This window comes from Emys orbicularis, chromosome 5, assembly GCF_028017835.1.
Source record: "Emys orbicularis isolate rEmyOrb1 chromosome 5, rEmyOrb1.hap1, whole genome shotgun sequence".
NCBI classification, from domain to species: Eukaryota; Metazoa; Chordata; order Testudines; family Emydidae; genus Emys; species Emys orbicularis.
This window is the reverse complement of record NC_088687.1, coordinates 40,835,363-40,962,805: the sequence shown is the minus strand read 5'-3', so window position 1 is coordinate 40,962,805 and position 127,443 is coordinate 40,835,363. Positions and strand designations below refer to the sequence as shown.

General features: G+C 40.0%; 1 protein-coding gene and 1 non-coding gene across 4 annotated transcripts; both read right to left on the bottom strand.

The window, feature by feature from the left end:
• Positions 1-6,061: 6,061 nt before the first annotated feature.
• Positions 6,062-6,192, bottom strand: LOC135879799 (small nucleolar RNA SNORA24). The gene has a single exon (XR_010561472.1). It is a non-coding gene; the product is annotated as a small nucleolar RNA SNORA24 (small nucleolar RNA).
• Positions 6,193-20,242: 14,050 nt separating this feature from the next.
• Positions 20,243-116,720, bottom strand: LOC135879032 (bifunctional heparan sulfate N-deacetylase/N-sulfotransferase 3). Of its 3 annotated transcripts, none has more exons than XM_065404835.1 (13): positions 115,740-116,720; positions 83,057-83,144; positions 78,776-78,930; positions 66,012-66,197; positions 62,158-62,286; positions 43,712-43,894; positions 40,917-41,013; positions 39,892-40,015; positions 36,778-36,952; positions 32,144-32,314; positions 27,053-27,162; positions 22,081-22,183; positions 20,243-20,809 (listed from the first exon to the last, which is right to left on the bottom strand). In XM_065404835.1, the coding sequence occupies exons 1-13, from the start codon at positions 116,718-116,720 to the stop codon at positions 20,243-20,245; spliced, it is 3,069 nt and encodes a 1,022-aa protein (XP_065260907.1). The 3 variants fall into 3 exon arrangements, with proteins under 3 accessions (XP_065260907.1, XP_065260908.1, XP_065260909.1); XM_065404836.1 differs by having other exon boundaries at positions 20,695-20,814; XM_065404837.1 differs by lacking the exon at positions 32,144-32,314 and having other exon boundaries at positions 20,695-20,814.
• Positions 116,721-127,443: the final 10,723 nt, after the last annotated feature.

The following is a 127,443-nucleotide window of genomic DNA, read 5'->3' as shown; positions in this document are numbered from 1 at the left end:
GGAATTTTCTTCTGGAATCTAAAATACCAGCTAAACCAGTCTTGATATATTATTAGAAATTAAGAAACAATACAGACTTGAGCTAAATACCTCTGCCAGTGCAGGATTGCTAACTACAATATACTCTCCAATGTTTTGCACACTTTTGGTCTAACCATTTTTAACTCTGAGTTAAAAATATTAGAACCTTGTCTCTATGGCTATGAAATGGAGTAATAATGCATCACTAGCATAAGCAATGGTGGAAGCCACAGACAAGACTTGGGGCATTTTATCACAGTTGATGAGATTAGTGACAAACCCCTGAGAGATATGTATCCTAGTTTCCATCATTGCTTTTGCTAGTGAGAATTACAGCTACAAAAGTTAGCTTACTTTGATGTACTCTAGTAAGCACCCTTTGAGTCAACATTTCCCACATTTCTGAAAGCTGACCCCTCCTCAACGAAAATGTAACCATTCACTTTCCCCTTCAACACCATCATGCACTGTTAAAGGCCAACAACTCAATTTATATATTTTCCACCCCAACCCCCTTGCGGGATGTGCCCCACATTTTGGGAAACATTGCTTCAGGTCAAGCTGCATGTAGTATTTGAACCCCCCGCTTCCCCCCTGCCACTAACACACACTTCAGCCTCTCCAACCTCTCAATGCTTTTTATTATTCTATGCATTTTATCTAATTTGTCAACATCCTTTTAGATATCACCAATTAGATACAGGCTTCTAGATACAGTTTCAGCAGTTCTGTACAGAGAGGGACTATGAGTTTGCTGGTCCATGATAGAATCTCTCAATATAAAGTTTGTTTATTTTAAACACAACTGTGCTGTCATGAATTAAAACATTTTCCTTCTCAGTGATAAATATGCAGAACCAGTGCTTGGGAAAATGTACGAGTGCTTGGAATATTTATACTCACCCATAGGCAAGGTTATTAGCGCTGTCACATTACAAAATAGCAGACATAAAATTCTCATTAGTTATGTTGACATCCAAGTTAAAAAAAAAACATTTGTTCAAGCTCTAGAGTTAGATATAAATATTTGTAAGCCACTTGGAATCTTAAGACTCAATTTTCAGAGGGTATGAAAGCAGATGTTGGCTCTGAACAGCAGAATAACAGCCACTAAAATTGTTAAAATGAAGACAAAAATGGGTGATCAGAAACAAATGATTGTGAAGCCCAGAGCTTGCAGAGTATCAGAAAGCTGGGGTTCTCAATTGTGAAATTTACAAAACATTGAAACTCTGATACGTCACAAAACATTGGACAGTAAAAATTTAGTAATAGTACTTGAGCCAGGAGGGCTTTATAAAATGGTCAAGGACTGACTACAATAAATTCCAGACAACAGGTCCATGCTGTTGAACGATTACATGTCTTAATGTAACCAGTTGCAGGCTTAAGTGTCTTTTGGTATTAAAATTCCAAAATGCAAATAGAGTTAGAAAGCAATGTATTTACTTCCCTAAATATATCAACATTGTTCACAAATGTTAGAAAAAATTTACTTTATTTCCTGCTCCACTCTCTGCATGTTCTTTCCCCGAGCTCAATTATTTGCAACACCCCTCCCCCACATTTATAAACACTGACACACCTCACCAGATCTTTGATTCAGACCAGACCTCCTAACAATGGCATCCCATTGGTTTGCTATTACCCTGTAGTTTATATTTGCACTGGACAGAACACCTCTGCACATTACCTTCACCTGTTAGTTTTTAAATAGAAGTGATTTGCTATTTATAAACCCCTAAAGCTTGCCTTTATTGAGGTTCTTAAGATTTCTCAGCCTGCGCTACATCTTAATAGTGGTCACTGACAGCCCCTCTCAATATTCTTTACATTTGTACACCTATTTATCAAGGTATTTCTACATGAGAAGTAGGAAAAGTGTTTAGGTATTTTTCCTTTGATGTGTTCTTCCTTAGATGCATCCCTGTAGTGCAGTTCTATTCCCTTCCAATGTTTTACTGCAGGAGCTCTGCAAAAGCTGTCTCAGCCCCATTTCACTTCCTCCACACTCCTTGCTCATGTTGCCTGTCAATCCAGTCATCTGTCCTGCATGTTCTAGTCCTACTCAAGGATCTGTCCCCATAGCACTTTCCAAATTTCTCCCAGAGCAGCTGCAGTTGGTACTTGACAGATCATGGGCAAGGGCATCTTGCTTTCTCTCTTCTGTAGCAGCAACCCCTAGTGGAGGAAGATTTCCTGGTTTCTTTGTTACAGCTGCTTGTTCAGGTGTTTTTTCACCCATAGAAGCAGCTAAAAATGAGAACCCACCACCCCATGAATTGCTGCTTCTCTGTAGATGGCCACTGATCCAGCATCAGAGTTGAAGGAGTCAGTATTTTCAGTGATGATGTTTTCTCCTTATATTTGCTTTTTTTTTTTTTTGGCTAACAAATTGATGTTATGCTATCAGACAAAAAGTGATCCTGACAGGTGTTCAACTCCCTTTCAATAGAGGTACACTTAGAACAAGTGGAAGATGGGCATATCCCACAAACTTAGTATAAAATTCTCTTAATTATGCATTCACATGGTTCCAGCTTACCAACACTTTGGTAAACTTTGTGACCTGTAATCACTGGGGTGTAATTACAGTTTGGAAGAAATACCCATGGGAAGTAGGGCATGCACTTCCCTCAGCACCCCCCCACCAAAAAGGTCCTTTTGTAGTGTTCTTTCACAGGAGTGGAGGACTTGCCCCTTCCTGTCCCACAAAACAGGCAGTAGTTTTGACCCTGGGAGTCTCAATGTTGTCAGCTGCTACTGTTGCCGCCACCACCACCTGGACTCTCCTTTAACAGGGAAAGGAGGAAATCTGACTAGCATGGAAGAGGCCACAAGTACACTCTCAGGCACTAGTCACTCTGCATAGATCAGGGTGATTACAGAGCATCTGTGATGACCACGTACTTCACTCTTCCTACTACAGGGAGTTTTGAGTGACTAAAGGACGACTATCCAAAGTAGTTATTGAAAATGAGGCATTCTACCCACTAAGCATTTTAAATTTACCAGTTTGGGTGTACAGTCCCAGCTTCAAGCTAGATAAACCACATTTGTTTTAACACTATCATTTGTTCTGCTTAAGTACAATAGCTGTGCTTTAAGAACATTTATTCCCACATGGAAGAACAACTGCTTTTAAGGGATTTGCTTAGAATATTAATGTTGGAGAGCATTCTATTTGAGCTAGCATAGTTACATATTTTAAAACAGCCTGATTTGAACTCAGTTTTTCACAAACTCATGATTAGGAATCCAAACAAACTTAACTGCCCTTCTGCTAAATTTAAAATTAAAGTAGCAAATTAACAGTAACAGATACCAATGTTTAAAGCTTGTTTTCTTTAAGAGGTGTTAGTGCATTGCTCAAACACAGTGATGAGGAGTAACTGAAGGACCACTAGCATTTATATGACAGATGTGCTACTTTATTGAGCATACTTAAATGGCCTTTGGCAAAGCTTTAAAAAAAATAGAAGTTTAATAACCAATAATTTAGTGTTTTCTGCTTTTCAAAAGTAACTACTGGAAAACATTTCAGTACAGTTGTATCTGTTCAAACTAAAGCTTTCCCAACAGACAAGTGAAAAGCTTGGTTGAATGCAGATATTCAAAAGAATGCCTTTCAGTGAAAGGCATTGTTTCCCTTCCTCACAAGACATATGCAAAACTCCCCTCCTGTTATGGGGATTTAAAAATGGAAAATAGTTCATTACATCTCAAGACTTAAAGCATTAATAATGACAAAATCCGTTTCCTGAATTATCTAGGTGAACCTCCTTGAAATCTAAAAGAGAAATCCTTGACTATTTAAGAGCTTAACATTAGTTATCCTTTGATGTGTTTCATGTGTATGATAATTACAAGCAGCTAAGTATTCCTCTTCAGTTGTTCAGTATCTACTAACTATGGGCCTGGAATGGTGCTCAACTACTGTTCAGAACTAGGGCTTTAATTACAATATTCTCATAGAAGTCTGTTTAACCACAACATACCATATTCTTCATGACTTAGGTCATTCTGTAAAATTTCAAAATAACCATGGCAGGCATTGGCACATTCAGTTTTCTGGAAGTATCCTGCACCAATGAGCTGCATTAGGTCAAGTTCACACTATAAACTTTTGCTACATCATAGTTACAGCAATAAGAATATACAAGAAATTGTGTAATCAGTGCATTTTATTCAAATGACCTAGAACTTTTGTGAATATAATACTTTAAATATCTGTAGTGGTGTGGTTCTCCTGCTATAGTTAGCAAGGGCTATTCATTTCTGAGACAAGAATTGTGGCTGTTCTGAAGAGTGGCAGTTTCCTTTGTTCTTTCTAGTTTCACCTCTTTAACAAATGCAGCACATGATCTTAAGTTATTTGGCCAATATTTGGATTATAAATAGTCAGCGGAATCAATTCAACAAGAATTTGGGGGTGCTGTAAAATTAAGTCACTTTTAGAATTAGTTTTTTGCAGGAGAAAAATAAAATTTTTAAAGTTTTAATTTCTCCTTAAACCTAAGAAGTTACATGTTCTGTATATACATATTTAAAGGGGAGGAAGGGAGAAGATGATTTTTGCGGCAGAAGCAGGAGCTTTAGAAACTCTTTTGCTTTTGTGCTAGCAACCCTCTTAGTTGCTGGACTGCCAGCCACACTGCCGCATCAAGTCAGCTGGCATGGAAGTCTAAAGGCAGTGCACTGCAGCTTTCAGGAGACTGTGTGTGGAACTATGAAAAGACACTTAAAGCACAGTCTTCATGAACCAAATGGCATCTCAAGTTTTTAGGACCCATCAAAAAACTCCAATTTTCACTACCCACATCCAAACCAGATTTTAGCATTTATTAGACAGGTCTTTTAACACTTGCTCATGTTGCTGACTGGCTGCAGCCTTTCTTAGGTTGGGTTATGTTGCACCACTTTCAAAAGCAAATAGTACAATTTTCACTGCTGGCTCTCCTTCCAACCAGCAATCAAAAGGGTTGGTTTTTTTTTTTTAAATGGCCCTTGAGCAAACTTGTTTTACTTCAAGTTTATACAAGTCTGGCTGTGTTGTTTACCCCACCTTCTTCAAAGTCCTCACAACTTAGGAATGTTTGTCCTGCAAAAAATAGAGTTTGAAGTAACTGAAAGTGCGTCCAACAACAAAGATTAAAAGAGTATCACTATATCCTATGGTTTACTTAAAGGCAGTTTTGAAGTTTATAATCAAATTAGATAAATACAGTTATCTTGCTGGATTGACTAGAAAGTAAGTAATTTTGCACTACTGGATTTTGGTAAGGTGTTTTGTTATGCCATCCAGTTTCAAGTATTAAAAGTAGCCCTGAAGCAACAAAAGTTGGGTACGTTTTCTAAAAGCCTCGCGAGTTTGAGGTCACCTTTATTAACCAGTCTGAAAAAGCACAGTAGCCTTTTTAATCACATAAATGTTTATTTGTAATACATATAGGAAATATCCAATAAGTCAAAACACATACAAAAAAAAGCAGCATATTTAGGCTCCCATTTAAGTGACAGGAAATGGCTAAAATATAACTAGCTAAAACGTGAACAAGGCTATTCCTTTTAGTAAGGAAGACACTATGAGAATTAATAGCCAAATGCGCTCTTATCAAACCATTTGTATATATACGTAGCTTTTAATTTCCCCAGTTTTTATTGACTTCTATCCCAAATTACTTATTTTATCTTGGTTTGGATTTTTGTTTCAGCCTGTACTTGACTAGAATACACATTCTAAACCACCACACTGTGGACCTGTTAAGTCTAACCTAGTTGTTTTAATACCAGCCACAACACAGGGCAAATCAATTTCAGTCCTAACCCCAGACCAAGCAGTTTTTTTTTTTAAATAATTACAAGACTTCATCTCATCCCCTGGAGCCCAGATTTAAAGCAAAGCACATACCTGGCAACTGCTGGCTGCTCTGGGGCTCAAGTCTGCAAGGTCCCTGGAATAGAGCACAGAGAAGGAAGAGAGTGAGAATTGCTGGGCTCTAGCAGTCAGGCACGTTACTGCCGAGGCTGGACATGACACACGTGTTACTTGCTCCAGTCAGATACTTTCACCAATTAGATAGTGAAAGCTTTGCCAAAAAGCAAGACGCTGCTCTTCCATGGCTAGGAAGGGAGACTGCCACAGGAGACAGGTCCCACGGATTCATGGACTAACCCTAACGGCGACACCGAGACGACCCCACCCCACGCGCACATGGGGCCGGGACCAGGCCCAGGGCCCGCGGTGGGTGCCAGCAGCCACACGTACCTGCTGCTGGCGGCAGGCGGGAGAGCGCGGAGGCGGCCGGTGCAAGAGCAGGGGCCGCAGGGCCGGACTCGCTCCCGACCCCTCGGAGGAGACGCGAGTGTATGGTGCGGTGCGGACCCCGGAACTCAACACTCCCTCCTCCCGCGTGACGGCTCCTACCTGCTGCATCCCGCTCCCCCCGGCGGCGGCTCCGCTGCGGTCCGGTCCCCACCTGCAGGGACACAATGAGCCACGTTACCAGAAAGGCGGTGGCGGCCCCCTCCCACACCGCCTCTGGTCGCGCCACCAGCGCCCCCCCTCCCCCGGGGCAATGTTCTCCTCTGAGAAGACAGGCCTCGGCCGGGCGGGAGCGCGCGCCAAAAGAATGTAGCCCCGTGGCTGGGAGCGAGACGGGGCCCAGTCTCCGGCGCGCAGGAAATCCCGCTCCCACCACCACCACCACGACGAGCGGCTACTGCTGCCCCTCCGCAACTAGAACAAGCGCGCCCGCCACGCGGCTCTCTCTAGCCAAGGCAGCAACCCCGCCCCTTCCGGCAAGACGTACTTCCGGCGTGTGTGAGGGGGGCGTGGCTACGCATTGGCGCGAGTTCCCCCTTCTCCGCGGTGCGACTGCGCAGGTGCGGGCTGCCTCGTCGTGCCGCGAGATGGGGGAGCGCTGGAGAAAGGACCCTGATGGTTCTGTGTCAACCGGGCTGCGCTGCTGGGCCCACGGTCACCAACGTGCCCTGATCCGCGCGGGGCTGTGCCGCGCGGTGTCGCAGCCGGGGAGGTTACAGCCGCCCTCGCTATGCCCCCGTCACTGCCACGTGCTCTGCAGTTAGCTGAACGTTACTGATACACAGGCTGTACCCGAATATATATATGTGTGTGTGTGTGTTCGTTCCAGAGCGACTTCTGTGAAACCTTGGCTCAGCAGCCCTCTGGTTCCTGAGGGACAGCAGCCAGTTCAAGGTACAGAAGCCCCAAGGATGCCCTTGCTGTATGTATCCTAGGGAGTTGCACACTTTGTCCATAGGCTGTGTGTTGCACAGACCTGGGGGCATCTTGCATTCCTCCATTACCAACCCTTCAGAAACTCCCTGTGTGTCACCCTCCCATTATGGGTTTCAGGACCCCCTATGACTGCCTTTCTGTCAAGCCATGGATTTTGTGTTCCCCATTGACCCGCTTTCCCTCATTTCTCCCTCTCCCCCTTTCCCTCCATAGTAGGGCCCACATTCCCCAGGGGTCCTGACTGACCCATAATTCCCCCCCTTTCCCCATACCAGGGGCAATGTGTGCATTCTCATTCCCCTTTCTCCCCTATGCCTCCCCATTCGCCCATATCAGGGTCCCCCATTCTTCCATAGCAAGGGTTTCTTTGTGCCTCCTATTCTTGCATTACCTTAGTACTTCTCTCCCATACCAAGGGCTCTTTGTGCGATCCCTTTCCACCCATTTCCTTTCCCTCCCATACCCGGATCCCCCATTCTGCCCCCTGACAGAGGTTCTGTGTGCCCCACTTCTTCCCATTCCAGGGGCTCTGTGTCTCCCTATCTCCTCCCCTAAGACAGGAGCTCTGTGTGTGTTCCTATTTCCCTCTCCCCTTGCCTCCCCATTCTCCCTTCTTCCCACCAGTCGTATTTTTGCAGAAGTGGTTGAAGCTGGTAGCTCTGCAAACCAGGTATCAGGAGATCCATGTGTCCTCCATTTCCCCCATTTGTTTTTTCTGATTTTCATCAAAATCAATAGAGTTCTGGCCACTGATGACTAGCTTATTCTCTGACATTTTGGAATTGTTCAGATGTGGCATTAAAAAGTTATTGCATTGCATTACACACAATAGAGAAATGCCGTTGATTTGCATGTTAGGCCTCAGTTTGCTTGGTCAATAATGTGAAGGTGCCAAGGATTGTTGTGATAGAAAGTTGAAAATATAAAAGAAGATTAGGGGAATAAAAAATGATCAAAGAGTGAGTCAAGTTCATTTGCTGAAAATTTTCTACCTTTGATCTCATTGAAATTCTGTGTTCATATTCAATTTAGAAATATACCAGAAAGTGATGGTGGTAAGGATATTCTTTAGTAAGTACGAACAACAGTTTCTGGCCACTGGGTGGCACTGTTGCCCTGATCAGGTATTTAGATATTTATCAAAAAAATGTTACTCTATGAAAGTTGTTGGGTTCAAGAAGGTTCATCCACTATTGCTTACAAGCATGCAAATATATAATCCAATGATGAACGGCATGTAAGGTTACAATACTCTTAATGGATATGCCAAACTACTGACTGCATGAGATCTTCAACCTGTTATACTAAATTAACATGCTGAACACTTTACATATACAATAGCTTCTAGTCAGATGATGGTAATATAATGACAATTCAGGTTTACATTAGCATTATGTGAAATATGTGTGGTATTTAAACTTTTGCAAGTCCATAATTTAATGTATTTTATTTTCAGAGGTATCACTCTGCAATACTGGTAATCTACCTATGGCCATCTCTATACTACAAACTTTGGTCGACGCAAGTTACGTTGGCATAAAGCTGCCACAGTTAGTATACCTATTGTGCACGTCCATACTTGGCTCCTTGCGTCAGTGCTGCACATGCTCACCAGGTGCACCATGAGTAAATAACCCAGTGTGCAGCCCACCACCATCCAGTGCATTGTCTTTTGGGAAATTTTGGCAATGCATGGTGGGGCAGAAATGAGTTACACGGGGTGCCTGGGCTCAAGGAGTCAACTTCCCAACATGACACTGTCTCCATCGCATAATGTCATCTATATGCCATAATTTTCACGCCTTTTTTTCAAAATCCCACACACCCATGCAGCATAGGCATCACATGAACTGTTGGCTGGGGGAGGCTAGCTCCCAGCCCTGCCCCTTCCACCAAAGCCAAGCCCCCCTCTGTCCAAGCCAAGCCCCCCTCCACCGGAGCCCAGAGCCACCCCTCCACCTCTGCCACCAGCCCAGTCCTGCGGCTAGTCCCCCCAGCCCCAAAGGAATGTTGGGAGGCACGTGGCCCCAGCCTCCTCAGCCCGGGGACAGTAAGTCGGGCGGCGTGTGGCCCCAGCCTCCCCAGCTCCAGAGCACGGGTGGTGTGCTGCCCCAGTCCAGGAGGGCGGGCGGTGCGTGGCCCCAGTCCCGGAGCATGGAAAGGCGGGCAGCGTGCAGCCCCAGAGCACTTGGGGGCTGGACTTGGAGCCGGGAGGACTGGCGCCGCAGCCACATGCAGGGAGCGTGATGGCAGGGGGCGGGGTCACGCCTGGCTGTTTGGGGAAGCAACACCTCCCCCTGCCTATGCGACCCACCGCTCATGCCATGGAGCCTGACAGAAGCATGGAGACTGCACAGCTCTGCACTATTGTCATAAGCATTGCAAGCTCAGGACACAGGATCCTCTGGTATTTGCAGAGCCGAAAGATGACCCGAACCAGATGAGCAGTGACACCAAAATGAGAGCTGCACTGACAGCGGAAAAGCAAGTGGCAATTGCACTGTTGGAACTTGCAACACTGGATTGCTACTGGATAGTGGGAAGTCATTTTGGTGTTGAGAAATCCGTTGTGGGGGCTGTTGTCATGTAAGTGTTCAGGGCCATTGATCGTCTCCTGCTATGCAGGTCTGTGACCCTAGGCAATGTGCAGGACATAGCGCATGGATTTGCAGCAATGTGGTTTCTGAATTGTTGTGGTGCAATAGATGCACATCCCTATTTTGGCACCAGGCCATCTTGCCAGAGTACATCAACAGGAAGGGCTACTTTTCTATGGTTATGCAAGTGTTGGATCACTAGGAACATTTCACCGACATCAGTGTTGGCTGGTCAAGAAAGGTGCATGATGTTTGCATCTTTAAGAACACAGGACTGTTCAGAAAGCTACAAGCAGTTTCTTTCTCGACTGGTGCATTATCATTGACAATGTTGAAATGCAATAGTGATCCTCAGGAACTCAGCCAACCCCTTGCTCATGAAGTAATATATCAACCACCTTGATAGCACCAAGGAAAGATTCAACTACGAGCTCAGCAGGTGTGGAAAGACAGTTGAATGCTCTTTTGATGGATTGAAGGGATGCTGGCATTGTTTACTCATAAGATTGGATCTCAGTGAAAAAACATCCCAATGGTTATAGCTGCTTGCTGTGTCCTGCATAATATCTGTGAAGCAGAGGATAAAAAATTGCCACCAGGATGGAGGTGGAGGGCTGTAGCTGAGGCAGGGCTGGCACAACCCATTAGGCAACCTAGGCGGTCGCCTAGGGCGCTACAATTTGGGGGGCGGCGACCGCGGCTTCTGGGGGGGGGGTGGCATTTCGGGGTGGGACCTTTCGCCGCCTAGGGTGGCAGAAAAGCTGGCGGCACTCCTGAGCTGAGGCGACACGTGGGGGGGACATGTGGGGGCACGTGCTCCCCAGATTTGCTGCTTGGCTTCTCCTGAGCATGCTCAGTCGCCACCCCACTATCAGCAGGCAGACACAAGGGCTATTAGTAGAACTCAACATGGAGCTATATGGTTCAGGGAGGCTTTGAAAGCGCACTTTAACAGTGAGCTACAGTAATGCATTGTGGTGTACTGTGCTCTACCTGGCCCTGGTGTTTTGGCGTCAGTTAGGATTTGTGTGGTGCTTGGTGTAGATCTATGAATATAACACTGTCAATACATATATTAATTTTGTGGTGCTTGCTGTAGATTTATGATTATTACACAGTGTTTGTCACTGATCCTATGAGCTGTGTCACACTGTACGGTAACAAGTAAGGGTGCTTTCAGAGCTGCTATGCACTCTGCAGCATATGTTGTGAATAATAAAGATGAATTATTTTCCAAAGAACAGAATTTTATTTAATAACAAAACCAGTGCAAAGAAAAATCTGAGCACTTTTAAAAGTACATTAAAAACGTAATAAATTAATGGAACAGAACTTATCAAGGGGAAAGAACATTCAGATGCATTTTACCTACACATACAGCAACCATGGCTCTCACAGATCAGTGTATGTGAAGCTGTGAGTGTCCTTAATTTCCCTGAGGGTGGAGTGGTAGGGGTAAGTATTTGGTCCCTGATGCCACGTGGAATGTTGAGGGAGGGTGTAGGGAGGTGCTGTAATGGAGTGCAAAGGGAGGCAAGCCCATGATTGTTGAATCTGTGATGTGCATGCTCAGAGGATCACTGTGTTTGTAATTGGAAGAACTGCAATCATTGTAGCACTTGTGTATTTCTTAATGCCTTTGGCATGGATATAACCCTTTATGTAACCATTTAGCTGGCTTATTCAATGTTGTACAATGAATAGCAATGGGAATAGCTCTCTGGGACTTTTAGACTGGCATTTTTCACTCAGACATAATTCACTTCTCTAAGGTGAGTAGGGTTTGACTTCATTTTTAAACAATAGCTGGATAATTATGTTTATTTTCTAATTTCTATCTTGCTGGGATAGTGCTGGATTTCACCCATGCCCAGTAGTTAAATATATTTATCCCACGTGTTGCAATCATGCCCTCCTACCATTTCCCCCAACTTGCAAGTCTACTGATTTCCTCTGTTCTTGACTAGGGACATCACAAATTGCAGATGAAAAAGAAAGGGCCTGATTTTGAACTTTGTTTATACAAGTGTAAACCAGGAGTAACTCAATTAAATCAGTGGAGTTTCACCAGAGAAAAAGTGGTGTGCAGTCAGAACCAGGTCCTAAAAGAAGTCATAGCAATAGGATTACAATGATCAGAGTGCCATGATGGCCTCCATATTTGTATGTCAGAGTCAATAGGTATGATTTCCTCCATTCAATCGGGAGGTTGCTCCAATCATACTGATCATTTTGTTTCAATTTAGAGTTCATCAATCTCCTGAAATTTCTTCCCCATTACATGAATGGAAAGTCCAGAATTTTTTTATTTTTTTGGTAGGTTCCTTGAACCCATCCAAGAGACAGCTTGTTAGTAACATCAGGGTGCACTGACAAAGGATTTAGAGGGGGAAAAAAACCCTCAGATGATTGTGCTGTTTCTCAAATCTGACTGGGCAAGCTAAATAAACCATAGCACCAGAGAATGAAGATAGCTAATAAAACGAGGTTAGGCAAGGGACCATTAGTATGCATGTTCTTATTCTGCTCTGTTGTTCCTGTCTCATTGATCTTGTCTGGGATTTACTGTGCTCTCTGAAAATGAAAGTTGGATGATGGCATTGGGGGTTTAAAGGCCACATCTCTGGCCCAGATAAAGCCCATTTTCACCACTCCGATGACACAAAGGTTTTGTCTAGATTAGGACTTGGAAAGGGTTAGCTAACGCTAATGTGTGAACAGCCTAGTGTAGATAAGGCAGTGTGCTATTAACATGTGTTAAACTGGTCATATTTAAACCTAGGTATTTGTCATAGTCCATAATAAGCTCAGCCCAATCAAATGAGCAACTCAGGAGCTAGGAGAGTGATAATGGAGTTCATGTTCTCCATAGTAAGGAACCTCCCACATTGCTCCAATGCAGTTCCATACCTGTGTGACTTTGAAGGCAGCAGAGCAACAATTTTGGGATTAACCATAGCTAGGGTGCACGCCACGTTCGTGAGGAATTTTGGGTATGCGAGGAATGCGAGATAGAGCTCAGCCACAATTATTCTTACAACTATTTTTCTGCTTTCTGCTACAAAACACAGAATCTAAACTGCACGGTAACAATGTAAACAGCTCTCAAAGGAGAAAATACATTGAAAGGTACATGGGCGGGGATCTGGAGTCATTCCCAAACTCATCATGTTTCTGTCCAAAATGGACACAGTGATATTGGTCAAATCATAATTGGGGCTCGTACTGTCAGTTTTGTGCTTTGTCAAAGCAATTCTCACCTCCCTTTGAAGAGCAGGGAGTAAAATCAAGGAAGAGGTTGAGATTTAGTTGCTAGAAAAAAAGAGACTGTTCCTTTGGGTGAATGTAGGTTTTTTTTCTTTTTTCTTTTCTGTTCTCTGTTTCGTATGTTTATGTGTTTAGTGTTGACCAGCAAATCTGTTTGGGTTTTCTCATCCTTTTTTCTCCCTGCGTCAGTTCTTGTGGTGAGGCTGGTGAGGGCAGCACCCAGACTCTTGTACTTTAAGAAAGCTACATTCCAAGTAAAGAATGTGGTTAACATTCTCACTGCTGTGAAAGAGGATGAAGGGGGAGTTTATATTTTAGGAATTCAGTAATCCAAAGGTGAAAGGGAATTAATGTTCACTGGGCTACATTCTGCTCTCAGTTACAGAATAAACCCAGAACAATTCCATTGGGTTTGATTAATCCACTGGGGCACAGAGTGGTACATTTTGCAGCTACTGAACCCGTGGGAGGCAGCAGCATTTGAGGGGGTGGGTGGATTCACCTCAGGGAGGGAGGGAGTGGTGCTCTTACCACCCTCTTCTGAGTTCTGCCAGTGGAGAGCAGCTTTAAAATTCTGCAATAACTTCCTGGCTAAAGCTGCCCAGAAGAGGAATCAGCACTTCCTCTGGATGCCCCTTCCTTTTGTGGGGTACATACAGGCCTTCTGGCAGGACATAACAGACAGGAGGAGCTTCTGGAAGAAGCCAGTGGAACCAACACAGCAAATCTGGGCCAACTGACTTTAGTGGTGTTACTCCAAATTTACACCTTTGTAAAGGAGAATAGAACTTGACTTAATATGTTCTAATGAAACGATTTGTTTTCCCCAATGAATTTAGAATTTGCAAGTGTTGCTGATAGTGGAGAGAAGGGCAGGGAGTGATGGGTACAGAGGGAAACTCCATTGTAATTGTTTATCAGTATTTTTTTTTTTTTTGGTCTCATTTTGCTTTTGGAAAATTAGAGTGTAGTGGAAAAGCCTGGAAAAATGAATTCAGGGCAAAAGCAATCAGTGGATTTCATGTTAAAGGGCCAGCATTTATCTTGTTGCATTGTAATATGACTACTGGCCATTTATTTTAGAAAAGTAACATTGCTTCTTCCAGTATAGTACAGAAGGAAATGGGCATATTGGAGATCTGCCCACCTGCTACCTACCTGTAAACTAAACCTGACTGTTCTGACCTTGCACCATTTGTGTTCCAGACTTTTGTTCTACTGTATGTCATGTGAATAAACTGGTTATTCCTTCCTGTGCTTTTATCTGATGTCTACACATTTGAAGTCTCAATGTTTTCCTTTCAGTCAGGGTCCCACAACTAAGATGTGTATACAGTGGTTACAGGTAAAAAGTTATACAAGAAAGGAATGTTTTTTAAAATTTCTGGACTACTATAGTTGACAGGACAGCTGAAGAAAGGAGTTATGCTGGAAGACTCACTAGAAAGCATTAGATTTTTACAGGCAGCTCTGTCCTGTGATTATGCAGTCTGATCTCCTGTATAATTCAGGCCATAGAATTTCATCTAGTAATTTCTTGTGTCAAGTGGAATAAGTTGGGGTTGAGGTAGGCTATATCTTTTAAAAAGAGCCAAAAGGTTTCAAGGGGCGGAGAATCTGCCACATCCTTGAGCTGCTCCAATTGAAATTATCCTCACTGCCTTATTTCCAATTTGAATTTGTCAAGTGAAGCAGAAAGGAATAAAGCAAGAGAAGTGGGAAAACAAAGGGATAGAAAAGGACAGAGGGAGAACAGAAGGAGAGGGCCAATGGGAAAAGAAACCAACAGAAAACTGAAAGGAGGCAAGAAAGAGAAAAAGATAAAACCAACGTAAATTGAGGCAATGGGATAGAAAACTTAGACAGAAGGCCTGATTTTCCATTGTGATGCACTCCATTTTCATTCATTCTTTCTTTCTTTGTCTGTGATTCCTTTAAAAAAATTTTTTTTTCTTCCTTTGTTTTCCTGAGGGGAAACACAGACATTTCTTTGCCTTTTCTCCAGACAGAAGCAGCATCTTCTTACCCAGTTGTAGCCGGAACCTGAACAGCGCTGAGCCACAATTCTCATTGATGCAAGTGGTAGTTGACGGTGCTTGGCACCACTCAGATTCAATCCCTTTATGTTATGTCTTCCCTATATACCTCCTCCATTTCTCTTTTTTTTAAAGTTCTTGTGTTTCTCATTCTGTTTTCTCTAGCCCTTGGCTGCCCTCATTTATTTTTTCTCTTCTCTTGTGAGTCTTCCTTTCTGATCCTGCTAATTTTACCCTCTTCATTCAGGTGGAGCATGGAGCATTAAGAAAGGTGTTTGATGCACCTTTCAGGTCTGGAACATTCTGGACTGGCAAAATTGAAAGATCTGTCAAATGGCAGTGTTAGCTGAGTTGGTGACTTGAGTCTAAGAATGGCCGGATGCTGCTTGTAAGCAAAACACTCTGATTGTGCTAACTTAGTACATTTGTGTTGTTACTTTACTGTTTTTTTTTATTATCCAATTAAAGTAATTGTAGTTAATTTAAAAGAAACCCAAACATTTTATAGTAGGTTACATCACTTCCCCATAATGAGCAGACTGTATCATGTTAATATTTTCTGTGTCGCCCCAAGACAACACTATAAGCTTCTGTTTGGCCAGGTACCATCACATCTAGAGTGCTTTTCTGACCTCAAGTAGTTGATAGTACAGAATTTTTCTTTGGTAATATTAATTTTATAGTAATTTTTATGGATTTTTCTAACGCTCCCTCCTGTCTACCAAGGCTGTTGGAATGTCTCAACTAGAGAACAGTGTTCCTCCAAACCTCACCTAGGGGCAAATACTTTTAATAGCGCTCTCTTGCTCTGTATATAAAGATCTGAAAATGTTACTGTAGCACACTTGCAGCTTCTGGCACAAGCTATATAAAAAGTAATCAACAAGCAAAGGCAGTAAAAAAGCAGCTGCACAGAGCAGTAATATCCACATACTGACAGAATAAGCAATATTTTTCTTTTAGAAAATCTTTCATGCAACTACTGTGCTTCTGAACTGTATTGTATCTCAAAGTCAAGGTACAATAGCTGCCAAAAAAACTGGAAGAAGAGAACTTTTGTGAACATAAAATCACTACTACATGGCAGTACGTTTTCTTATCAGAGTTTATTGTTGCACATCAGATATCATGCCACTATCAGAATAATATTCAGTTTTTTTAATTTTAAAAAACGTTGAGAAAAATGTTTCCAGAAATTTTCATTCAATGTGAATGACAAGAATATTACGTCTATAAACACTGAAATATCTATTTAATTTCTTCCTGAGGAAGTTTCACATTTTTAAGCAAAGAAAAAGGGTATTCTGTACAAGCTAGCCTGCAAATCAGTTAAACTCATTCTTTTCTCAAATGTGGAGCTGGGAAAATACTGTAGCACTTTCATGAATGTTTATTGAAACAGTCAAATGAATTTACATCATCTAAATTTATGCCCCTTTATGTTCACTTTCTGCAAACAATCATGCATTGAATTTTACTACCACAGATGTTTGTGGAAAGCAAATTTCAAAGTCAAATACATGAATATTTGCAGAAAACAAGTTAAACTCCACACAGACAAGTATTTGTGTAGGAATTCCTTGCACACTCATCTAACCAGGGAACAGAAATCATACCACATGCCTTATCTGACCAATCACAACTAATCAACTAAGCCTGACTATCAAATATTTGCAATAAATGTTTCACAATCAGTAAATTAAAAAAAATATTAAAGTTGGTAGGATATTTATGAAAATGCATTTGAAGAAACTGCAGTCCGCTTGTAGATAAGTGATGAGCTTAAAATAAGCTAAACTTGGTCAAATAAATATTTTTTTATGAATTATTTGCTCAGCTTTACTCGTGTATCCCATTATTTTCAGATTTCAGCTATTGTACATAAAGCAGGGGTTCTCAAACTGGGCGTCAAACAAGGTTCTTACGTGGGGGATCGCGAGCTGTCAGCCTCCACTCCAAACCCCACTTTGCCTCCAGCATTTATAATGGTGTTAAATATATAAAAAAGTGTTTTTAATTTATAAGGGGGTTGCACTCAGAGGCTTGTTGTGTGAAAGGGGTCACCAGTACAAAAGTTTGAGAACCACTGACATAAAGTCTGGAGTCTGCATGCCTTGCTGAGACTCCTTGTTCATAAATAACTTGTCTGGTCCTGAAAAAATGTTGTTTTTACTTTTTTTTGCAGGCTTTTGCTGAATATTGTAAAAACATATTTTAACAGAATATTTCTGAGGAAAAACTATGGGTAGGTGCATTTATTCCCTTTTAGGGCTCATACAAAAAATGTCACCCCCAAATATATCTGCAAATCAGAGCAATAAATACCTTTGTAAACTCAAAGAACACTATCCATTTGCCTTTACTATCCACTGTTTTTAAGTGCCACAATAATAATATTTCTAGTGCACAAGAAGTTAATGCTATCTAAAGAGCTTGATCCTGCAGACTTTTCTCAGGCATTGTCAAAATAGGAGTTTTGAACAATAAGGATTTCAGGATCAGGCCCTGTGCAATGCACAATTCTGAGGACAAAAGGCCAAATACTTTTGTTTATAGTATTTACTCAGGCAGAACCCCCACTGAAATCAATGTGGAGATCCTGTGCTCTGTGCCCCTGACAGTCCCCATGCTCCCTGATAATAGGGATGAAATGGAGCTTTACTACCAGCTATTTGCCTGGCCATGGCTGCCAAAGGGTCTCCATTTAGAGAGGCATTCCTTCCCACATCTCATCAGGAGGCTCTGCAAAACAGGGTCTACAGCTCTAGAATATATTACCTTATCTGTGTAAATTAGCTGGGACTAGAAAAAAGGTAATATGCATATTCCAGTCCACACCCAAGCCCCATCCAACCTGGGGCTGCCACACATCCTCATGCTGGCCACTCCTTACCTCCTCCCCTCCCCCCCAGAACTAGACCATGCAGAGAGCCCTTTGTGGTGTCCTAGAAAGAAAGGGCTGTGCTATAAATGTGTGTGAGCTCCATCCCTAAAGCACAGAGGATGGTTGACATCTGTGCAAAGAGGTTCCCCTCCATACATAGCAATCTTGGGAGCATGATCTGGCCCCAAAATGCTTATGTAATTGCTGCTTTAAAGAGAGCAGAGTAACTGTAGCACCAGAGCACAAAACACAAGCTTTGTGCAGTTCCTACAAAATAGTGGTTTGTTTTTTTTAATGTTTTGGTGATGGTACATCAGATGTACACTAAGAATGAAAGGACCCTATTGAAGTCAGTGGGGCTACTAGAGCATCACCGTAGGTGTTTTCCACCATGATTAACATTAACATCTTAGTTGTTACAAATCCATATAGACATTTGCAGGTCACATCAACTCTTTACACATGCAAAGGATTTTTCTTTTGTAGATATTCAGTGTCCAGAGGGTATCTTTTACTAAATTAAAAGAATTTGAAGAAAAGTCAAATTTTGGACCTAAAGCACATGACAGAAAGTGAGAAGATTTTTTCATTCTTTCTATAAATAATTATGATGTTCAACTTATAGAATGTCTACTCTACTAGATCCTTGTTGTTAACCATGCATACTCCTTTATGCAATAATGTGCTGAGTAATGTATATCTTTATACACAGCAAATTTGCCTAGATATTTTTCTTTATAGGCCTATCAAAATTATGTATTGCAAAGACAAAGTCCACGAGTAAAAAAACTTACAAGTTAGAATTACAATAAGGATCTCAATATCTGTTTTCTATTTAGTGAACAATAAACTGGTTTCCGTCCCATTACTATAAAAATTAAATTGTATGGTTTATGACAAACACTACATAGAAAAGCTTTCCACCATTTGATGTACTTTTTAACTGCCCATTTTAAAGCAAATATAGTTACAGAACCAAGCATCAAATTTGGAACAATAGTATATATAGGGAGCAGGGGTCACCTACCATGCCCATTTTTTGACTTTGGGTATTTATTCATTAGCTGTCATGCATTTTTAAAACACATTGAGCCATATTTCAGTGGAGTAACATGAGGGCTAAATTTGGCTCATATTTTTAGTGATCTCTTTCCTAATTTTTTGAAGCATTAATAATTATGCCCTGGTCTCACATGTTTAAGTAGGCGTGCTGTTTAGCTGAGAGTACTCACACTGTGTAAACTTAAAGATATACTTAAGTGTTTGCAGTACTGGAGCCTAATTCTATATCATGACTGCACACTGTATTAATTTTTATTTAACTTACTCATTAATTTTATTACAAAACTTTTAAAATATATATCTCCCTGGGGAAAGAAGTACGTTTTTGCAACTTGCATGTATTAAATTGGAAGGCATTGAGAGATGCCACCACTTTTCAGTCAGTATAAGAGGAGTTTTGGGAAACACACATCAAATAAATACATAAAATTCAACACACCAAAAACCAGGACAAGATAAATTGTAAATTAAGGCAATCTTAATATAGGTCTGTTTCTATTCTCACACCAGTTTTTCACTGATATAAGTCTACTGATTTCACTGGAGTTACTCCTCATTTACAGCAGTGTGAGATCAGAATCTAGGCCCCATAACTTGCAACTCACAGGAGCTAGGTGTGAAAGATCTACTCAGGTCATTTGTTCATTGCATTGCTATGGTTTGGTTCACAGTCATATAAGTTTAACACTCAGATTATTACAATGTAAATTTCTTTTTTAACTTTGTGCTTCATATATCTAATTAGATTTCTTCTTAAACATATAATAGTCTCTGTTCAGAATAGTCTATAGTCCTTTGTGTTGCTGTTTCAGCAGACTATGTATGGAGGTGCAGTATTTAAAAGCATAGATTCTGAACTTGAAAGGGATCCACAGCACACTATGGTTTCCTCCTCACAGAGCAGGGCCATATTTCTTACATCATTTCTTGCTACAGTGTTTTAGCCTGTGGCTTCAGGATTTGGCTCACAATACATATTCTGTCCTGTTGTTTACACCTAAGCAACATGTGTTTGTACTCCTCAACTGTGTTCATTTATTTTAAGTTCAAAATTTGGTAAGCAGATTCCAAAGGCAGGAGTAGATTTGGCCATTGTATGTTATACAGGGTTTTCTTAGTTTTGTTTTTTGTTTTGTATAAGACACATCATAATAATCAAAAAGTATGAAAAACCATGAGCAGGCAAACAATGTGCTACAAAACTTACATGAGACACAACACTCCTAAGTTCGAATATAAAAGTGTAAATATTTACTATGAAATTGGACAGTTGTGTAGCTTTGCTTTTAAAGCTTATACCAGTTGCTATTGACTTCCACATGTGCGCACAGTAGTTTACAACAATTCCACAGGCCCAGAAATGGCAACGAGAAAGCCTGCAGGCCTCCAGAGTTCTAAGAGACACAAACATTTTCACCATCCACATGCCAGCATATGGAAAGAACTTCATTCTTTTATTCTCTTTTGAAGAGGTATATTTTACCCCTGCCTTCTGGTAGCTATTGAAGGCTTTAGGTAAGATGACTGAAGTGTGGAAGAGAGATTTCAAGAAGCTTCCTCTCAATGCTATCTCACTTTCTGTAGTTCCTGTCTCAGCCATGATGGCAGGGGTTGTCCCAATTTGTGCAGGAGTTTTGACAGTTCCACATTGTGATCTCTGTAGTAGCTTGACAGAAAAGCCCTACACTGATGGATAAAAAAGCAGACATTTTTATTTAGTAAAATATTGTACTGTAGATGCTATGGATTTTGAGTTTTGCAGTTTGTTTTACCTGTATCTAAACTATGCCATGTTTTCTTCTGTGCTGTATACTTTCTCCTATACTATGTATTATTGCACACAGCATCTATACTCTATTTAGCAGCTGAGCTGCAGGGGATTATTTTAGTAGATATACAGTTAATTTCTAAACTGTTCATCAAAACCAAAGAAACTGATCAGAGTCTGATCTCAGATACATCTGTATAGATCCAGAGTAACTCTGGAGTCAATAAACTACTCTGAGTTTACATTAGTGTAACTGAGGGCAGAATATAACCCCATAGTATTTCAGGTTTTGTTATTCAGGTATTTACATTTTTCAGAGACGTTTAGGATAGACAAACATAATACAAATAAGTAAAATACCCCACAGAGGCTGATTCTCCTCTCACAAGAGTTACTCCTGATTTACACCAGCATCAGAATAAAATCAGGCCTACAGTACAATAAGTAAGTACAATAGTACTTACTACTGACCAAGTCTTGAGCTCTTCACTCAGGTTTCATTCAGACTAAGTTAAGTGGGAGTTCAGTATGAGAAGGCCAGAGTAAAAACAGAGGCTCCAAATGCTTGCTGAGATTTCTTCCCCTCCTCTGTGCAGAAGTGGGAATGTGGACGTCAGCTATCAGGCCTGTGAAAGTAACTTTATCTGAACATTTCTGAAGGAAAATTTTCAAAATTGATAGATACCAAAATTAATTGATCTTAAAAATGAACTGCCACGAGAACATGTGACAAGTCAAGAATGAAACAGACTGGAAGAACAGAGGACAGCCCCACATTTACACATCTGATCATGACTGCAACAAACCATGTGTTTTGAGCTTGTTGCTGGTGTGGGTCGCTCAGCTGAGGGGCTGGGATTTTAACTGTGTTGAAGCTTTTTGAGAGCAACTAGGTTTTTCAATATGAAGAAAATGTTTAAAAAACAATTTCAGGGTAAGTTAATTTGGAGACATCTTGGCCTTTATGCTCACCCTTTATACAAAAGGTTGAAAAACGATCATGTGGTACATGGTATCAGAAAGGCCTCAGCTGTAGGGAGAGTTAGTACAAATAAACTATAGGTTGTTAATTTTATCCTCTTGTTCTTGTTATAATTTTGTCAATGGAGTGTCCCACGGGTGTGAGTGAGGCACTCCTAAAAGCCATTCAAATGCTGTATTGCCTCAGAAGAACAATGGTTTACCTCTGAATCCATAGGAGGGTATTTTCTGCCTTTGCTCTTTCCAAGACACTTGGTTTTTCCTTCTTCCAGGAGTTGACACCAGAAACCTTTATGTGAATCGAACCTGAAATTCAGCAAACAGATCAAATATGTTCAGTCTAAGATTTTTTTATCACTTCAGCAACTTAATATTTCGGGTCCACTTTCTCCTTGTTATTCAGGCAGGATACCCCTTAGCACTAATGCAAATTATGCTTTTCTTTGGAGGAAAGAATAAAGAATAACAGGCTAGCTAGCTATCCCTATAGATTTCTAGGGCACACATAACTGACCACAGATCCCATTGAATCTAGGCACATATAGACCCTATTTAATTTTATTTATAGTTAATGTTTAAATTGCAGAAGCACCCAAAGATGCTGTACAGGATTGGTGCGCCATTTCATTGGGGGCTCTACAAACCACATAAGAAGGCACAATCCTTGTCCTGAAGAGCTCACAATCTAAATAGACAAGACAGACACAGGGTGAGAAAAAGGGATACAACATACAAGCTAAGGGTCAACTTCTGCAACCATTACTCATCTTGAATAGTACTTTATTTGTCCATTAGTTCCATGGAAATCTATGTGACTACTTACAGAATAAGGTACTCCTCACTGTGAGTAAGGGTGGCAGAGTCAGGCCCAAAGTGACTATATTATGGTAAGCAGGAGTGGGGCTAGGGGGAGGACAGGATGGGGTAAGTTAATAGGAGTAAGGCAGCAGAAAAAGGAAAGGATGGGCGAGACTGAGCATGGAGTAGGGGAAGGGGAGACAGGAAGAAGAAAGGAGTGAGATGGAAGAAAAGGCTGTTGAGGAGCATGGAAGACAGAAAGAATGAGGCTGGCAGTGATGCAGTTGTGTGAGAAAAATGGAGTAAACCAAACACTAGGGAGGATGAATGGCCATTGTTTAATCTGAAGAAAACAGAAACTGATGATGACAAACAATTGGGTTCAGGGGGTTGTGATGATTACTGTTGCGGTGAAGAGATTTTCCTCCTGAGGGCTGGATCTCCCCTTGGAGCCCTGCTCTTCCTCCCCCAGCCCACCCGTGGACACTTAGAGCCTGGAACCCAAGATATGGTGTCTGCCCTTGCTCAGACCTGCAGATGCGGGACTCCAGCCGGGCTTCTCCCTTACCTATTGGCACCCCAGAGAAATAAACAAAGTCTCTCTATGGTTCCCCCGGCCCCCAGTATATTTTCTCAGGCTTTTGAAATTACACCAATGTCAGTCTAGCAATGGACTAAAGGTGTGATGATGTACCTCACAGTGAGATTCCACAGTGATGATATTATCAGGGGCTTTGGCTGTACAGTAATGTTAACATTAAAGTGCCTTATTTTTAATTCACAAGGTATATGGACCCTATCTTGCTTCCATCAATGTCAATGTCAAAACTCCCAGTGGGAGTAGAACTGGTTTCTTAGAGTCCTCTCTCCTCTTTGCCAGCATAATTAGCAGGGCCGGCTCCAGGCACCAGCCCTCCAAGCATGTGCTTGGGGTGGCACCTGGAGGGGGGCGGCGCTCACCTGGGGAGAGCGGGGCCGCGGCCAGGCTTGCCGCCCTCCCCCGGCGCTCCGGCCGACCGGGGAGAGCGGGGCCGCGGTGGGCTCGCCGCCCTCCCCCGGCGCTCCGGCCGGCCGGGGAGAGTGGGGCCGCGGTGGGCTCGCCGCCCTCCCCTGGCGCTCCAGCCGGCTGGGGAGAGCGGGGCCGCGGCCGGGCTCTCCGCCCTCCCCCTGGTGCTCCGGCCAGCTGGGGAGAGCGGGGCCACGGCGGGCTCGCCGCCCTCCCCCTGGTGCTCCAGCCGGCTGGGGAGAGCGGGGCCGCGGCCGGGCTCTCCGCCCTCCCCCTGGTGCTCCGGCCGGCTGGGGAGAGCGGGGCCATGGCGGGCTCGCCGCCCTCCCCCAGCGCTCCGGCCGGCCGGGGAGAGCGGGGCCGCGGCTGGGCTCGGTGCCCTCCCCTGCTCCGCTCCCCGCCGGGGGGCGGGGAGAGGGGGGCGGGAGGCTTTTTTGCCTGGGGCGGCAAAAAAGCCAGAGCCGGCCCTGATAATTAGTGATTCACAGCATAGATAAGCACATCTTAAGAGCTCTTTGCATCAATATTATATGCACATGCTTATTTTGACATGACTTCTCTATGCAGCCAGCCAGGATAGTCACCAAGCCAGAACAAAATATACATGTTTGTGTACAGACATGAACTGTGTTTGAGCTAGAGATCTGGATAGGTGGTTTGTGTCTTTTATAGATCAAATCAAACAATACTAATAAATAATGTCAATGGAGCTATATCTGGACACGGTTGAACTGATCATATATTTTAGAGCACATTTCAAGGGCCATATCATGCCCTTCTTTGATGTCAATGGGAGTTGTACATGACTGATCAAGGGCACAGCTTTGGCATAGCATGGACACAGGTAACACCTGTTTTGATTGCATGAGAAACTATATGCAATAAGTATTGACAAAGATTCATGGGAGTCAAATTTCCAGAAGTGAGCAATTATAGTGGATCCCATGTACATCACGAAGCAAAGTGCCTTTAAATTATCCAAGATAGGTGGATTATTGAAGTGTTATTCATTTTATGAAATCTTTTTTGTTAAATTTCCATCTGACCTGCAGAAACCAGAGTATATCTGCACAGTTAAACATCTGCATGGTTAAAACTAGTCTTCCACCAAAAAACCCTCTCATTTCAAGGCTTAGAGACAAATCTTCAGCTCAGTTCATGTATCTGTAAGGGGTACAGTTGCCTTCAATTGCTGCATAAAATGGCTGTGCACCACCTTGACTGTTCCTGGAGATGGTCAGTTCAGTGCATGTGGATGAAAGGAACCCACAATCCACTATCATAGGATGTGGAGCTGCCCAGGAGTGGGGAAATCGTAAATTGGGTCTACCCTAAAGAACAGAGACATTTGTAATTTAATCTGTGGGACAGCATTTGTTGAAGTATCAATGGTGCAGTATGTTCACACAAAGTTAATTAAAAGCTGTTTTGTGAAAAAAGACAATTCATCCACAGGAACATCCTCTCAAATGACAGCAGAGTGATAGTATAAATTCATGACAAATCATAGTATAAAAGTGATAGCATCAAACAAAGCCCACAGTTAATAAAAAGACTGATATCCCAAGACATTTAATTGCTTGATAGAAATACTAATATTGCCAGCCAGCTTGTTTTAAGGATAAATTCATCAACCTCAAACTACGGCTAGAAAATATCTTCTAGCATGATCTAATGGGTGGAGCAGAAGACTGGCAACCAGCACTCCTGGGTTCTTCTGGCTTTGTCACTGACTGTGTGCCATTAGGCAAGTGTTTGTTTTTATACAATGTCCATCACTACAGAGTCTACAATTACTAGTCTACCATTCACTTCTCAGTGTTTCCATCGAACCTTCTGTAAACTGGGCAGCATAATATTTACCAACCTCAAAGGGCTTTGTGAAGATTAATTAAAGGGTGTAAAATGTTTTGAGTTCATTGGATAAATAACCTATATTTTTATTTCATATTACACTATTGCAATTTTGTAGGTACAAGTAGAGATGGGAATTTTCTACCATATATATCAATTACCAAATGACATAGAGGGCCAAATTCATTACTGGTATAACTAAACTGATTTAAATGGAGCTATACCAGGATGAATTGGGGTCAAAGTAATGGAAAAAGTTGCCTGAATCTCAGTTATGCTAAATGAACATTATCTGTGTTCAAGGGTAGACAAGAAGGAAAAGCCTGCTGCAGAATTAGATGCAGAATAATAATTCACAGCATCCAGGTCAAGGCCTTTGGTGTACAAAGAAACAGAGCTTTCAATAGAGTTACTTCCAGGGATGAATTGGGTCCATTATGTCTGTATAATACACTTGACTTTATCTCATGAAAGATAAAATCTGTTTTGCTACATACGCCACAAAAAGGAACAGAGCACAACTGTCTGAAAGCATTAAACAGAGAAATGTCTAGGAAAGAAAAGAATTCTTTTCTGAGAGCTTCTTATAAAAACAGACAATGGGCTCACATTCAAAAGAGCAGCCTAAGGTTATCAATCTTATTTTAAGGGCAAGTGAATCTAAATGTCTGAATCCAAAGGATTTGTTTACATAGGTGTTTATTATACAGAAAGTAGATTTTACATTCCTGACACTGATATTGTTGAGTCTCCTGTAATTGAATGTGAAGGAAAACCAGCCTTCTGTCCATTCTGTTTACGCATGGTGAATCTTTTGCTGCTGAGGAAAGAGATGCAAAGGCATCTCTCTCTTTTATCCATCCAAAATCCAAACACAATTTTCACAAACCAATACTTGTTTTATCTGTCAGGTGTCCATCTCTGTAATATTTAAACACCATGTTTAATGCCTGGCTCAATACATAATTAACAGAAAATATAATCCTTCTGAGTTGCATTCTTTCCACATGTTGTTAACGATTACTTGGACAGCAGTTTGAAAGCGTGCAAGAAAGAAAAATGTACTTTTCATGTCTAATCAGCACATAAGCAAGTCCAGATTTTTCCATGGAAATTGAAGAGGGTAAAGACATTGAAAAATACATATTGTTGCCCACACTAGCCTTAGTAATAGGACTTGCATGCAAAATTAGTCAGAGGAGTATTAGTGGCTATTAATTTGTATTGATTTTGCTTATAGAACCAACACCATTTTGTTACAGCCAACAAATGTCTCATCAACCTAATCTTGCAAGGTGCCGAGGTTTGTCTGAGGAGTGCTGAGCACGCATTCACATACACACATTATACATTTAGATGTACAAAAATTCAATGAATAACAGCAAATTATAATTTACAGGGAATATTGCAACCCATTCTTTTCAGACTCTTTATACAAAACTACAGTTGCATGATTATTTCCTTTTTAAATCACTCCATTGCTAATATTCCATTACATTAATTATGAATGAACTCACGTTAGGGCTTCAGAGTAATTATAATGAGGAGAAACTCCCAGAAACTTCTGCACTTCATCCATCACGGTAGCTGGGTCACTTCTCAGCTGCTGTCCATCAATAATTAGCAACTGCAAAAATAAAATAATACTGTATTTAAAATTCATCATATTTCAAGCTTCAAACTAAAACTTTCACCTATGTCAAGCTCATTCATTAAGAGGAAAAGAGGTGCCCCAGGGAATGGTAACAGGTCTGGTCTTATTTATCATCATTAATGATCTGGGAGAAGGGTAAATGACACACTAATTAATTCTGAAATGAAATTATATTGGAAGTTGTTGTGAGCACCACTGAGGACAGAGAAATAATGCTGAAGCACCTAGTGAGATTACAAATATCAGCAGGAAATTAAATGAGATTCATCCTGACAAAATGAAAGCTAATATATCTGGAAAAAATAAGCTGCAACACCCGCACCCCCACATATAAAACGAGAGGAAGATATTCTGAGCCATATGTGTGCTCTTTTTTCTGAGTATCAATCAATTCATTGACAGTTATGGTCACTGCTGAAGAAAGCACTCAGCTCTCTCATCCTTTGCCACACACTAATTTCTTCTTGTGCCCATGATCCATCATGACTAAATAGTGGCAGCTGAAGCTGCTGTGGTGCACAGTGGATAGGAGATGGCTAATCGTCCGGTTCAGATTGGCTGCTCGACAACCAGTCATTTTCCCTGTGGAAAAGCTGCTTTTTGTGACCGTAGAGCTGGTTCACTCACAACTCTTCAAAGACCGTTTCCCCCCCCCATCAGAGGTTGCCATCACAAGTGAAGTAGAGCTTGTTGCACACAAAGCAAGTTTCTCCTAGCTTCCTGCTACTCTCTACTTCTGATCATAACTTGTTTTTAGATTTAGTGGAGATGGCTGAATGAACTGGGACTAGGGAGTGGTTTAGGGGAGGATGACTGGCGAGTGAATGAAGGGACTGAGTGAGGCAGCAGTTCTGTGGAATAAATAGCATGTGTTCATATAATTAAAGATTGTATCATAATTCCTATGCACAGGGTACCGAATTAGTTGCATGGTCAAATTTAATTCTGGCATTTCCTAACTTTTGAGTGCTAGCCTTGCAACCTTAAGGTTCTTTTATTGTAGTGGTTTTGTATGTAATTTCCTAGATTTTTAAAAAAGCAAACTGAAAAACAGAAATTCCACCATGTAGAACCATATTGACTCCCACATGCTTCATCAGTAAGGTTAGAACCTTTAGATCCACAGCACAGACCTCTGCCACTTGAGCTAACAGACTGATAGTAGTAGCAGGTTGTGCTACATCTGCTACATGAGCATCTCTAAAAGGATAAGAGGCACACATTTTGTGAGTGGGTTTCACAGCTCTTTGCTGACAGCTGAGGAATGCTAAACCTTGGGGCTTCTCTAAACAAAAGCCTAATTTACTGCAAGCTCGGCTGTAAATCTACCTTGCATTAGCCAGCCGCACACTGAATGTCCATGTGGACCTTGCTGCCGTGTACTAGAAGTTCCCTAATGCACTTTGATCTACCCTGCTTTGAAACAGGAGATCACAGTGCACTAGGAAACTTTAAGTGCGAGGCAGCAAGGTCCACATGGACACTCAGTGCATGCCAGGCTAATGCGGGGTAAGATTTAAAACCCAGCTTGCCGCAAGCTAAGTGTTTGTACAGACAAGCCCCCAGGAGTCCTATATTCTATACCAGATTCTGAGGGAAGTGTACTCTACTAGCAACCTTTTCCTGCCTGACCTCTTCCGTGCCTTGCCCCTCCAGTCTGCCCCAGTTTCAGGCTGTCTCCCACTCCAATTCCTCCATGCCCCATCCTGGTCCCTCCATTCAGTTCCTCATCCTAGTTTCTCCCCTTTTGGCTCCTTGTCCCAGTTTAGCCTTAGCCCCTACCCTTAGGCCTCTCTTAATTTTCCTCTTTGCTGGCCAGATGCCAGCAGTGGGGTCAATGATAAAACAGGATAGACTGATTTCCTCCTCTCAGTTTCTGGGCCTAGCACTTCAGCAGCCCCTGTCTGTCAGGAGCAGCAATTGCAGAGAAAGTCCTACTCTGCCCCTTGCAGCTCTGAGATGAAGCATGCCCAATACAGATGGAATGTTCAGGCTCTACTGAGTGGAAATTTCCAGAGGCTCAAAACTTGACCAAATTTGTGTAGATTTTCACAGGATTGTCAAAAGTTACATCCCTGGCATCAAGGCAACTCCTGTGCCAAATTTCAAGTCTTTGATCCAAAGCATGGAGGCACTAGAGCTTCTCAACAAACTTGTAAGAATTTTTTAACACAGGTAAAATGATGTATTTCCCCCTGATCTTATTCTGATAAATGACTGAATCCTTTTTGCTGAAATTTTCTTCAAAATTCAGTCTGACAGATGACTGGCATGGAAAATTTCATCCCAAATGGTTAAATTTTGGCAAAGCTCTAAACAACTGAAAACAGGGTTTGTAAAGTGCTTTGAGATCTACAGATGGAAAGCTCTATATAAGAGGCAGATATTATTATAATGGAAACTATCAGGAAATCTTAGCTATTTGCATTGATACCTGCATTACCTATAATATCTTTGACTATAATAATAAATAACAACAATAATAATTTTAATTTATAAGGTGCCCCTCACACAAAAGTGCTCAGGGTGCTGAAAAACAATCAGAAAAACAATTTTATTCATTAATAAAAGAACATGCTGACCTCAAAATTAGACAATGTGGGTAAACATAATAATAACAATAAAGATATGAAAGAAGATAACTTACACATTAGTTCATAGGTGGGTGAATACTGGACCTCATAGGAGTCCAATAAGTAAGAAATATACTACTCACGTAGTGTCCCCATATAAGCTACATATCTACATATTTGGTCCAGCTGGGATATGCTAGGTAGATTCCAGTCTTTCTATGCATCTAAGGCTAAACTTTATGTCACTTGCTGATTATAGATCTGCATCAGATAACCATTTTAATCATGCTGTCCTCAATAGCAAATTTAGATATGACTGACTATGTTCATTGCTGATGTGTTTACGCAGAAACAATGAGTCAGTCGGTGATGGACATTTGTTTGTTTTCACCGAGGGATATGAAACCCAATGTCCCTTGAGGACCTATCCTAGAATGCATACTGTTCAACATACACGAGACCCTTGGAGAGATCAAATCTAAACAGAGTGTAGAGAATATCAAATCAGTATGCTGGTATTACACAACCGTATATCCTATGGACTCTGCAAATTTGGATCCTAAAAGAACATGTAGACAATATCACCAGCCAGATGCATCAGAGCTTCTGTGTTCACACCATGGGAAAAGAGAATTGCAGACTCTGGATAAAGCACAAGCCCTTAGAGGGTGTGCTCGGAAGTAGAGCTTCACAGTGTCAGCATTCAGAAACATCAACACCAGAAACAAAGCCTATCAACAAGACATGAGTAATGTGATGTACGCCACCCCTATGTTATGCACCAAAAGGAGTACGGGACTTGTGATTGCATGTCTTCTAAGGTATGTGCTTGGAGAATGTAGGCAGGAGATAGATGGAGACCATAGGCAGATAGATATCTTGTGAAGTATGTGTCTTCAGAGGCTTGTCAGGAGTATGCACTTCTCAGGTTCATTAAGTGATATCTGTTTTGAGATAAGCACACCTTGGTCTCATGAATTGCACACACCGGGAAACACAAACCCTTTGAGGCTCAATGTGTAACACACAGAGATTCAAAGGGACAGGAGTGCCAACTGTAGCTTCCAATGCACCAAATGGTTTCTCAATATTCAACAGAGCCATGCACCAATGATCTGGGAGGGGAGTGGTGGCTCCCAATATACTAGCAGTGATACAATGCACTGACAGACCTGGAAGAGGTGTGATGGGTAGAGGACCTTGACTAGGCATCAACAGATCCTAAAACCCAGTGATGGCAGAGATCGCAGAGGCACCAGTGTGCACAGAGGTAGTGATACACTGGCAGTTCCCAGTGAACTGAGCAGTGAAAAGATTAGCTCATGGAAGGACCACTGAACTCATGAGCAGATGAAGACACTGAAGCACTTAATGACTAATGGGCCTTATGTCTTTATTTATCTGTGTATCATACCCAGTTCCAGACACTCAAGCCTCTATATCCTCAAGTCTTCACAGTGTTCAGTGCACTAAATTTCCTCTGATCCCATCAGGGGTGGATAATGCATTGGTACTTCACAATGCTGGCCAATGCTTTGATGCTGCACAGTGCAGAAGCATTACACAGCACCATCCCAGCAATTTATCATGGTACATTAGGTTTCCCATCAATGCTTTTTGTTGGCAGTCCTGATGGGGTATCAAATGGCTGATGCCTGATGCACTCTGAAGCACTGGGTTTCCTATTGTGGTTTCTGACAGGTTCACCAATACAGCCAGTAGGGTGCCAGAAAGTGACAAGATTAAAACAAAAAACAAGAAAACAACTCAGTGTTAAAGGCAGTTCAGTGGGCAAGAGGGGTGCAAGGAGCAGCAGTGCTGAAGCTTCCTCAGTTGCTGTTCCTGTTGCTTTTTGTTGAGGGAAGTCCCAGTTGTGCAGTGCCAGGAGTTAGTGCATGGCTGTGACATCACCAGAAGGCCCCGCCAACCAATCAGAACATGGTTTTGGATAATCAGCGCCCCAAACCACACACTCATATATATTCATGAATAGTAATAATCAGTAATGAAGACTTCCGAAAAAGTGAATAATCTAAGGGCTAGTCTACACTGCCGCGCTAGTTCAGCGGCTGGGGATCGAAGTTCCTAGTTCGATTTATCGTGTCTGGTCTGGACGTGATAAATCGAACCAGGAAGTGCTCGCCGTCGACTGCGGTACTCCAGCTCGGCGAGAGGAGTACCGCGGAGTCGACGGGGAGCCTGCCTGCCGCGTGTGGACCGCGTCTGAACCGCGGTAAGTTCGAAGTAAGGTATGTCGAATTCAGCTACGTTATTCACGTAGCTGAATTTGCGTACCTTACTTCGACTTGGGGGGCAAGTGTAGACCAAGCCCCAGATATCAAATTCATATGAAATAAGACACAATGTTACACTCTATTCACCTGATAAGTTGGGAAATAAGTTAGCCATCTTTCTATATGGGTGGCATACCATCCAGGTACTAGACATCTCTTCTGTAGAGCTCTAAGGTCTGATGGGGCTCGAGGTCCAGCTGTGATCACCTGATAGAAGCTAAATTTTAGAGCTGCAGCGTCTTCATGAGATCGCTGATGCTGCAAAAGAAAGGTAAGTTACAAGAACATCATGGACACCGGAGTCCAGAGTCATAGAAATAGGACAGAATATATGTGGGCAATGGTCTAAAGGACCTGTTTGTGACTGATTAAATTACATTAGAAGTGAATTTCAGTTAAGAAGCCTTGGTCTATATTAGATAAATTGTTGAGAAAGTAAGAATAACACTACTATTAATTATCAAAAGATCTGACTAGTATTAGCATAGCAAACTAGCACACATTAAATTTTCATTTAATGAAATGGCAGCTTATGCATAAACAAACCCAGGATAACGAACTCAAATATGGTAACCTCTACTTATGCAGCCACATCTTGAAGTCCTTACATGATTTATATTCAGACCTTACTCCAGCAAAGCTTTCACTGATGGTTATCAGATAGATAACTTCTACTTATAGGAACAAAAAAAAAATCCATAAAATAAAATATAGATCCTGAGATCCTTATTCAGCTTCTACTTATTCCTCATTCTGTCAAATTCCTATTGTAGTCAGAAGAAAGGGACTTTTTGAAATAAGAGGCAACAATTAAGAACAGAGTGGACAGGTTCTGGTCCATTCTGGACAGATCCCACAGTTTCAAACACCCCATGTATGTAACTAGATGGCATAGCGATAGGCATTATAGAAATACTTATAGAAAAAAGACAGATAAAATAATTGTATTTATTATTTCATGGATCAAAAAGTGAGGTACAAACTTGCATGATGGAATACTATATAGTAATTACTGAATAACTTACAATGAGATGTCGGGTTTTACTAAGAACGAAATTTTGTCAATAGGGTGCTGCTGTTATTATTATTAGTAAAGCAGGCCTATATTCTAACAAGTTTGAACTAACTGCATTGATGATAAGTACCACAATCTTCCGTGACTCCTTAAACCTTGTTTGATTTGCACGTCTCTGCTTCAAATTAAATTAAATTCCCATTGGCTATCTGGATATAGGTCCATGTTCTTTTAAACTGTATTAGGCATTTACTATTGTTTTGTTTACTCATTGTGAATTACATTTGAATTTGGTTGAAATTGTGGAAAAGCAGCATCATTTGCCCCATAACCTCAGCTGTGCAGAACACAACGCCATCCACAGCCTCAGGAACAACTGACATCATAAAATAAAAAAGGCTGACAAAGGCAGTGCTGTCATCATCATGAATAGGTCGGAATATGAACAAGAGGCTGCTAGACAGCTCTCTAACACCACATTCTACAGGCCATTACCCTCTGATCCCACTGAGGGTTACCAAAAGAAACTACACCATTTGCTCAAAAAAACTCCCTGAAAAAGCACAGAAACAAATCTGCACGGACACACCCCTAGAATCCCGACCAGGGGTTTTCTATCTGCTACCCAAGATCCATAAACCTGGAAATCCTGGATGCCCCATCACCTCAGGCATTGGCACCCTGACAGCAGGATTGTCTGGCTATGTAGACTCTCTCCTCAGGCCCTATGCTACCAGCACTCCTAGCTATCTTCGAGACACCACTGACTTCCTGAGGAAACTACAATCCATTGGTGATCTTCCAGAAAACACCATCCTGACCACTATGGATGTAGAAGCCCTCTACACCAACATTCCACACAAAGATGGACTGCAAGCTGTCAGGAACAGTATCCCCGATAATGTCAAGGCAAACCTGGTGACTGAACTTTGTGACTTTGTCCTCACCCACAACTATTTCACATTTGGGGACAATGTATACCTTCAAGTCAGCGGCACTGCTATGTGTACTCGCATGGCCCCACAGTATGCCAATATTTTTATGGCTGACTTAGAACAATGCTTCCTCAGCTCTCGTCCCCTAACACCCCTACTCTATTTGCGCTACATTGATGACATCTTCATCATCTGAACCCATGGAAAAGAAGCCCTTGAGGAATTCCACCATGATTTCAACAATTTCCATCCTCAGCCTGGACCAGTCCACACAAAAGATCCACTTCCTGGACACTACAGTGCTAAGTGATGTTCACATAAACACCACCCTTTACCGGAAACCTACTGACCGCTATATTTACCTACATGCCTCCAGCTTTCATCCAGACCACATCACCCAATCTATTGTCTACAGCCAAGCTCTAAGATACAACCGCATTTGCTGCAATCCCTCTATCAAGCGTTCTTAAAACTACAATACCCACCTGCTGAAGTGAAGAAACAGATTGACAGAGCCAGAAGAATACCCAGAAGTCACCTACTCCAGGACAGGCCCAACAAAGAAAGTAACAGAACGCCACTAGCTGTCACCTTCAGCCCCAACTAAAACCTCTCCAGCGCATCATCAAGGATCTACAACCTATCCTGGAGGACGATCCCTCACTCTCACAGATCTTGGGAGACAGGCCAGTCCTTGCTTACAGACAGCCCCCCAACCTGGAGTAAATACTCACCAGCAACCACACACCACACACCAAAAACACTAACCCAGGAACCTATCCTTGCAACAAAGCCCGTTGCCAACTCTGTCCACATATGTATTCAAGGGACACCATCATAGGACCTAATCACATCAGCCACACCATCAGAGGCTCGTTCACCTGCATATCTACCAATGTGATATATGCCATCATGTGCCAGCAATGCCCCTCTGCCATGTACATTGGCCAAACCGGACAGTCTCTAAGCAAAAGAATAAATGGACCAGAATCAGATGTCAAGAATTATAACATTCAAAAACCAGTCAGAGAACACTTCAACCTCCCTGGTCACTCAATTACAGACCTAAAAGTCGCAATTCTCCAACAAAAAAACTTCAAAAATAGACTCCAACGAGAAACTGCAGAATTGGAATTAATTTGCAAACTGGACACTATTAAATTAGGCTTGAATAAAGACTGGAAGTGGATGGGTCATTACATAAAGTAAAAACTATTTCCCCATGCTAATTTTCCCCCTACTGTTACTCACACCTTCTTGTCAACTGTTGGAAATGGGCCATCTTGATTATCACTATAAAAGTTTTTTTTCTCCTGCTGATAATAGCCCACCTTAATGGATTAGTCTCATTATAGTTGGTATGACAACACCCATTTTTTCATGTTCTCCATGTATATATATCTTCCTACTGTATTTTCCACTGCATGGATCCAATGAAGCGGGTTTTAGCCCATGAAAGCTTATACTCAAATACATTTGTTAGTCTCTAAGGTGCCACAAGTACTCGTTCTTTTTGCTGATACAGACTAACACGGCTACCACTCTGAAATTTGAGTTTAAGATATTCAAAGTTCCCCTTCAACATTAACCTGGCTTGTTTGTTATGATGCCAAAAAGAGAATGGTAGTAAGAATGGTACTTCAGTAGTATTGATTGAACTCTGAGGTAAAATACAGTACTAAACTTTATTGGGTGTAATTAACAAAATATTTGGTGCTGATATTGGATTTAAGTTGGAGTGTGAAATCTGATCTTTTGTGTGCTTTTACCTTATACTATACAGATTTCATGGGGAAGACCAGCATTTTTCAAATTGGGGGTCCTGACCCAAAAGGGAGTTGCAGGGGGGTCACAGTATTGCCACCCTTACTTCTGCACTGCCTTCAGAGCTGGGCAGCTGGAGAGTGGCAGCTGTGGCCAGATGCCCCGCCAGCAGCAGCACAGAAGTAAAGGTGGAAATACTATACCATGCCATCCTTACTTCTGCACTGCTGCCTTCAGAGCTGGGCTCCCAGCCAGCAGCTGCCACTCTCCAGCTGCCCAGCTCTGAAGGCAGTGCTGCCACCACCAGCCGCGCAGAAATAAGGATAGCAGTCCTGCAACAGCCTTGCAACCTCCCCACAACTCCTTTTTGGGTCAGGATTCTTTCAATTACAACACTATGACATTTCAGATTTAAATAGCTGAAATTATGAAATTTACAATTTTTAAAATCCTATGACGGTGAAATTGACCAAAATGGACTGTGAATTTGGTAGGCCCCTATATATGTTCCTTTATTACGGTCAGTTTAACAAAAGTTTAAAAAGTTAACCTTACTCAAAATTCAGGCCTTATTCTGTGTCTGCAAAAAACTTAGACCATGAGTAATTGCATGTACATACCTCATATTTGGAAGCACAAATTGGGCAACTGTTCACATGCATGGTACTCAGATGCACAATTAGTTGTGTAAATGCACATTCTTTACATGCAGTTATTCACGTAAGCACTTTTTTTGCATGCACATATTACAGCCAGAGTTGTGAAAAATATGGCCTTCAGTGTTTATATATTTTAAAAGAATGGATTATCAAGTTTATATGTATAGGAAGCTTTTTCTGTACTCAGGTAATTGTTGCGTGATGAACTGGTTTTCAAATAAATGCTTACCTGATCAAACCCCTTTGTTTTTTCAGTATTTAATCACATAAATATTGAGAGGCTCCCAGATAAAAACTGTTTTATACATAATACAACTAGAACCTGCCTGTATTTTTCAGAGTCCCTACCTGATACCAGGAGTATGCCCGATCTGATGGGTCGATGAGAATGGTGATGATCTTGGCCTTAGGGATCAGGGAAGCTGCTCGTTTGGGAGCTTCCTCAGAATGGAAGTAGTTGGCACTTTTTTCAAAGAGAAAGTCAGTGCTGACATTGGATGGTACAGGGAAGAAATCCATATACCTAGAAAAGGAACACTGTCCTCAGAATTACTCAAAAGTCCTGCATACACTAAAGCAAGGCGGGTGGGTGCATATGTTAAATATATTAGAGAATAATCCATAAAAATAACAGACACAGTCATTGTCAAGTAAAAACATTCAAAAATGAAAGGCCTTGTTTGTTGTACTGAGAAGAAAGTGTTATAGGTGTACAAACAATTTATCCTCTTTAAATTAGTGGGCCAGTTCCTGAAGTAGTCACTCATTTCTACTCAGGCAAAACTCTAATCAAAGTCAATAGTAAAGACTGAGTAAAAATAAAAACTTCTGAATCTGGCCCACTGCTATTTATAAAAAATGTGCTTTATTATTCCAATTACAGCACATGATGGCATTTCAGTTATACCACAGCAGAATATCATAAGAAAATAATATTCAGAATCAGGGTTCCTGTTATCAAATCTGGCAAGAGTTTGTTAACATGAAGATGTTACAAAAAAACTTAGCAAGAAAATCTCACTACCTCTTCAGCAAGAGTCCTCCAAGTGGTGAAGGCACCTCTGAATTACTATTCTATGTATCACAGTTTTGTGGAAACAAAGCAGGCTGTTTTTTAGTTTGTTTAGTTCTGAGCTTTTCCTCTTCCAGTTATGTGGTTCTAGTTAGTTGCCAACAACCTGTCATATTATCATCAGACTTGTCTATCCACAACCAACATACCAGTTTTCACTGTTTTTGAGGGAGGGAAAGGGAATTGACAAATTTGGGTCTTTGTGTTTTTCTTTTTACCTCCTGTTGTTAACAATATAAAATACTATATATAGTAACTTCTTTAGAGTGGATTGACTGTAATGGTTAAAATTTACCCCACTGCACAGATCTTGTGTTGGCCCTCTACAAGGGGGTGAATTTCACCTAACATAAATATAAAAAGCTGTTTCATAAAAATAGCTAAGAGTCTGTGTGATTGGTGGATAGTCAGCAGATTTTATCGGTTAGCTGTCAGCTATTTCCCACCCATCAGACTGACTTCTCACAGTCAGTAATGAATGCTGACCCACAGAACTTTGTAATAAGAATCTGCTGCAACAATTATAACTCTATGAAAACCATAGACCTTAAAATAAATTCTATGTGAATTTTCTCCACTTGGAACATATAGCAGCCTTTACACTATTAATTTTATGGATGAATAAAAAGTCTAAGGCAATAACTTTTCCCTGACACCAGAGAGTAAAGAACAAGACTGAGTATCAAGAATCTTTTATCGGTGCTCCCTGCTTAATGCACTGTATTACTGGTTTTCACCTTTGAACATTTTACCCTGCAGCACTTTTTGAAAGCAAGACCAACCAAATGTATCTTTGTCGAGCTCTTTGATAACTTCTTGGGTAAACCAGGGGGAATAAGGTAGTGATGATGAGCCTTTTCTCTTCACTTATCCCTGTTTACTACCTTACTGACTGCTGAATATTTTCCTCATTATCTGATCCTTGAAAATACTTTTAAAAAGCATTTCTCCCCCACAACGGACTGGCAATTTTCTATTTTCCATTTAAAGCCAAGAACAAACTGCTTGTGGCTGAAATTTTCATTAGATTTCTCTTTTCAGTATTTTAGAAATAAGATATTTAACCTGAAATATTAATCATGCTATCTTATACTCAATTTATAATATTATTTGTATTGTCATAGCTTCAAAAACATGTGTAAATAGGAAACAAAGCACCTGCCAGAGAAATGTATGAGAATATCATCCCTAAAGAGATGTATAATTAAGAAACATACATTGCTTTCCTTTTTCTCTTATTCACACATTCTAAGTATATTAACATCCTGAGACATACATGTAATTCTCATTAAGATTAAGATTAGTACTGCCTCAAGTTGAGAACAGATATCTCTTTATATGCTGCATTAGAGGGAAGATAAAAATCTTAGGCATTTACTGTGTTTTTGACTGAGGTTACCATAGAATCATAGAATATCAGGGTTGGAAGGGACCTCAGGAGGTCATCTAGTCCAACCCCCTACTCAAAGCAGGATCAATCCCCAACTAAATCATCCCAGCCAGGGCTTTGTCAAGCCTGACCTTAAAAACCTCTAAGGAAGCCCATTCCAGTGCTTCACCACCCTCCTAGTGAAAAAGTTTTTCCTAATATCCAACTTAAACCTCCCCCACTGCAACTTGAGACCATTACTCCTTGTTCTGTCATCTGGTACCACTGAGAACAGTCTAGATCCATCCTCTTTGGAACTCCCTTTCAGGTAGTTGAAAGCAGCTATCAAATCCCCCCTCATTCTTCTCTTCTGCAGACTAAACAATCCCAGTTCCCTCAGCCTCTCCTCATAAGTCATGTGCTCCAGCCCCCAATCATTTTTGTTGCCCTCCGCTGGACTCTTTCCAATTTTTCCACATCCTTCTTGTAGTGTGGGGCCCCAAACTGGACACAGTACTCCAGATGAGGCCTCACCAATGTCGAATAGAGGGGAATGATCACGTCCCTTGATCTGCTGGCAATGCCCCTACTTATTCAGCCGAAAATGCCGTTAGCCTTCTTGGCAACAAGGGCAAACTGTCGACTCATATCCAGATTCTTGTCCACTGTAACCCCAGGTCCTTTTCTGCAGAACTGCTGCCTAGCCATTCAGTCCCTAGTCTGTAGCAGTGCATGGGATTCTTCCCTTCTAAGCGCAGGACTCTGCACTTGTCCTTGTTGAACCTCATCAGATTTCTTTTGGCCCAATCCTCTAATTTGTCTAGGCCCCTCTGTATCCTATCCCTACCCTCCAATGTATATCCCTACCCTCCACCATAATTTATGTGTATTTAAATATCATTTTAGAAGGGTAGTAGTAGTCATTTTCAAAATGTGTAGACACACATTACAAAGTGTAATGCCATTTTTGTATTGTGCACAGTACATAAACTTTTATATTTATACTAATAACCCATCTTACCAATCAATCCCCCTGTGGTAGTTATTTCTATTAAAGAACTGTACCTCCTCAAAGGTTTTTGGGCTGGGGGAGTTACTAATGATGGAAGGATGCATAATCAGGAACAAATACAAAGCTGTGGTACCTGAAAATAGGATGAAAGTCCAAAGGTTAACAAAGCATATATAAGCTGTGGGCCAGATCCTCACCTGGTGTAAACCAGCATAGCTCCATTGAATTCAATGATTCTATTCTGATTTACACCAGCTGAAATCCTGGTCCTATAATTCTTAACCAAAAACATTTAAAGAAATTTGTACAATTAATACTGAATACAGGAGCATCACTGTTGATGATACACCTATTAATGTTTTTAAAACTTGATTTTAAAAACAAATTATTGTATCTGTGCTGAAGTTGTCACAAAAAAGATTGACTTAAACTCCAGCCACTTAAGCTCTTGTTAGATATATTAACAGTAGGTGGTTGGTGGCATATGAAAGGGAGTAGATAAAAAATGTGCCATTTTCTGATCACAAAGAGAAGCAACTATAAATTTAATGAATAAAGTCTTGCAGCCTTACAATTCTACCTGTCCTGTAGGGATTTCCTGACTTGCAGTGTAAATTCCACTGAATAACACTGACTTGCTGTAAACAAGACACACTTTTCCTGTAGGACAGGTTGAAGCTTGGGGGCCATGGGACTGTGTACATGTTTTGAAAAATTACTGTCCTTTTCTCTCTCAGCTTTGATAAAATCCTGTCAATCACTCAGTCACCACTTGATCTGTTTATCAGAGTGTTAATCAGATCACTTCTCAGTTAAACCCTACGAAAAATCCAACACTCTCCACTACATCTACATTGTCTGTGTAACATGTTTTTATCACTTACATTATTGTACCTTGGATAATGTCAGAAAATAAAAAGTGCTATCAGATAATCAAGGTTTATACAAAGCTCGGAGTGATTAAAACTAATTCTCTATTGTAATAATTTGAATTTGCATATCACCAGACTCATTAAAATGCAGTAAACTCTCACCAGTTTTCTGGGGTCCTATAACCAGGAATTTTGGTAATCGATCACAGGTTTTTTCTTTAGACCAGATATCTCTGTGCCGCTTGTCATCACAGGGATTCTAAGTAGGACAAAAGCAATATCTGAGAATTTTATTTGTAATTATATTTGTTCAGTTTTTGCCCTACATACATAAATCTCCAGGATCTATCGGTCTACAAGAAATCATAGTAGGAAATGTTATCTGCTCCTTTATTATGGATACCAATATGCTATGTGACAAATTCTGATCTCACTTACAGTGGTGTAAACGGATTTACTCCAGATCTACAATGTAACAGAGAACAGCCGCTCTGAATTCATCTCTGTGTAAAGAGGAACGTTCAAGCAACTGTATTAAAAAAAATGTTGTTTTCACTGTGATCTCCTTCTATGTATATATCCATCCAAGTTCAAAACAGACATTGGTTTAACAGACAAATCCATTCCTGATGCTTGCATTCAGTGGAATTATGCCCGGAGTGAATCTGGTCCATTGTACTTTAGATGTAAGAACCATTCAAAATGAGCAATTTGATCACTTGCATAAAAATGGAATTGTACTTAAATCACTAATGACGTTCTCTAATTGCCAATTCATTCTCTTTTACCCTTATATAACAGCTAAGACCCTAAGACAGGCTGCAGTTTTTAAAATGAATGAGTGGCTGATTACAGCTTTAAAACTTTGTTTTGATCCTCTGCATTCAAATGTAGGTATCCAGAATTTCTGTGCATCTCCAACTGGCATGAATAGAGTATGCTCAGCCTACCACACTCTTCAAAGTAAAAAATATGCAGGTGTTTAATAGCATGCAAAAAGACTTTCATACTAGGGTTCATTTTGCTACCACTTTCATATATGGGCATAAGGTGGAACCTAGTACTGTCACTAAATAAAGGAGAAGTCAAAATACTGCTTGTGTACGCAGATCGGTCTTAGTTCTGCTGCTTAGCAATATATACCTGATAAGCCTAAAAGAAGTCTGATTCCCCCGCCCTTTCTTTTAAGAATCTTCTGGATTACACCAGCAAAACCAACAAATATGCTGGTAATATAATTTGTTGTAAAATGAATAGTAACACTGTATGTCCTGGCAGTTACAATTTAGTGCAAATGTTTTAAAGCAGAAGTAAGGAACTTCATATGAATTGTATGCAAACAAACTGCAACACTGTCAGTACTTTTTATTCAAAATTATTTGCAATTTTTTTCAATAAATAATTCTAAATCTGCAGGTCATTCAGGCACAGTACATTGCAAATTTATGAAATTCATGCTCAGTTTGTTACATAAGTCACATGGCACTGTTTTTCTTCTCTGATTAGATGTTTTATTTAACGAAATAACAGCAGTGTGAATTTCAAGCTGTGTATTGAAGTATTAAATTTTAAATTTGACACTCACACCTATTGATTAGGCATGTAATTCAAAATCCGCTATTGGAAAACATTTGAGTGTTCAAGTTTAAATTGTGCTTTTTGAGGATATTTGCTTTAGTAAAGCTTGTCCTTAGGAATATTCTTGTAAAGCCAACCAAAAAGGAATAGGATCACACTGAAAGTGAATTCATTTGTCAGAATGAATATTCAGAGACAATTTTCTACAATATTTAGGCAGCTTTAGTTTTAATGTGTAAGATTAGTTCAACACTAAAGAAAAATATTACACTGGAATAATTGAACTGTCCCCGATTTTGTTCACAAGCAACGCTGCAATGTTCACTAGTTCCATCAGTTGTTTTTCTGTATCTTCAATGACTGTGGTGTAATGATTAGGTGATTCACTGAATATGTGTCAGTTCCAGGGTCAGTGCAGACTGCAGCATATGGTAATCACATCCTGATATTTTCAGTTTGCTCACTTTTAAGTAAAAATAATTAAATCAATGGAGTTGATACCATCAATTAATTAGGCCCAATATTGGTAAATTTCTTCCTTGGCCAGTTCCCACCCTTTTTGTGAATTACTTTTTAATCTATTTCTAGTAGGCCAGTCATACTAGAGCAGGGGTAGGCAACCTACGGCACGTGAGCCAAAGGCAGCACGCGAGCTGATTTTCAGTGGCACTCACACTGGCCGGGTCCTGGCCACCGGTCCGGGGGGCTCTGCATTTTAATTAACTTTTAAATGAGGCTTCTTAAACATTTTAAAAACCTTATTCACTTTACATACAACAATAGTTTAGTTATATATTATAGACATAGAAAGAGACCTTCTAAAAATGTTAAAATGTATTACTGGCACGCGAAACCTTAAATTAGAGTGAATAAATGAAGACTCAGCACACCACTTCTGAAAGGTTGCCAACCCCTGTACTAGTGTCTAGGCACCAGTGAGCCTTAATCCTCTCTCCAGTTAGTAGGATACACTCCTCTGCTACTGCACATGGCAAGAGATACAATTTCCTTAATGGCAAAATATCAATTATTTTTAAAAGATGTTTAAGTTGCTTCATTCCTGTTAGTTACAAAATAACCCAAGATATGGGAGGAATTACACAATAAAGTCTTTACTGTATTTGTAAATATCAGGTGCAGTCAGCAATAAAATGAGAAACAAATTCCTAACATCTTTAAATTGTCCTCTCTTTTTAGATGCAGATTAAGACAATCTGTTAATGACAGGAGAAAACAATTACCTTAATCTTTAAAATTCAGCAGGTGATTATGAAACTATTTAGTATCACCATTTTGTTTGATGGGAAGTTAAAACAAAATTCTTCACAAACAAATAAGAGAAAAATATTCTCTGTTCATCTCTTCTTTTATAATCCTACCTGCCAGAGAGGGTCCTTCTGTTCAGGAAAGAGCTCAAAGTACTTGTGAGCCAGCTGGACTGGAGGCAGAGTTTGCAGTTTCAGGTTGGTCCAGCTCTGAACAAAGTTGGCTAGATTCACAAAGGTATACAACCCCAGGCGATCATTCCCATAGTTGGACAAATGGGTCATGAAGATGCTGATCTTTAAAAATAAAATAAAATGAAGTACATTTCTCTTATTGTGTCACTAGATGGCAGTGCAGCCATAACGAAGTTTGTTTTTGAACGCTACTGCCATTTAGAACTGCCAGTGGTTTTGTTCACATAGGAAGAGAGGCTACCACCAGTCTCACTAAACAGAATTTTTCTCCTCAAGTGGACTTACTGAAATCAAAGGGACTATTTATGGAGTAAGGCACTACTCGATGTGAGAATGTGGTGCATACTTTTACCAAATTGTATAATATTCACAGCAACCTTATTATAGCAGTGCAGATGGGCAAAGGAGCAGCATTGCAAAAATAGCACACACATGTACCTCTTAATGTGAAATATACATGCAGCAGGGGCTAGAAACAAACAAAAAATCTGGATGTTATTTTAAAGGAAGAGGGAGTACTTGGAGAACAAGAGGATATCAGACCTTTAGTGTTATAAATATTGTGATCCAAATATTATTTAAGCTGTACATTATTAAGGTAGAGAACTCATCTTCCCATGTGCCTGTAAAGCACCCTACCATACCAATGGTGTTATATAAAAATAAGAGATTGATAGTTTGGGAAATTGTGAGCTCTTTGAGGGCAAACAGTCTAATTAACTGGCCTAAATTCTCAAAAACAATTATTTGATGTAGTAAATCCTTTGACAATGTCCAACTGCTTATTAGAGATATTTCATCAAACAATAAGCACATAGTCAAATTAGAAATGGGGAAGAGGGGGACATTTTCTTGCAGCAAATCAGAAAATTTTCAAATAATTTTGTATGAAATATTTGCAATGAAAATTTTTGCTTGATTTCCTAAGAGCTGATGAATTTGCTTGTATTTTACTTTCCTAAGGCTTGATCATGCAGCTGTTACTCAGATGAGTATTGTGAGCTGAGGTCATTAGACTCAGTAGTGTTGTCAGAACCCAGAAGGAACAGAGGGTGCTCTAGTCCACAAGATTCCACAGGAATTCCTCATAGGAAGCACCCATAATCTCATAGGATCACATCCTTAGGAGACACCTCTGTGGGATTGTCTGAGTAAAGACTACTCACGTGGGTAAGGGGTTACAAGATCAGGCCCATACATAGATTCAGTTCCTCAACTGAGGCCTACAGGAGTTGCACTCATGAATTGGAGGTGCAATATTGGGTGCCCAGATACCATGTTGATGAACACAGTATAAATATACAGCCATACAAAGGCCAGGGCTCACTAGGAGTATTCATATAAAGGCTGCAAAATCAGAACTCAATTTGCAAAATATTTCATTTTCACAATATGAAAAATAGTTTTTCACTGATTCTGCCTTGTGCTCACAAAATAACTTGCAATTCCCTACCCTTTAGAAGAGTGAAATTCCCACCCATTGTTTTTGAGAAACCAGTGCAAAGCCACATTCTACAGCCTTGCTTCTATGAGAAATTTGACAGTATTTCAAAAAGTCTTCTAATCCTGCTTGTAGATTCATTTCTGTTCTATTGACAGTGAAACTTGCAACGAGCCCTCCTTTTAACAAAAGACATTTCCAGGGAATGATTCTAAAACCACTTCAGAAACTAATGTTATTGCTTTGTGTGAAGGAATTCAAATCTTAACGAAACAAAAGGGTAGGGGGAGGGAGATAATTTGAGGTCTACAGTGTAAGAAGCTGACCTTGTATTGTTTTGGTTTCAAAGTATTTTAAAGCATTGTGGCTTTGTCAGACACACAATATTTTTAAAGCTTAGCATTTCTAGTTTTGGAATTCTACCTGAACATTATGCAACATTTGCAATAAGCGAATGCATTGTTTCACAGAACATTTGTTTAATGAGTGTCATTTTGTGACACCTCTTGCCTTGTGACTCAAGCCTGGGGTTTCATTTTGTGCTACTTCAGAAGGATAAGGAGATACACTGAGAGATAATTTATTAGCACACAATTTCCTTTTTAAGCTAGGACAGTAACATTTTGTAATAGATGGCAATATTCCCTTTAGGCAAGGCATAATACATAGTTTTGCCAAATGTGTAACCTTTTCAAATGTCCTTTATTATTTTTAGTTCTGAAAGCATGAGCAGACCAGCAATAGGACTGTTGTGCTCAACAAAGATATAATTGGAATGTTTCCACAAAAATGTTGCTTGCTTTGTTGGCAGCTTCTCTCTTTCCTACACCTGTACTGACCTCTGACATTTATAATGTCAGTTCATCTCCTGGCAATTCCTTACCTGTCACAACTTCAGCTCTGCACTGGAAGAAAAAAGGAAGAGAACTTGAAAAGGTTATTAGTTCAGGGAAAATATGTATTATTCTTTCCCTGAAGGGAATATCACTATAATTTTAAGAATGTTATAGAGTGGAGGTTAAAAAAATGGGCTGAATAGATCATAATAAATCATCTTCAATATATGAAGCACTGTCAATGAGGGGGAAAAATGTCAACAGAGATGTCAATTTGAGTTTTGCCATCATTCTTACACTATAAATACTTTGTGAGTAAATATTTACAACAAAAGAGAGATGATCAAATACCAGTTTAAAACTCAGATAACTAAAACTTTACAGAAAGCCATATTTATTGTTACCAAATACATGACATATACAATATCTTTATATGACAAACAGTGTCTTCTTTACTTCTATAACTAAATCCAACGTATTACAAATTACCTGATATTTTCTATCAGAGGGGTAGCCGTGTTAGTCTGGATCTGTAAAAAGCAACAAAGAGTCCTGTGGCATCTTATAGACTAACAGATGTATTGGAGCATAAGCTTTTGTGGGTGAATACCCACTTCGCATGCGTCTGACGAAGTGGGTATTCACCCACGAAAGCTTATGCTCCAATACATCTGTTAGTCTATAAGGTGCCACGGGACTCTTTGTTGTTGATATTTTGTGTCAGGGAAAATTTAAACAGTAGTGTCCTCCACATTTATAGATATGCTTCAAGTGAGCAGTTATTAAAGTCATTGCCAGTCCCACTGCCTGTTGAATAAGGCCCATAAGTAGGGCCCTACCAAATTCACAGCCATGAAAAACGCGTCACAGACCACGAAATCTGGTCTCCTCCCTATAAAATCTGGTCTTTTGTGTGCTTTTACCCTATACTATACAGATTTCATGGGGGAGACCAGTGTTTTTCAAATTGTGGGTTCTGATCCAAAAGGGAGTTGCAGGGGGGTCACAAGGTTATTTTAGGGGGGGTCACAGCAATGCCACCCTTACTTCTGTTCTGCCTTCAGAGCTGGGTGGCTGGAGAGTGGCGGCTGCTCACTGAGGGCCCAGCTCTGCAGGCAGCAGCGCAGAAGTAAGGGTGGCAATACCATACTATGTCATCCTTACATCTGTGCTGCCCTCTGAGCTGGGCTCCCGGTTAGCCACTGGCACTGCCACTCTCTGGCCGCCCAGCTCTGAAGGCTCCGCCACTGCCAGCAGCATCGCAGAAGCAAGCGTAGCAGTACCGCACCCCCCAACTCTTTTTGGGTCAGGACCCCTACGGTTACAACACTGTGAAATTTCAGATTTAAATAGCTGAAATCATGAAATTTATTATTTTAAAAATCCTCTGACCATGCAATTGACGAAAATGACTGTGAATTTGGTAGGGCCCTACCCATAAGTATTTGTGAAAATGTAAAATAATGACTCCATCTTGTGCTACATTGAAAATAAAGAAAAATTAGTGACCTAGGGCTCAGGACACCAGTGTATCTGACCTGAGTGCTGCACAGAACTGGAAGTAAGGGGTGGCAATTGCCCCTCTCCTATATTGGGGCTTGCTAAGAGTCAGTGCAGCCCCCTGCACAGGTCAGATCAGCATGTGGGTTGCCTGAGTCTATGTCCATCTACAAAAGGCCCCTGTAGGCCATTCTGGCAACTATGAATAGCTGGAGTGTAGCAGTGTTCCGGCAACACTCATTTCCCCGGGAACAAACCTGATCTGCATCATGCACCAGGGGCTTCTAGGAGAAGTGAAGCAGAGCCAGATATGCAAACTCTATACCTGCCAGGGAACTTTCGTCTACATTGGGGGAATTCTCTGAGGGTGATCTACAGCACCTTTGTGGCCACTTTGAGAGTCACAATCTGGTCCCTGCTCCCCCCTTGCTGAAGTGATCTGCACCAGCCCTTTTGGTATCTTACATTTCCCTTTACACTGGCTCAGCTGCACAGGCTGGCGTGTTGCAGGGCAGAGCCAAGACTCTGCCTATTTCCCATTCCTGCCTTCCCACACACCTGTGCATAAAGGGGAGTAGCTGTCCAGCAAGGTGCTGGGAATGTGGCGAGCCAAGGCAAAGGAGGCTTCTTATGCCCCCTGACTTCTATTCCTGGGCGTGCAGTCTCATGACTGGGCACTGATTATTATTATTTTTCTTGCTTGTTGAGTTTTATTTTGATGAATTTTTTTTCCATTACCACAATGCCCCAAACTCTAGTGTAGCAAGTTTTAACAAAAGGGAATGCTTTCTTTTTCCATCCTAGGTAATAATTACTATGTTGTTAGCAAATATGTGGTAAAATTTATTCTCTCGAAAAGCCACACCACTAATTGGGAAATCTAACTGGAACATATGTGAGTTTTAGGGAGGCTAAATCCAGCAACTCACATAATTTGTGCTATAATCCTGCCCCAATAATCTTGCACCTCTGAGCAATCCCATGAGATATAAATGAAGCTTCATCTATTTCTCCATCTCCTTCTTTAAAGTGAACCAGCTCTGAATGAATTCCTGTTTACTCTAACCTGCCTGCATTTTAGTCTGTGTCCTTCAGTGAAAACATCCTATTTTAGTCTATTCTATCAAGCCCTCTTATGGCATCTCAGCATTGTCTGTATTTCAGTACAAGCAGGTTCACCCTTCTTAGCCTTTCCTCATAAAGAAACTATCATCTTGGTTGCACTTCACTGCACACTCTCCATGGGATTTAATATCCGTCATAAGGGGACTGAAACTGAATAGAGACAATCTTTAAAATGATAGTTTGGGACTAAACCTGGCCTCTGGGCAGCAACTCCTTTCTTGCTCCCACCCCTCTCTGAATCACAGTGGCAAAGGTGCCCTCCTCTGTTCTATTTCCGCACAGGAGCCCTCTGGGTAACTGTATAATCAGCTTCTTGTCAGCATCTCCCTTTTCTTTCCTCCACAGAATAAGAGTGGCAAAAGTGCTCTCTCCGTTCTCCTCTCCTTCCAAACCCTCGAGGTAGCTGATCAGAAGTTCCTTTTGGCTTCTGGTTGGTGCTGAAGAAATGAAGGGAAACAGGACAAGCATCCCAAAGATATAGCTTTTATCTTTTTGAATGCAATTCTGCATTGCTTATTGTGATGGAAATGACTTTGTTACAACAGTTCTTCCCAGCTGGGTGCAACAGCTTGTAGGTCAATAATGATCATTTAGCTTGTGATTGGGTCTCTACTATTAAATGACACATGCAAGAAAAAGATGAACTGAAATGCTCTAATTTATGCACCAAGAACAATATATATTTGACAAATAATTTACATAAAATGAAAACACTAAAAAAATACCATGCTTCCAGAGAAAGAGAAACTTTATTTTAAAGTAGAGATTTTAATAAATGTCTATTAATTCAAAACAACATTGTTGTACCTATTAACAATGAGAAAGTGAGGAAATTCTTAGTTGAGTTTCCACAACATTTATACAGGCAGGAGTTTTTTCTGAGAAAAGTAGAGTAGCCCCCTTCCTACATGGCATTCTGCCTTCCATTCAACAAACTTTGGGGACCCCTCAGTGTTGTTTTTAGGGATGTATGTGTGAGCACTCCCTTATCCTTCCCTGTTTCCACTTTCTTGCCTCAATCATCCTCTCCCTTCAGAAAGGAGAGGAGACCACACCAAGGAACACTGCAATAGAGGAGAAGTTTACCATGAAAAGTAGTGTGGGTCCTGGGGCTTGTTCAATTATTGTGAATAACTGATAGGGAGAGAAGGAGAGAGTCTGGCTGGCTTGAGTAGGGATATTGGAGTGGAGTTTGTGCATTTTCCCACTGTGCAAACATCCTCCTCTCAGGTCTGTAAAACATACCAAACCTCAATCTCAATCTGAGCATATTCAAATTTGGATACAAATATTTTGCATAGGTTTAGATTAGGCCCACTATTCTTCCTGCAATCTGCATGCACAAATAACTCTAATTGACTTCGGTAGGAGTTACTTACACACAGGAATGTTGGATGTGGCTGCAGTTAGTTAAGTAACAATAACACAGAAATAAAGAGCAAGTAAACTGTATAACGAAGTTCTCACTATTTTTACATTTTGGACCTGGGACCAGATTAGCCATAACAGAAAAGGCTGATAGGTACACATTTCTCCTAGATTAGGCACTGCTGTCATCTTTGAGCAATTTAACTTTAATTGACTCATTTTCTTATTGTTAAACCATTCACTTACACATTTTTGTCATGGGCACAATTTTGCCCTCAAATTCATGTCATATGTTGTGCACTAATATACCAGGGCAGAATTAAGGGTTTATAATTCAATACAGTAAATTCAGCACTTTAAAAAATATGATTGATGATTAATTAGTCTCTCTCTGTTAGGTGCTAGAAGGAGATGCATTACAAGTTTAATATATTGCTGTTATTTTAGCTGCTGAACAAATGTTTACAGGCCACAAGTGTATGTCTAACTCTCAGACCACCTATTTTCCAATTAATTTTGCATTGTGTACACTGTGTTTGCAGTTCAGATATTGTCTCCATATTTCTCAGAAGAGTTCAGTTTCAGGTAATCAGAAACTCTAACAGCTGTTCTTGCTTTATTAGACTCACAAAATGACAGAATAATGAATTAGGTTGCAGTCTACACTTGAATATATATATTTTTAAATTGGTTAAGAGACATTCCTTTTTGAGCTGTGTGGCAAAAGTTGTACAGCATTGTCTCACAGCTGCCATTGACTTGTCTATTTGCAAAGATATAGATCCAGTTAGTTTAATTTAACTTACACAGTGGAATGTATTTTCTCCACAAAACCTACTAGAATCCTGGAACATTTATTAAAATAATACAATTACATATCTGGTCCAGTGGATGAAGAACTGGACTGAGTCAGGAAATCTGAGTTTTATATTGAGCTTTATCACATATTACTTCTGTGACCTTGGGTAAGTCACTTAACTCCTCTGTTGCAGTTTCCCAGTTTGGGTCCAAGAAGAATTTCTGTTCCTAAGCTCATGGGAGCTCAGAAGTGCTGCCATAAGCATTATTGGAAGTACAAGGAATTCCAAAATGGGCAGGAAGGGATGGGGAAGAGGTGAGGCTATTGCCCGGCCTTCCTCCACACCATTCTGTGGAGCGGGAGTAGCATGTAGAGTAGAATCAACATGCAGAGGGCAGACTGTGTTCCATAAAGGGGTGTAGTAGGAGGTGTACTGCCCCATGCACTTCAGAGAGCTCTGGAAGGCACCTGCATCTCAATGCTCCTTCTGGGGCAATGTGGGCTGTGCCTAACAGGTACAGTCTAGCTTACAGATATTACACAAAGCAGTTAATGGACTGGAGGATCTGACCCTGAATGCCTTTACTTTTATATCTGCTTCAGTAGTTCCAAAGTCTAACTATTCACAAGGCCCACATTAAGAAATAGCAGGATCCACTGGCTCTAATACACATTCTCATTTTCTGTGCTAAAGATGGTAATTTCTCCCTTGTTGCAAGTCAATTAGCTTAATAATAGTTCTACTTACTATAACATGGGAAAGGTGGACAATGAAGGAAAATAATACTTAGAGTTCAGTGCACAGCAAATTATAGTTATTTTAGGGTGAATCAGATGTGCGGCTTAAACCACTGGCAATCTCGCTTCTTGCGTCAGTCGTGCTGTAACCATAGACAGAACACATACGTGCAATATATTATTTTCAATGTAGGTATGTCTACCACTGCAGTGTTTTCAATGGGGTGCCTTTCCACAGTGCATTTTCCTTCCTCCCTTAGATCCAGAGACATATAATGTCTTTTGATGACATGCATATAAGTGCACATGTTACACTTTTTTGGGGTGGGGGTGGGGTGAGGGCAGGGTAGGGTAGGGGTAGGATCTAAAAGGATTTTCCGAGCCATGATTTCCTCAGTAAGGACTGATGGACATCTTGTGGGATGACAAACCTCCTGAGTGGTAGCTAGCCACAACAGTTTGAATTACTGTGTAAGAAGTTATTTTAGTGTCAATCCTGCCAGGTGCAGAATGCTTTCTGGAAAGCACTGAGAACCCTCAACTCTCGCTGACATCAATGAGAAATGAGAACATTCACTACTTTGCTGGACTTTGTCCTTGTTGAGCTGTATAGTTTTATATTAAGAACCTTTGGGACTAATAAATGACTCATATTTTAGAATATTTCTCTCTGCTAGGTTCCCCAGCTGATTTCAGGATTTAGCAAGTAAACCAAATAGATTCAAAAAGTGAAATAAGATCATCTTGTAATAAATTCCAATCTGTTGATGGGAAACTGATGCAGATGAATACAGCACATTTCAATAAGTTTCATCTGCTGAGGAAATATGCATTTTATTTTTTTAAATTTATATCTACAGTGAACAGATGTGGAATAGTCTGCCCTCCATGAAGGTCTCACCCGAATCCCTAAGAATTAAAAATTGGCTTCAAACCTGAACCATGATATTTTATATTACAACCACATTTTTTAATAGCATTAGCTATTATAACTTTGAACATTCTTGTTATCCTGCTAAATCACCAATCTTTGAATCTTGCTAAATGTTATATGAAAACTTATTTCCTTGTATCATTTTTGAATTTTCTACCTTTTAATTTAATTGAATATTCCCTTGTTCTTGTGTCATGAGCCAGGGAAAACAGAACCTTTTGATCTATCTTTCTAGACCATTCATTATTTTATATACTTTTATCAGGTTCCCTTTTATTCATCTCCTTTCTTAGATAAACATCCCAAACTTTTCAATCTCTCTTCAAATTAGATTCTTTCCATGACCATGGTCGTTCTTGTCACTGTTCTCTTATCTGCTTCTAATTCTGCAATATCCTTTTTTGAGATAGAGTGACATGTACTGCAAATAGTATTCCAGATTAGGCCATACTACTGCTTATATAATGTAATTATAATATTTTCAGTATTATTCTACAGTCTGTTCCTTAGGCATCCCAATATCTTAAATCATAATGAATATGCACATATGTTCCAGCTCCACTGAAGACAATGACAAAACTCCCATTGACTTCAATAGTGCAAAACTAGACCCATGGTCAAATTATCTGTTTGGAGAATACATTCCACCGCACATCCTAATGTACAACCTTACATATGTGTACTAAACACTTTGAAACATCTCTGTTACCATACCCTCTCATTACTGGGATACAAACAGAAGTCCATAATAGATACTTTGGAATCAAATTAATACAAATAAACCATGATCTATTTTACAAATCACTGAGCCACTCCTGGCCACTATGCAGCATGGACGGGGGCTAACACTCAGTTATGTCATGAAATTGAGCAGGGAAACTGATGGCATCGCAGACCCAGAGACAAATGAGCGTTATGGAACACATTTCTCTGCCACTCTGTAGTCACCATCAGACCCTTTATGCAAGCAAGTGCTGCATTGCTCATTGGGGCTCTGCATTAATTTAGGGACTTAACCAGACAACAATTGCTCTAGGCAGCACAGAAGCCCATATATTTTATTACAGAAAATACAACTCCTCTATAATGTTCTTTATAGATTCTTATACTGTGCTCATCACTATAGTATTGAACATCTTCCAGTGGTTCATTAAGCAATGTGAATACACATCCCTCATGTGTTTGTTCTCTTATCTTCTCTCCAAGGGGAGAAGTGGACTGTCTTGTTTAGGTTTAGGGATTTTTTTTTTAATATACATGTTGCTACATATTTATGTCAGAGAAGGCAAAGTCAAAAAAATATGCCTTGCAATTGAAACAGAAAGTGGAGAGGTCTATGATGGTCCTTAGTTCTCGTGGGAGTTCCACAGTCTCGGACCAGCCTCTGAGAAGTTCTCTTGCACAGACTAACTTTATTCTTATTGTAGAACGCTCCATTGTGCCAGAGAAGCGAAGTTATTGACTACTGTTTTCATCCCAGAGCTTTAGGTTGTCTTTCAGCTATCCTAAACCCAGTCCATGGAGTGTCTTGAAGATAATGACTGAGACCTTGAACTTAAATTGATATTCTATGGGAACCCAGCATAGAGAGTAAAGGACAAGTTTGATGTGCTCACGGTAGCCTGTATTACTGAGACGATGTGCTACTGAGTTCTATACCATTTGGAGTTTCCTAAATTCTGAAGGCCTAGATATATCACATTGCTGTAATTCAGCTGAGAAGTGACAAAGGCATGAATAACTGAGACCATGTCATCATCCAGTAGGATAGGATGGAGTCTCTTTGCCAATGGGAGATGACAGAAAGCTTTATTTGTACAGGCTGTAATGTGAGCGCTTATTACGAGTAAGGAATCCAGAAGTGCTCATAATCTACAGACTGACTTGAACAATTGTGGGTGTGTACCCTCAAGGAGACCACACCATTGATTCAAACCCCTCAAAATGCTTTCCTCTGCCTAACCTTTGTCTTGCTTGGGTTCAGCTTCAGCTAGCTTTTCTTCATGCATGAGCTGATCTTGCCCAAGCAGGGGGCCATCTTGGTGGTAGTGGTCTGGTCATATGTGGTGAAGGTAGAATGATGTCTCATTTGCACCTTGCTGAGTCCAAGTTGTCTGACCAGTTCAGCTAGTGTAGTTGCTTGTAGATGTTGAAAAAGACTGGAGAGAGAATTGATCCTCATGGGACTCTATAAGTGAGGTGTCTAATAGTGGAAATGCAGTTTCCCATTATTACTCATTAGGTGCATCCCTCCAGGAAGGACTCAAACCATTTTAGCTCATTACCCTGGACTCCTGCCATGTCTGTCAGGCAAGACAGAAGTATTGCAGAGTCAACAGTGTTAAATGCTACAGAGAAGTCCAGGAGGAGAAGACCAGCTCTCTGCCCTCCCTCTAGGAACACCAGGAGATCATCCATCAGTGCCACTGAAGTGGTTTCAGTCCCATGTCCTTGCCTGAATCCTGATTGTGCTAGGTATAGATTGTTAGCTTCAGTTAAATTAGCTTGTAGTTGGCCTTTGGCTAGCTTCTCTGCAAGCTTGCTCAGCAATGGGAGGTTTGACACTGGGTGTTAGTTGGCTAGAACCAATATATTCTGGCTGGGTTTCTTCAGTGTTAGTCAGACTATTGTGTGTTTGAAGGAGGATGGGAAGATTCTTTCTCTGAATGAGACATGATTTATTTTAATCAGGAGTGGCACCTGTGGTTCATGTCTCTCTTTCACTAGCCAGGATAGGCATGGGTCAGATTCACAAGTCTTCGGTCAAGACGCCTTTAGGGTTCCAGAATTATTTGATGAGTGGCTGCACTGAACCCTAAGAATGTAGGTGGGCTGTCAGTTGGTGGCTATTAGTGGAGCGGATCTAAGCTGCTTGAGAAGGCTTGTTGAATGTGTGTGATCTTTTCAGAGAAGCAGGATGACAGTTCTTCACAGTACTTGGTGCTCTGTTCTGATGCAGGTTGTAGGCACTCAGGATTGATGAAGTACATTATCACTCTGGATAGCTCCTTGAGCAGGATTTGGCAGCTTCATTGGAGGCTGATAGGAATGTTCTCTTGGCCTGTAATACAGCCTCTGCATAGGCTTTGAGAATTCATTATGTTTGAGCCTGGAAATCTACATCAGGTGTTCTCTCAATTTAAACTCCTCCACTTACATATACAAACAGTCTTGTCACATGTGCTCCACTTCATTTGGTAATAAAAGCACTGACTATGATGGACATAGGTTAGTAGTATGGATGTATGTCCATAATATCCACAGTGTTTTGTATGTGAGCAAGAGAAAAACAGAAGGAGATAGAGAAACGTTCACATAGATTTATATCAAAGGTGTGTTTGTATGTTCAATTCAGCTTGGCCCTTGGATCTAATTACTCTCAAACTGGCCCACGGCTAGTAATAGTGTCTTCTTGTCATGTTTTATTAGTAAATCCTACAAAAAATGATACTGCTGATGGCAGTATACTATATCTACCTGATAGTTGTATATAATTCAAAATCTAAATGCTCACTTTTTTTTCATCGTTCACAAGATACCCTTAGGAGATTGGTATCATTTCATTCTTTGAGACACTGAACAGAAACCTGTTCCTACTAATCCAGAATATTCATTTAATACTGCAGACAAAGATGGATGAATCAGGCTTTCATTGAAGGGTCTAACAATTTTATCAGACACAGATACTTAACTGAAATATTTTTGATGCCATTACAGATACAGTATGACTAGAAATTGCACTAGTTTATTTAGTTTTTATGGAATCATTTGGGATTTTTAAAACATTTTTGGTTAAATTAATGCAAATTAAATTTTTTTTTTTTAAAAAAGAACAATAACATTTTCTTCCCTAAAAGCTTCTTAGGGCCATATTTTGCCACTTTCATGGTGAGTATTACTTTACTTTGAGAGGGGCAAATGGTTAAGGATGGACCCTTAAATGTTTATTGTCTGACTGCTTAAACAGAGGTAGAGGGCAAACAGCACTTTAATTCAGTCCTTCTTTTTTATATGTTCAGTAGGTTCACATTTCCTTATACTAGTGGATCTCATACTGTGCTTTGTGGACTGATTACTTGCAGGTCATATGGTGTTACATCTCCTCCTGCTCCCAGCTGTTTCCACAGAATCAAGGTTCTTCTTTGTAAGGAAGGGGTTGTAAACCTATTGAAGCATCTGAATACAAAGAGGAGGATCCAATCTATGTGGCCCCACTTGGAGCCACTTCTACATAAAAGGAGAAAAAGGAGAGGAAATAGGAGTAATCCTCAGAAACAAGAGACCAATGATTAAACAGAGTTTCCAGCTGGATAGATGACTAATGACATCTGACACCACATTTGTCTTACATATAAGTAAGAATAAGAGCCATAAGATCTGAGGTCTCTTCCTAGTTCTGCCATGTGGCTTTGGGCAAGTCACATAACCTCTGTGTGCCTCAGTTTGCTGATCGGCAAATGAGAAAAATAATATTCGAATACTAATAATACAGGACTGTTGTGAGGCTTGATTCATTAATTTTTATGAAACACTGCGCTAGATCCTCAGCTGCTGTAAATTGGCCCAAGTCCATTGACATTAATGAGAATCTGGCCCTTTGAGATCTTCAACAGTAGAAATGTAAAGTATTATTAAAAAGTAGGCAATGAGTTATAAAACTATTCAGTCTCCTTTCACAGTTAGGTAGCACTTAAGCACTCAATGCTTTATAAACATAATGGGCATTGCTGCCAAGGTCTTTCTACAGCCATTATCAGATCACAATTCAACCAGCAGGCTAGGGATATAAATCCATACAAAATAAATACAGAGGTTTGCAGACCACAAGATTAGCTACTTTGGTACATTAGCTCTTATGTCCCACATTATATAAGTAGCAGAGATCGTTTGCAGAGCAGGATTTCCTGTGTAGACTGATGCTTTTCTTACCTGCAGGGCTAGTGAATTGAGAATGCCCTGGGAAAATGGCACTAACACAGGTTCTCATATGTCAAAAGCTTACAGATTCACATATGGTACTGTTTTTTGTGGTTCATTCTGTACTTGTGGTTCTTTCCAGACTATTACAGGAAGAAAGCCTCTCTGGTGAAAAGCTACCATTGTATGACCAGACCACAAAGAACGTTTTGGGGCTGATTTTTATGGGGATTGACTTGAATGTGAAGTACTCTTATGCATTTCGTACAGAACCAGGTTAATAACTTAAACCACAAAAAAACAAAACAAAACAAAACTATATTCACATAATGTTAATAGTCCAAGCTAAACTGACAATGTAAGTGAAATCAAGTGAGGGCTTAAATTTAATTTTAAATTCACCTTATCAAAAAATGTCTGTGAACTGTACAAGTATTTATTTAACTTTTTTTGAAGAGAATATTATTTACTTGACAGTGTAATGGTTCCTTTATAATGGTTCCTCTTAATGTTTTTTGTATCTATGGCCAAGTGATATAAAGAGAATTCCTCCCAATGGAAGTTTTGTTTCCTGTAGTAGGCTGGATATATGATTATTTCCTCAAAAATAAATCCAAACTACTTTATGATAAGTACATGAAAAACATGAAAGTTTGTGAAATAAAACATGTCATGATCATTGAAATATAAGAAAATATGTACTTTATCTTTTGAAGTAGGATAGGGACCGAATGGCTAGGCAGCAGTTCTGCAGAAAAGGACCTAGGAGTTACAGTAGACGAGAACCTGTATATGAGTCAACAGTGTGCCCTTGTTGCCAAGAAGGCTAATGGCATTTTGGGCTGTATAAGTAGGAGCATTGCCAGCAGATCGAGGGACGTGATCATTCCCCTCTATTCGACATTAGTGAGGCCTCATCTGAAGTACTGTGTCCAGTTTTGGGCCCCACACTACAAGAAGGATGTGGAAAAATTGGAAAGAGTCCAGCGGAGGGCAACAAAAATGATTAGGGGGCTGGGAGCACATGACTTATGAGGAGAGGCTGAGGGAACTGGGATTGTTTAGTCTGCAGAAGAGAAGAATGAGGGGGGGGGGGATTTGATAGCTGCTTTCAGCTACCTGAAAGGGGGTTCCAAAGAGGATGGATCTAGACTGTTCTCAGTGGTACCAGATGACAGAACAAGGAGCAATGGTCTCAAGTTGCAGTGGGGGAGGCTTAAGTTGGATATTAGGAAAAACTTTTTCACTAGGAGGGTGGTGAAGCACTGGAATGGGTTACCTAGGGAGGTGGTGGAATCTCCTTCCTTAGAGGTTTTTAAGGTCAGGCTTGACAAAGCCCTGGCTGGGATGATTTAGTTGGGGATTGATCCTGCTTTGAGCAGGGGGTTGGACTAGATGACCTCCTAAGGTCCCTTCCAACCCTGATATTCTATGATTCTAAGTGTCTACTCTTTGCACAAATAAAACATTTTTGCTAGACTTGCAATTTATTATATAAATACATTTAACACTTTAAAAAAAATGTGTATGACAAGCCTCCTTTTTTAAATTGGTTATCCATCAGCCCAAAGGCAAACAGCTTTAGGAACTATTTTTAAATAAGTATTTAAAACTTATGGTCTATCTTTTCAAAGGCAGACCCTAAATCTATATCTGCAATTTGTCATGGCAAAATTTTGGCATTCTATTTGTGTGTATATGCAATTACAAAAAAGAGCGCATTTAACGCCCATTATTTTATATTGTATTGTATGCTGAATAATATGTTACATTGCTTAATGTTACATTGTGCGATCATGTATATTGTAACTCATACAAGGACACTATTGTACCTTCAATCAACAACTGCTAGGCAGATATGCTGAAACATCTATGTTACCACTGTTTATCTTGTCTTTCCCCCCAGTTTATCTATTTTATACATCAGCTGTTATGTTGCAATATATAGAGATTGTAAGCTCTTTGGGGCAAGGACTAACTTTTTATTATATGTGTATACAGTACCTCACACAAGGGGGCTCTGATCTGCAACTGGGGTCTCCAGATGCTACAATAATTCAAATAAAAAATAAAAAACAATAAAACACAAAAGGAGGCACTGTTTAGGGGAGAAGGAAATCTTAATTTTGAATGTCTTGAATTTTGTACAATTAAAGTCTCAGCTTTAAAACGTAATCCTCAATATTCATGGTTTTTTTAAATGCAGTAATTTCTGTAGAGACAATTGGAACAAAGGGAAATAATATTAATAAAGTAACAAAAAGCAGGAGAGAATGCAGCCAGAATTGCAGAAAGAGGTTCTGTTTACAATGGAGTAGCAGAAATAGTGTAGTGTAGAAAAGGAACACATATTTTATGGTCTGTTTCCTCAAAAGTGTCACATTCAAATACAGCATAGTATCAACCTTGTTTTGTTTAAGAGATCTGATAAGTATACAGCACATGGCGTTGCTGTATTAATTTAAATCACAGGGAATGAGCTGGCAGGATTAGGACTAAAACGTCTCCTACGCAACATTGCAGAGCATTAGTGCTAGGCAAGATGTCAAGTAATGTATACAAAACCAAAGATATTGTTTTTTAAATCAGATACCCCCCGCATCTGTGCATGTGCAGCTATGTGTTTACTTAGATGGGAGCAGTGAAGGGCTTTTAAATAGTAGACAGTAGAAGTAGAGTGGATACCAACTGCAGATTTTCCAGTAGGTGAGTGCTGACTGCATCAGCCCACTGACAGGCTGGTAGGGAAAGGCCTAGAGAAGCGAAGCAGAAGAATTGGCTATGTCAAGTAATTCCTCCTAATTGGCTAATGTTAAGACTGCCAAACCTGAGTTCGCAAGACAAGCCAAAATAATCCATGAGATTTTTTCCAACCCAAAATGTATATAAATTCTTGTTCTAGGGCATGAATTCCTGTGCCAAAGTAAACAACATGGCACCATTGTAACAAGTGTCATGCCCTGTAAAAATCAGGATGCTCACAGGAAAATATCTCACGGTGGGGAAGATGAATGCTCCACTCCTTGAATGCCTATCAGAAAGCACTGCTTCAGACTTGGCCAAGTCACCCTCTCAAACTCAGAGGCAGCTCTCTTGCTTTTGGATGGGTTTATGATTCAAGCAACCAGCCCCATGTTAAGCTTTGCTACCACACTGCTGTCAGGATCAGAAGAGGTCCTGTCAGCTAAGTTGTGTCCGTACCTCTTTCTAATCCTGGAGTGTAGTTCACCACCTGACTCCAATTTTTTGGTGCTATATCTTTTTCTTCCAGTCCCATTTCTTGAGCTAGCACACTACCCTTGAGGAGCTTTGTTCCATATTATGACAAAGCAGAGTGATGCTTGAGCCTCCCTGCACCCCTTAGAAGAGTTGCAGCAACTTCCTAAAGCACCCAGCTTTTGACTGAAGCCTCCCACCCAAAGTGCTGCCCCAATCTCACCCTATTAATGTATCTGACCTGAAAAGGGATACTTTTCTATTTGTACCTGATGCCATTGCCTCACCTGAAGATCAGAGTGACTCCTGCAGGTATCCTGAACTAGGGAGACTGCAGCTTTGTGGAGGATGTGTGTTTTTTCTTTCTTACATTCATTTTGTAACCTCTAAACATTACAAAAAAACCCAAAAAACCCAAACCCCCAAACAATTAAAACTAAAGTGTAAAAGAATTTAAGTCTTGAAAAAGAATTGCTTGCCAATTGTGAGTCAAATTCCCCAGAGTTGCTTACAGACAGCTTCTTTCCTCTGAACTCCCACTTACGTTGTTTGTATTAAATGAGGGCACAATAATGTTTATGCTGAGCTATTCAAAGGATCTGAAAGGAAATAGATGTCCCACTCCTTTAAGCACCTTTGAAAATCCCAGCCTAGTGGTTAAGTGTCAGTGTAAACTCATCATACCAAATCTTATTTGCAAGTTGCAAATGCAGCCTAGCTTTTATCAATACTTTGCCTTTCAATTCAAATTCACCTTGACCTTGGGGCCAAAACTTACCTAAGAATTACAAGATAGGAGTCTCATGTCAATTCTTGATAAATCTGACCTAATCCAAGCCAATTTCAAAAATATTGTGCTATATTATGCTAACCTTCAATATTTCGCAGTTTAATAGCCTGGCTGCTCCATTCTTTCTCCGGGGATAAATAAGAGGGTAAATAGACTGACTGTGTGGTCCATTTAACTGAAACTTTACTTTGAAGTACAGTGAACGGTGCCTATGAATCAGTAAATGAGCAATTCTCAAAAAGCATTAAAAAAGTCACTTCTTTGCGATTTTCTTAAACCAGTAGATGTGTCTAACTGTCTAACTTGGAAGTCTCAAGGGTAGAATATCGATTCTTATGGACTTCACCTAAGGTATTTGTTGGAGCTTTAGCAATAAGAATTCTCAATACTTTAATACTTTTAGAAATTAAATCTTAATTATTGCTGAATCTAAAAAATAAAAGAAAAGCAAAACAAAAAAAGAGAGGGGCTTGGCTTTAGACACCACATTAACTAGAAGCCAGATAAAATAGAAGCCAGCATCAAACTATTAAATCTTATAGTATATCTGCACAGTATTATAGCTCAAACATATTAGATAAGGAAGGGGAGACTGCTTTGATCTGTGACAAATCAATATTTCTTGAGACACATAGTTCATCAGCAAATTGCTCTTTAATCATTTTTAGTTAATCATTTCAAAAGCGGGTTGTAGTACTTACTGGATTGAGAATAACTGTGAAAAACAACTCCCCTCCCTGGATACTCTTGTCTAGTTCTTTTGGACCCCCAGGATACTCCTTATAGAAAATTGTATGAGTGAATAGACCACAGGTTTGCCTAGGAAGGACCTGAGTAAAAACAGGATGATAAAGAAAATTGTCTCAAAACAAAATGACTTTCATTCCTTTTGTAAAATAATAAATTTAATACAAATGAACTTTTGTAACTTTACCATTTACTTTTGGTCATTAAACTGTTATGTAGATTTAGCATTGCACCTTTAATTGAAGTCAGTAGTTAGACTGACAATTAATCCAAGGCCTGGGTAAGCTAACATACTGACATATCGGTATATAATGCATTTTTGAACAAACAAACAAAAGAGTGACTTTTATATTATAGTGAAACCACAAGTCATTTTTTCCCATAAATTCATGAATTTTTATTTGAAACGCAGTGACTATTGTCGAAAAGCCACACGTAATTTAGAGTCTACAAAAAAACCAAAAAAACCCACCTCTTTATGTACTTGATATCTAATCTAACTGTATTTTAAGGCTGTCACCAAAACTTTTTTAGTTCATAAGGTGAGATCATAATCTGAAAAGTGATTTTATAAAAATAGCTTGGTGTGTTCTGTATTTATTGATTGTCATTCAAATCTGTGCAGTTGCCACTTAAAAGTAGGCTCTCTTTTGTGCCAGCTCTGCAAACTCAGTGCAGAATTTGAAAGTCAAATTGGTTCTTTCTTGCTCATGCATCATTGACAATAATGATTCTGTATTCAATGTAGTTATTTTTGTTGATGATGCATAAGTTACAATAGAATCCAGCTCACTTTCTCTCAGCTGTGCTAGCTCTGCAAGACTAATGGTAGTAAAAAGTAGTACAAACTTATTGTTTTTAATGACTAAAATAAGCATGTATGACTCTAAACATACACAGGGAACAGCTCCTTTGAGTATGGTGCTGCTATTTCATGCATTTGCTTTTTACAATAGAACCACCTTTGAAATGTTTCCTTGTATCCCCAACTTGGAAAATGGATGGGTTTCATATATATATATATATATGTTTTTTCCAGAAAATTTACATCTTAAGGCTGAACATTTAAGGACCAGATTTTTAAATACCTTTAAAAATATAGGCTTAAATCTCAAATGACAGTGGTTATCAACAGCAGTTTGGCAAAGTCAGTGTTTGCTGGAATAAAGGCTCAGACTTTTTAAACCTGACACCTACTATGGAAATTCCTTACTCGGAAGAAATTATGCTTGTATATGAATCATTCTTTTCTGTGGTAATTTTTTTCAACATTCTATAGAATTTTATATTCTATAATCACCATAGACCAGGGGTGGGCACATTTTTTGGCCTGAGGGCCATATCTAGGAACAGAAATTGTATAGCAGGTCATGAATGCTCACAATATTGGGCTTGGAGTGTGGGAGGGGGTGAGGGCTCTGGATGGGGATGCGGGCTCTGGGGTGGGGCCAGAAATGAGAAGTTCAGGGTGCAGGAGGGGGTTCTGGGCTGGGGCGGGGGAGTGGGATGTGGGGTGTGTGTGTGTGGGGGGGTGACGGCTCCAGCTGGGGGTGCGGGCTCTGGGGTGGGGCTGGGGCTGAGGAGTTTGGGGTATAGGAGGTTGCTCTGGGCTGGGACCAAGGGGTTCAGAGGGTGGGAGGGGGATCAGGGCTGGGGCAAGGGCATGGGGAGAGGCTCGGGGTGCAGGCTCCAGGCAGCGATTACCTCAAGTGGCTCTCAGAAGCAGCAGCATGTCCCTTCTCTGGCTCTTACACGGAGGTGTGGCCAGGCAGTTCTCTGCAGGCACTACCCCTGCAGGTCCCATTGGCTGTGGTTCCCGGCCAAGGGGAGCTGCGGGGGCAGCACTTGGGGTGGGGGCAGCATGCGGAGCGGAGCCCCCTGGCTGCCCCTACGCGTAGGAGCTGGAAGGGGGCCATGTTGCTGTTTCCGGGAGCTGCGTGGAACGGCCCCCAGCCCCGCTCCCGGCTGAAGCGCCAGAGCTGAGCAAAGCCCAGACCCTGCTCCGTAGCAGGATCTTGAGGGCCGGATTAAAATGGCTGGTGGGCCGGATCAGGCCCATGGGCTGTAGTTTGCCCACCCCTGCTATAGACCATAAATCACAATTACAATTATGAAATATATGGAATTAATTTATTTGTTATAATCCTACAAATGCTTTTTAAATTCCTCTGGTTTCCCTGATGAAACACCAGTGCAATTGGTACAAAGGTACAGAGATAAGTTGAGCAGGAGGGGAAATGCTTCTGGTAAATCTTATATAATGTCTTTATTATGGCATGTGTTCATCACCATCAGCCTGCAGATGCAGAAAATTAATGCATTTGCTCTGAAGAACAGAAAGCCTGAGATTTCTGAGACAGGTGGTCTTATGCTGATTATTCTTGGTAAATTGATTTTTGGCCCTGCTGTCCTGTTTCTCAAAGCTTATGTTAAATCTTATTCAATATGTGCCTTCAAAATGATATGTTTTTACCAAAATTTATGAACAGAGTTATTTGGAGAGTTCTCAGAATCAATCAACCCTATTCAGATGCTTTACGCCCCCCGAGGGTATCTACAAACCTATTATTTTACTTACAGCTAATGCTTTCCTGAGACTAAGCTTTAGCCTGGTGTGATTTTTTATTTTTAATAACTGCAGATCATTTTAACAGGCTTCTTCCAAACCTAGATTCACACATTAAATTTTGGAGTATTAATTTGTCAGAATAATGCTATTCACGGTAACTCTTTAGGACAATACCATAATTACTGTATAAGCTAAATGGAAGTATTAGCTGGAGCTAATGCACCAGGCATACTCCTCTAAATGCACTCAAAACAGCCCAAAGTATGATGTGGTACAAATATTAGTGATCTCTCTCACATACACACACATGGAAAGATGCAAAAATTACCCTAAAGTTTTTTTTAAAAGTTGTTTTAAAACATTTCACTGACAATAATGCACAGGGTTTCGCAAATGCTGAACAGCCAGGAAATACCCTATGCCTTAATTATTATTGCCTAAATGACCTACATGGTGTTAACAGATAATTTTGTGTCAGTAATGAAAAGCCACGGTCAGGGAAGTAGTGCAGTCCATGTCTGTCAATATGAATTATAGGGAGTACAATGGGAGAATTGGGTGATTTGGACTAGAGTTGCCTCCAGGGAATAATTCCACAGCTTGAGAGGATGCTTTCTTCCCTCCAGCCCTCTGGGCATCTGCCCAGCATCAAAGCCCTGCTACTTGGGCCAAGAGCTTAGCTGGGTTTGAGCCATAGTAAGAGGCACACTGGCAGAATGTGTGGGAAGGTTGTAAGGTGAGGGCCATTTCATACAATTGAAGCAGCACTTTACTGTTTAAAGATGAAAGGCCAGATTCTCAATTGGTGTATGTTGGCATAACTCCTTTGCAGTCAGTGGAGCTATGCATTTACAACTAGCTGAAAATCTCACCAATAACGCTCACCAAAGTATTACTGGTGAGATTTCCAGCTGGTTGTAAATTACTTTGTTACTGGCTTAAAAATCTGAAGGAAAATGTCAGTATATCAAAAGCAGTAACAGATAGGCCCCAATGTCAGAAGCTATGCTGCTTTCATCAGCAGTACGGTGAATGCCAGCAAGAGGTTTAGACATGCTGATTTTAATTAGCAGGTTAATGTCAACTATACCTTACTATTTCTACATAGCCATATGTGCTTCTCACAATGTGAACTTTCAGGATGCTGTGCTTTTACACTTTTTTTGTTTTGTTTTTTAAAATGAATCATGAAAAGCTGAAGCAGTAAGTTTGAATATAAAAATCATAAAAGCAGCTCACCATGATATTTTTGTGGATGAAGCCCCGTCTGTACCGTGCAGGTTTTAGATGTGGATACTCTTCTGTGCTGGTGATTTTGATATTCCAGACTTTTTTCCAGGCCTCATAAAGCTGAACATGTACAGGGTAAACCCCGGAGTGGTGCGGAGCTACCGCATAGCCCATGTCAGTTGGAATGCCATGTTCCTGAAAAATATCAGAAAAAGTGACTGATCTAGAAAATTAAAGTAATTTAATGCTTGTGTAGCTTGCAAACACCTTTTTTGGGAGACAGCATAGATGGGTCTAAAATGCAGTCAGGGATGATTTGAAGATGCATGCTGATACAAAAGGGAAGCATTTAGATACACAAAGGTTTGAATACACAAACCTATAATGAAGTTTTAGGAATAAGAAGAGAAGAATGATAGAAATGTAAGAAAAATTATGTTGTGTTCTTATACCAATACCTCAAAAAGGGGGGCATATCTTTGCAAGTTTTTGAGAAAAAATTTCCCATATTCTGCCGTTAAAAAGTCCCCAACTACAAAATATGTGACCCCACTCACTGTGAGCCTTTAAATAGCTCATACTCAGGCAATACTCTTGCTGACTTCAATAAGTTTTACCTGTGTAGGGCTGAGGGCCAGAGCCTATTGCCACTCTGCTGATAAAATTCACTCTCTGTGCAGAGGACCATTACAAGACCTTATACCACTTAAGTCCCAAGTGCGTAGTCCCTAAGGAAAAGTTGTAAGATCAGATGTTCTCCTAGTATTCTGTCCTTGCTGTGTCAGCTGAGCAGGGGCAGAACAGCTGGTGCCGTGAATACATCATTCTTAAACAGTTAACAATACACAAATTCAGGATTTGTCTGTCTACCTCTTTAAAATAACGAACACAAAAGGTGACTGCTTAGTCATAGCGCTTAAGACCAGGGCACGTGCAAGGATGTTTCGCGCCCTAGGCAAAACTTCCACCTTGCGCCCTCCCCAAGCCCTGCGGCAGCTCCCCGCCCTGAGGCGCCCCCCCTGTAGCAGCTCCCCACCCCCGCCTGGCCAGGGGAGCCGTGCGGCAGCTCCCCACCCCAGCTCACCTCTGCTCCGCCCCCTCCCCGAGCCCTGTGGCAGCTCTCCGCCCCCCCCCCCGCCCTGAGGCACCTCCCCCGCGGCAGCTCCCCCCCCCACCCGGGGAGCCGTGCGGCAGCTCCCCACCCCAGCTCACCTCTGCTCCACCTCCTCCGCCGTCGCTGCTCCACTTCTCCCGCCTCCCAGGCTTGCGGCGCCAATCAGCTGTTTGGCGCCGCAAGCCTGGGAGGGAGAGAAGCAGAGCGGGGCGGCGTGCTCAGGGGAGGAGGTGGAGCAGAGGTGAGCTGGGGCAGGGAGTTCCCCTGCGTGCCGCCCTCCCCCTTACTTGCTGCAGGCGGCCCTCCCTGTGCCCCCCCGCCCCAGCTCCCTCCGCCTAAATGCTGACGACAACTGGGGCGGCCGAAGATCTGGCCGCTGCGGTCGCCGCTGAAGAAAATGCCGCCCCCCAAATGCTAGTGCCCTAGGCGACCGCCTAGGTCGCCTAATAGGTTGCATTGGCCCTGCTTAAGATAGAGTACTGACTTGGCTCTAAACTAGTACTGAGGCACTCCTCTCCTGTCCTAGACCCACTCAGCACTACCCTCATACTCTGTTGATCAGCACAGTATAATCTTTGTCTAAGATGTTTTGTGCAGAATCCTCTTACCGCATATTTGGGAAAAAATGATATAGCTTTCCATCTCTATTTTTTTCAGATTTCCAATTGAAGATTTGATTGTCTTAAAATTTGACTAATGTTCACAGTTACTACCAACTAGTACTCCCTTTTGTAGTCATCTTCATGTATTGCGACTCAGCTTCTTATCTAGATATGTATCTGCTGGCATGTAAATGACCCTAAGTGAGTTTCTTGCTGATTTTAATAATCTTGCCTGGTTCACTTTAAAATCTTAAATGGATAACCACGGCCCTAATCATATTTCCTCAAGATTCCTGTTGTTCTTTATCTATGCCTTAAAATGAGGACTCCTCTGTAATTATAAATTTCTTTCTCTTATTTTACTGAATTCAATTATGGATCTCACTTGGTTATTTCTACTATAATTTACTAAATTCTGTGTTAAAGCTAAATTCCTAAATTATTCTGGGTGAACCTAGTGATTTCTGAAACTACAACTTGTAGGTAAAGAAAACAATCATAATGTGATACACGAGCCAAGAGAATGGAGAATTTCCCCTGATTTACTACTACTTTTTGGATTTGTACTCAGATTTACTGGGATCATATACACATATACTGCACAGGGAGGGAAACTAGATTGATAACATTTAAAACATCACACAATCAGATACCAATGGGAGAAAAGCATCTTTTTAATACTTTAGAATTTATATTGAATAGCTTTGTCAACTGCATAACAAAAGCATAACCTCACTTTTTCTTCCACGGCATTTATCAGCTTATATTGCGATGCTGTCATTCTTCTTGCTCGCGTGTAAAATAAAAATCATTTTTTTCTTTTATAGTTAATTAAATGCTTGTAGAAACTGACATAAAGTAGAACCTCAGAGTTACGAACACTTTGGGAATGGAGGTTGTTTGTAACTCTGAAATGTTCGTAACTCTGAACAAAACATTATTCAAAAGCTTGCAACTGAACATAGACTTAATAAACCTTTGAAAATTTACTATGCTAAAGAGAAATGCTGCTTTTTTTTTAAGTAGTTTACATTTAACACAGTACTGTACTGTATTTTTTTTTTTTTCCCCATCTCTGCTGCTGCCTGATAGTGTACTTCTTGTTCCAAATGAGGTGTGTGGTTGACTGGTCAGTTCATAACGCTGGTATTCGTAACTCTGAGGTTCTACTGTACCGACATCCCTGAAAAATGAAACCATCTCTTTATCTCCAAAACAGATTCAGAATGGGCAGCAGCAAAGCACACTTCCTTTCACTGCTTTGCCAAGTTGCTGGAACCTTGATGAACTCTTGTGGTGAAAGGGTAATTCATTTTCCATAATCATCAAACTCTGGCCTCTCTCTTGAGACTGCCAGCAAGGCTGCCAAATGGCATGGAGATTTTTGTGGACACTTGCCCACTAGGAGTTGGGCCTAGACCACTAACTCATTCACATAGCCTACAAACAGCCATATAAGAGTAACTACTTTTTGGTCGTGACTGACTTGGGGTGGATTCTAATTTGTGATCAAGAGATCAACAGCTTACTACTCCCCTGAGGCATCCAGTCTCCAAACAATGGGAACCTGCAGCTGCCTTTACCCTGCAGAACTCATGGAAGGGATGTGGTATCAACATTTATGCTTTCTTTTCCTCTAGGTATGAAACCTCCTTGGGCACAAGTGCCCTCAGAGGTGTGGAGGATACAAATTGTGCTCCATGTATCCATTCATAAGTATAGATACACACACACACACACACACACACGCACGCACGCACGCTTGTATGACATTTGCCCCAAGTTCAGAACAGTCAAGATTTAGTCCTAGACTACTGACAAGTTTTCTACAAATGAAACGTCACAGCTATAAAATCTATTTGATCATGATGCAGAAAGGCTAGAAAAGGAGTTTCATCCCATTGGGAAGACAATGTTGTCAGTGTAATACACAGTATTTCCTTCTAGTCCTGGAAGAACCTGAAAAAACAGACATTAAAGTTGTAATGTTTGTAGGTAAAGACAAGCTATTTTCCCTCATTGTAGGGGGTTAGGGCCCCTTCTGGGCCTGGTACAGCTGGACTTCTAAAAAACATACTTGGTTTATTAGGTAGAGGATTTTTTTCAAATCCCAATATTTTTGTAAAAATCTAAAACATTGTAAAATAGTTTTTTTTAATTCATGGCAAACACAGAATGTATGATAGCGTGGTATGGCATAAGGTTTTATTACCATGCATTTGAGATAGCCTGCATAGTTCACTTTGAGCGTCCTCACTTGGTAGTAATGCAGCCATCCAAAAGTTATGCTTGATAACACCATATCACACTGTCAATTATTCCTTATATATATATGATTGGTTCTCTACTGTGGGTGCAGAGTGTGTAATGTACATTCACTTCAATGCTAAGTAGGGCTGAGTAAAAAGAGTATAGGACTTGGCCCATTGATTTGACTACAATCAGTTATTTAGCTTTAAACTACTTAATTCCAGTACAGAAGTTTCAATTCCCCTTTCTCTTATCTTAATCTTTTCTACTTCACTTGAGCATGCACAAGCATCAAAAAGAATAATCTTTATAAAATGTGTAAGAGACTGTATTCTCTAATGTCCTATTTAATCTTCTTCATTTAACTTTAAATAAAAGTCTGAATTAAGTGGTTTCTTAATCTTACACCAATATTCACTAATAAATATGTAATTTAATTAAAATCTTTCATACTAATTATGAGCATATCTTTTCCCATGTAATAATATCTTCTTCAGTATTTTTCAAATATTGTTATTCTTATACTGAGTATTTCATACAGAATTAAGAAATTTTACTGTATTTCATACAGAAGTAAGGGTGGCAATACCATACCATGGGCGGCCAGAGAGTGGCGGCTGCTGACGGAGGGCCCAGCTCTGCAGGCAGCAGCGCAGAAGTAACGGTGGCAGTACCATACCATGCCATCCTTATTTCTGCGCTGCTGCTGGCAGCGGCTCTGCCTTCAGAGTTGGGCTCCCAGCCAGCAGCCACCGCTCTCCAGCTGCCCAGCGGCGCCGCCAGCAGCAGTGCAGAAGTAAGGGTAGCAGTATCGCAACCCTCCCTACAATAACCTTGCAACCTTCCCCCTCATGCACACACAACTCCCTTTTGGATCAGGATCCCTACAATTACAACACCCTGAAATTTCAGATTTAAATAGCTGAAATCGTGAAATTTACGATTTTTAAAATCCTATGACTGTGAAATTGACTAAAATGGACTGTGAATTTGGTAGGGACCTAAGCATACTGCATCAATTCCAGGGTGGATAAAAATCGGATTCTTGTTATTTAAATTGGATTTTTTTGATAAAATGCTTTTTGAGGAAAAAACCTATCTAAAGATAGGTTTAATTAAGATACATTATATCTTAGCTCAAAGATATCTATCTGATCATGGAATAGGGATTATAAATTCTAATTCTATAATATGAGACAATATATTCATGTAATGTTTAAGAAAAGTTTTGTAAATGAGTTCCAATAGTTCATGGATTAGGAACCCAATCTTATGGGGTTCCAGGGGCTTCTGTATAGATTATTTAGGTTAATCTTTCTATCTACCCAATGGGACTCAGTGCTCAGTCTAGAAGATACCATCAGCGATGCTTAGTTTTGCAGTTCTCAAACTGTGGATTTGTGTCTCCAGAGACAACATGCTTGTTAACAGCAAAAATGTTTTAAAATAAATAATATATAGATGTGAGGAATAACAGACCTCAACCGTATTGTCCCTCTGCAAATTTGTACAGAGTCAATCCCTTACCTCTCTCTAAAAGTGAAAAGTTTCAAAAAGTTCAATGAATAGAAGATTGTTGGGGGCAGAATTGATCTGGACAAGGAGAAGAAGTCTGAAGATAAATGTGAGACGGGAGGGGCAGGCAGTAGAAACAACAGTGAAACTGTTTGAGCAGCATATTCCAGAAGTCTTGAGGTCTTTCTGTGTGTAGCCTTCATTGATTTGAGATCTAACATACCATTCTCTCACTAGAAGGGAAAACCTATAATGGCAGCAGGCCGTTAAGGAGACCCAGTTTGGGAATATTTTAATGAAGTTCCTCTACCTGTGGGTAAGACAGGGATGTGTGCAAAATGCAAACAGTGCAACAAAGAAATGCAAGGCCTGATTACCCAAATGAAACAACATCATAAGAAGTGTTCCTTCTCAGGAGAAAGCTTCATTGAAGTTGATGAAAGGAACATGTCTGAACATGCAGGATCTTTAGGTTGGTAAAATTTTTTATTTCATACTTCTTTTGTAAGGAATTCCTGTCGTCCTTCTGGACTATTCTTGAATTCTCATGTTTGAGCAAAAAATATAGTTGTTACTCTATGGTACTATCATTTTAGATGCAGTTGTGATAAAAAATAAATAGCTGAAATAGGCAGATCTTCCTTTTACAATTTCACCTTTATAGTAGTACTGGGTGTCAGTGAATGCAATGAGTAATATTAAATGAGCAGTATGGTAATAATAATTAAATAACTGCATTGACTTATTTTGTTTAAGAAAATCCATCCTCAACATACAGGATTCTGAAGACTATCTACCTTCAAGATCACCATCATTTTTTATAGTTTCAGAGTTATCTGCCAATGATAGTGTTTCAGTCACATCATGTATGTCACACAGCTACAGTATATCACCTGTAGCAAAAAAAAAGAAAAGAATTTTTTTTCCCATCATCCAGAAAAGACCATAGATAAGTTTGTGATAAGAACCAGCAGATTACAAAAAGATGTAATTGATGAAAAAATTGCCCGGTTTGTTTAAGCAACAAACTCTCCTTTCCATATGATTGAGAACCCACACTTCATTAACATTGTTCAGTCATTAAGACCAGGATACAGTCCACCCAACAGAGCAGATGTTGCAGGCAAATTGCTGGATAAAGTGTATGAAAGAGAAATTGAGCAGTGTGCAAAAGGTCTAGAGAGTAAAATTGTTAACCTGAGTCTTGATGGGTGGAGCAATGTCCACAATGATCCTGTTGTATGTGTTTGTGTGACAAAAGAAGAAGGGAATGTCTTCCTTACAGAAACAATTGATACATCAGGAAATGCACACACAGCAGAATACTGACAAGAAGTACTGTAGTAATAAAAGCTATAACAAACTGAAAAAAAAATCAAATGTCTAGTACGCAGCTTGGTCACAGACAATGCTGCAAATGTATCCAAGATGAGAAGAAATTTAGAAGAGAGTCAGAAGCTAATAACATATGGTTGCAGTGCTCATTTGATGCACCTCCTAGCCAAAGCCTTCAGTGTTCCAGAAATAAAGGCTAATGTGTTAGAAATTGCAAAATACTTCCGTAACAACCACTTTGCAGCAGCTGCTCTGAAAAAAAGTGGGAGGAACCAAGCTAACTCTCCCACAAGATGTGTGATGGAATTCAGTAGTGGACTGTTTTGAGCACTATATGAAGAACTGGCCTAATCTGATTACAGTTTGTGAACAAAATCATGAAAAAAATAGATGGCACTGTCACAGCCAAAGTTCTGAACATTGGGCTTAAGAGAAATGTTGAAAACATGCTGAGTATCCTGTAGCCTTGAACAAAATGCAGGGAAATAGCTGTTTTATTGCTGACACTGTTGAAATTTGGAAGGAACTGAGTGAGATCTTAAAAAGAGAAATATGCAATGACAGAGTTAAATTACAAGCATTAAAAAAACAAATGGGACAAGCACTATCTACAGCTCATTTTCTTGCAAATATTCTCAATACTCAGTACTAGGGTCAAACCTTAACTGCTGAAGAAAAGGAGTTGGCTATATCATGGACATCCAGCAATCATCCCTCCATAATGCCAACTATAATAAACTTCAGAGCTAAGGGTGAAGCATTCAAGAAATATATGTTTGCTGATGATGTTTTAAAGAAAGTCACACCAGTGAACTGGTGGAAGTCACTTAAGCACTTGGATTCAGAGACTGCTAAAGTAACAATCTCACTTTTAACAGCAGTAGCTCCTTCTGCTGGTGTAGAAAGAATATTTTCTTCCTGTGGACTACTTCATTCCAAATTGAGAAATCGTTTGGGACCTGAAAAAGCAGGAAAGCTGGTTTTTCTTTTCCAGATTATGAACAAACAGGAAAATGAAGGTGAAGATGACTGAGTTAGCTGCAGAAGCCAATATTTTAAGTTTCTCATTTTGACCTGGCTGACATAGTAGATTTAATTTTTTTTTAAATATTTCATTTAACTATTCTAGTTAAAAACAATTTTAACAAAAACAAACCGGATTTCAAAAAACTTGAATGTTTTATTAAATTCAATAATTCATATGCTTGTTTTGTTAAAATATTATATGTTTGCTGTTGAAGAAAACAATCCAGAATACATAACGTTGTTGTTTTAGTTAAATAAAACAATTTAAATGTCTGTCTGGTGATGTTATCCTCCTAATACAGCATGGCAAGAAAATCCTCCAAATATTAATAATTAACCTGTTGAATTGGAGATAGTTCACCTCTCAATGACTTCATAAATATCTGCTTCAATTACCTCTGTTAGATGAAATAACCAATCATTCATTTTCTGATATAGCTGTACAACTAATCAGAAATTTTTTCAAAATAAATCACTTTAAAAATGTATAGTGTGTACCTTCTAAAAATGAAACCTACATCTATCTCTGAGTTGTGAAGAATATGTATTAAGGTTATAACAACCAACAAGAGTACACTTTTATGTAGAAATCCATGATTAAATCGAGTCTGCTTGACTAGTGATTTAAATCAAATCCACCCTGATTCAATTCTCAGTTTCTGAGCAAACTGCTTTCTATTCAGTGGGGGGAAAGCCCCACAACTGCATTTAATTGATGCATCTGTATAAAAACACAGAGTAAAATCTTTTCTTTTTTCGTGTCACATTTTTCTTCATTTTCTGAAAATTTCACAACAGGTTGGATTTAAAACAACCTAAGTGAATCTCAATATTTACAATCTGTAAACTACAACTGTCCTTCATATATCTCAATCTGTCTTCCAACCGACTTTGGAAACAAGAATTGGAAAAATGGATCAGACCAGTGGTCCATCTAGTCCAGTATTCTGTCTCTAATAGTGGCCATACCAGCTACTTCTGAGGAAGATGCAAGAAAATCTGCAGTAAGCACTTAAAGGATAACGGGGATATTCTTGTTAACTTTTATCACATCCTCTCTTATTCACTTCTGCTCTAAAGAAAAGTCTCTATTTTTTCAGTCTCTTTCCATGTGCTTCTAATAGTTCTTGTCTGTGAACTCCTCCTGTTTCTGCAATATTCTCTTTGAGATGGGGTGACCAGAGCTGAAAACAGTATTCCAGGCAGAGTCTACCAATGATTTATATGATGATATTTTTGCTTGAAACTATATTTCGTTAATTAACTTTTAGTGCAAAGAGTAACTAAAATGTGTCAAGAGTTACACCAGGGATAAATTTGACCCAAAATATGTATTAAAGAAAAAACAATTTTTCACCAACAATAAAACCATCCCTTTTTTGTTTGATGAAGAGCTGGACCAGCAAAATCCCATTTCCTTAGATAGCTGGTAGTTCTCTAAGTTATCACTTAGGGAAAAATATTTAAAATCTAAATACAATTGATAGAAATCCTATATGCAACAGAAGGAGTATTTGTACCTATGCAGGACAACGCAGTGGATCATATTCTATCCGGTGAAGTTAATGGAGTTTCATTAGAGATATATTTGGTCCATTATGTTTATTTAAAAATAATCACTAGAAAACCAACAAATACATTTACTTAACAGAAACTGCATTATCATAATATTAAAGTTCTAATACAAAACAATAAAGCTAAAGTAATCACAGTTGGGGGTAGTTTTGAACACTTGTGCACCTTCAAATACTTTCTTGATGGACTTTGGCCTAAGTGTTGCAAAACAGTTATATATCTGATTTACTTATTTTTATTGTTGTGTGTCAGTCCTTAACATACTTTTAATATCGTTTTTTTGGGTAAACATACCATATAAACCTTACTTATACAGCCTTGTTTTGTGAAAATTGGGTGATTTGTACATTCCAGTGGTTGTTTGGTTAGTTCTAATCTCGGCTATCAAATCCTTGTCATCTTTGACTGTTAGTGGTAGAGTTAGTCAGTGTCACCAGGACATTTGAAAGTCTACTTGTGGCTCATTTTGTGAAAGAATGGGATGTTCTCTGTTACAAATACAAGTTTAAGGAGCTACTTATTTGTCACTTTTGAGAACCTTTAATACAGCTTTCAAATACTACTGTGTGATGTAATACAGTCTTTTGTTCATAGGTAGCAGCAATGCTTAGTTGTAAAACCACATGACAATATGCATTTGAAATCCCAGATTCTACATATAATTATTGAATTAAATTCTAAAATACGCTACCTGGTTCTTCTGAAGTATTAATTGTTTTCTTTTTGTGAAATCATAAATTATAAATCCAGTTACACATTTTCAGATGTCAAGATGAACATTTTTAAAGGGAAAAAAAGAAGGTTTTATTGAAAAGTGTGGTCAAATGAAATGAAAGAAAAAAAACGGAAAACATATTTTTGTTCTCAGTCATGCAGCCTGTATGTGTGGGGATGTGCGCACGCATGAGTGTGTATAAATATACTTGTTAATTATGTCTCAAATGCAAAGCTATAAGATAAAATATGACTATTTCATACCTTTTGGAAGTATTTAGTTTAATATGACTTGCAACTTAGTTATCTCAAAAGAAATTAGAACAATGGTCTATCGCTGGAGTAATTCTTTATGTGTTTTAGTTACTCTTTGCATTAAAAATTAATAATAAATTAATGAGTTTTCCAACTAGTGTTGCCAACGCTCCCAGACTGGCTGGGAATTGATCTCCCAGTGGCTGAAATGAATCTGGGAGATTTTAATAGGCCACTAAAAGTCCAGTCAGTGGCATAGCGGAGCTAAGGCAGGCTCCCTACCTGCCCTGACTCCATGTGGTCCTGGAAGCAACTGGCACATCCCTCTGGATTCTAGGCGCAGGTACAGCCAGAGGGTCTCTGCGCACTGCCCCCGCCTTGAGTGCCGACTTCGCAGCTCACATTGTCCGGGAAGTGCAGCCAATAGGAGCTGCAGGCAGGGGCAATGCACAGAGCCCTCTGGCTGCCCCTGAGCCTAGGAGCCAGACATGCCTGCTGCTTCTGGGAGCCACCCGAGGTAAGCGCCGCCCAGCTGGAGCCCGCACCCCGAACTCCTTGCCCCACCCCCAAGGCCACTCCCACACTCCGCACCCCTCGGCCCCACTCCGAGCCCCCTCCTGAACCCAAACTCCCTCTGAGAGCCCACACCCCGAACCCTCTCCTGCACCCCAACCTCCTGCCCCAGCTCTGAACCCCCTCCCGCACCCAAACTTCCTCCCAGAGCCCACACCACACACCCGCTCCTGCACCAGGCTCAGCCCCCTCCCATACTCCAAACCCCTCGGCCCCACCTGCCAGCCCAAAGCCTGCACACCAACCCCCTGCCCCAGAAAGTGAGTAAGGGTGGGGGAGAGCGAGCGATGGAGGAAGGGGGGATGGAGTGTGTGGGGGCGGGGCATCAGAGAAGGGGCAGGGGACGGGGCAAGGGTGTTTGGGTTTGTGCGATTAGACTCTTGGCAACCCTTTTTCCAACCAAAATAATACATTTAAATGCTCAAATTTTCTTTTTGAAGGAGTAAAGATAAATAGTGTCCAAACTGATAATAGTATAATGGACCCAATTCTCCTCTCACATTACCAGGGCAATTCCACTGATTTCAAATGGAGTTACTCCTGGTTTACAATAGTATAAGCAAAAGGAGAATTAGGCTCAATAGTTCTTGAAACCCAAGGGGAGGTGTAGCCCTTTGCAACACCTATTCAACATGTGTACGGTCATTCCTGAGCCCTGTGCCTATTTTTAGGCCACAAAAAAACAGCCTCTCTGGGGCTGTTAGCCCTGTCAATAGCTAATCTCATCTGACTCTCCTTACATCCTCCAGCACTGGGAACCAAATTATGACTAGCTCATGTATGAATGTGTTAGGGGAGAAACACTCCCTATGCTTTCTCTCCCACCCCTCCTCCAGTGCTCCCACACAGGTTGGCTCGAGGTTAGCCAACAGTGAATTCTTAAATAGTGAAAATGAATATGATTTTAAACAATAAAATGTATTTTACACCAGAGTACTATAGTTCAAAATTATCAGCATTCACATCTGTAAACAAGTAGTATAGTATAATGTACACGTGTGAGACCTCTGGGGTTTTTTTGTTACATGAAACCGAATGGTAGAATCAAACCAAGTACATTTTTCTTTCCCTAATTCTTTTATACCTGTATGTCTCATTTTATTTTTCTTTCAGGTTCTTATTGAAATATTTTTTTTCAGTACCTTTCTGTAAATATATAATTACTTAGCAAAGTCAATGCTTTTCAGAACAGCTATTTTTATACATAAACTGATCAAATGGGTAATTGTAATATACATTAATAAACTTGAGAGATTTTACTAGATTTCAAAGCAGAGAAAAAGCTTTGAAAGTTCTGAAGGACAGACCCGGACTATATTTCATTATGCAAACATTGCAGTTCAGTATTAGAGTTAGCTGAAAATTTTCCACCAGAACATTTTTTCATTGGAAAGTGCCACTTCACCAAATTTGAAACTTTCTGAGGGAATGTGCTGATGTTGACAAAATTCTATTTAGAAAACTGAATCAAAATGAAGCATTTCAACCTTAATAGATTGTTTTGATTTTTCATGTCAAAAGAACTTTTTGTTTCAAAATTTATTTTATTTTATATTATAGTATAAATTATAATGTAAAATAAAAAAGTCAAAATAGGAAAAAAAAGTTTGCAATTTTATCAAAATTGAAGTTTTCAGTTGACCCAAAACGAATTTTTTTTTAAAATTTTCATTTCATGGGAAATTTCAGGGTTTTTTGATTGAAAAATTCTGATTCAGAATAAAAATAAAATTTGCAATTGCAGCATTTCCTGAAAAAACAATTCTGATTCTCATACAGCTCTATTAAGTATACCATGCAAAGATGTTACTTACTAAGGCAAATTTTTTGTTGAGAATCATCTGCTCTACCAGCGATGATTCATTATGGAAGAGATGAGGCTGCATGTGACTCCACATATGGGGAAACCACCAGAACTCATCCACAGACCCCAACAACAGGTCATCACCTTCATCCTCCTCTTCAGTTCCTGCAAAAATATTCCCCAAAAACAAACTCTCCAGGTTTGTTACGTTGTTAAAATCATTAGGAAAAACAAGAGGAACATTAGCAATGTAATGTTAGACACCAAAAATATTTCATAGAAATTTGATATTACAGTGATGTTAAATAAGGATTTTAAAAGCTTTTGAATACACAACCCCTTCTCTTCCCATATAATATAGTGGGAAAGCACACCTTCCTCTCTATGAGATTGAGCAACCCTCAAAATGCATGATACAACACTGTTGTCTCATTTATGTACTGCACAAGTAACATTAGAAGCGAATACAAAAAGCAGCTAAAAACAGACCTATAAAAAGATCGAGTATTGAAGAGGATAAATGACAGTGTTAACAAGTCTTATTCAGTGTAATTTATTCAGACAAAACTCCCATTGCAATCAATCCTGCCTTCCCTTTTTCATTACATATGCTTTTCTGAAGTATTCTCCTACCAGCCTCTTCAAATTATCCTATGCCACTCTATTCCTTTTTCTTCCCTTCTAATTTTTACCTTGTTCATGATCTCATGACATGTCAATTTCCTGCTTATCCAGTTGTATATTGCTTCTTTCCATAAAACATACACATTTAAAAATCCTGTTTTAGCTTCAGTAAGCATCATGTTGCCATTATCATTTCACATCAAATGTAATTACTCATTTTATTTACTTATTCTTTTACTTCACTAATCTGATTTCTCTTCCAAACAAACCAAACCAAACCAAACATTCAGCTACTCTGCTTTCTGCACCAATCACATTGTACTATCTATCTCTAACTCCCCTTCATATTTTCCTCTTTCTTCCAGTGAACCTTTTCTTCCAGTGAACCTTTGCTTTTTCCATGATTTTATCTCTATCTCCGGCTGGGGAAATTGAGTTAGAGACTCATGTTAGAAAGGAAAAATGGGGGCAGTCAGATGTAATGATGCAGCAACCTGTCTGGGATCTTTAAGCTGGCTTTCTGATTTTAACAATATGGTCATTTCAGGGATGCTCCAATGTTGAGCCAGTTCCATAGTAATTATTTACTATTTTACAATATGGCTCAGCTTGTACCATACACCTGCATGTGGATCTGTGCTATCCCTGAAGTTCTGGGAGGGATTGTGCAGCCTCAGGAAGGGAAAGTATCTGCTCCCCTCTGTGGCATGGAGCGAGCGGGTGGGGGCCATATCTTCTCAGACTCCCTCTCCTGCCTCCCTCCCCTTGGGGTGGCTAGGACCTCAGGGAATGCTAGAAGGGACCAATGCATTCAAGAAAGAATGAAGACAAGTGTTCTCATCCCACCCCTCTCCCATGTAATCACCACAAGAGAGTCAGACACAATCTAACCCTGTATGTTCTACTTTAGCTTTGAATCAATCATTTTGCATTTCTCAGTCTCATTCCTACATATCACCTCACTTCCTTGATTTCATATTAATGTCCTTCAACTCTGACATTATCTTGTGTTGTCTTTTGTCTCTCTCTGTCCCTGATGTGGTCCTATTTTGCATGCATGATTGTTTCTTTGTTCTGGCAGCATATAACATCTGCTTCCCTGTGTAACACATTGCCTTTCTGCCTACTTAATGCCTTATCCCTTCTTTCTTTCTATTTCTACAGCTGTTCTATTATGCTTGCATAAAAGTTTTGTTTGTTTGTTTGTCTGTTTTGATTGTTTACCTATCTGATGATTCAAACTTCTGTATTGGTTACTTATATGAAGGGCTAAAATCTCTGGTCTTTAATCAAACAAAGCTCTCATTGAAGTCAGTGGGGAATTTTGCTTAATTAAGGACCTCAGATTTGGTCATAAGATATTAGTGCTTTTTCCACACAGAACTACATGTGCCATGATGACAAATAAACAGAAGATACTGTAAGTTATAATACAGTATCACCTGGCATTCAAGATGGAAGAGGCCATATTATCCATCTTCCTCCCTCATAGCAGGTTTGTGCCAGACAGTATATTCTAAGAGTTTTGTCCAATCAAGTTTTAAATATTTCAGGAGGCTTCCAGCACTTTCCTGGAATATTACACAGTCAAACCTGGCAAATTTGAGAGTTCCACCAAAAGCAAAGAGTTCCAGTCATTAACATTTACATTTTTCTTTATTTCTTATATAAAAGAAGGATTAAAAACAAACAGATTTTCAGAGATGAGTCCCTAAAGTTAGGCATGTAAGCCCTTATTTAGGCACTTAAATAAGTGGCATGATTTTCACAAGTGCTGAACACCCAGCAACTGCTGCTGACTCTCTTTGCTGAGTGCTCAACAGTTTTGAAAATCAGGCCACTTGTTTGGGTGTTTAAATATGGGTTTAGGTGACTAAATATAGAAACTAATTTTCAATAATCTTAGCCATAGAAATTATTCTCAAATTTACTTGATCAGAGCAAGGTTTCAGAAAGGAACCATCCAAACAGCAGTAATTTAATAACATGAACATTATAAGAGATTACATTTTTCTTTGTTTTTCCCCGTATGTCTTTTTGAAAGACAAACACACTGGAATTTTGTTAATTGTGTTACACACACGACAAAAGCAGTAAAATATATCCTAAGAAACAGAAAAGATTAACGGTTGAAACCTGAAGCTTTACACGTTATCTCACACTGAGTCTACTCCAAGACCAATATTTTACTTTAGTGGTCAAGAAAACAGTTACAATTTACTTTCTTAATAATGATGTAAATCCTCCTGGGAAACTTTTCTGAAATGGGATATGTGTTCTGTGTTGGCCATTTTGGATTTTGAAAATTGAGTGATGGCGAATATACACCAATTTACTACCTGTTTTACAAACAGTTTGCCTTTTACAGGCTATAGGGCATATCAGCTGATCACAGGAAGAAATTCGAGTCTGCTAGAATCTAGAAATAATTATAAAATATGAATACGGTGAATAAAGTGGCTGCTATTAAAAGTCAGAGATTACCACAGTTTTTCCTTATATCTAGAATAGGAAATATATGTGACAACTCTGTGTTAATAGCTCTCAAATGTTTACTTTGTAAATGTTTACTTTTTAATGGCTTCTTCTCTACGCTGCCTTTGATAACAAGCTCTGATTGTGGAAAGATGTCAAAGGGACTGTGTGGGAATAGGGGTCTGCTCTTGCAAATCCCTTTACAGGACTGGGACCTTAGGACTTGATCAGGAGAGGTACGGAACTCCTTGGAGTCAGCCGGCATTGAAGACACTTGACTTCTCATTCAAGGTGCTCAGTACTTCTCATGTGGCCCTTATTCTGAAGTAGCTACCAACATGAGCATTCACAGATCCATAGCTTCTAAGGCCAGAAGGGTCGACTCTGATCATCAAGTATGACCTCCTGCACAACACATACCTTAGAACTTCTCCCAAAATAATTCCTGTTTGAACCACATCATGTTTTATTGAAAAACTTCCAAACTCGTTTTAAAATTTGCAGTGATGGATAAATCCCACAACAATAGTTCAGAGAGCCCTTACTTTGTCAAACCAGTTTAAATGTAAAGCAATGTTTTGAAGATATTCTTTACTTGGTTGTGAATGGAAATTACCATTTTTAATAGAAGATATGAGTATTTAGGTATAATTTTTTGGATGTATGCACTAGATCTGACCTATATGCATTCCTGAATTTCCTACATGTAAATTGAAGTTAAGGGTCTGTTCAGCTTTCACTCATAATACATGCTTAAGAGGTTTTAAAAAGTATCACTATATGTCTAATCTACAAAGACACTGTGTAAATATATGCAGAATAATTTATATAGGTGGATCTAGTTGGTTTAATACAATATAGGAAAACTGGAAAAAAGTATTTATATACCTCAGACACTATTCTCATGGAGAATACTGCTTCAACACAAGGGTTGGTCAATGTAAACCATCCTTCAGGAATACAGTTTGACCCAGTAAGTCACACAATTATGTTATATGCTCTGAGGCAACCTGTTCTATTTGTTATATTCTTGTGAAGGAAGCTTTCCTCTCTATTCAGGACCTGAGCGCAGTTCCCTATCATCCCATTTCATTTAATACCAAAGCTGTATAATCAATGTCATTTCTACTTCCCCTACACTACAAAGATACTTCCAATCAAAATGAAAGTGATTTTAGATTTTCATTCTTACCTGTGTGGTAAAATTTCCCTGAAAATCCCAGGTTGAAAGTAAAATTTGTAATCTGAGCTCTCAAAAGATTCTGCGTATCAAGCAGGGCCTGAAATAAATATACATAAAAAAATTCATCAGGCACATGATCTTTCTTCACACACCCTGCCCCCCGTATAAAGACCATGAGAAAAATATATTTCTTTACCTCTTAAAAACCAAAGACCAAATTTAACTCTGAAGTGCACTGCATGCATCTTCATGGAGATCAGTGGTGTGTAATTTATAACCAAAATCCTCCTCCTAATAATAATACCTATCTCTGACACAGTGCTTTTCATCTGTAGCTCTCAAAACACTTTACAAAAGAAGTCATTATCATTAATTCCATTTTAGAGATGGGGAAACTGAGGCACAGGGAGGGGAAGAGATTTGTTGATGTTCGTTCAGCAGGCCAGTGCCAGAACCCAGAACTGAACCCAGGGCACTGGACTGGGACTCAGGAGACCTATTCCCAAGGAAACATTGACTCCCTTAAGTGTTGATTAGAGTACATACACAGAACATTTTATTGTAGCTTAGAAATTGTTGGCAAAAAAAGTCTAAGAAGAGAAAAAGTGAGATGAACATTGAAGCCTATTCTGCATCAAATAACTGGAATCTAGTCCACAATGTCTGATTCACTTATTCCTCAGACAGTTAGCATACTGGCTGTCACCATAAATGTACTTGCACAAAATTAGTACAAACAAAAAGCTATCATGCTGAAAGAAATGGGTTCTTATTATTCCATCAGAGACATCTTCACTCTTCAAATTTCTAGACTAACTTCATGTGTTGTGATTCCAAGAGTTACAAATTATTTCAGGAGACGTCTCCCAAGCAGTGATACTCTAAAAGGGAAACAATGGTATAGTAACTCCTTGTTATATTCAGTTTTAATAAGAAAAGTATGTTAAGGTGCATATATTTTAAATCACACAAGAGAATAATTAAAATTATTGGGAGAGATTTTCAAGGGGACAGAGGGAGTCAGGCACCCAACTTTCCTTGAAATTCAATACCCTGGCTGCCATTTTTTCCCTTGAAAATCTCCCCCAATAATTTTAATTACCATTCTCCTTTGTAATTTTAAATATACATGCCTTTCTTAATATCCTTTTCTAGTTATTAATTTCTTAAGAAGTGCAAATAATAAAGTTATTTAAAAGTAGAATACTCAAGACATCAGAATGTGAGCATCGAAGCATTTGGTAAGGATCTCCTTGTTTATAAAGTAAAGAGAAGTGAGCATTGTTTATAAATACACGCATAAAATATAGCAGAAGAAAATAATATTAAAAAACCCCACAACAACAACAACGGAAACCCAGAGCCATAAAAAGCCCTCTATCTTCAGTGCAACTGTGCTTGCTTAAACAAGGGATGAATTTGACCAAAAGAACATTTTTTCAAAAGTTTTGATGATCAGTGAATAGAGTCAGGCATATCCTGAATTTGCTCCTCAGTTGTTGAGACTAATGCTTATGTTACTAATTGCTAATTATGAGACTAATTGCTTATGTTACATAGCTAAGGGCACAGATTTTGCTACAAGACAGACACAAAACTGAAACCATTGAGAAACATCACTTTTTTGTTCCACGCTGTCCAGCTTGACCTGGAGCTGAAAGGGTATCATATTGTTTTCCCCCTGCCGGGCATCCCCTTCTTTGTCACAGTAGAATCATAGAATCATAGAATATCAGAGTTGGAAGGGACCTCAGGAGGTCATCTAGTCCAACCCCCTGCTCAAAGCAGGACCAATTCCCAACTAAATCATCCCAGCCAGGGCTTTGTCAAGCCGGGCCTTAAAAACCTCCAAGGAAGGAGACTCCACCACCTCCCTAGGTAACGCATTCCAGTGCTTCACCACCCTCCTAGTGAAATAGTGTTTCCTAATATCCAACCTAGACCTCCCCCACTGCAACTTGAGACCATTGCTCCTTGTTCTGTCATCTGCCACCATTGAGAACAGCCGAGTTCCATCCTCTTTGGAACACCCCTTCAGGTAGTTGAAGGCTGCTATCAAATCCCCCCTCATTCTTCTCTTCTGGAGACTAAACAATCCCAGTTCCCTCAGCCTCTCCTCATAAGTCATGCGCTCCAGACCCCTAATCATTTTTGTTGCCCTCCGCTGGACTCTTTCCAATTTTTCCACATCCTTCTTGTAGTGTGGGGCCCAAAACTGGACACAGTACTCCAGATGAGGCCTCACCAATGTCGAATAAAGGGGAACGATCACGTCCCTCGATCTGCTGGCAATGCCCCTACTTATACAGCCCAAAATGCCGTTAGCCTTCTTGGCAACAAGAGCACACTGTTGACTCATATCCAGCTTCTCGTCCACTGTGACCCCTAGGTCCTTTTCTGCAGAACTGCTACCTAGCCATTCGGTCCCTAGTCTTTAGCTGTGCATGGGATTCTTCCGTCCTAAGTGCAAGACTCTGCACTTGTCCTTGTTGAACCTCATCAGGTTTCTTTTGGCCCAATCCTCTAATTTGTCTAGGTCCCTCTGTATCCGATCCCTACCCTCTAGTGTATCTACCACGCCTCCTAGTTTAGTGTCATCGGCAAACTTGCTGAGAGTGCAGTCCACACCATCCTCCAGATCATTAATAAAGATATTAAACAAAACCGGCCCCAGGACCGACCCTTGGGGCACTCCGCTTGAAACTGGCTGCCAACTAGACATGGAGCCATTGATCACTACCCGTTGAGCCCGACGATCTAGCCAGCTTTCTATCCACCTTACAGTCCATTCATCCAGCCCATACTTCTTTAACTTGGCAGCAAGAATACTGTGGGAGACCGTATCAAAAGCTTTGCTAAAGTCAAGGAATAACACATCCACTGCTTTCCCCTCATCCACAGAGCCAGTTATCTCATCATAGAAGGCAATTAGGTTAGTCAGGCACAACTTCCCCTTGGTGAATCCATGCTGACTGTTCCTGATCACTTTCCTCTCCTCTAAGTGTTTCATAATGGATTCCTTGAGGACCTGCTCCATGATTTTTCTAGGGACTGAGGTGAGGCTGACTGGCCCGTAGTTCCCCGGATCCTCCTTCTTCCCTTTTTTAAAGATGGGCACTACATTAGCCTTTTTCCAGTCATCCGGGACCTCCCCCGATCGCCATGAGTTTTCAAAAATAATGGCTAATGGCTCTGCAATCTCATCCGCCAACTCCTTTAGCACCCTCGGATGCAGCGCATCCGGCCCCATGGACTTGTGCACGTCCAGTTTTTCTAAATAGTCCCGAACCACTTCTTTCTCCACAGAGGGCTGGTCACCTTCTCCCCATATTGTGCTGCCCAGTGCAGCAGTCTGGGAGCTGACCTTGTTTGTGAAGACAGAGGCAAAAAAATCATTGAGTACATTAGCTTTTTCCACATCCTCGGTCACTAGGTTGCCTCCCTCATTCAGTAAGGGGCCCACACTTTCCTTGACTTTCTTCTTGTTGCTAACATACCTGAAGAAACCCTTCTTGTTACTCTTAACATCTCTTGCTAGCTGCAACTCCAAGTGTGATTTGGCCTTCCTGATTTCACTCCTGCATGCCTGAGCAATATTTTTATACTCCTCCCTGGTCATTTGTCCAATCTTCCACTTCTTGTAAGCTTCTTCTTTGCGTTTAAGATCAACAAGGATTTCACTGTTTAGCCAAGCTGGTCGCCTGCCATATTTACTATTCTTTCTACACATCGGGATGGTTTGTTCCTGCAACCGCAATAAGGATTCTTTAAAATACAGCCAGCTCTCCTGGACCCCTTTGCCCTTCATGTTATTCTCCCAGGGGATCCTGCCCATCTGTTCCCTGAGGGAGTCAAAGTCTGCTTTTCTGAAGTCCAGGGTCCGTATTCTGCTGCTCTCCTTTCTTCCTTGTGTCAGGATCCTGAACTCGACCATCTCATGGTCACTGCCTCCCAGGTTCCCATCCACTTTTGCTTCCCCTACTAATTCTTCCCTGTTTGTGAGCAGCAGGTCAAGAAAAGCTCTGCCCCTAGTTGGTTCCTCCAGCACTTGCACCAGGAAATTGTCCCCTACACTTTCCAAAAACTTCCTGGATTGTCTGTGCACCGCTGTATTGCTCTCCCAGCAGATATCAGGGTGATTAAAGTCTCCCATGAGAACCAGGGCCTGCGATCTAGCAACTTCTGCTAGTTGCCAGAAGAAAGCCTCGTCCACCTCATCCCCCTGGTCTGGTGGTCTATAGCAGACTCCGACCACGACATCACCCTTGTTGCTCACACTTCTCAACTTTATCCAGAGACACTCAGGTTTTTCTGCAGTTTCATACCGGAGCTCTGAGCAGTCATACTCCTCTCCTACATACAACGCAACTCCCCCACCTTTTCTGCCCTGCCTGTCCTTCCTGAACAGTTTATATCCATCCATGATAGTACTCCAGTCATGTGAGTTATCCCACCAAGTCTCTGTTATTCCAATCGCATCATAGTTCCCTGACTGTGCCAGGACTTCCAGTTCTCCCTGCTTGTTTCCCAGGCTTCTTGCATTTGTGTATAGGCACTTAAGATAACTCACTGATCATCCCTCTTTCTCAGTATGAGACAGGAGTCCTCCCCTCTTGCGCTCTCCTGCTTGTGCTTCCTCCCAGGATCCCATTTCCCCACTTACCTCAACTAAGAACTAGCAACACTGCCATCAAAGAGCTGTTGGAAGCTTTTAATAAACAAAATGGGTAAGGTAAAGATTACTCTTTCTTCACTGGAAGGGAAAGCTGGAACAGTGTCCTCTGAATAAAGGACTAAAAAAAGAGAATGAGAGGAGTGGAACAAAAATTAAACGTAGTTGAGAGCATGTTGAGAGTTTTCAGGCAGAACACAAAAACAATCTCTTCAGAGCCTGTGCAGCATGAACTCTAGTGCAGGCTGAAAAGAGGTTAAAGATCACCAATGACCAATAAAGGCAAAGGATATTAAAGTGTGGGGATTCCTACTCTGGTTGAAAGTAGAGACTCCATAGGGTTTGTTATTAAAATCATCTCTGAGCTGGTGAGATTTGACCCAATGAAGGAACTGATCTTTGCAAACAGATGTTACTGGATACGCAGATGGAAAGACACAGGGGGCAAGCAAACTGGCAGTACCCTTATTATGATAATAATGGATACCTTTGAAAGAGATAGGTTGCTGAGTTCAGCCCGACAGAAAAAATTTACATATATAGCCATAAGCTCCTATTATTTCTGGATTACATCCAGCTGCCCAGGCCAGAAGAAAAGGTCTTGCATAAACTTTAAAAGCCTTCCAGAAAATGTGATATTGAGGTGCTTGAATACCAATGGAATAGGCACATCAGAAATAAGAGAGATAGAGATGATAGGATAACTGCATTCTTTTTGCAGCATAAAGGAAAGAAAAATTAGGGCAAAACTCACATTTAGTGAGATAAGGATTCTGCCCCAGAAAGCTGGGTTAAAGTGAAGCCTGAATTCCAAATGAACAGCTCAGAATGTTAATGTAACTTTTATAATTCTTACTAAAGATGACTTCAATTTCAAATGTTCTTTCCTGAGTCCACCTACAACATAAACATTTTCTGTGGACAATAGTCTCTGGCCAGGTTACATTCAACTTCTTTAGGTTACGTTCATTGCTATGGGTCTGTTTCTGAATTGTAAGATTATGATATTGTAGCTCAAGGCTTTAGCTTGCATCCTACTGAGCAATTGTCTAGCTACCTTCCTATCATTTACAACATAGTGTCTAAATGACGGAAGAACAGAAGGAAAAAATGAAAAAAGAAATTGTGGAAATGCTGGAGAAATATAGCTTTGTAGAAATTCCACATTGCACATTTCTAACATTACAGTTGTTACATCACTGATGTGACCATTTAAATTATTTGAAAATGGGGAGAGTGGGAGAGATACACACTCTATGTCATCTCTGTGATAGAATCAGTTTTAGTTATCACCTTCATGCATCAATGACGGCAACAGTCCTTTTAGCTGAATTTCATGTAGGCCAGAAATCATGACAAGATGTGCTTTGCTGTTGAACCTACATGATTGTTTCCTGTCATAAATAACATGTACTAATCTCCAAAAGTAATCTGGAGTTTGTTTTTTAGAGAGTAAACTTTGAAAGATTTTTTGTAGTCACATAGAATCATAGAAATGGAGAGCTGGAAAGGACCTGAAGTGGTCATCTGATTCAGCCCCCGAAGCTGCGGCAGAACCAAGTATACCTAGCCCATCCCTGACAGGTGTTTGTCTAACTTATTCTTAAAAACCTCCAGCGATGGGGATTCCACAACCACCCTTGGAAGCCTATTTCAGAACTTAATTACTCTAATAATTAAAAAGTTTTCCCTAATATTTATCCGAAATCCCTCTTGCTGCTGCTAACTTCTTGTCCCAATTGCAGAGGACATGATGAACAATTGATCATGGTCCTATTAGTAACAGTCCTATTTATAGATTTAAAGACTGTTGTTAGGAGTGTCCACCCTCTCAAATCTATCTCCCATGTGTAACATATGACACTCCTGTTAATACACCTCAGTATGATATTAACCTATTCAGTTTTTGATCCACTCTAAACCCCAGATCCTTTTCAGCAGTGTTTCTACCTAGCCAGTTAATCCTTATTTTGTAGTTGTCCATTTGATTTTTCTTTCCCAAGTATTGTACTTTGCCACTTGTCTTTATTGAATTTCATCTTGTTGATTTCAGACCAATTCTCCAATTTGTGAAGGTCATTTTAAATTCTAATCCCTACAAAGTGCTAGCAACTCCTCCCAGCCTGGGATCGGCCACAAATTTTATAAGCATACTCTCCACTCCATTATCCAAGTCATTAATGAAAATAATTGATTTTTATTAGAATCAATAGGAGTCATGCTGCTAAAATCTTGCATAGCTCTTTGAAGATTTACCAGCTAATGCCCACAGTACCTCTGCCTATCTGCACTCTACTTGTGCTATCTCCAAAACAGGTGAGTGCAGCTCTACTGTGAACTATGTTCTAGACAGACAAGCTGATCTAACATTTAGTTGTCATGCCTATGATTATTTTCTGGGTGACTTGACATTTTACTCATCGTTAAGGTTCTAAAAACAAAATGCTAAACTTTTGAAAAATATATAGCCGCAGATGGCAGGGACTATTACTGTGTGTGTCTGAGAAAGAGAGAGAAAGAGAGAGAGAGAGAACGTGAGGGGGGGAGGGAGGACAGTAGAGTCTGAAGTTTAATTTCTAAATGCTGTTTCATGTACTCAAGGTAATCTGGTTGGGGTTTTGTATATTATGATTGCTTTTATGAGCAATCTCTGGCTATCTGCATTAGCTGAGTTACACAAATACAATATTCAGTACTAGTGTATTTTATAACCTGTTCATTAAAGTCTCTATATATTTACAAATAATAATTATTTTGTCTATTGCTATCATTGCATTTGTTATGCATTATCAGAAACAGTTGGCTGTCCTACTATTATGCACATGGTTAAAATATAAATAATTTTATTTCTTTGCCACTTCTTCTAGCTAGGACCTTAGGCTGTGGACATTGCTTCCACCTGAGCTCAAGAATCTTTTAGCATTCATCCTATAACGCAAGACTCTCTTCCTTGAAGAGAGAGAGAGAAAGGAAGACTGCTTAACAGCTGACCATATCTCCATCAGCCACCATCCCAAAATAATCCTTGAGAAGCCAACATAACCTACGAGAGGGATGAAAATGGTCCTGGTTATAATACACTGCTTCTTTTAATTCTTATACACCTCTACCCCAATAGAACGCTGTCCTCAGGAGCCAAAAAAATCTTATCGCGTTATAGATGAAACCGCGTTATATCAAACTTGCTTTTATCCGCCGGAGTGCGCAGCCCCGCCCCCCCGGAGCACTGCTTTACCGCGTTATATCCTAATTTGTGTTATATCGGATCGCGTTATATCGGGGTAGAGGTGTATCTGGCATATAGGTACTATAGTGACAAATATAAAAAATCCATAGATACACGAGATAAATATATAGGGACAGATTCTCAGCTGGTAAAAATCAGTTTAACTCCACTGAAGTCATTGGAGCTACTCCATTTTCATTTATGAGTTTATATCACAGGAAATGTAGGCCTTTAAGCCCATAACTAACATTTTATGGGGTCTACAACTATATTTTGGTCATTGTCATCTCCTGTCTGATAAACTGCCATGACCATTTACAAGCTGACTCCTAAAATAATAGCCTAAGTAATTTTCAAGAAAACTAAGCTCCCAAGAGCAGTGGTTCCCAAAATATGGTCCAAGGAGCACTTACTGATGGTCTATGTTCAAGCTGGCTGGTCACATGGCACTGGCTCCTCCTCCATGTTCAAGCTGCTGAATAGCATTTTAAAAAGATAAATACTTTGAACCCACCTTCAGAGGGGATTTAGCTAAACCAAGCTAAGGTCATTTTATTTCTGAATGAGAGCACCCACCTAGGGATTTAATACACTTTAATTACCTTTAGTTAATTCGTTTTAACTTTCCTGGGTGACATATTAACAAGTCCTAAGAAAACTATTTACAGAGATGCTGCAACTGCAGCTAGCATTCTAGTCATGTGCACACAGACTGCTGTCCTAGTGCCTCCTCGAAATTCTTCGCTCCTGCAACCCATGTTCCTCTCTTCAAGTTCCATGAACGTTGCTACACTACCTGCTCACAAAAGCTAAAGAGATAAGAACAGGAGGGAGGAGCTGAACAACATTATATACGTAAATTGTTATATTACCTCTGAGCATGCACTTGTTAGCTGCAGCAAATTTGGCAAATCACATTTTTGATGGAGCCTTGACAGTACCCCTTTAATGGTTTAACATTCTGTTATCTGTACCTTTTCATATATGCTTTATGATGTACTTTAATATACTTTCATAGATTTTGCTTATGACCAGAGTTGTTTCCCTTGTGATAAATTATGTATTTGTGGAACTGCATTAAAATTCAATGTATATTCTTTCTGGATTTCCAAGATTATATTTTTGACTCCCATTACCATAAGCACATAGTGTATACAATAAAAGGAATAATTGCTTTGGGTATACTGGATACATTTTAAAAAACATTTTGAATATTCTTCAGACAAAAGGAGGAGAATACCGTTCCTTAAGATATAATAGCGTCAGGAAACAATTAGTTCCAAATCCTGCTTTCAAATAAAAGCAAACATGGGTGTTGATAAGTCTGCAAAGTCACTTTTCATATATAATAGTTTTAAAGTACTGTATGCTAGCAGAATGCTTAATTACAATTGGCCAGGTAATGTAGCGGCTAAATTTAAAACAGAAATGCCACATACAAGCTCCTGGGGGAAAGGAACTGAGTATCTAGAGCCAGCCATTCAAGAACTGCTGCTATTCTCAGCCAGTGATATTCTTTTTGGAACTGTAACAAGTGTGCTTTTTAAATCTCTTAATGGCCATACTCAGGGACCCAATCCTGAAGTTGCAACATATACAAAACTCCGATTGATTGGGGTTTTGGTATAACCTGGGCCCATTGATCAGGTCCGTGACTCTGAGGACTTCAAAGCATTTCCTAAGCATCAAGAGCCTGATCCAGGGCCCACTGAAGTCAGTGAGAGTCTTTTCATTCATTTCAATAAGGGATCACGTTCTAATTAGGCATCACAACACCCCTGTAGAATGAGACACAGAGAGGTTAATGCTATAATCTTCATTAAGGTCTGATCTTGTGTGCCTCAGTTTTTCAGTGTCCAACTTGAGAAAAGGCTTGCAAATTTTGAGAAGAAGAATTCACTAAATTTCAGTGTTACATTTTTTAAGATGCTAGTAGTAAAAAAGTTTAAATGATATACAATGATATAAAAATATGATCTGAAGACTGGAAGTGCTCCTCTAATTTTTCAGCAAAATACACTGACATCCTTAGTGATATCTTCAAAATACATTGGCATCCTCATTTATATCAAATGCAGTAAATGATTTTGATGATGAAGTGATTGCACACTGTTGGGATATTGTGCGCTTTCATCTCAGTGAATCATCTGCACAAACAAAAACCATAAGAAATATTTCTGACAACCTCTTGCACCACTTCTTTCTTCTTGGGGGCTTAAGGGGAAAGCTAGAGGGAGTAAGCTAATTATGGAAAGGTAGGTAGAAGGTTTTAAGTACCTGGCACCAATTATATTTAATAAACTAATGCAATTAGCAGTGCTGTTTTCAGGATTCTATGTGGAATTCTTCATTATTAGTTCTTGATTAAACTGTGGTTTGATAGAAGGGATGAGTATTACTAGCCCATCTTAAATGTTTTCATCATTCTGCTGTTAATAGAAAGAAAACCCCTCAATTTCTTTTAATCAAAGGTCAAAAACTCGGGCCAATTAAAATAGCAGAACTAATAAACACCCTGCTGGAGCATATCATATTTTTTCCCTGGAGTTTGATCATGCAGGATTTTAAGTTCAATAGAGGGTACACTGATTCGATCTTATTTTTTTCTAAACCTTCAACTGCTTATAAAATAGCAGGGAGGCATAGGTGAATTCCCGAAGCAGAATAAAACTAAATAAAACCAAGTAACTTCTCATCTTTAACTTGCATTTAAAAAGCTATTGTACATCCATTAATTTTAGTTCTTGCGAAAGGTGATGAACTGAGAGCTCAAAACTGAAAATGTATTAGCCATGGAACAAGAACATCTCAGGCACGTTCCCCTAGCCTCTGAGCTGCCTCAGTCATGAGCCGTGTCTTGCAGTGAGATAGTAGTTCAGATTCTATACGAGTTCACTCCTTGGCCACTTTGTTGTGACTGCTTGATCTTGCCTGTGTTGATTATATCCTATATAAGCAGGGCCTGCTCCAGCGTTTTTGCCACCCCAAGCGGCAAAAAAAAAAAAAAAAAAAAAAAAAAAGCCCCTTTCCGTTGGCTGCCCCAAGCACTTGCTTGGTGCGCTGGTGCCTGGAGCCAGCCCTGTATATAAGCAACAGATAAACTATAAGGGTGTTTTCTAGGGCATGCTGAACAGACCACAATGTTCATTAGGAACCAGATTGAAACAAATAATTCAGTCTTCATGGGTCATTGAGCAACCAATTATAACAAGTTTTGGTCCTTACTAATTCAGACTCAAAGAGAAACGGAGGTGTGAAGGAGCTATGCCCCACTGCTTCCCTCATGAGACATCTGATGTTCTAACGGTCTCTCATATATTGTTCACCAAGGTACATACTAATTGCAAAAATAAAAAATTAAAGTCAGTGCTAATTATCCACTGTAACATACGCGCTGTATTGCCACCCAGTTCAGAAACACCACAGAAATGCTACCAAAGTTCCTAATATTACTCAGTCTCTAACAGAATGTTTACTTTCTATTTAATGCATCTCGAAATACAACCTCCAGTTTTACCTTGCACCAGAGCCAGCTGCAGAGGAATTATTCAAAATTTTCAGGATTTGGGGACAAATGCTACATTCTGCCCCCCACAGGCATGGAAGGCACTTGATGCAATGGAGTTGCTATGGGATCTATTGCTTTGAGAGCAGTCTGTGAAGTTGATACTCCACACCAGCAGTGCATTATTGAGCTGTGCTGTATGGGGCCTGTTTCCTTAGAAGTGCAGAACTGTGTGTGCGTGCGCATGTGCATGTGTGTATGTTGAGTTTTGTGAAGGGCTAGAAGATTCAATACTTTTTGGATCCACATGCCTAAACGCCTGGCGCAGGGGCATGCAGGGGCCCCAGGTTCTATTAACTGCTGGGCTGTGGCAGTTGTGCAGCAATCTGATTGGACAAGGTGATCTACTAGGAGGTCAGCAAAGAAATCCACCCATGAACCTAAGTCTAAGGTTTTAAAAGATTAAATAAAAAATGTTCAGACTCGCATCTTCTACCATGGTCTATGCAAAAAAAGAAAGGAAGAAATGTGGGTTTTAAAGCACATCCATTAAGTGCACACAGTTCTGGATGCACCTTTTTGAACAGACTTTGGTCTGAAATCTGTGCCTAATGTTCATTCTTTTTCTCGATGGCTCTTTCCTGCCTGAAACCAGATACATTGAGACTCAACTGTCCCCATAACCATAAAAGCCAATGTTTCCAACTGCAGAGAATTTAAAATAAATCATGTCTTACAGATTCTGTTTGTTTGCATCTTTACACAAGATAAGGCCACAAACAATCAGAGTTTGATAATGGATACTACTTGCTCACCTATTTTCCAGGGCATAAAATATTTCAGGCATTTGAATTGTCAATTTTTTTCATAGTTCAGAGATACCATTGAAAAACAACTACAGTAAAAAGCTATTACATGTTCCGAGAGAAATTCAAGTCTATATTCTAAGGTATAACAAGTTTCAATTTAGACAGCTTAAAAGGAATAGTAGTCACTAAACATTGTGTCTTTACTAAACATTGGCCACGGTCAAGCAAAACCAGTTTTGGGTCATTCTTTTTTATTTTTCCCAGTGAGACAAAGGCTAATAGACAAGCACAATATTCCAGCATTAATGCTTGGCTTTATGTATTAGGGAGCTCAGTGTACAAACAAAAGAAAACATGGTCCCTTGTGTTTAGACAAAATCTCAGTGGAAAAATCTTGAACCTGGTTCACACAAGTGTAAGGGGCATAGTTATCATTGTATGGTTGAATAAACTGGTCAAGCCAAGGGCTAGCTGGCCCAGGGTAGGGTTGGCCCAGTGCACAAAGGGATGAAGATGGTATGACCCACTCATACTCCATGAGTATAAATGTACTCCTCATCTTGATCCCTAATAAACTCTATGCAACTCATGATCCTGTCTTATGGCTTGAGTTAGTGAAACCAGAAAAGAAGAGATGAGTATTGTGCTCTTCATCTTGGAGAACTGGGAACACCACTGAGGGAAGTTCTCTTTCCCCCTCCCTCTTAAATGCCAAGGAGAATCTTTCATCAATGGCCAGATGGGCCCATAGACTTTAAGGCCAGAAGGAACCATCATAATCACCTAATCTGACCTCCTGCACATCACAGGCCACAGAACCTCACCCACCTACCACCAGGGGGGGACGGATAGCTCAGTGGTTTGAGCATTGGCCTGCTAAACCCAGGGTTGTGAGTTCAATCCTTGAGGGGGCCACTTAGGGATCTGGGGCAAAAATCAGTACTTGGTCCTCCTAGTGAAGGCAGGGGGCTGGACTCGATGACCTTTCAAGGTCCCTTCCAGTTCTAGGAGATAAATTTATCTCCATTAATTTATCTTTTCTCCCTGACTGCTCTATGTCAGAATTGACAGCTGGGAGTCTTTGTTTATGACAGTCAGCTGGGGTATAAAGGGCTCCACTCACCACAGGTGCATCTTCTTGTGGCTAGGCATGGCATAGTGGCTGTCTCCCTGTATGGTTCCCCCCTGTATGATCACTGACACTACAGTGATCTCTCTTCTGGCAACTTGGCTCTCCTGGCCAGGTCACGCTTTAGTCCTCCCCTTCCAGGGTAACAGAGAGTCCAACCAAGCTATAGTCCAATGACCTTACAGCAGGTCTTCTGTTGGTCTTTAGGCGCTGTGGTCCTTAAACCCCTTACTTCAGGGGGTTTGACCCCACCTTCCTCAGTGGCTGGTAGGGGAACCTAGGTCTTCCCTCTTCTCTGGGTTCCAGCCAAGGGACTCTGGAGATGGCAGCCAAAGTCCAATGCCTCAGACTCCTTGCTCTCTCCCTTGACTGCTTCCTACCTCTTCTATACCCCAGATAATGATTGCAGACTCCCTTCCTGCAGCTTCTTTCTGTCACACTCTTCCTGACTTCATAATCACTGTCAACCCCTCCCCAGTTTGGCTTCATCATCAATTAAGCCTAGCTTTCCCTCTTGCAGGGGCTGCCTGGTATGTTAATTGCCCTTTCAGGCCCACATTAACCTTGTGTAGGGTAAACACAAGGGAGTAACAAGTGAATAGGTGTTCTCCCTTTTTCAGCTGCTCTGAATTCCCTTTACTGAGCATCTACAGCCAGCTCAGCATAGGCCTCATAGCTGGAGGTACATGAACAGTGGTATACGGGATTCAGGAAGAGAGAGAGAGAGAGAAAGAAAAAAAAAAAAGAGCAGGTATGACGGCTTTATGGCACGATCTAACAGCAACCACGGTCAAGAAGAGTCGTAGGCCCTGATCCTCAGCTAGTCAAAATTCATATAGCTCCACTGATTTCTATGGATTTACACGAGCGAGGGATCTGGTCACTAGCCTGTAAGGGAGTTATTGTATTAGCAGAGCTAGAATAAGAAGTTTGTGGGTTTGGGAAGGGTGCTAAGAAGAGAGAAAAAAGTAAGTGTAAATGTGTTAAAATATCAATAATATCAATCTTTTAGTTTAAAAAACTAGTGATCATTCATTTCTGAAAGACTTAAGAAACATCTAAGACCAAACATATATAGACCAATTTCCAAACCTTCACATATAAGTTCATGGACTGAATTCTAGGTTTGTGGGCTCAAATTAACATACATGAACCTAAATGGGGAAACTAACCTACAGGATAATACATTTCACTCTAAGGAACTTCTATCAGACATGCAGCCTAAATTTTTGTTTTCCTGTTATACCTCAGTATACCACACTAAATAATTCCTTTCCATTCTTGGTGTTTACAACCTATAGACATTTGTAGACCTATATTCTGCCTAAGGGCTTTTCTGCATGGTGTTTTAGCAAGCCAAGGGATGAATGTACAGTACTTTAGCTTGCCATGGACTAACTGGCTGTGTGCACCTTGCTACCACACACTACAAGTTCCAGCTGTAACAACACATTTCACTATGGGACCACACAGCCAGTTAATATGTGGCAGGCTAGAGCACTATAAATTTACACCCCAGCTTCCTGTGCACGAAGGGTATGTCCACACTGCAGCTGGGAAGTCGGATTCCCAGCAAGGGCAAACAGATTTGTGCTAACTCAGCTCAAGCTGACACGCTAAAAACAACAACATATATTTCTTACTATATGTTCCATTCTATGCATCTGATGAAGTGGGCTGTAGCCCACGAAAGCTTATGCTCAAATAAATTTGTTAGTCTCTAAGGTGCGACAAAGTACTCCTGTTCTTTTAACATGGATATTGTTGCATGAGTGGCAGCTCAGGTTAGCTATGTAAACTCAGACTCACGAGGTTAGGTGGGCTTGGACTCTGGAGGCAGTATGATTTATTGCCATGCAGCAACATCCACGCTAGAGTCTTGCAACCCATCCCAAACCCAATGGGACCTGACTACAAATATCAGGTTTGGGTCAAGTTGGGTCTGAAAAAAACTCAACCCTCTGGGGGTCATGTCATGTCACTTCTGATCACCTCTGCCTGCCTGCGGAGTCAGCGCAGAGGTGGCTGCATGCCCTGCTCCTGCCAGCCACTGCTACCTCACTGCACTTTGTGGGTGCTGTGGAGTAAACATGCTGATGAATTCCTATCTATAACTGATGTTTTAGGGTTACCATATATCAGGTTCCCAAAAAGAGGACACCACGAAGGGGGTAGGAGTGGGGCGGAAGGGGAGCTGGAGAGGGTATTTGGAGGGGTGCCGGAGGGTGTGTTGTTTACTGGTAAGGAGTATTTGTGGGGCACTGGAAAGGGGTGTGTATACTGGGAGCGGGTTTTGGGGCAAAGACCCATTAGTACAAACAATGACTGTTGATGTCCTCAAAATTGAGGTGACTAGCATCATCATTATGCAAGGGATATTCCCTGGGGGCCAAATCTATCTGGCATACATACCCTTTGCGCTGATGGAACAGCACAAAGGGGCCTTCTCTGAGCCAAATATTTGGCCTTGAGCCATTTTCACCAGATAGACCCTTAAAGAGCTCAGTTTCTGCTCCTCACTACCCATAAACATTTTAATAAATCAATCTTGTATTTGCTTAATAGTAACTTAATAAAAGTGAATGAGTCATAACACTGATTAGAACCACACAGGGGTCGGGGGGGGGGGGGGGAGGGTAAGTGTCACTCACACAACTCCACCAGTCCACCTCTACTCAAGGCCTACTGCATTATTTTAGTTTTCACCTATTTACTCTTTTCATTTTCACATTTTTACAAAGGTTCCTAACTTGCAAATATGGATTTAAAACCCACAACTGCAATGCATATAGATTAAGCCATGGAATAAATAGTACATAGATCAAGTTATGGAGTAGAGTCAAGGATGAAAATTTGCAAAATTAGGTGCCCAAAATTCGTCTCTTACATGTATATTAATCCTAAAGCAGCAGCCTGATTTTTAGAGGAGCTGAACGTGTGAAACTCCCATTGACTACAACAGGAGCTGCTCGTATTCAGCATCTCTAAAATTCAGGCCACTTCCTTTGGTGCCTAAATATGGATTTAGGTGCACAACTTTACACAAGGAAGTGAAAGGATGCACCAAATCAGAGGAATTTAAGGGTGTATTTGGTTATTTAATTCTTTCTTTAGCACTGGTGCCCCCTTTTTTTGGGGTGGGGGGGAGGAGGGAAGGAGTTGAGGCTTATTTTTTACTGTAGAAAATATCAAAAGAGAAAAAGTTATTTTTCAAATTCCTTTCCTTGCAGGTAACAGACGTCACACTCTCTGTATCTGTAAGATGCATATATGACATAGGGATTGCATCTAGTTTCTAGAAGCCTGAAAGTCATTTCTTTATATTGAAGAAAAAAAAAAAGGCACACAAGCTGGAGAAATTGCAGGAGTCACTGGCAACAATCAAGAAGAAAAGCCAAAGCTTTGGACTGTAACTGTGGAGCAGCAAGACTCTTGCATGAAAAATACAGCATCTATGCAATAGAACATAACCTCAGCAAGCTTATTACAGATAAGATGTTTTCTTGAAGCATTAATGAGATGAAGAATATATTAAAGATTAAAAACCGCAATATAATTGGAGTCCTAGGGAGAACCAAGGTGAGTCACCTAATAAAATTCTTAATTCAGCAGCTTTCTAGTTTGCAGAAATATGGGGTAAATTATAGAGGTCCTGATCCTCAACTGTCAAAACAGCAACCTAGGATCAGTGGCAGCCAGCCTCACTTAAAGCATTTGAATCACTACCCTTGAGTTGGAATGGCAAAAGTACCAAGGACATCACTTCTGTCATTACTGCTTGAAAGCACTGAAGGCAAGACTCAGAAGGTGACTACTCTTTTGCAACAATTTGCTATACAAAATTTTACTCATTTAAGATTCTCTTCCATTCTAAGGATTGCTAAACTTGCATGTGAATTAGTGTTGAAGTATTAGGACACTGCTAATTATTAAATGGTATTTTAGGAAAATGGTTCATAAGTCTATTATGTGTCTGTGTGCAGAACATTTGGTTTTGGAATGGGTGATAATACTTTTATCTTTACAAGAAAAAATGTAAAATAAAAAAATAGAGATCGCCTTGAAGTCTGCAGAGAACAAGAGGCTAGAACTGGCAAAATACTGCGTATTGGAATCCTCAGAGGCATTGGCTATTCTCTCGTTCCTGTGGTTTTGTTTTGTAAGGGTGATCTTCGAAAATCAGTCATATTGTTAGACACTTTTCCCAGACTGAACTGTTGAAATGAAAGAACATTTTCAAAAGCAATCTACTAAGGAAGGGCTAATAAGACAGACTCTCCCCCCCCTTTTCTGATTTGCTCTGTCATTTTGTCATGCTGTGATCCTGCTTCTTGATGTAGGCTTAAGAGTGGGAAGGAGGTAGTCACTATGTTGGCTTTATTTGCCTTTATGTTTTGCTGTTAATTGCTTGCATTTTTAAGTGTGTTTGGAGTTTAATTATATTTGTTTTTGTGGAGTATTTTTATTCCACTGTACTACAGCAGCAGGAATTTGACAGTGGACTTGGCATTTTGAAGGAACCAGAGCTTGTAGCATAGATTTGTGGAGGGATGAAGCATCCCGTTCTGTGGAGTACTATGGTTCTCTGTGTATAATATATTGCTTTCTTAGTGTGTATCTCCTAGCTATGAAGCAATGAATACAACACACAGAAAGAAGGTTAGAATCATGCTTTAGATCTATTGTATTGCCTGGGTACATCAAACTGAGTTGCACCGTAACTCTTAATTTCCTTTCTTTTGCTGGCTGAACATAAATTTTTATTCACAGTATGAGAGTCAGTGGTTTTTAAAATACTATTCCTGAAACTTTGGAAGAGATTCTTAAGTGGTGACAATTCCGCCGTTCATATGCAACTGCAATGTAGAAGAGTAGTGTTTCAGTTTATTTTGGCCTACATCGAATTAAAGAAAATTTATTTTAAAAATAAAATTATAAATTTTGGAGTGACATGTTGTGATCTCATGACCACATGGTTACACCAAACCAGGGCAGGACCTAGATTTTGTGGAAAGATACACAAAGTAACATATGCACGGCCACACCAGTCTTCACCTTACCTATGAACAGACCCTCATACCTATGTATATTCACTGCAATCCCTAAAGCAGAACTTTCTGAGACGGGAAGGGCAACTAAGGGATTCAGTCTCTAACATGGCTATCTGGCATTGGACCAGGGATGGTGAATTGAGGATTGCATTCTGGCTAGTGGGTGGATGTGTGCATGTTGTGTGGGTTCCCTGCATAAGTGGGGCCTGTGATGTTTTACATAGGCATAAGGCCACCTCCACATAAACAAACCAATACCAATGAAAAGCAGAGGTTGTGCTGAGAGTTTGCCCAGCCCATCCTGGAGGGAACATATGATTACTGAAGTTTGGAAGAGCATAGCCCTTAAATCATAAAATTCCATCAGGAACTGGGGTGAGGATGCGACTTGCAAAAACACAACAGTGAAAGAGTTCATCCAGCCTAAAGATAGCAAGATACAGAATGGCACTGGGAGAAATGATGGAAATTAAAAAATAAAAAATAAACATTTCTGTAATTTAGTAGAAACTAATAAATATACAGGACTGTAAAAAAAAAAAAAAAGCTTTCACTGCACAGGTTTACTGTGCTAAACATGATTTATATGTTGTGTTATAGCTTGAAAAATTAGAATTGGCAAGAGATTCACAAAAGCTGTATCTTTCTACACAGGTTCCATCAGTAACTGTGTGCTCAGGAAGCCAGTCTTGTAACTTTATGCAACTTTTATCATTCATAACAGGCGCGAAGAGCAGTAAATTGCTCTGCTGAATAATCCACAGTTAAAATGTAACACTCAGAGCATAGGTAAGCAAAGCAGCAGTCACTTAGCAAGGACACAGATAGGGAGGACATTATTCCCCCCCCTCCCCTTTAAATTTACTTAGAGTGGTTTGGCCTCTGGGGGGAGAAAATTACGAGACTATAACAATTTTCTCCTCTGAATATGAATATATCTACAGGATGGCAACAAATTACTATGCATGTAACAAATCCCTCATGTTACATGTAATACGTGATGATCCTCTCAGATTCATTTTCATATAGATATAAAAAGGGAATCATATTTCTTTTCTATAATACTTCTGTATGTCAGCTCTTAGAGTCACAATATATTACTTACACATGCACACTACTATTAAAATGTATGTGAAGGAGGTGTTGCACATAATCAGAAACTTCCTTTCTCTCCATCTCTCTAATCTTATTAAGTAAAGGCTTCTATTCAAAATAAATGACCTGGTGTACAAGCCGAAAAGGCAGAGTATACTGATCCATGCTGGACCAGTCCATCCAGGAAAAAAGGTCCACTGAACAAGCCAGAAGGGAAAAATAATGTTTGGTGGCAGAGAAATGAGGCACTGCTGAAGGTAATTAATGTAAATGAGCTTCCTGCCTTCCATGCTGCATTCCTTTCTGTCTGGTGTTGGTCATCTCTCTCCCTGGCCATGAGCCTACAGAAGTTATTCCAGCACTTAACAGATCATCTTTATTTGAAAGCAGATTTTCCTTCCATTCACCTCTATAAATGTTTCTGTTCACAGGACACAAACAATTTATATAAAAACTGTATTGGTGTTCAGCTAAAACACTGGCTGCATATCCCCTGCTCCATATTCGGTAGTACCATCTCCACTGGTTCAAGGAGTCAATCCTCCCCACCCCCTTTTAGACAGCTGTCACCCCAGGCAAGCTGCATAAAGCAAGAACGGTGCGCCCCAGTGGGATTCTAGCCATCCTTTGAGCAGGTCTGTCATAGAAAACTGTGGTCTTTTCTTTGTATGTCCATCCATACAGGGTCAACCCAAAAGGGCTACTATGATCATCATCTAGTTATAACAATGCAACCCTGTTGATTCTATGGTATAGTGCATAATCTGCATAAAGACCACCTTTTAAATATTAAATATTTCATGAGATAGATACAACAGCCTTGGTTGTGACTAGCACGACACAGGTGCACAATGGGAATAGAGGGTACAAAAAGCATCCCCACCTTACAGCTCTGCACAGGTGCTAATCACAAACCCAACTCTTGTATTTTCTGAGAGCAAGGACCACACAAGGCAATTGCCAAGAACAGCAATAACCTCTCCAAGTGGGAGGGGAAGGGACAAAGCTGGGATCAAGGTCATACAACCATTTCCATATTTAGTGAGAGGATTGTTCATATTGTACCCTTTTAAAAACCCCACTATGTTTCATACTCCCTGGCAAAGCTAGCCATCCTTGCCACTATGGATGTCACCTCCCTATAAACCAACATCCCTCACAATGACAGCCACTGCCTGCCTCAAATATCTACAAGACAAGACAATGGACAACACTCAGATATCTACCCTAAGCGCATCACCATACTCAACCATTTCATCCTCACCCATAACAACTTTATATTCAACAACAAACATTTGTCCCAACCATGAGAACACTCATGAGTACTAGGATGGCTCCCCGGTATGCCAACCACTTCATGGGCCAACTTGAAGAATTATTTCTGGACAAATGTACCATGAAACCAATGATATACCTGAGATACGTTGATATTTTCATCCTATGGACAGATGACAAATTCCCACATATATTTCCATGACAACTTCAACAATTACCAGCCCATCCATTAAACATTCTGGAACACTCTCACACCAGCATCAACTTCCTGGACACCACAGTCAGCTTCAACAATGGAACCATACGAACACCTATATACAAGAAACCCACAGATCACTGCACTTAACTTCACAGATCCAGTAATCACCAAACACACCAAGAAATCCGTGGATTGGCCCTGCTTTGAGCAGGGGGGGTGGACTAGATGATCTCTTGAGGTCCCTTCTAACCCTGATATTCTATGACTGTTCTATCTACTGCCAGGCAGATACCATGGAATATGCTCCAAGAACAAAGCTTGGGATATACATCTTAACACACTTAAAACTGCTTTTACCAAACAAGGACACTCCACCAGAGAAGTAGATTGCATCATGGAATAGGCTACCCAAATACCCCAAGAGAACCTGCTTCAATATTGGGGAAAAAGCTCTCTGACTGCAACCTCCCCCCCCCCCCCCAGCTGTCACCTACTTCCCCACATTGAAGGGTATAATTAAACAATTACAACTCAGACTTGATAGGGACCACATCCTGAAAGAAATCTTTCCTGAACCCCCTCTTCCGGACTTCAAACAATCCCCCATTCTCACCAAACTCAGTATCAGAAGCAAACTCCCCACAGACCAGGACTCAGTCCAACTCAAAGCAGCCAGACCCTACCATAACAACAGATGCGAAACCTGTTGATAATTATGGTTGTGAAGATATGTCAATACCCCCAGAATATACACCTTTCAAGATCCAAAGATTCTACTCATGCCTATCACAAAACGTGGTGTTCCTCAGCCAGTGCACTAAATGCTGCAATAACAACTATGTGGGTGAAACCAGAGAATCACTATGTTCTTGAATGAACTCACACAGAAAAATGATAAAAGACAAAAGCATCATATCACCTGTGTGTGAACACTTTTCACAAAATAATCACTCCACATCTGACCTCTCAGTCTTCATCCTCAAAGGAAACCTGCACAACACCTTCAAAAGCCCAGGAATTCAAATTCATAGCTTTGTTAGACACTAAAAACCATGGTCTTAATAAAGACTATGGCCTATTACAACAATCTGTAACCCAATAAACCCTCTTTTATTGTCCTATGACTGCAAAGGTGTTAACAGTCTACTTCACTTTGAATGATCTCTTACAACATGTGTTAACTACTTATGCTAATACTTATGTATTCAGCTGTGACACTATGGGCATGTCTACATTTAAAACACCAGAGCAGCACAGATACCTTAGTGCTTCAGTGTAGACACTACCTACTGTGCAAGGAAGGGTTCCCCTGTCAGCGTAGGTAATTCACCTCCCGGAGAGGCGGTAGTTAGGTTGACGGAAGAATTATAGCACTGTCTACACCAGGGGCTAGGTCAGCTTACTTAAGCCCACTAAATTTTTTAGTATAGCCTGGCCTATGAGTACCTTTCTCAGACATGCAGAAGAGCTCTCTGTAGCTCAAAAGCTTGTCTCTTTCACCAACAGAAGTTTCTCTAGTAAAAGATATTACCTCCCCTTCCTGTCTCTCTGGCAATCCTAGAGGCACAGTGCCTGAGGCAGATACAATGGACCCCCCATCTGGCAGCGTTCCTGAAGTCCCACTCCTATGGGCAGTGGTTTTCACACCACATTCTTGCTCTTAGGCACCACTATACTGCTTCTAAGGCAAAATATGTTTTTGTGATAAAAGGCAGAAATATTAAACAATCCCCCTACATTGAAATTCACAGCAGTATTCTGTGTGAGCCAACTTACCTACATCTTCTCCTTTGACATATTAAATGTTAATAACTGATTGGCACAACGTTCTTTAAAATAGTAGCCGGGCATAAAAAAAATCTATTGAATAGTTTTCATAAATTAGTTTAAAGTTATATTATAATTTTAAGATCTAATTAGTATATTGTCTACTGCTTCATGATGCATAACTTTCCATAATTGTATATGAAATAATATGCTCCAGCAGTTAATTCAATCTCCCTAGGGCATAAGATACAATGGAACCTACATAGTTAATAACATTTCCTGTCTTTCTTCTTTTTTTCTTTATCTCTTGTACCTTTTACATATTATTCCAAACAAGTCACTGTACAACGCCATGAAAGCCCTGCATGAACTGTAAAGATGGAACATACATTTATAATAAATGTAATAAAAAAAGCTGTAAAGATAACCTGGCTAATAAATTAGGAAGATAAAAAGAACCTTAAAAACAAGAGGAAGTTGCAAATAGTTAATTAATCATACAGCTGTGTTTATTTATAAAGGAACTTAAAAAAGAAATGTCTGAATATTTTGCATTCACAAGACATTTCTTATATTACGATGTAATAAATATAATTCAGCCTCTCATGTCTAATTCCCTTCCGTTGTAATTGTGTAACAGACTCTTTCGATGAGGTATCACTTATTTACAAATAATCTTTTTATTTAAAAACTAAATCAAAATAGTAACATAAATAAGGAAAGAATTCCCCTTTAAAATCCAAAAGGTGTTTGAAGATATTTTTAAGCTTTCTCTCTGGAAGGTGTTGGTAAACAGTCTGGTTTATTCTCTCAGTAGTTCAAGGTTTCTGAAACCTTTTCCCACCCATCCTCCTCTAAGACACACAAAAAGTATTCAAACCTCCCCCGGATGTAAATATTTAGGCCCCTCCAATGTACAAATAATTGAAAAGGAATGTTCAAGAAAGTCCTTTCCCAATTTTTTTGTTTTAAATAATTTCAGTGGTGTATATTAAACATGTGAGGGCCATTCTTTCATGTAAAAATATAGCATATTGGATGGAAGGATACTTCAAAAAACTGTTAACAGGGCAGCATAAAATATACCCTGAAATGTCCCATCAAATCTAGGCACATTTGTAATATAAAGATAAAAAAAGCAAGAATTTCATACAGTTTCTATGAGCAGGAAAGTTTCAAATAAGGAATAGAGCTTGTTCACCTAAACTCAATAAAAGCATCTGCACATTTATAGCTTCTGCATATCCAAAACATAGCAGATTGCACGTAATCATATAAGTCAGATCTGGTGTGAGAAATCCATTAGACTAAGCAAAGAAATATTGAACTCAGCAGCTCAGGGATGCATGCAGTAGCTAGAAGCAGGAAGCCCGCCAAACAATCAGTGGGGCCACTGGACGATCAAGGTGCTGTAGAAACACTCAAGGAAGATAAAGTCATTGCAGAGACGCTAAATGAATCATTGGATCAATCTTGACTGCAAAGAATGAGAGAGATCCCCACACCTGAGCCATTCTTTTTAGGTGACAAATCTGAGGAACTGTCCCAGATTGAGGTGTCAATAGAAGTGGTTTGGGAAAATATTGATAAATTAAACAGTAATAAATCACCAGGACCAGATGGTATTTATCCAAGAGTTCTGGAGGAACTAAAATATGAAATTGCAGAACTACTAACTGTGGTATGTAACCTATCATTTAAATCAGCTTCTGTGCCAGATGCTGGAGGATAACGAATATAACATCAATTTTTAAAAATTACTCTAGAAACAACCCTGGCAATTACAGGCCAGTAAGCCTAACCAGTACCAGGCAAATTGGTTGACACTAGAGTAAAGAACAGAATGATCAGACACATAGATGAACATGATTTTGTTGGGGATGAGTCAACTTGGCTATTGCAAAGGGAAATCATGTCTCACCAATCTATTAGAATTCTTGGAAGGGGTCATCAAACATGTGGAAAAGGGTGATCCAGTGGAGATAGTGTAGTTGGACATTCAGAAAGCCTTTGAAGGCTTGAGAAGAGTCCCTCACCAAAGGCTCTTAAGCAAAGTAAACAGTCATAGGATAAGAGAGAAGGTCCTCTCATGATCAGTAACTGGTGAAAAGACAGAAAATAAACGACAGGAATAAATTATCAGTTTTCAGAAGGGAGAGATATAAATAGTGGTGTCCCCCAGCGGTCTGTACTGGGATCACTGCTGTTCAACATATTCATAAATTATCTGAAAAAATGGGCAAAAAGTGAAGCAGCAAAATTTGCAGATGATACAAAATTATTCAAGATAATTAAGTCTAAAGTAGACTGCAAAGAGTTACAAAGGGATCTCACAAAACTGGGAGACCAGGCGACAAAATGGCAGATGAAATTCAATGTTGATAAATGCAAAGTAATGCACATTGGAAAACATAATCCCAACTATACTTACAAAATGATGGGGTCTAAATTAGCTGCTGCTACTCAAGAAAGATGTTGGAGTAATTGTGGATAGTTCTCTGAAAACATTTGCTCAATTTGCAGTGGCAGTCAAAAAACTAACAATGTTAGGAGCTATTTGGAAAAGGATAGATAATAAAAGACAGAAAATATCATAATGCCACTATACAAATCCATGGTCCGCCCACACCTGGAATACTGCATGCAGTTCTGGTCACCCCATCTCAAAAAAAAAGATATATTAGAATTGGAAAACATATAGAGAAGCACAACAAAAATGATTAAGGATATGGAACAGCATTCATATGAAGAGAGATTAAAAAGACTGGAATTTTCAGCATGGAAAAGAGATGACTAACAGGGCATATGATAGAGGTGTATAAAATTGTGACTGGTGTAGAGAAAGTGAATAAGGAAGTATTATTACTCCTTGACATAACACAAGAACAAGGGGTCACCCAATGAAATTAATAGGTAGCTGGTTTAAAACAATCAAAAGCAAGTACTTCATCACACAACACACAGTCAACCTGTGGAACTCATTGCCAGGGGATGCTGTGAAGGCCAAAACTATAACAGGGTTCAAAAAAGAACTATATAAATTCATGGAGGATAGGTCCATCATTGGCGATTAGCGAAGATGGTCAGGGATGCAACCCCATGCTCTGGGTGTTCCTAACCTCTGATTGCCAGAAGCTGGGAACAGATGACAGGATGGATCAATTGCTGATTGCCTGTTCTGTTAATTCCATCTGAAGCACCTGGCATTGGCCACTATCAGAAGACAAGATACTGGGTCAGATGGACCATTGATCTGACCCTGTCATTGATATGACCTTATGATCTGACAGTTGTTCTTATGCAGACTATGGGACACTAGGTATTAATTCTCATAGGCTAAATTCTCTCCTCTGCAAGAGCAATGCTCAGTGCAGGAGATAGGATGAGGAGGACATTAGGGTACTGGTTATAGCTTCCTGATATTTATCAATGGCCCTAATCCTGACATGACTTAGAGCAGCTGCCACTGGACTCTACTTCAGTGCAGAATTGGCAAAGTGTTCGTAACTCTGAACAAAACATGATGGTTGTTCTTTCAAAAGTTTACAACTAAACATTGACTTAGTACAGCTTTGAAATTTTACTATGTAGAAGAAAAATGCTTCTTTTAACCATCTTAATTTAAACAAAACAAGCACAGGAACAGTTTCCTTACCTTGTCAGTTTTTAAAAAACTTTCCTTTTTTTTTTTTAGTAGTTTACATTTAACACATTATTGTACTGTATTTGCTTTTTTTTTTTTTTAAATCTCTGCTTCTGCCTGATTGCGTACTTCCAGTTCCAAATGAGGGGTGTTCATAAAAGCACAGCCTTTTAGGCTACTAAAAGAAACAGATAAGTGAATGGAATATAACATTGTCACTGGATAATAGCCTCTTCCTGATAGATAAATACTGAGAGAGAAAGAGAAACAATTTATTGAAAATGAATATGGAGGTGATGTTACCAAGTTTATTTTCAGTAGGAGGCAATTAGGCTGCAATAACATTTTCTTCCATTGACATTATTCCTATTATATCAAATGTGACAAAGTAAATAAACTAAGATGGATGGACATTGCTGATGCAGAGTGACAGCTACTCACTGTACCATACTGAAAAAAAAACAACAACAACACTATATTCTTATTGGCTTAAATTTCATACAGTGACAGCCACATCAGTAATGATCAGGTAATCTCAATCTAAACACAATTTGAGGGGTTTTTTACAGCTAAAATTACAGTAGGGTGGCCTCCCCATTATGATTACGATTGAAACTACCTTACTGTTTAATAAGTTAGTAGTTAGAATGTTGATAAACAAAAACAGCAAGGCCTGACTGCCCCTCATTAGTTTTTGTATTGATGAACTTATGAAAAATCTGATGGCATAGGACTGTTTTTACCTGAAGTGTCTATTAATTCTGTGTGCCTAAAGCCTGGATGCTGAAGCTGAGATGTCTTCTGCCTGATTTTCAGATGCTGAGGACACTCAGCTCCCCCTCACTTCAAAGGAGTAACTATAGATTTGTGAGCAGTGAGCTGAGGCTAAACAATCAATATAATAACTATTTTCAAAAGTGATCAGCTCCCATTTGGACACCTCAATAAAGTGGCCACTTATAAAAGTATTTAGGACCCAGTGGTTCCCGTTGTTCTAGTGACTTATCTAGGTGCCTAAATGGAGTGATTAAACTTTTAGTTCTTTTGAAAATCTGAGTCTATATGTACCTTTACTGTAACTCATAACTCATCCTGCCTCAACTCTGCTGCATTGCCTTTGTATCTATCACTCCCCCTTTTATTATTTGTGAAAGAACATTAACTTGCCCTGTCAACCATTCTGTTTCTTTTTAACAAGTTAGTAACTAGAATTAGGCCATGTCTTTTGAACCCACAATACCTCTGAGGAGCGTTCAGGACAGTGAGACTCATTACACTATGGAAAAAGTATAGTTTAAGCTCACCCAAACCCACCCAGAGCAGTTTCTTTCAGGGTTTCCTGGTGGCAACACTAGATGTTTTACCCATCTTATGTTCTTCAGCCTAATGATATGAATTATTAACTTCGCACTGCGTGGGATCATTGGGGTGGGGGTAGGGCTGTCTGTCCTCTCAGCTTCTCCAAAGCACTTGTGTAGGTCCAACCATAAATTGAACTAAAATGTTCAGTTCTACAGACCAACAATAAAGGCTCCATTAGTGTTTCAGGGCCCCACTGTGTGACTTCAATCGAGTTATACTAGGAATGAATATGGCCAGAAATTTAATATTAAATTTAATAGGAAATAAGTTATAATTATGTCAAACAGCTCTGTAATTTTTAGATGAAACTGAAATATGTAGAAAAGCATCAGTTCCAATGCTACATTGTTAGAATTTAAATGTTGTTAGCTTAGCTAAAATGAGTTAATCATGGATGCTGAATATAAACAACATCCCTATTAGGCAGTCTATTTTCATACTTGAGGCACACAATTCTCTGTGTTACAGGCAGTGCAGCAGAACTCAAACCACTATCCCTCATATCTAATATGATCTAATATGTTATTGAAAACCAAATATGTTTTGGTTTTCCAACCAAACCAAATATGGTTTTCAGTAACAGATATTCAGCTGCTTCAAATTAATTCTACTTCATTCATTCAGCATGTCATTGTGTTGCAGAGGATAACTCCTTTGATATTAATACTAATGGAGATACATTGCATCTGACAGTGCTAACAACATGTTTAACAGAATACATTAGCTTTAAGTAGATTAAGGATCTGAAATGAACACTTTTTTTCAGATGCCACTGTTTCAAAAAACAACTCTATTTAAATGGTTGCATCTGTTGTAGTGGTTCAGAAATTATCTCTGCTTTGATATTACTTTCCATTAGAGCTGTGAAATGATTAAAAAAATTAATTGCGATTAATCACACTATTAAACAATAATAGAATACCATTTATTTAAATTTTTGGATGTTTTCTACATTTTCAAACAGTCAATTAGCTCCAAAATGGAATCTCAACTGTGCTACCCATTCCCAGTCAGTACCTTCACAGCCTTCTTTCAGGCTGCTTTCTCAGTATCGGCCCAGGTCCTTTCTTCCACACTCACTGCTGCTACCATGTCCTGGTGGGGAGGCACCAATGGACACCATTAGCACAGTGTAGAAATAGACAGCATTGTGGGCTAGGATGGTCACCAAGTGAAGAACAAAGGGAGGAGGAGCACTTGATTTCAATTACAACACGGAATACAAAGTGTACAGTGCTCACTTTATATTTATTTTTTATTACAATTATTTGCACTGTAAAAAACAAAAATAGTATTTTTCAATTCACCTAATACAAGTATTGTAGTGCAATCTCTTTATCATGAAAGTTGAACTTACAAATGTAGAAGTATGTACAAAAAATAACTGCATTCAAAAACAAAACAATGTAAAACTTTAGAACCTACAAGTCCACTCAGTCCTATTTCTTGTTCAACCAATCGCTCAGACAAGTTTGTTTACATTTGAAGGAAATAATGCTGCCTGCTTCTTGTTCATAATGTCACCTGAAAGCGAGAACAGGCGTTCACATGGCACTGTTGCAACCAGCGTCGAAAGATATTTATGTGCCAGATGTGCTAAAGTTTCATGTGTCTCTACATGCTTCATCCACCATTCCAGAGGACATGTGTCCAGGCAGATGAGAGGTTCTGCTCAATGATCCAAAACAGTGCGGACCGACATGTTCATTTTCATAATCTGACTCAGATGCCACCAGCAGAAGGCTGATTTTCTTTTTTGGTGGTTCGGGTTCTGTAGATTCTGCATTGGAGTGTTGTTCTTTTAAGACTTCTGAAAGCAAGCTCCACACCTCATCCCTCTCAGATTTTAGAAGGCACTTCAGATACTTAAACCGTGGGTTGAGTGCTATAGCTATTTTTAGAAATCTCACGGTACCTTCTTTGCGTTTTGTTAAATTTGCAGCGAAAGTGTTCTTAAAATAAACAACATGTGCTGAGTCATCTGAGACTACTAGAACATGAAATATATGGCAGAATGTGGGTAAAACAGAGCAGGAGCCATACAATTCTCCCCCAAGGAGTTCAGTCAAAAAAAATGTGTTAATTAAATTTGTAACAAGCGTTATCAGCATGGAAGCATGTCTTCTGGAATGGTGGCTGAAGCATGAAGGGGCATATGAATGGTTAGCATATCTGGCACATAAATACCTTGTAATGCTGGCTACAAAAGTGCCATGCAAACACCTGTTCTCACTTTCTGGTGACACTGTAAATAAGAAGTGGGCAGCGTTATCTCCTGTAAATGTAAACAAACTTGTTGTATTAGGGATTGGCTGAACAAGAAGTAGGACTGAGTGGACTGGTAGGCTCTAAGGTTTTACATCGTTTTGTTTTTGAGTGCAGTTATGTAACAAACAAACAAAAACAAACAAAAAAACCCACCCTACATTGTAAGTTGCATTTTCATGATAAACAGATTGCACTACAGTACTTGTATGAGGTGAATTGAAAAATACTATTTATTTTATCATTTTTACAGTGCAAATATTTGTAATTAAAAATAATAATATAAAGTGAGCAGTGTACACTTCATATTCTGTTGTAATTGAAATCAATATATTTGAAAACGTAGAAAAACATACAAAAATATTTAATAAATTTAACTTGGTATTCTATTGTTTAACAGTGTGATTAAAACGGCAACTAATCACAATTAATTTTTTTAATCGTGATTAATTTTTTTGAGTTAATCGCGTGAGTTAACTGCAATTAATTGACAGCCCTATTTTCTATAAAATTTCATTTTTTTTCCCATTTGGCAGTAAGTATTTTGTAAATACTATGAACTAGCCTCACAAAATAGTAACAAATCTCACTGCTTTTGCATTTTCTTTAAGAATTAAAGATATTTTATTCTCAATGAATGTCTTTTAAATTTGTCTGTATAGTTTATTGCTTTTGAACACTAACTTCAGTGAATTATTATTCTAACAGAACCCAAAATGTCATTTTGAGGTTCACTTACGGTGACCAGATGTGCCGATTTTATAGGGACAGTCCCGATATTTGGGGCTCCTATTACCCCCCACCCCATCCCGATTTTTCACACTTGCTATCTGGTCACCCTAGGTTCACTTCACAGAAAAAAAAAAAACAATGGGAAAAATACTATTTCTGATCCTCATAGTTTATTATAGTGGAGACCCTGTATTATTTCTTAATTCAGGTTTTATTTATGCATTTCATTAGTCCAGTACTTCAAAGCAGCTTTGTCACACTGACTGAAATGGGAGCAGCACCAGGCTCTAAATCTTCCCTGTAATTCAACTTTGTATTTAAGAGGTTCTCAACACCAAAATGAAATGCTGCAACCACACATCACACACAGACAGAGGTTATCGTGCCTTTTTTCTTGTGTACCTATATTTGTATGAAACTGCTTAGGTATCCAAAAAAGTGAAGATCCTTACAGAATATATGTGTTGAAAGCATTTTTGGGTAGCCTCCAACAGTTTTATATCAGAAATATATCAATTTTAATACACTTTAAGGTTATCGTTTTACATTTTTGGAAAAATTGAGAGAATGTGTCAATTATAATTTTGAAGAAAAACTGAGTGTGAAATTGTCAATCCAAAAACACTTGTTGAATGAGCCAATATATTTAGAGGGTTTTGTAGCTCAATAAATTTAGTGGTAATTTAATGAGATCCTCTTTATCAACTAAGTACAGGTTAAAAAAAGCAACACTGAAATTAGCAAAATATTACCCACTAATAGTTGTCTCTTACAGCTCTTACACTGCCAACATTTCTAGCTAGACTAACAAATATCTTCATCATTTGTCCAATTTTTAGCTTCTAGAACAAAGACCTCAGGTTTTGCAAGGTGTTCTTTGTTCATCTGTTTTACTACTAGATTCTTTCAAAAAAGAATAGGTGTAAAGCATAAAAATAATGTGTTTCAAAGGTCATCCTCATTCACCCATAACCCACCACTGTACTTGAATGGCAGCGCAATATAGAGTGAAAAAGGACTCTACATGTGTTTATAACTAAAAATAGTGCAAAACTCACAAGCACTGGAAAGTCAACAAGTGACAGAGAGTGATCATTTCAAACATGTATAAACACTAGCTTGGTTGCATGTAAGAGCCACAAAATATGGAAATAAGAAGGGTGAAAAGCTGTGACTAACTCCTGACACTTCAAAAATGGTTAATAATCCAATATGGTCTTCTTTAAAATTTATGTTGGCATTTATTATCAGATCAACTCATTCACCTTCTGCTTGTAAGTTTGGCTGATGGCAACATGCATGTATTACATACTAAGGATCTAGCTCCAATCCTGAGAGGTGCTGGAGACCTCCTGGAAAGTGTGAATATCCTCAATTCCCAGTGAAGTATCTCCCATGAAGTGCTTAGCACCTTGCAGGATCAGATCCTTTCCAATTTCTTAACTTTTTATAAGTTTGGCTGCTATCAGTGGGAAACCCTATCCTCTTTATTCCCTTTCATAGACGCAGAGGGCTCTGGATACAGCAGAACCAGTTTCCATGTGGGCAGGAAAGCAGAATCCCAAGATTCAAACAGGAGCACACACCTTCAGCGAAGTTCAGCAGGTGCTCCTTCTCTGTCACTTCGGTGAGTACCTGAATTGGCCAGAGGATCTGTCACTATGATCCACCAGCCTCTCCCAGCACCTTTGCAAGAGGCAAGTTAAAAGGCTATAGACTCTATTCCAGCTCTGAGGTTGCAGCAGGTGCCACAAAGGAACTTTGTAGCCTGCAAGGGAGAAGGATTCTGTCTCCCCAAACCCCAAGGGATTTTTCCTGTGCCAAACACATATACTTGGGATTGGTGCAGCAAGATAGATTTGCATTTTTGGTAAATTTCAAATATTAATTTCAGTTTAAAAAATAAGAATTCATGCTGAAGCTTTTGCAGGAGCAGAACAGTGGTTTTTGCACATACTGTACCTGCACATCATTGACATTCATCCTTGTTCCTTCCTTCCCAACAAAGATGTCATCTATGTCAACAAGAATGTACCTATCCAAGGACAACGTGAGCTTTTTCCCAGACAGGAAAGAGACGGCATCTATAAAGATCAGCTTGTGCAGCCAAAAGTTCAAGTTGTTGCCGAAGAGGACTCTCTGAATCCCATCATGAAGCCCCAGGTCATGAACTACTGTGGCATGGAGAGCATTTTTAGTGATGGGTAGTGGGAGGTTTTCTGTAGTCTTTATTTTTGCAAATATCACTGGCTGATAGGCTGAATGATTAATCTGGAAAACTGTCCAGTCATTTCCAGGCAAGGGACCTTTATCAAGCTTAGAGGATTTAGTTACATGAAGCAATGGGGAATGAGGGTTAACACAACAGTCCTTAACACCCAGATTGCCATGAACATGGAAAGGAAAGCCCTTAAACTGAATGCTCTGCAAGCTGTTCTCGCTGCCTTTATGGAATCCAATGACACCCACACCATATTCAATACAGTATTTATCTAGAAGGCCTTTGTTCCATGAGTCCATATTCACATACTTTAAAATATTTTCATATACAATGAGAACATATTTGCCTTTATTTTTGTCTATAAGCACTGGAAGATCACCTTTCCCAGGAGCAATCTCTATGTGATACTGAAATCTGCTGGATTCTAGAATTGTTATTATATCTTGACCGAGTGTTGAGTACTGGCTTTCCACAAACACCAGCACTACGGGATCAGTCCTCATGGGATCAATGGGCTTCACTGTCTTCAGCTCCATTAACTTGTATGGCAACAGCTGAAGATCACCACATTCCAATTCTGAAGAGATCTCAGAAAGTTCATTTTCCTGTTTGTAGCCATTATACAAATAGTAAGCAGAAATAACAATGCTCACCATACAAAAAGTGGCAAGCAAGATAACTGTTCTTTGAAAATGTCTGTGAAGTTTCATGATAAAACTCATGTTGTATACTTGCCTTAGATTGCTTCCAACAGCAGCAGCATTAAAAAAAACCAACTTTTCAACAACTTGTTCCAGTCCTGCTTAATAATTTATGTCACCATTGCAGCACATATGTCTATCTTCAGCAAGCTTTATAGACAGTATAGTCTAAAAGAAAAAGAAAAGTAGAGGTTTAATGCATCCATAAAAATATTATTGCATTTCAACTAGCTGGTAGCAGGCAAACCATTGCTAAGTATAGGCTCAGAAATTAATTCAGAGCTTCAGTAGTTTCTTTTGTAACGTTTTAACCAATTCTGTTAATTCCCCCTCCATTATTTATTATATTCATATTCTATGACTCACAAGTTTCACCTTTGCACTTCCTAATTCTATAGGACATGAGTAAGAGAGATCCTACACCCCACCTGTAGTCTAGCCCCAGCTACTTTCAGCGTGCTTGTTACACAAGCACCACTTTGGTCATCATCAGGAACTGAACACAGGATATCAAGAGACTCTCTACATCTTGAATAAAAAGATCAAGGCCCAGATTTTTAAAGGGGGTTTTAATTGGAGTTAGACAGTTAGGCACCTAGTGGGATTTTCAAAAATGCTGATCTGCATCATTAGGCACCTAAACGCCTTTTAAAATCTGGCCCTAGATCCCATAGCTGGCAGCTGTAAGAGATCACCTTTTCTGTGGATCAAGCAGAGAGAGGGACATGTTACATACATTGAAAAGAAGGTCACACTGGCAGAGAGCTTCTGCAGACTGAGCTCCATTCCACACAAGTATGCATATGCCCTGCCCAACTCCCACATCCTGCCCCCACTTGCATAGGAAACTGTATCAATTCTGCTGCAAGTACACAAAAGAAGACAGGGATTTGGCCTGCACTAAAAACTTGAAAGATACAAAGCAGCACACCCAAAATTGGCAAGACAGGAGCTCCTCCTGTGGAACTCAAAGTGTAGGACGCAGGGCATTCCAGTGGTGTCCAGCCAAATATTTTCATGTTATATAATTTCCTTTCCTGTCATTTTTCTAAAAGCAAAGCAAGCAAGCAAACCCTGCCTCTCCCCACCCTCCACACATAGGGGATTTCATAACAAGATTATATTAAAAAAAAAAAAAAAAAAAAAAAAGGTAAGAGAAGTTATGGTTGTATGCTTAAATGCTTAAAGTTAAAATTTCTCTCAAGAAGTTAAAGTTGCATGCATATCCTTAACTCTGCCCTGTTGTGTGTGTACATGATGAGATTCTTTCATTACATGGTCACACACTACTTCTCAGACAATACAATATAAATTACAATCTTTTCTACTATGTTAGATGCATATGTGTACTACAGTGTACTATTCTGTTTACATTAAGTATTTTATACTAAAAGTATGCAATAAACCATGCTTATATACTCCATATTAAATATAATATAACGCAGGGCAATAACAGAAACTTACTGGCACATGAGCCACCTAAGTTTGCAACTTGTGCTCTGAGCTGTACCTAAAGAAAACTGTGGTGTTGACTAAAAAGATAATAGCTACTGACAAAATTATTAAAATACCTATTTGAAAATATAAGCTGGAAAAATATGACAATAAAATTAAATATAAAAGAATAAAGCAAGTATTGCAAGACAGCTAACTAAGGTTGCAACAAAAATTGTGTATTATATAGTATTATTTAGGAAACAGAACATCAATGTAATTGCAGAATGTATCATATATAATACACAGGGGTCAATATTAAGTTTGTGTTTGCAACATGTAGCTTTGTCTTTTCCTGCCTTCTGAGTGCTTAACCACACATCCTCTTATTGTATTTTTAATGCAACAGAAAGAGGTATATTATTTTTTTAAAAATCTAACACTGAAGGAGCCACAAAATTTAAAGCCAAAATCCATTGCTTATATATGTAAAATCTACAGGGTTAAACTGTAATGGACCTCACTGACAATAGTGAGTAAATCCATTTGTAAGGGAAAAACCTTGCATAAGAACATAAGAAAGGCCGTACTGGGTCAGACCAAAGGTCCATCTAGCCCAGTATCTGTCTACCGACAGTGGCCAATGCCAGGTGCCCCAGAGGGAGTGAACCTAACAGGCAATGATCAAGTGATCTCTCTCCTGCCATCCATCTCCATCCTCTGACGAACAGAGGCTAGGGACACCATTCTTACCCATCCTGGCTAATAGCCATTTATGGACTTAGCCACCATGAATTTATCCAGTCCCCTTTTAAACATTGTTATAGTCCTAGCCTTCACAACCTCCTCAGGTAAGGAGTTCCACAAGTTGACTGTGCGCTGCGTGAAGAAGAACTTCCTTTTATTTGTTTTAAACCTGCTGCCTATTAATTTCTTTTGGTGACCCCTAGTTCTTGTATTATGGGAATAAGTAAATAACTTTTCCTTATCCACTTTCTCAACATCACTCATGATTTTATATACCTCTATCATGTCCCCCCTTAGTCTTCTCTTTTCCAAACTGAAGAGTCCTAGCCTCTTTAATCTTTCCTCATATGGGACCCTCTCTAAACCCTTAATCATTTTAGTTGCTCTTTTCTGAACCTTTTCTAGTGCTAGAATATCTTTTTTGAGGTGAGGAGACCACATCTGTACACAGTATTCGAGATGTGGGCGAACCATGGATTTATATAAGGGCAATAATATATTCTCAGTCTTATTCTCTATCCCCTTTTTAATGATTCCTAACATCCTGTTTGCTTGGAATCATTAAAAAGGGGATAGAGAATTTGTGTACAAACTGGCAGATGATGCCCGCCATATACCCATTATGCAAAATTTACAATTGTGCATGTTTTTAAGAGGTCTTTGGCCCACAACACTTTGTGCTCTGCTTCTGCCAAGTTATCAAGCTATTTTGCTAGGAATTCCTATTCCTGGCACTTTGATAATATTTATTTCAGAAAATAACTGAACAAGACAGAATAAGTTTGTGCACCACAAGAAATGCAAGAAAACAAACTAATGTTTACAAGTGGTTGAAGGAGAAGATTAGTAGTGAAAGAAATTTGGGGCTCTTTCCTGCATCTAATATAGTCAATAGCAAAACTCCAAACTTAATTGCCAATTTAAATCAGGACTGGAGCAGGTCTTTTATTTTCAAATTTCTGATTGGGACTGTTACTAAAAACTCAATGTCCTCTTAACTTTCTCAACTTTAGCTACATTCCAGGGGCTTGATCCTGCACAGTGAAAGTAAGGAGTATAAACACAAGGTAAAAAGTAATGAGCAGGAAAGTGAGCTGAGGGGAATCCAATCCTGTTTTAAAGGTAGCTTTAGAACATGGCACCCAAGTTTTTCCTGCTTAGTAACAGGACCAGGGAAAAGTTGTGAAAGCATAGCTATGTTTCTCATTATATGATAGGGATTACACTTAAGCCCATGTCTTGCCAGACAAATTCATTCTCTGCCCATATCTTTCCCTTTTTTACCCTGTGTTCTTGAGAGTAAAGGAAAGGTGCACAGGTGTATTAAGACTTACCACACGCAGTGGAAAGGCTTACACCTAGCTCTTATCTTTACCAACTGGACATAACCGTCACTCACATTTGCACTGGGGCACAACAAACTTGCCCTCCCTGTTGCACAGTGTTCAAAGCCCCAAAGCATAAAGGTGAATTGTTCAGGATTGTGTGGGGGGGGGGGGGGAGGGAGGGGGAATCCTGGCTCTAGAAAGTAGAGACAGCTGTCTGAAAAGAGAATTTGCAAATGTTATTAAAAATAAAGACGAAATGACAATCTGCATGTGTTACAAGGATCAACAGAATACTTTTGAATAGTGAGCACCGTTACATGCTTAGGCTATTATCTTCAGCGGGACTATCAGCCTAGCTAGCAATAAAGAGATGGTTGATCTGGTTGGAAGTAAGGTAACAAAGAGAAAGTTCAATCTTGAATGATTGAGGCAACATTAAGAGGTTGTTTTCAGACAGGCTTCTCATTTGTGGACACAATCTGTAGAATGTTTGTGGATTTTTTTGTTTGGTTTCTAAACACACTTATTATTATGTTAGACTACCAATGAAATACTTCCTGAAAGCAATCTATTTTATGGAGTGATCCGAATGAAGAATTGTGGTAATCTGATTAATAAAACAAAAGAAAGGGAGTTCCAAGCATAAGGAGCAGCACATAAGAAATCAAAAAGGCTTCTGAAAAGTCTGAGATTTTAGAAGCGTTATGAGTTTGTTGGTACTGTTTTGGTTTGGTACCTGTAAAAACTCGGGACCAATCCTCAACTAGTATAACCAACATAGCTCATTCACTTCAACTGAACCATGATGATTTACAGCAGATGAGGATCTTGCCTCATGTGTAAAATAATACAGTACTATCGAATCCAAGAGCCCCAAACATTGCACTCCCACTATTGTAGGGCCTTGTACCATTATTGTACAATACTATACAATGACTTTTGAAGGAGAACATGCCAATCAGTCTGCAGCAGTGCAAGCTACCCCTGCACTTCTGCACCTAAGTCCCTGCCTGAGAATCCCTAATTTGATCTCTAAGACTTTTGCATTCATTAAGTATCCACCTGCAGATTGAGACCAGAATCTATTAATCTAGGTACTACAGCATTGCTCCTAACATGTTATCTCACAGGGCCTCCCAAAGATGAAAAGAAATAATCTCTTTTGTCTTCCCCATATGTAAATTTGAATAGCTAGAAATATTTTGATACATAGACAAATAGGTTTCTTGTATGTGAGAAGAACCTACTAAAGGAAATTTAAGTCAAGGAAATGAGCTTTGCATTAAGTTCTGAATACAAGGAGTACCACGGTCATTCTTCTCTCTTATGGGAGCAACTTCCATAGTCCAGCTCCTGGGAAAGTTCTGTCTCCTATAACCACTAGTGCTCATCCAATTAGTTGACAGTTTCATCATTCCAGGGGAACATAGCTGCAGTGGGAGGTCATGCGCATAGAAGTGGTAACTGCCCAGGTAGCTAGGGCCAATCCCCATAAATGGCTGTGAATATTAGGCCAGGAATCTTCAATTGGCCTCTGTATTCAATGGTAAGCCAATGCTGAGAACAGCACCCAGCATGATGTGCTCAAAAAACCAGTGTTACTTTGCAAACAAACTGCTGTGCTTTGTGCCACTTGCAGCTTTTTCTGGGTGTGTGGTTTAATTCCTGGATATAATGACCAAATCCTCTGTGTAAATCAGTGTAGCTAAATTGACTTTAATGGACCTATGTTGATTTACCAGCTGAGGATCTGGCACACTAATGGGTTGCAGTAATTGAGGCTGGAGGTCACATATGTGTAGATCGTGCATATGCCCTTATTGGTTTTTAAAGCATACACATATCAAAGCATTAAAAATGTGTACATTACCTTTGCAAAAAGCTCTCTCCACTTAAGCCTATGGATCAGGGCATTCAAATTCATGTAGCTGGCCTGCAGCTTCCTTTGTGGTGCATACCCCTCGTGGACTTGGGCTGTGGGAGAACATAGTGGCCACATCCCCAGCATGACAATTTGCCCCCCTCTGTATGGTAGAGCAAAAATCTGCCACAGAGATTCCCATGGTGCACAGGGAAGCATGTAGTCCCCTTGCATGGGCTTTCCACTAGTGTGCAATGGTCCTCTGTACAATGGAAATACAATTTTTCTGTGTGCAGGACTTAAAAAATAATTGGAGAAAGTTATACTCTTGGCCATTCCGTGACATAATTAGTATTTGTGTTTTTTAGAAATGACATCAATTCTAGTTTAATCCATCCCTGCATATTTGGGGTCAATTTCTCCAAAAAAAAAAAAAAAAAAAAAAAAAAAAGTACATCAAAATGGAATCCCACCCCTCATACAAATTGCAGTCTGTTAAAACTGTGACAGGTTTCAGAGTGGTAAATTGTGTTAGTGTTTGTCAGCAAACCTTTTAACCCACCAGAAGCAGTTCTCTTTAACTCAGCTATATTACAAACCTAGTTTCATCAGCATAATTAATGAAAAAATTAAAAATATCCAAAACCAAAAGAGAAAATAAAGCCTATAAAAAACGTTTCCAATTTGAAGCAAGATCATTTAGTTTAACTTAAGGTTTACCTCAGCCACATATTATATACCCTGATCCCTGAGTAGGAACAGTACAGTTATGCTACACTCAGCTCCTTCTATATTCTGGTATACATAAATTCTTCTTGACATTTGTATTATGAAAACACCTCTGGTTTACAAAGAACAAACAAAAATGATGTGAAGTCAGGCCTCCCGAGTTACCCATCAAATATTATTTACTGTAAATGATATTTCTGCAGTTACATATAGCTGCATAGATCTGTATGTCTCTCTCTCCTAACCTAATAACACATTAAAATAACATTCTAGCTCTGTTCCTTTGCACATTGACCACTGCCTGCACAGCTGCAATATAATGTTCAAGTGCAATTTGAAAAACTGGTTTTAAATGAAAACCAGAAACAATACAAATATTTTCCATATTGTGTAGCATAAGCATTAAAAACTATTATGATTGGCACATTATTTAACTACACTGAACAAAAATGCCATTTTTAGACAAACAATCATGAAATATGTTGGAGAAAATAAAGTGTTGACCTAATTAGGGAGTTATTTTGAAATTATTACATTATGTTGCTAAACAGGCAAACCTTTGGGAGTTAACGAATGACAAGGCATGAAGGAACAATGTCTATTTGTTGGCAAGCAATGGTGGTACAGATGATAGTATGCATATTTTGGATCCCCAATAAAAATACATACTGCTTCCAAGTACTTGGTACCAATCTCTGTCTGCCATAAAAGTCAAGCACTGAACACTCAGGAAAATACAAAATAAGAAAGCTGATATTTAGTCTATATGTTTGGAAGAGATTTTTAACTGAAAGGGATATTGATATGTAACAGTCAAGGAAAGTAATTGAAAGCTATAAGTATCACATAATTTCAGGGCTGGAACAGATGACTATCTGGGGACTTAACATTTCTAAGTGTACCAACTGAAAGGTGGGATGGATTAGATGGACTAAAGATTCTTTAAAAGCATAGAAATCAGGAGGTAAACACTCTGTCCAAATCCTTCTGGCAAGTACTATTCATTTTGTTATTAAATCTCTGTACCTTCAGCTTTCTGATGTATTGTTTTACACAGAATGACACCAGTAGGAAATATTGCCCTATATGGAGAGGATGACTGCATAATGATCTGTTAGTAAAGGAGATTTTAAAATTAATGAAATAGTGTTTAGAAAACTGTTGGTTTATTTAAGAAAGAAAGGTTTGAAAGAGTTTAATTTGCTAAAAAATATTTTTTCCCCAAAATTACTATTTGACCTCCCTTCAGTACTTTCTATCCAAGAATCTCAAACAGCTTTACAAACATCACTGAATTGATTTAAACAATATTTCTGTGAAATAAGCATTACTATCTCCATTTTTTATTGAGGCAGAAACTCAATGATACAGAGGCTAAGTGATTTGCCCCAGGTTACAAAAAGGTAGTCTGCAGGAGACTCAGTTCTCCTGCCTCCCAGGTACCTTCACCACAAAACTATGGTATTTCCCACATATTTCTGACTGATGCTTGTCGAAAAGATTAAATGCAGGTATTTAATTAATGCTGAGAAACTTACTTAGGTGAAAAACTGGATGGAAAAAAAACCCCTACTTCTACTGTTTGGTCAAACGGCCTCATATTTCCAAAACAATTATCTGGCAGGCCTGAAGAGTCAACTAAATTGTGTTTAAGTAATTTACCTAGATAAAATTACTTAAAAAGGCTGATAGAACTTCTCAGTTATATACATGACATCTGAAATAAACATTAGCACATGCCAAATTCTGCATGGATTTGGGAAAATTTAAGATATTAACAACTAATGGGTTATGACTGTATTGTTATGATAATATTTTATTTTTACTAACACAGCAATCAAGCAGTTCTCAATGTCCTAGAACACTAGAGGGCAACAGTGTCACACAGAAAAACCTATTAACTGCAGGGCTGGCTTGGGTACCAGACCAGGAAGACAGATGCTAACTGAGCTAATAAATAAGAACTCTCCCAAATGCGATAAACTTGTGATGTGTCGTTAAAGGCTGATTTTAGAAACGAAGCCATATCTTGCCAGTTGAAGGGTTAATAAACTACGCTGATAAATATACATCCCCGCAAATAATCGCTGCATGCATAACTCTCCAGGGCATTCACACCAGCAGAACCACCCAGGAGCTAAAGGTCTGAACAGATCTGATTAAAATGAGAGAGGGGAAAAGGTCCACACGCACTAAAAGTATGCCCCGCAGAAGTTTGTTGGGGGGCGGCCGGGAGTGAGGAGATTAGCAGATAATAGAGTTTGGAGACTTTTCTGTCTAGGCTTAAAGCACAAAATGTGAGCCGAGCCGAGCCCTGCCCCAATTATTACCTCCAGGTGCACTCCAGGAACATGCCGGTGCTGCTTCCACTTCCCCTAGACCTGCTGCATGCAGCTCCTCCTGGGACGGGACGAGTGGCCGCTGCCAGTCTTTCCCTCTCTCTCCGCTGCCCTCCCAATCAGGGGCCGCTCAGTCCGGTCTGCAAAGCCCCAACCGAAGCACTAGGAGGAGGCAGGCGGTACAGCCCCTGGAGCCTCCCTCACCCCAAAGGCAGAGCTTCCCTCCTCCCCCAACCAGGGGGAGCTGGAGGTGACTCTAGGCAGCAGCCGGCACGACCCAAGCGCCCAGGAGACGAAGGAGCCAAGCAAAGCTTTTAGCAGCAGCCGCCGCCGCCCGAGAGGTGAGGGGCTGCGCTGCAGGCGGCGAGGCGCAGAGGCTGTGGGGTGCCGCGGCGGAGCGTGGGCCAGCCAGAGCCCGCCGTCTCTCGCTCTAGAGAGCTGGACGCTGCTCTTCTCTGTGCTTCTCGCACTCGGAGAGGCGGCGGGAGCAGCGAGCAGGGGACTCCGGCTTCTCCGCCATTGGCCGGCGGAGGCTCCTCCCTTCGCCAGTCGCCTCCTTCGTGGGGAGGCTGGTGCAAGGGGCTGGGTGCGTGGCTGCGGAGCTGGCCGCGGCGGGGTTTAGTCCGTGCGCTGCCGCCACGCGGGGGGTGGGGCGCCTCGGCCGCCGGGGGAGCCCAGCTGCTGCACTCCCCCACTCTCTGCAGGCGGCTTGCTGCGAGGCGCCCAGCTCCGCTCCCGCTGCACGGAGCAGTCCGGAGGGGGAGGCGGCGTAGCAGGGCAGGGTCTTTCCTCGTCCCCGAGGACAGTCTGGGTGTTGCCAATGCCTCCCTGGCGAAAGACGCCTGCTATCTCTTGCAGTGCACTTTCCTGCCTCCGCCGTATTGAACCAACCGGTGAATTATTAAAAGGTATTTCCACCCAAGGACGCCCTCCGGGCCCCTCACGCCTACATGTTTCATCCAGTCGCCTCCCCCGCTCTGACCAGCTAGATACTCACATGGCCTTCCTCCCTCGTTATGTAGCTATTCCACATTAACCCCGTGGAGGTTCGTTATTGCACAGATCTACCTGGTTGCATTCATGCACTGGATCAGTGTAAAGAGTGACCTGCTCCAGTTTATTTCAGGTGCCAACCCACCCATTCATCCAAAATCTTAAACCCGTCATTTCAGTAAAGAATTAGGATTGTATTTTTTGCCTCTGTCCACCCTTAGTCTGACATAGTAACTACATCCGAGAACATGACAAACTAATCTCGAGGGTCAGGGTGTGTATGTACACAGCATGTAGTGGGGAAATCTATTGCAAACAGGAATGTAGAGTGGGGCCAGAATACCCAAATTAAATTCCTAACTCATTATCTGCTAGTGAGCAACTCACAAAAGCCCTTAGTTTACACATTTTAAACTGAGTGTGATAGTACTTACCGCCTCAGTAATTAATAGTTGTAAAGCATCCAGAAATGTTGGGATAAAAAGCAGTATAGAAATACAGATAATTAATATTTGTGTGTGTGTGACACACCCCCATGTGGTTTGGGCATATGAAAGCTAAATATGGGGGCACAGATGACATGAGTGCTCTGGTTACAATACAAATAAGTATGAGAAATTATACATTTTGTCATACACTTCATTTGCATTGTTATTTATTATTTGTATTCTCATAGCAACTAGGAGCCCTAGCTATGGACAGCGCTGGTACTGTACAAACACAGAGCAAATAGATGGATAGGGACTGTAATTTTGTTCAGTCTGTAGCGTGTCTAGCACAATGCATCTATAGTGTTGATATTGGGAAGTACTTTGGGCCAAATCCTGTTCACATGCCAGCAGTCCCATTCTCAGTAGGACTGGTAGCATGAATGAGATGAGCAAGATTTGGTTTTTTATTCACTCACACACGAATAAGGCTTAAAATGCAGTGTCAGGGGCATGGTTGATGCAGCAGCGCTGCACTGATTGGTGCTTATGAATCACCTCCTGGCTCCAATTCTGCTGTTCTTACTCAAGCAAAATTCTCAATGAAGAACGTGAAAATTGTTTCCAGAAGAATATATTTATCATATACTGGTAGTTAAGTTATAAGAGAGTCTCAACTTGTAACCTCAGAATCCTGTTCCTTTAATGGGGGCAAAGGGAAGTCTGATTAAAATCCTTCAATAAAACATACCCTTTGTAGTGCAGCTTCTGTCAAATCCAAAACTTCTGTTTTCTGGATCTGGTCCAAAACAGTGAAAATCCCAGAAAATCAGCTATATATGAGAGATTTGGGGATGAAATCTTGCAAGAACAGCTCACAAGTTT

Coding starts and splice junctions, on each gene's coding strand:
- LOC135879032 (XM_065404835.1), bottom strand. CDS start 116,720: ATGAGTTTTATCATGAAACTTCACAGACATTTTCAAAGAACAGTTATC. Junction 43,895..62,157: donor TCACAGTTATTCTCAATCCA/GTAAGTACTACA, acceptor TTATTTTTAAAG/ATCAGCATCTTCATGACCCA. Junction 36,953..39,891: donor TACCACAGGGGGATTGATTG/GTAAGATGGGTT, acceptor TTCCTTTTCTAG/GTATATGGATTTCTTCCCTG.